Genomic DNA, 125,996 nt, shown 5'->3' with positions numbered 1-125,996 from the left:
AGTTTGCGAACCTAATATCGGAGGTTCGGGCCATCTCTAATCACAAATAGACTCAGTTGAGGAAGTAAAGATTGGACAGTTTACATATTCTGATCATGCACCAGTAATCATGACACTTAAAGCACCAGCAATAGGCTTAAATAGAAGAGAATGGAGATTAAATCCTGATCTCTTAAAAGAGGAAATTGTTAAAAATGAAATAGCAGAAGGAATAAAGGAATTTATTCAATTCAGTGTGATGGAAGAAAAAAAAATCAATAAATTATTAAAAGAATTAAGAGCTGAAGAACAGAAGAACAGAAACATAAGATGCAATTATGTAGCTCGTCATCAGCTAGCCTGACGCGGGTCAGAACAGAACTGAATGACCTGCTTGATAAGTGTGGTGTAGAATATAACGAGATGAAAAATAAAGCAGGGAAATTTTTAGCTGATATCCTGAGAGAGAATAAGAAAAACATCACTATTGGGAAGATTATAGATAAGGAAGGCAGGGTAAGGAGTACAAATGAGGAGATACTGTAGGTGGTGTCTTTACTGAATTTTATACCAATCTTTATAACCTTGAGGAGCCCCAAGAGACGCCTACAGCGTTTTTAAAAAATATCAAAATTGAGAAGTTATCAGCAGAAGAAAAATTGGAGCTTGAGAAACCGATAAGTGTGGAAGAATTTTCAATGGCGTTGCATAAATGCAAAGTAGGTAAAAGTCCAGGTCCCGATGGATTTTGTATAGAATTTTATAAAACATTTGAAGCTGAAATATCAAGGCTTTTCTGTTGGATGGCCAACTCGGAAGAAGAGTTTACATTCTCTAGCTTAAATAATAGTGCACTAATAACCTTAGTTTCAAAAGATGGTGCGGAGGGAACTAGATGTGGAGAATATAGACTAATATCATTAATAAATGCAGACATAAAAATATATGCGAAGATCTTAGCGGATAGACTAGAGAAAATATCCAACATACTACTAAGTAACTCACAGTGTGAATTTAGTAATGGCAAACAATTGAAAGACAACATCTACACAGCAATTAATATTATTGAAAAAAGTAGAAAATATAAGATACAGGCTATAATGGTAACACTCGACGCAGAAAAAGCGTTCGATAGAATATCAAGAACTTTCTTATTTGAAATGTTACAAAAATGTTGGATAGGGGATACCTTAATTAAAAGAATACAAAAATTATATGGAAATCAAACTGCCGAGGTAATGACAAATGGAATATTGGATAAAAGATTTAACCTGCCTGGCGTTCTGATTCCCGTGGCCCTGCGGCCGTGGGAAAGTTTTTTGCACATTTTTTTTATTTTTCATGTAGCTAGCCTAGCGCTAGCTACATGATTCCCCCCTCCCAGCGGCGTCCCTCCCACCACTCCGATCACCGCCGGCGCAATGGCCCGTCCGGAAATCCCGTTCTGAACGGGATTTCCTGGAGGGCTTCCCCGTCGCCATGGCGACGCACATCGTGACGTCGGCAACGTCGTGACATCACAGGAAGACCCGATCCACCCCTCAGCGCTGCCTGGCACTGATTGGCCAGGCAGCGCACGGGATCTCGGCTGGGGGGGCGCTCTATCGCGGCGGGTATCGGCGGATCGGCGGCGGCGATCGGGTAAGGCCCACAGCAAACATTTTGCTGTTTTAAAAAAAAATTATTCAAATCGGCCCAGCGGGGCCTGAGTGGTCACCTCCAGCATCTCTAAACGAGCCTAGCTCGTCCAGAACGCTAGGGAGGTTAAGATTAAAACCGCGTAAGGCAAGGATGTCCACTGTCACCAATCCTCTTTAACCTCTGTATGGAAGCCTTGCTTTTAACAATCCAGGCAGATGAGGAAATTCGGGGTATTCAGGCCAACTACATATTAAAACGCTTGCATATGCAGATGACGTGCTACTGGTCCTTAGTAATCCATTAAGATCCTTGCGGAAATGTGGGAAGGTGTTGGAAGAATTTAAAAGTTGTTCAAATTTTAAAATCAATGAAAGAAAAACTAGTATTCTTGATTTGAGATGTCCTACAAAGAAAAAATATATGATTAATAAAGAAATAAACTTTGCATGGAACAATGAGATTAAATACTTAGGGATAAAAATATGTAGCTGTAAAGGATAGCGGAGATACCGCCGCATGGCCAAGCGGCATGGCGGCTATCTCCGCGTATCAGCCGGCGGCCTCTGCCCCGCAGCTACATGCTGCTGCTTTGCCTGGTCCTTCTAGTGCACATAGATTGAGAGCTACGCGTGCGCGCGCCAGGCGACAGGACCTTTATGCAAGTAAAAGAGGAGTCAGCTGATCAGCCGGTCAGCTGACTCCAGTAGTGCTCCGGATTGGCTGAGTGACTGGGGCGGCGCTGTGGAGCGCTCTGAGTATATATACAGGAAGTGCAGAATTATTAGGCAAATGAGTATTTTGACCACATCATCCTCTTTATGCATGTTGTCTTACTCCAAGCTGTATAGGCTCGAAAGCCTACTACCAATTAAGCATATTAGGTGATGTGCATCTCTGTAATGAGAAGGGGTGTGGTCTAATGACATCAACATCCTATATCAGGTGTGCATAATTATTAGGCAACTTCCTTTCCTTTGGCAAAATGGGTCAAAGGAAGGACTTGACAGGCTCAGAAAAGTAAAAAAATAGTGAGATATCTTGCAGAGGGATGCAGCACTCTTAAAATTGCAAAGCTTCTGAAGCGTGATCATCGAACAATCAAGCGTTTCATTCAAAATAGTCAACAGGGACGCAAGAAGCGTGTGGAAAAACCAAGGCGCAAAATATCTGCCCATGAACTGAGAAAAGTCAAGCGTGCAGCTGCCAAGATGCCACTTGTCACCAGTTTGGCCATATTTCAGAGCTGCCACATCACTGGAGTGCCCAAAAGCACAAGGTGTGCATTACTCAGAGACATGGCCGAGGTAAGAAAGGCTGAAAGACGACCACCACTGAACAAGACACACAAGCTGAAACGTCAAGACTGGGCCAAGAAATATCTCAAGACTGATTTTTCTAAGGTTTTATGGACTGATGAAATGAGAGTGAGTCTTGATGGGCCAGATGGATGGGCCCGTGGCTGGATTGGTAAAGGACAGAGAGCTCCAGTCCGACTCAGGCGCCAGCAAGGTGGAGGTGGAGTACTGGTTTGGGCTGGTATCATCAAAGATGAGCTTGTGGGGCCTTTTCGGGTTGAGGATGGAGTCAAGCTCAACTCCCAGTCCTACTGCCAGTTTCTGGAAGACACCTTCTTCAAGCAGTGGTACAGGAAGAAGTCTGCATCCTTCAAGAAAAACATGATTTTTCATGCAGGACAATGCTTCATCACACGCGTCCAAGTACTCCACAGCGTGGCTGGCAAGAAAGGGTATAAAAGAAGAAAAACTAATGACATGGCCTCCTTGTTCACCACATCTGAACCCCATTGAGAACCTGTGGTCCATCATAAAATGTGAGATTTACAAGGAGGGAAAACAGTACACCTCTCTGAACAGTGTCTGGGAGGCTGTGGTTGCTGCTGCACGCAATGTTGATGGTGAACAGATCAAAACACTGACAGAATCCATGGATGGCAGGCTTTTGAGTGTCCTTGCAAAGAAAGGTGGCTATATTGGTCACTGATTTGTTTTTGTTTTGTTTTTGAATGTCAGAAATGTATATTTGTGAATGTTGTGATGTTATATTGGTTTCACTGGTAAAAATAAATAATTGAAATGGGTATATATTTGTTTTTTGTTAAGTTGCCTAATAATTATGCACAGTAATAGTCACTTGCACACACAGATATCCCCCTAAAATAGCTAAAACTAAAAACAAACTAAAAACAAACTAAAAACTACTTTCAAAAATATTCAGCTTTGATATTGAGTTTTTTGGGTTCATTGAGAACATGGTTGTTGTTCAATAATAAAATGATTCCTCAAAAATACAACTTGCCTAATAATTTTGCACTCCCTGTAGGACATGCCTGTCAGTTTCTGGTTGTCTGCTGTTGCAAATGCTAACGTGTTAGCGCTCAGACCCTTAGTCAGATCCTACAGTGTGCTAGAACCAGCTGGAGCTGGGGATCCACACTTAGCCAGTTTCCGTTGATAGCTTAAAGTACTAATTGCATTGTGTTATCTGTGTACTTAGTCTAGATCCCAGGTGTTGAAACCAAGGACTTCACACCTAGACTAGGATATTGCTACATTGCTATTGTTTATCTGTTATGACCTTCTGCTTCCTTGACTACTCTCCTGTTTGCTGATTCGGTACCTCTGCCTATCTGATTATTGTTGCCGACTCTGCCTGAACCTTAACATTGAATCAGCCTTCCGTGTTTGTACTTTATCTGTCCGTACGTTGCCTACCCTGCTTGTCTGACCTTCCTGTCCTCACTAGTGGGCCTAGCCATTAGTGAGTATTCTCTAAGAGCTGTCACCTACACCTTAGGTGATCAGCCTTTGCAGCACTGTCTGTAACACCTGCTCCTCAGGTGATCATCCTTGCAGTACAGTCAGTGGTCCCTGCTCCTCAGGTGTCCACTTGCTGCAGTACAGTCTGAATCTCCTGCTCCTCAGGAGATTCTTGGCTGTAGTGTAGTCTTAATCACCTGCTCCTCAGGTGATCATCCTTGCAGCACAGTCAGTGGTCCCTGCTCCTCAGGTGTCCACTAGCTGCAGTACAGTCTGAATCCCCTGCTCCTCAGGGGATCCTTGGCTACAGTATTCTCTGAATCTCTCGCTCCTCTGGAGATCTCCTCTTCTCATTACTGTTGCACCAAAACACAATCCCACATTGGTTGTCCTGTGTCTAGCTATTCTAGCATTATTGGTGATTCTGCAGATCACCACATAATCAGGTATAGTATCTGTATTATCGGTGATAGTGCAGATCACCAATAATCAGAAAAATCTGTGTTGCTGACACCAATCATTACAGTAGCAGGGTAGATAATCTGAGAGGTGCCAAGCAACTCATCGAGTACATGTTGTGTATTGCTCCTGTCTTTTATTGCCTGAAGAAGCGGGTTCTCGCCCGTGAAAGGCGTTGCGACTACTATTGGGAGCAAACGAATAAATTGTATATTATTGATGATATTATTACGAGTACATGTGCCTATCTTTGGTTGGCTAGTCCACCACCGCAACCTGAAGCAATTTTAAACTTTTTATTGACTTTTATCCTACCGGCGCCTCTGTACACCTCCACGCATCTAGAAGTCCACCCTTGGTGGAAGGGTGACATACCCTGCTATTTCCTCCTATCTACAGAGAGCGACGTCTTAATCCTGAGTGGGGAGAGGCTTGTTCTCCCCACCTGCCTTTACAGTGGTTGCCTTGGAGGTAACCCTGGTTTGTGAGTATATTACTTACTTCTCATATTACTTTCCTTCCCTTCCGATACATACTACACCATATTGGGCTCTCGGTCTTCTACCCTTATAGGGTAGATAATCTATTTGCTGCTAATTACAACAATCTGATGGAAGACTTGAAAAGAAAATTGAAAAATTGGGACAGACTGCTGTTTAATATAGTAGGCCGCATTGCGATCATTAAAATTATGATATTGCCTAAAATCATGTTCGTAATGCAATGCGTCCCAGTAAAAATATCGGGAGTATGGTTTAAAACTTGGAATAAAATAGTTTATTTGGGCAAACAGTAACAGGCGGATGAAGTATAATATAATACAGTATGTAGGAAAAACGAGAACGGGGGCTTGGCAGCACCGAACCTAATGTGGTATTACAAAAGCATACATCTGGCAAGGGTTACCATGTGGAGGTGGGCAGAAAGTAGAGGGGATTTTGGGTCAATCTGGGCTGCCTTGGAGCAGAATGAAATCGACTTTACAAAGGTCTTCTCATGGATTCCCGAAAACATCCATCTACAAAGTAAAACAATGGCAAATGTATTGATCAAACCAACCTTAAAGATACTCTCACAGACAATAGAACTGTGTGATAAACAAATGGGTACTTCACCATTAATGACCTTGAAAGATAATAAGGGATTTCCACCAGCCAACAACTTAACCTGGTTTGAAAGAAACAATATTGCACAGGACATTAGAATACTTGATCTGATAGGCCATAAAGAACTCAAAATTGATAGTCTTCTAAACAAATATGGAGGGAAAGGGTTCTGGTGGGTAAATCAAGTAAGCAGTTATATTAATAAACTAAGATCAACAGGTAAAAAAATAAAGGAAAGACAAAATACATTTGAGAAAGCTATCTACACAAAGAGTTGCCCGAAAGGAATAATTTCCTATTACTATGAATTTTTTGCATATCTGTATAGTGTGATGCCACCAGCGTTTTGTGACGGCTGGGAGAAAGAGCTGGATCAAAATGTAGCTGATAAATGGCACAATATATGGCAGAGGCTGAGTGCAATTCATGATACCAGTCTATTGTTAGTACAATATTAAGTGTTGGCAAGGTGGTATATGACCCCAAAGAGGCCTAATAAAATCTCTAGGTCAAACAGTAATAAATGTGTAAACTGTAGTAAAGGACTGGGTGATGAAGTACACATGTGGTGGGGATGCCCAAAAATTCAAGAATTTTGGGGTTATTTGGAATAATTTGTGATGGGTGGAGAGGTAACAAGATGTGAGAGTTTGACGGCAGAGGGAGTAATATTCAGTATCTCACATCAAGGAGACGATACAGTGACGAGGTTCTTAAAAGAAATGGGAACGTTGGTAGCTAAGGCCCTAATTGTAAAATACTGGAAAAGCAACCTGACTCCGACTACAGAAGAGTGGTGCAGTCGCATGGGTGAAACCTTGACATCACTGTTGGAAATATCTACCTTCTTTCGCTAACGTCTTCCCTTGCTGGTCCTGTACCTCATTAGATTGGTACGCTAAAGTATGACTCAATTGAAGAGAGATGGAAAACATGAAGATATATCCCTCTAGGTCCCTGTTTTTTTTTTTGGGGGGGGGGGTAGGGGGGAGGGGGGATGCATTGTAGGATAAAAGTTTAGACGTATGGAATTTTTCATGTGTATTAGGTCTCAGAAGTATATGGGAGTATGTTTTGTATGTTTGGGTGTTTTACTTTATATAGCTTATTAAAGTTACTCGGACTATGATACAAACTTGGGCCCAAAGCCACAGGAGCATTGCAGTGAAGTGCATCTAATCGGCTGGGCAATAATTTGAGCTGAGGTCCAGGAAAAAAAAATGTGGTGTCTGAAAACCATAAGATTTATGATTGCAAGACTCTGTAAATGTGTTTTTTTTGTTATTCAGTTAACAGACGCAAAGACAAATAAATCAGTACCAACATAACATTAACCCGATTTCTTACCATGCTTACTTTTATGCATTTTCTTCATTTTCAGAATCTTGGTCAGAATTTAGTCGGTCCAAACAAATTTAGTATCGTTTTTTTTGTTTCTTTCTGGCACCATCTAATCACATCAGAGCTAGACTTTTGCTGTATTTTTAACCACTTCAGCCTACAGTGTTGTTTCACCGTATGCATCCGAGCAACTTTCACCTCCCATTCATTCGCCAGTTTTTGGCCATTATAGTTTGCAATTGATACATGCTACCGTGATTAAAACCCATGTATTTTATTTTGCCCAATTGTCCCGGTTTTTACACCGTCTAAATTATGTCCCTATCACAATGTATGGTACCGATATTTTATTTTAAATAAAGGTGCATTTTTTAAGTTTTGCGTCCACGTCTTATTATAAACCCATAATTTAAAAAAATAATAATAATATACCTTACTAAATACATATTAAAAAAGTTCAGTCCCTAAGGTAACTATTTATGTATTTTTTTATTGTAATTTTTAACAACAAAAAAACATTTTGTGTAGCTATTGGGGAGTGTGGGAGGTAAGGGACTAATTTTAACAGTAAAAAAAAATGTCATTATTTGGAAATTTTTATTTCCAGATGTAATCTTACTATTTGGCCACAAGATGCCATCGGAACTTACTTCTGCATGTGTAGTATTACTACGCAAGCGGAAGTAAAGCGTGGATGGGGCAGAAGGGGATTTATGAAAGACAGAGCCATCTTGTTGACAACGTCGGTGATATGATATGATATTCTTACTTCCTGATTTCCTATAACCAAGATGGCTTCTGACTGAACACCTTGTATTGCTGATTGATGCTAATAAAACTCCTAAGGAAGGCCTATGTAAATGCTAAATAGCATTGGGAATTTCTGACTGATAGAGACGAGTTACAATTATTGGTGCCGAAAAATATTTACAAAAGAAGCCTCAATCAATATTTACATTACTTGGCCTTCTGAGCTTACAATCTAGAGAATCTCTCTTCTAAGCAGAACTGGGTTAAAAAATATCCTATGATGGGGCTCTTCTCTTTGGATTAAAAATTGATTCAGTCATCGGATTCGGTCTCAATGTGTCAGAGCCTACTCAGTGCCAGGGTAAAGCCTTTTGAGTTTTTAGTCAATGTCCATTCATGTTGGTTCAGTTGGAGCAAGGTAAGTGACCTTGAGTCAGACGTGAGTGGACAATGTTCAGGACACATGGACATGGAACACCATTATAAAAGTAATACAGCTATCAGCATGGAAACTGAGAGGCCTAGATTAGAATCTCTTGGATGTACTGAATCATTCAGACTTCATTAAGAGCTCAACAAACTTTGCCTATTCATGAGTCTGGGAGACATTTCTTCAGTTTGCTTCACTCAATTTGATACTTCCAGCCCATCAGTTATTATGGTTCTGTCCTCCCTGTAAATGAGCTTAGAGATTGGTCTAGGATACACCATAAAAGAGAAACTCCAGTGAAAATAATGTAGTAAAAAAGTGCTTCATTTTTACAATAATTATGTATAAATGATTTAGTCAGTGTTTTCCCATTGTAAAATCTTTCCTCTCCCTGATTTACATTCTGACATTTACCACATTGTGACATTTTTACTGCTGGCAAGTGATGTCAGTGGAAGAAGATTCTGCTTGCTTTTTTGGCAGTTAGACACAGCCGTTATTTCCCACAATGCAATGAGGTTCACAGATAAGAAACTGTCAGGACCATGGTCCTGACATCACACTGCAGGAGGGGTTTCACCACAATATCAGCCACACAGAGTCCCCTGATGATTCATTTGTGAAAAGAAAAAGATTTCTCATGGGAAAGGGGGTATCATCTACTGCTGAAGTTCAATTCTTGGTTACAGTTTCTCTTTAAACTTCAAATATCAGCCTTATCAACAACAACAGGAGTTTATGGATAACAACATTCACTATTTCAACCGATTCTTACTTCTCTTTCTCCTGGACCTTCATTGCAAAGGTCTTGGCTTCTACTATATACAGAGCTGCAAGCTGCTGGTCTTCATGTTACACATTTGTGGATCATTACAGGTTAGACCACCACAATCCTATCTTTAGTTTTTATAGTAAATTTTGTCTTGTCTACTGCCTATTCTTCTTTAAAAATAAATTGTGTACCCACACTATCAATATGCTGCCATCTAGGCACCTGGGAAACAGGAACATTTATACTCACCTAGATGTCGTCTTTTTATCCTAGGGTATCTCCGTTGCAGTATATGCATGGCCTCCTCTTCGGTCCTTGGGAAAGATGCTAAGTACAAGAGATTCAGGGCCATCCATGAAATTGTCTGCTTGAAGTGAACCTCTGGACTAAAAATCTATTCAGCAGCATTGAAAAGGCTTGGTGTTTCTTTAACAGTTTCACAGCTTCAGAACTATGTTTCTCTTACCCAAGCCTCATTTTTAGCTGCACAGAAGCTAAGCTCCACCCCATCAAAGATGGCTGCCACCATGAAATCACAAACATTTGCCTGTTCTTTTAAAACAGGGTGGGTAAGAAATTATATTACCTATCTATTTTAATTAACATAACTAATGTCACTTAACCACTTGAGGACCGCAGTGTTAAACCTCCCTAGTGACCAGCCCATTTTCCCTAATTGGGCCACTTCAGCTTCAAGGCCTCACTGCAGGGCTGTCCAACTCAGCACACAAGTGATTCCCCCACCTTTTCTCCCCACCAAAACAGCATTCTGTTGGTTGAGTCAGATCGCCCCCAGGATTGTTCATTTATTTTTTATAAATATTTAATTTATTATTTTTTATTAAATTTCCTTATTTTTTTTTATTAATTTAATATTTCACCCTCCCTCCCCCATCACCCTATAACAGCGGATCGCTCCTGTGTCCCCCAGGGGGACAGCCGTGTCACATGGCTATCCCCAGTACAGCGCTGCCTTAGATCGCAGTGTTGTACAGTCCTTTTAGATGGTGGTTTCGCCGTCTAACAGCCTTCAAGTGGCAATCACCGCTGGGAGACTGAAGGCGGAGCGGAGCTCCATCATTCCAGCGGGGTTGCGTGCAATCCCCTGCTATCCCCGCCCACAGCCATTCATGCCAATCGGCGTGGAGTGGTCCTGGGGCTGCTGCCCGGTTCACCAATTGGTGTGGAGCGGTTGGCAGGGGGTTAATGACAGTATGTTTGCTTAGGCTGCAGTTCCTCTTTAACAGTTAAATTGTCCTATAGGGTTGGTGGGTGGAGCCAGTCCAATCAATATGCTGCCATGGAGATGCACCAGGGAAGTAAAATTACTTTAAAGTGCATATCATTTTTCCTGCTATTTGTGGAGTAAGTTGCAGAGACCAGGAAAACGTGTCATTTGATCCTTCAGAGCAGGGGCGTAACAATAGACCCTGCAAGGGATGCGGCTGCAGGGGGGCCCAGAAGCCACAGGAGCACAAATGGAAATACTGCTTTTTTTGCACCGTTTAGACCTGTTAAAGCTCTACCAGCCCTGTTCAGCTCTCCTAATGTAACTGCCTGTCATCTGGAATCTCCTCCATGCCCCTGAGAATGGACACAGCAAACCTGACAATGACACATATTGATGTGTTTGCAATAGCTGTTTATTGAATGTTGAATTCATTTGAATGTACTCAACTTTATTCATCAAACAAGACAGACAGTCTAGGACTTTATTAGTTTTTGTAAGTCACTTTACATTCCCTTTAGGACATTGGTACAAACAGGTGAAACAAATGTGCAGTAAGGGAAATATGCAAATACAACTCAAAACATTGTAGAAATGTTTTTCACCATTCAAGAATGTTTCCCTCCCAGTCCACAACGACTCCAGAATGTTTCTCTGAAAGACTGTCCAACACTTTAACTATACCGCTTACACTTTGCTGAACCGTGAGAGGAGCCTGAAAATGAGAATATAAAAATACATTATTGTGATTTAAAATGGGTTTGCTTTACACATTCAGGCCCATATGCAAGTAACTTTTTCTCCTGAGATTTCACCTAGGTGATATTTTTCCACAACTTGCCTCTTAAACCACCAGCAAGCAAGAAAATACTCAAAATTATTTTGATGGTACTTAACCACTTGAGGACCCACCCTTTACCCCCCCTTAAGGACCAGCGCTGTTTTAGGTGATCTGTGCTGGGTGGGCTGTGCAGCCCCCAGCACAGATCAAAGGGCACTCAGAGCGATCAGATCGCCCCCCTTTTTTCCCCACTAGGGGGATGATGTGCAGGGGGGGTCTGATCGCTCCTCCTGGCTGGCATTTTGCGGGGGGGGCACCTCAAAGCCCCCCTCCGCGGCGAAATCCTCCCCCTCCCTCTCCTACCTGCTCCCCCGGGAGATCTGGGCTGCACAGGACGCTATCCGTCCTGTGCAGCCAGTGACAGGACGTCCCCTGTCACATGGAGGCGATCCCCGGCCGCTGATTGGCCGGGGATCGCCGATCTGCCTTACGGCGCTGCTGCGCAGCAGCGCCGTACAAATGTAAACAAAGCGGATTATTTCCGCTTGTGTTTACATCTAGCCTGCGAGCCGCCATCGGCGGCCCGCAGGCTATTCACGGAGCCCCCCGCCGTGAATTGACAGGAAGCAGCCGCTCGTACGAGCGGCTGCTTCCTGATTAATTAGGCTGCAGCTGGCGACGCAGTACTGCGTCGCTGGTCCTGCAGCTGCCACTTTGCCGACGCACGTTATGAGTGTGCGGTCGGCAAGTGGTTAATCATCAACATCTTGGTATTTTTTCAATTGCAAAGTCTCCTAGGAGGAAGAAGAAACGAACACAACAGAGGCGCCAACAAGAATAAAATAATTAAAAGCCGTCTAAAATGAGGGATGTAGGTGGATTCACCTCCCTCAGGTAAAGACCAGCCAATGAGCCGTTAATTAACAACAATACTATTTATTGGGGATTCTCCAGGTATGCAACGCGTTTCACGGGCAAAGCTCCCGCTTCATCAGGCAATCAAGTATGGAGAAACACTGGGGGAAAACAAACACAAGAAAAGGGGCTATGCCAGAGGACGCTTAAAGAGAACCTGTACTTAGTAAAATTATTTAAAATAAACACATGAAGTAACTTCAAATGAACATTACATAGTTACCTTGCCATCAGTTCCTCTCAGAAGCTCACCATTTCCTTCTTACAGTGATCCCTTCCAGTTCTGACAACATTTTGTCAGACCTGAAATATATCAGTTGCTGTCAGTTATATATCAGTTGCTGTCAGTTACAGCTGGGAGGAGAACTGATGTGTCCATGTTTCCCTATGGCTCAAGTGGGCAATATTACAGTTTAACAGTGAGCTGACCAGGAAGCTGTTATTGGGTAATAGCCATTTTCAAAATGGAGGACAGAGAATTCCATTGATCACAGTGGACAAACAGGACGCAGGACAGGAGAGGAAAATAGATTGAGGAGTAGACTACACAGGAGGCAAGTATGACTTGTGTATGTTTATTTTGACTTTTAATTTTCAGTTCAGGTTTTCTTTAACAAAGCAGATAAAATACATATAAAATACAGCTCATTGGCTGGTCTTTACCTGAGGGAGGTGAGTCCACCTACATCCCTCCATTTAGACGGCTTTTAATTATTTTATTCTTGTTGGCGCCTCTCTTGTGTTCGTTTCTTCTACTGATTAGTCCACCCTGGGTGGAGGGGTGCATCCCCGTCTTTTTCCTATCTACAGAGAGCGACTTTTAAATACCTGAGTGGGATCAGGTTATAATTCTCCCCACCTGCCGTTCCAGTGGTTGCCTTTGTGGTAGCCCAGCTTTGTGAGTACATCTACTGGTAATTTTTACCATTTCCGTTTTAATCCTGACATACTGCACCATATCGGGCTCTCGGTCTCGTTTTTGTCTTTCAAAAGCTCCTCTCCTAGGAGGAAATTCAGGAGGAAAAGTTACCGTCATTGCAAATGTGCCTCAGAGTCTTTCCATCTACATTTCAACTAGTAACAGGGAAATTCTATTAACATGCAGAATCTACACTGTCTCGGGAAATGGTGGTGTTTGAAATGTGTCCATTGTTTGCAATATCTGCCTGTTCTTGACATTATCTGCATGTCACTGAAATGTGCATGTCACTGGAATCATCTGCATGTCTATTATTTCTCCTTAATGTTATTACGAGTCATTAGAATTTGCCTCTCATTGGTAATATCTACTTGTTTCTGCCATTATATGCATGATCTTAGAAATGTACTATTGTTGGTATTATTTAAATGTCATTGATATCATGCTGTTGGTAATAGCTACATATCTGGGTAAGGGTCATGTGGTTGACTTGACATGCCTATTTTGGGTGTCTGGAAAACTGCAAATTTAGTACAAGTTATACACATTTAGCACAAATGTAGTGTGCTTACTGCGTACGAGGTGTACTCACATCATAGTTTGTGTATAAAAGCTCTAACCCTGTCAGTTTTTACTCATAGTAGGCTGAAGTCAGTTTTGTTATCTAGGAGATGTTAGATTAGTATGGATAGAAACCTCTTTTCAGATCATTCCATCAATGTGTCATACATGATATATAGCTACATCTTGCTAAACAGAGTGCGCCATTTTATCTCCCTTATGTAAGGCTTGGTTCCCTCTTGCGCCAGATCAGCAGGAGCAGACAGTGTAATGTCCATTCCAATGGTTTGCCTGTAGCTTGGTGAAGAAGCGTTACCCCCATAAGCTATATGGGAAACTCATCCGCCTGTCCGGGAACATCGCTGACTGCTCAGAAGTGCGGCCCGCTTACCGCAATGGATCCTATATATATATTTATAAAATAAGAGCTGTTCATTGTCCATTTAGCAATGAGAGGAGAATGGACAAAAAATGTCCGCTCTCCACTAAAGTGGGAACAGAACTTAAAGGTGTTCTGTGGGGGGTTGTTAAAGATAAAAAAAACACTTACCTGGGGCTTCTATCAGCCCCCTGTAGCAGTAACGTTCCACACCGTCCTCTTCCGATCTGCCATTCCCCACCGCCGGCATCGGGCAATTATTCATCTAACAAGATGAATAATGCACGCTCCCGCTCGCGTCATTGGAAGCTTACTGCGCAGGCGCAGTATGAAGTATTCTTGTACTGGGCCTGCGCAGTAAGCTTCCAATGCTGCGCGCGGGAGCGAACAGGCACGTGGCTACGGCCGCACAGCCGTAGTTGGATGGCATGCCGGCGCTAGACCGGAGCCAGCAGCGGAGGAGGATGGCGTGGGACATTACTGCTACAAGGGTCTGATAGAAGCCCCAGGTAAGTGATGCTTTTTATCTTCAATATCCCCCGACAGAACCCCTTTAATACTTCAGCTACAAATGCTGTAGATTTATTTCTGTCACCATTCTGGGTAACAGCTTACCCACAATCACTGTACAGACTTGCAGCTTAGCTTTTGACCAGGCAGCACATCATTCCTGTGAACAGGTTGAGCAGGAGATATTTCATTTCTAATCACAGTGGGGAAGCATAACAGTAGATAGCAAAGTTCTCTAACATGTTAAAATGTACCTGAGACGAAAACATGATATGTTTTTTACTTACCAGTGGCTTCATCTAGCCCCCTGTAGTCCGTCTGCCCTGTGAAGTACACGACTTAGCTAAGTAGCAGACTACTGCGCATGTGTGGTCCTCCTGGCCCTGCACAACACCCAATCGAGCTCCCATGGGTGGGAGCATTCTGCGCAATCAGGACCACGCCTGCACAGTGGCCTGCAAACCAGCTGGATCAGGGGCCTCACAGCGCTACAGCAGAGGGGATCGGAAGGACATTGAGGGAGCAGAAGGACTACAGGAGGCTAAAGTAATTAAAAATCCCCCCCTCCTTTGCCTCAAGTTTGTAGCGTAAAAATCTGATCACAGCAAAACTGATAATTTAGTGAAGCTGTCTTTTCAAACGTTTGAACGGTTTAACATCATGTTCCTATGGAATCTTGTTTGCATGTGCTCCAAACAACTCACCTGTGGGCCTCCTAGATCTGTTTGTACCCATCCTGGGTGAAGGGCAGTGCACAGAATCCCATCTTTCTGATAACCCACTGATTGGCATCGACTGAGCATATTAACAGCAGCCTGCAGAAGAATAATCATTTTTGTTTTAAATACACTTATCATTTATAGACATATTAAAGGACTACTGTAGGGGGTTAGGGGGAAAAAAAGAGTTAAACTTACCTGGGGCTTCTAATGGTCCCCCACAGATGTCCTGTGCCCACGCAGCCACTCATTGATGCTCCGGTCTCCGCCTCTGGTTCACTTTCTGAATTTTCGACTTTAAAATCAGAAAACCACTGTGCCTGCGTGGCCGTGTTCTCGCTTCCGCTGACGTTACTAGGAGTGTACTAGGAGTGTACTGCACAGGCGCAGACCGTACTGGGACGAATATGAGAGATAATGGCGCAGGAGACTTGAGCACAGGATACAGCCGGTATATTGCTGATCCTGCTGCTGAACAAGTTCCCGGCTGTGTTAAATACTATTCCCCATCCAGGCTGCCATGGATGGTGGGGAATGAAATAATTTGGGTTCCAGCTATTGCTGGAGGCCGAATTATTGTGTTTTAAAAGTAACTTCAGCTCCATCTTCTGACAGCGCCGAAGTTACTCCCTGTGCGCTGCTATAGCTGTAATTCCTATTACGGCCTATGGTGGCGCCTGGGTCTCCAGCGCTGGATTCAGCGTGTTCGACTAGGCCTGCGCAATACACTCTTGGTGAGGCCAGCAGGAGCGAGGACACGGGCAAACAGGCGCAATGGTTTTTCGACTTTGAAGTCAGAAATTCCGGAAGTTAACCAGAGGTGGGGACCGGAGCGTCGGTGACTGGCTGGGCGGGCACAGGACATCTGTGGGGGACAGTTAGAAGCTTCAGGTAAGTTCAACTCTTTTTTCTCGCTACCCCCCTACAGTAGTCCTTTAACTGTTTACGGAACGAAGTAGTACGAATCTACGTCCAGCTCTGACAGGACCCAGATTCTACTGCTTCAGTATTCTGCTTCCCAGTCGCTACGCCTACCGCTACGCCTACCGCTCTGATGGGGCAGTTAGTGACAAGACAATATACTCTGTAAAGAGCTGTGGAACATATAACCGCTAATACCAAATAATAAAAAATAATGGATTTGATAAGTATTCTAGTTCAAGTTAATATTGGTGCTGCTGCAGGCAGTTTAGAATAAATGTGTGAATGTGAGATTGTGTGTGTATGCATTTATGTGGATCAGTTACAAATGGCGCCAGAGCCGACAGTGTAAAAATGGTGCCGCATTAATTTGCATTATAAAACGATATTTATTGTTTTATGAGTTAAAAATGGCGCCACACTAAAAACTATATTACTTGTTTTATGACTTACATTTCAAAACGATATTCATCGTTTTATGGGTTTGGTTGAATATGGGTTTTGCTCCCAGTGTATATATGTATGTGTATATATATATATATATATATATATATATATATATATATATATATATATATATATATATTATATATGATTATGTATATGTATGTATATATGTGTGTGTGTGTGTGTGTGTGTGTGTATGTGTGCATATGTGTGTGTGTACAGGGGCGCCTTTACCTACTGACCACCCAGGCAGCGGCTTGGAGCGGCTTTGATGGGGAAGGCGCAATAAATTACTGTCAGTCCAAGGGGAAATAAAAATTCCTGTCCTGAAAGACCGTTGTAAGGGACTGGAGAGAAAAAGATTTCCTTCTGTTTTAAGAAGGCAAATTACACCAAGCTTTGCTTTTTTAGTAGGAGGGCATTTGGTTCCTTTTATCCCCCTATACATTCCTAGTAGCTTGGGTCACCCTGAGCTGCTTGGTTACTCTGCTCTTTTCACAAATAGCCTTCTGCTAAGTCACTAAAGAATCATTCAGAGTTCAGAATTATAGATACTCCCTAAGAAGAAGGTGTCTGGCTTATAGCTGTTCTCTGCCCCTCCACAGAGGAGACAGCGACAGCGCCCTACCCCCAAATGTTACTGAGTCTGCAGAGGGAGTGAGACAAACAAACAAACAAACAGTAAACTCTGCAGACAGCTGTGTGCTCTGCTAGAATGTCTGCATGTCTAGATGTCAGGACAATCGCCATGACTAGCTATGGAGCAGTAGGATCATCTGATCCTCTCCCCTACACAGCCTGCACTTCTCCCTGAATTCAACAGGACAGTGTTTGAAGTGTGTAATGGACACAGTGGGGGTTGCAGGTTTTGTCTTTCATTGTGCGTGAGTGAATAGGAGGGCAGCATCTAAAGCTCAAACAATGATAATGGACATGTAAGCAATGTGTGTAATTACATCCATCACTACTTATAATTGAAGATGGCATAATAATGTATTTCCATTAATGCTGTCTGTTTGCCCTCTCTCTAATGCTATGTACCACCTCACGATTTTTCCAACGATTTTCCTGATGTTCATCAATTTTTTTTTTGAGCGACAAGTAGTCATTTACACGATGTCATGACATCGCTTAGCGTTGTGTGGTGAAAAGTGACCGTCACTGAGGATCAAGTAAAGTACTGAGGTCGCTTGACTTCTCGTTCGCGCCCGTCCTGTAATGTCACGTGACATCTCACATACCCGCTGGCAGGAAGATGAATCGCTGGACGCTTATCATGAGGGACACCTCGCTGGATCCATCTTCCTGTGTTGTTGCAGTCACTGCGGTGAGTGTGGAGCTTAACTTTGCTTGCCCTCACCCTCTGCTCATGCTCCCTCTCCCACTGTCTCCCTGACCAAACAACTGCTACTTGGGGAACAATGTGCACAACTATGTACACTAGTCTGAGCACTCTTCAGGGGAGCCAGTAGCATTTGGAACTATTATTGTGTATTTATGTAGCACTGACATCTTCAGCACTTTACAGAGTACATAGTCATGTCACTGACTGCTCACTGGAGCTTACAATTTCATCCCTACCATAGTCAAACTGTAATGTCCGACCATATTATTATCATGTATTTATATAGCACTGACATCTTCTGCAGTACTTTATATAGCACTGACATCTTCTGCAGCACTTTACAGAGTACATAGTCATGTCACTGACTGTCCCCAGAGGAGCTCACAATCTAATCCTACCATAGTCATAGTCTAATGTCCTACCATATTATTATTATGTATTTATATAGCACTGACATCTTCTGCAGCACTGTAGAGAGTACATAGTCATGTCACTGACTGTCCTCAGAGGAGCTCACAATCTAACCCTACCATAGTCATAGTATAATGTCCTACCATATTATTATTGTTTATTTATATAGCACTGACATCTCCTGAAGCACTTTACAGAGTACATAGTCATGTCACTGACTGTCCTCAGAGGAGCTCACAGTCTAATCCCTACCATAGTTATAGTCTAATATTTTCAACATAGGATTGTTTTGGGGTAAACCAGTTGACTTATTAGTATGTTTTTTAGGATGCAGGAAATGTCTGAAGTGTCTGAAGACAGAAACTCCATGCAGATTTTGCCCTGGCCAATGTTCAAGCCTAGGACTCAGCACTAAAATGCAGTAGCGGTACCCACTGAGCCTCTATTCTACTCATAGATATCTGCTCATCCATGCCATCAATTCTGACCCTCTACTACCCTTCCTCCCTCCATTCTACTTCTCTTCTCTTGTATCACTTACACTACAAACACACTGTGCTTATCTCCAGAATGGATTATGAATCAAACTATTAGGCCCAGTGCACACCAAAACCGCTAGATCCTCAAAACGCTAGCGGTTTTGGAGCAGATTTCAGAGCGATTCTAGGCATGTTTAGAGACATTTTCTAAACATGCCGAGCGTTTTTGTGAAGCAGATTACAAATATTGTTACAGTAAAAGGTGTTACTGAACAGCTTCTGTAACAAATACGCCTGGAAAACTGCTCTGATCTAGCGTTTTTCAGAGCGGTTTGCATTTTTCCTATACTTTACATTGAGGCAGAATCGCTTCTGCAAACCGCAAATGTGCAGCAGGAGGCACGTTTGCAGTTTGCTAAAAACCTCAAACCGCTGGTGTGCACCATCCCATGGAAATACATTAGCCAAGCGTTTTCACAGACAAATGCGGTTGGCGGATCGCTGCTAAAACCGCTCGGTGTGCACTGGGCCTTAAACCACCTTACCATATCAGCCCTTCAATGTCATGATATACCCACTCTAGTCCTACCCTAACAGGTGGTAACATATTTGCATATCTCATAATGTTTGTGAAAAATTATTTTGAAAGTAAGAATGTCTTGCTTGATAATCCAATCTTGCAATGTGACTCCCATTGGAACTTGTAGTGTGGATGCTGTATTTGAGGTGCATACTGGCAGAATGTGCTGTATGGCATACAATGCTGATCATCCACAAGGCAAACTTAGGCAGCTGCCTAGGGTCTAGAGAGAGTTTAGGGGCCTGGTGGTTGCTAGCCCCCACCAAATCTAACTAAATAAGCCAGGTGACCATCAGTGGAGGGCAAAGTGTTATCTTGCCTAAGGCTCCATTTTATAGTTATCCCTCTCTGATGGCTTATATCATGTGTGAAGTGTTCTATAATGTATATGATTTTTGTTTTATTTTTTATGGGGGGGGTGCCACAGGATTTCTTGCTTGGAGTGACAAGAAGGCTAGAGGCGCCCCTGTGTGTGTATATGTGTGTGTGTGTGTATATGTGTGTGTATGTATGTGTGTGTGTATATATGTGTGTGTGTGTGTGTGTATGTGTCTATATATATGTGTGCGCGTGGGTGTGTATGTATATATGTGTATGTGTGTGTTTGTGTGTGTGTATGTATGTGTGTGTGTGTGTGTGTGTGTGTGTGTGTATATGTATGTGTGTGTGTATGTATGTGTGTGTGTATATATGTGTGTGTGTATGTATGTGTGTGTGTATATATGTGTGTGTGTGTGTATATATGTGTGTGTGTGTATGTGTCTATATATATGTGTGCGCGTGGGTGTGTATGTATATATGTGTATGTGTGTGTTTGTGTATGTGTATGTGTGTGTTTGTGTGTGTGTATATATGTGTGTGTGTGCATGTATATGTTTGTGTGTGTATGTGTATATATGTGTGTGTGTGTATGTATGTACAGATATGCGTGTGTGTGTGTGTGTATGTATGTACAGATATGCGTGTGTGTATATGTATGTGTGTGTATGTGTGTATATATGTATGTGTGTGTGTGTATATGTTTGTGTGTGTGTATATGTGTATGCGTATATATATATATATATATATATATATATATATATGTGTGTGTATATGTGTGTGTGTGTGTGTGTGTGTGTGTGTGTGTGTGTGTGTGTGTGTGTGTGTGTGTGTGTGTGTGTGTGTGTGTGTGTGTGTGTGTGTGTGTGTGTGTGTGTGTGTGTGTGTACAGTGGGTTGCAAAAGTATTTGGCCCCCTTGAAGTTTTCCACATTTTGTCACATTACTGCCACAAACATGCATCAATTTTATTGGAATTCCACGTGAAAGACCAATACAAAGTGGTGTACATGTGAGAAGTGGATCGAAAATCATACATCATTCCAAACATTTTTTACAAATAAATAACTGCAAAGTGGGGTGTGCGTCATTATTCGGCCCCCTGAGTCAATACTTTGTAGAACCACCTTTTGCTGCAATTACAGCTGCCAGTCTTTTAGGGTATGTCTTTACCAGCTTTGCATATCTAGAGACTGAAATCCATGCCCATTCTTCTTTGCAAAACAGCTCAAGCTCAGTCAGATTAGATGGACAGCGTTTGTGAACAGCAGTTTTCAGATCTTGCCACAGATTCTCGATTGGATTTAAATCTTGACTTTGACTGGGCCATTCTAGCACATAGATATGGTTTTTTTTTAAACCATTCCATTGTTGCCCTGGCTTTATGTTTAGGGTCATTGTCCTGCTGGAAGGTGAACCTCCGCCCCAGTCTCAAGTCTTTTGCAGTCTCCAAGAGGTTTTCTTCCAAGTTTGCCCTGTATTTGGCTCCATCCATCTTCCCATCAACTCTGACCAGCTTCCCTGTCCCTGCTGAAGAGATGCACCCCCAGAGCATGATGCTGCCACCACCATATTTGACAGTGGGGATGATGTGTTCAGAGTGATGTGCAGTGTTAGTTTTCTGCCACATTTTTGCATTTTGGCCAAAAAGTTACATTTTGGTCTCATTTGACCAGAGCACCTTCTTCCACATGGTTGCTGTGTCCCCCACATGGCTTGTGGCAAACTGCAAAAGGGACTTCTGATGTTTTCTGTTAACAATGCCTTTCTTCTTGCCACTCTTCTATAAAGGCCAACTTTGTACAGTGCATGACTAATAGTTGTCCTATGGACAGAGTCTCCCACCTGAGCTGTAGATCTCTGCAGCTCGTCCAGAGTCATCATGGGCCTCTTGACTGCATTTCTGATCAGCGCTCTCCTTGTTCGGCCTGTGAGTTTAGGTGGATGGCCTTGTCTTGGTAGGTTTACAGTTGTGCCATACTCCTTCCATTTCTGAATGATCGCTTGAACAGTGCTCCTTGGGATGTTCAAGGCTTTGGAAATCTTTTTGTAGCCTAAGCCTGCTTTAAATTTCTCAATAACTTGATCGCTGACCTGTCTTGGACCTGTCTTTTGTGTTCTTTGGAGTTTACGGTGTTGTTGCTCCCAATATTCTCTTAGACAATCTCTGAGGCCCTCACAGAGCAGCTGTATTTGTACTGACATTAGATTACACACAGGTGCACTCTATTTAGTCATTAGCACTCATCAGGCAATGTCTATAGGCAACTGACTGCACTCAGGCCAAATAATTATGCACACACCACTTTGCAGTTATTTATTTGTAAAAAATGTTTGGAATCATGTATGATTTTCGTTCCACTTCTCATGTGTACACCACTTTGTGTTGGTCTCTCATGTGTAAATCCAATAAAATTGATTCATGTTTGTGGCAGTAATATGACAAAATGTGGAAAACTTCAAGGGGTCCGAATACTTTTGCAACCCACTGTATATGTATAAGTATATATATATATATATATATATATGTATATATATATATATATATATATATATATATATATACAGGTCCTTCTCAAAAAATGTGCATATTGTGATAAAGTTCATTATTTTCTGTAATGTACTGATAAACATTAGACTTTCATATCATTTAGATTCATTACACACAACTGAAGTAGTTTAAGCCTTTTATTGTTTTATTATTGATGATTTTGGCATACAGCTCATGAAAACCCGAAATTCCTATCTCAAAAAAATAGCATATTTCATCCGACCAATAAAAGAAAAGTGTTTTTAAAACAAAAAAAAGGTCAACCTTTAAATAATTATGTTCAGTTATGCACTCAATACTTGGTCGGGAATCCTTTTGCCAGTGGCGTAGCTACAAACCTCTGGGCCCCGATGCGGAATCTGGATGTGGGCCCCCCCCCCACGGCAACAACAGCCCCCCTCCCCCGGCAACACCCGACGCACACACATATCCAAATCCCTATAGCCAGCTATAGGTCCCCCCAGTATAGGTAGCCAGGCATAGGTAAGCCAGTATAGTTGCCCCCGGTATAGGTTAGCCAGGTAGGTGCCTCCAGCATAAGTAGCCAGTATAGTTGCCCCCAGTATAGGTTAGATAGGCAGGCGCCGCCGGTATAGGTTAGATAGATAGGTGCCCCCAGTACAGGTTAGCTAGGTGGGTGCCTCTAATATAGGTAGCCAGAATAGTTGTCCCCAGCATAGGTTAAATAGGTAGGTGCCCCCAGTATAGGTTAGTTAGGTAGGTGCCTCCAATATAGGTAGCCAGTATAGTTGGCACCTGTATAGGCTAGCTAGGTTTCCCCCAAATACAGGTTAGACAAGTAAGTGCCCCCAGGTTAGATAGGTAGGTGCCCCCCAGTATAGGTTAGATTAGGTAGCTGCCCCCCAGTATAGGTTAGATGAGGTAGGTGCCCCCCAGTATAGGTTAGGTAGCTGCCCCCCAGGATAGATTAGGTAGCTTTCCCCCAGGATAGGTAGGATTAGGTAGCTGCCCCCAGGATAGGTTAGAGTAGGTAGCTGCCCCCCCCCCCCAGATAGGTTAGGTAGGTAGCTGCCCCCCCCCCAGAATAGGTTAGGTAGGTAGCTGCCCCCCCAGGATAGGTTAGGTAGGTAGCTGCCCCCCCCAGGATAGGTTAGGTAGGTAGCTGCCCCCCCAGGACAGGTTAGGTAGGTAGCTGCCCCCCCAGGACAGGTTAGGTAGGTAGCTGCCCCCCAGGATAGGTTAGATTAGGTAGCTGCCCCCCCCCCCAGATAGGTTAGGTGGGTAGCTGCCCCCCAGGATAGGTTAGGTAGGTAGCTGCCCCCCCAGGATAGGTTAGGTAGGTAGCTGCCCCCCCAGGATAGGTTAGGTAGGTAGCTGCCCCCCCAGGACAGGTTAGGTAGGTAGCTGCCCCCCCAGGATAGGTTAGGTAGGTAGCTGCCCCCCAGGATAGATTAGGTAGCTGCCCCCCCCCCCAGATAGGTTAGGTAGGTAGCTGCCCCCCCAGGATAGGTTAGGTAGGTAGCTGCCCCCCCCCCCCAGGATAGGTTAGGTAGGTAGCTGCCCCCCCAGGATAGGTTAGGTAGGTAGCTGCCCCCCCAGGATAGGTAGGTAGCTGCCCCCCCAGGACAGGTTAGGTAGGTAGCTGCCCCCCCAGGATAGGTTAGGTAGGTAGCTGCCCCCCAGGATAGATTAGGTAGCTGCCCCCCAGGATAGGTTAGATTAGGTAGCTGCCCCCCCAGGATAGGTAGGTAGCTGCCCCCCAGGATTAGGTAGGTAGGTAGGTAGGTGGTAGGTAGGTAGGTAGGTAGGTAGTAGGTCCCCCCCCCCATAATGAAGGGGGGAGCCGCAGCTGCGGGGAGAGCAGCCCGACCTCTCCCTCCCTTCCTCTCCCCGGGCCCCCCCCCCTTCAGATGCAGAGTGCGCGGCGTACGGAAGCGCTGTAGGCAGAACTCACCTCCGTCCCTGCGCCGCTGGTCTCCTCTCCTCCCGCTCTGTATAGATGTTGTTACACACTGCTTCCTGTTTAGCCGGAAGCAGTGTGTAACAACATCTATACAGCGAGAGGAGATCAGCGGCGCTTGGAACGCAGGGACGGAGGTGAGTTTCAGCCTACAGCGCTTCCGTGCGCGTCACTCTGCATCTGAAGGGGGGGGGGGGCCCGGGGAGAGGAAGGGAGGGAGAGGTCGGGCTACCCTCCCCGCGGCTGCGGCTCCCCCCCTCCCAATAGCGCGCACGGCGCACGGGTCGCACTCAGTCCTGGCCGCACTATAAAAAGACATGGGCCCCCCCGGGCCCCTCCCCCGCCTCTTCAGGAGCCGGGCCCAGTCGCGCATGCGACCGCTGCGACCTCTATTGCTACGCCCCTGCCTTTTGCAGAAATGACTGCTTCAGTGCGGCTTGGCATGGAGGCAATCAGCCTGTGGCACTGCTCAGGTGTTATGGAGGCCCAGGATGCTTCGATAGCGGCCTTAAGCTCATCTAGAGTGTTGGGTCTTGCGTCTCTCAACTTTCTCTTCACAATTTCCCACACATTCTCTATGGGGTTCAGGTCAGGAGAGTTGGCAGGCCAATTGAGCACAGTAATACCATGGTCAGTAAACCATTTACCAGTGGTTTTGGCACTGTGAGCAGGTTCCAGGTCGTGCTGAAAAATGAAATCTTCATTTCCATAAAGCTTTTCAGCAGATGGAAGCATGAAGTGCTCCAAAATCTCCTGATAGCTAGCTGCATTGACCCTGCCCTTGATAAAACACAGTGGACCAACACCAACAGCTGACATGGCACCCCAGACCATTACTGACTGTGGGTACTTGACACTGGACTTCAGGCATTTTGGCATTTCCCTTTCCCCAGTATTCCTCCAGACTCTGGCATCTTGATTTCCGAATGACATGTAAAAGTTGCTTTCATCCAAAAAAAGTACTTTGGACCACTGAGCAACAGTCCAGTGCTGCTTCTCTGTAGCCCAGGTCAGGCGCTTCTGCCGCTGTTTCTGATTCAAAAGTGGCTTGACCTGGGGAATGCGGCACCTGTAGCCCATTTCCTGCACACGCATGTACACGGTGGCTCTGGATGTTTCTACTCCAGACTCAGTCCACTGCTTCCGCAGGTCCCCCAAGGTCTGGAATCGGTCCTTCTCCACAATCTTCCTCAGGGTCCGGTCACCTCTTCTCGTTGTGCAGCATTTTCTGCCACGCTTTTTCCTTCCCACAGACTTCCCACTGAGGTGCCTTGATACAGCACTCTGGGAACAGCCTATTCGTTCAGAAATTTCTTTCTGTGTCTTACCTTCTTGCTTGAGGGTGTCAATGATGGCCTTCTGGACAGCAGTCAGGTCGGCAGTCTTACCAATGATTGCGATTTTTAGTAATGAACCAGGCTGGGATTTTTTAAAAGCCTCAGGAACCTTTTGCAGGTGTTTAGAGTTAATTAGTTGATTCAGATGATTAGGTTAATAGCTCGTTAAGAGAACCTTTTCATGATATGCAATTTTTTTGAGATAGGAATGCCAAAATCATCCATATTAAAACAATAAAAGGCTTGAACTACATTACATTACATTACAGTACATTACAGAAAAGAATGAACTTTATCACAATATGCTAATTTTTTGAAAAGGACATATATATATATATATATATATATATATATATATACATACAAACACACACACATTTTTTTTTTAAAGCACTTTTGCAGTGCCTCAATTTATGGCTTTAAAAGCACTTTAGGGAGAAATTGACATGAAACGATAAATAGCGTTTTGACATAAAACGATATTAATGGTTTTTTGTCAACACGATAATTATCGTTTTAAAATGCTTTAGTGGCGCCATTATTTTACTGGTGGCATTTTTCACTGTACCCGTTGCATGTGTTGCGTGTGTGTGTGTGTGTATCACTAGCGTTGTGACGGGGATGCGGGGAGTGCGACCAGCACCAGGTGGGGTGACCCCAGCCGCCCTAGAGGGGGTGCACTCATACTCGACCCTGCTAGGCCCCCCAGGTGGTCTCCCCGATAGTTCCGGGTGTCCCCGCATGTGCAGCTCAGCTGCAGTGGCAGGGCAGCTAGGTCAGGGTGGTTGCAGCTCGGGGGGGGGTGGTCGGTAGATAATAAACAAAGCGGAGGGTAATTATACTTTACTCGTCCTGTTATGATACACGGCTCCTTCACTCCACTTCCTTAGCAGTTGCATGAGCCGTAGAGCCAGCCAATCACCTTGCAGGGAGTGAAGCCGCATGGTGATTGGCTGGCTGCACAGCACATACAACTTATGAGGAGTGGAGAAGCTGTGTATCTTAACAGGACCAGGTACAGTTACCATCCGCTCTGTGTTTATTGTGTACAGACCTCCACACAGAGCCGGCCTTTGGGGGGGGGGGGGCAACTAGGGCAATCGCCCCAGGCCCCGTGCTTGAAGAGGCCCTGCGCACCGGCACTCAGAGCCGGCCTAATTTATTTGCACTGCTGCTGCGGCGGCCGCCGCCACCGCTGCTCCGCCGATCGCTCACTGGCCGGCCTGATGCGCTTCCTGTATGTGTGGAGGCGGAGCGCATTGGCATTCCCTCCGGGTGCTGGGTGCGCTCTGCGAGTGACGTCACGATTGACGTCACATGCATGTGCAGAGAGAGCGCACCCCGCGGCAGCCCGACCTAAGAGCCGACCAGGACTGAGAGACTCATTGAGGGAGCCACTTTCTGCAGCAGCCACCGGGCCAGACGTATTGCAGAGGCCAGGGCACTGAGGACAGCCGCAGGCAGAGCAGATACCAGTCCGGACCGACGGGACCGTACTAGGTAGGATTATTTGAGGGGCCACTAATTAGTAAATTTGGGCGGGGCACTGGGGCTGCCTGGGGAAGCATCATTATTGTATACTACCGTAGCTCTAGCTATGTACTGGGGCACTGGGCACTATACTAGCTATATACTGGGCACTGTACTAGCTATACCCTGGGCACTGTACTAGCTATATACTGGGCACTATACTAGCTATATACTGGGCGCTGTACTAGCTATACACTGGGCACTGTACTAGCTATATACTGGGCACTATACTAGCTATATATTGGGGCACTATACTAGCTATATACTGGGCACTATACTAGCTATACACTGGGCACTGTACTAGCTATATACTGGGCACTGTACTAGCTATATACTGGGCACTGTACTAGCTATATACTGGGCACTGTACTAGCTATACAATGGGCACTGTACTAGCTATATACTGGGCACTATACTAGCTATATATTGGGGCACTGTACTAGCTATATACTGGGGCACTGTACTAGCTATACTGGGGCACTGTACTAGCTATATACTGGGCACTCTACTAGCTATACTGGGGCACTATACTAGCTATATACTGGGCACTGTACTAGCTATATACTGGGCACTGTACTAGCTATATACTGGGCACTGTACTAGCTATACTGGGGCACTATACTAGCTATACACTGGGCACTGGACTAGCTATACACCGGGCACTGTACTAGCTACTGTATATACTGGGCAATGTACTAGCTATATACTAGGTAGGATTATTTGAGGGGCCACTAATTAGTAAATTTGGGCGGGGCACTGGGGCTGCCTGGGGAAGCATCATTATTGTATACTACCGTAGCTCTAGCTATGTACTGGGGCACTGGGCACTATACTAGCTATATACTGGGCACTGTACTAGCTATACACTGGGCACTGTACTAGCTATATACTGGGCACTGTACTAGCTATATACTGGGCACTATACTAGCTATATACTGGGCACTGTACTAGCTATACACTGGGCACTGTACTAGCTATATACTGGGCACTGTACTAGCTATATACTGGGCACTATACTAGCTATATACTGGGCACTGTACTAGCTATACACTGGGCACTGTTCTAGCTATATACTGGGCACTGTACTAGCTATATACTGGGCACTGTACTAGCTATACACTGGGCACTGTACTAGCTATATACTGGGCACTATACTAGCTATATATTGGGGCACTATACTAGCTATATACTGGGCACTATACTAGCTATACACTGGGCACTGTACTAGCTATATACTGGGCACTGTACTAGCTATATACTGGGCACTGTACTAGCTATACAATGGGCACTGTACTAGCTATATACTGGGCACTATACTAGCTATATATTGGGGCACTGTACTAGCTATATACTGGGCACTATACTAGCTATATATTGGGGCACTGTACTAGCTATATACTGGGGCACTGTACTAGCTATACTGGGGCACTGTACTAGCTATATACTGGGCACTCTACTAGCTATACTGGGGCACTATACTAGCTATATACTGGGCACTGTACTAGCTATATACTGGGCACTGTACTAGCTATATACTGGGCACTGTACTAGCTATACTGGGGCACTATACTAGCTATACACTGAGCACTGGACTAGCTATACACCGGGCACTGTACTAGCTATATACTGGGCAATGTACTAGCTATATACTGGGCACTGTACTAGCTATATACTGGGCACTGTACTAGCTATATACTGGGCACTGTACTAGCTATACTGGGGCACTATACTAGCTATATACTGGGCACTGTACTAGCTATATACTGGGCACTGTACTAGCTATATACTTGGCACTGTACTAGCTATATACTGGGCACTGTACTATCTATACACTGGGCACTGTACTAGCTATATACTGGGCACTGTACTAGCTATACACTGGGCACTGTATTAGCTATATACTGGACAATGTACTAGCTATACTGGGGCACTGTACTAGCTATATACTGGGCACTGTACTAGCTATATGCTTGGCACTGTACTAGCTATATACTGGGGCACTATACTAGCTATATACTGGGCACTGTACTAGCTATATACTGGGCACTGTACTAGCTATACTGGGGCACTATACTAGCTATATACTGGGCACTGTACTAGCTATATACTGGGCACTGTACTAGCTATATACTTGGCACTGTACTAGCTATATACTGGGCACTGTATTAGCTATATACTGGGCACTGTACTAGCTATACTGGGGCACTATACTAGCTATATACTGGGCACTGTACTAGCTATATACTGGCCACTGTACTAGCTATATACTGGGCACTGTACTAGCTATACTGGGGCACTATTCTAGCTATATACTGGGGCACTGTACTAGCTATATACTAGGGCACTGTACTAGCTATACTGGGGCACTATACTAGCTATATACTGGGGCACTGTACTAGCTATACTGGAGCACTATACTAGCTATATACCAGGCACTGTACTAGCTATATACTGGGCACTATACTATCTATATATGGGGACAGGCAAAAATGGCGCACAGCGCCAATAGTGTCAGAATGGCGCTGCACTTCAAACGATATTTATCGTTTTATATGTTTTTTTTTGCAGGGATCGGGCTGGAGGAGAGGCAGCGGCCGGGCAGTAGGCTGGCAGCGGGGGTCGGGCTGGAGGAGAGGTAGCGGGCTGGCAGCGGGGGTCGGGCTGGAGGAGAGGCAGCGGGCAGTGGGCTGGCAGCGGGGGTCGGGCTGGAGAGGCAGCGGGGTGGAGGGAGTAGGATTAGGTAGCATGTGTATACATTACATTGTCCCGGCCCGGCGTTCGCTCCTCACTTCACAGCTTGCACGAGTCCTGCATCCAGCCAATCACCATGCGGCTTCAGTTTCCGCATGGTGATTGGCTGGATGCAGGACTCGTGCAAGCTGTGAAGTGAGGAGCGAACGCCGGGCCGGGACAATGTAATGTATACACATGCTACCTAATCCTACTCCCTCCACCCCGCTGCCTCTCCAGCCCGACCCCCGCTGCCAGCCCACTGCCCGCTGCCTCTCCTCCAGCCCGACCCCCGCTGCCAGCCCGCTACCTCTCCTCCAGCCCGACCCCCGCTGCCAGCCCGCTACCTCTCCTCCAGCCCGACCCCCTCTGCCAGCCTACTGCCCGCTGCCTCTCCTTCAGCCCGACCCCCGCCTCTCCTCCTCCAATTTTTCAATGGCGCACTGTTCTGTTTTATAAAACGCTATTTACCGTTTTAATGTATTTACATTAAAACGGTAAATAGCGTTTTATGATTGGCAGAACGGTGTGCCATTTTTTACTCTGCGCCATTTTTGACTGGATGCCTATATATTGGAGCACTGTACTAGCTATATACTGGGCACTGGACTAACTATACTGGGCACTGTACTAGCTATACTGGGGTAACTAAACTCCCTACACTGGGGCAACTATGCTAGCTATGGAAAATAGAACCTGAACTGAGAAAAAATATTTAAAATAAACACATGATGTAGCTGAAAATAAATATTACATACTTACCTCACCATCAGTTCCTCTCAGAAGCTCCCCATTTTCTTCTTACAGTGAGCCCTTCCAGTTCTGACTATTTTATCAGAACAGAAATATACCAGTTGCTGTCAGTAATATATCGGATACTGTCAGTTACAACTGAATGTGCAAGGTAATGTCCATGTTTACCTATGGCTTAAGTGGGTGATATTACAGTTTAACTCTGTGCTGCATTAAAGGCAGACAAGTCCATGAACGTGGCGATACGGTATATGGCCTACACTTATGGCTCTAGGCCCCGCATGTGACACTCACCCCAGGCCCCGCATACTCTAAGGCCGCCTCTGCCTCCACAGTACTGCTGGCTGCTTCTCAGCAGCTGACAAGTGCTGGAAAACTTTGGTGCAAGTCTGTGAGGCACTAGTGTCTGATGTAAGGCCGATTAACCCCACTCCCTCCCATAGCTGCCAACACTGAGTGTAATCTGAGGCTGGAGCTTCCCCGGGACAGCATGCAGACAGCAGCCATAGTGCACCCACCAGGAGATGTACAGGAGAGGAGAGTTAGCAGGATATGTGTGTGTGTGTGTGTGTGTGTGTGTGTGTGTGTGTGTGTGTGTGTGTACAGTGTATGTGTGTCTGTGTACAGTGTGCATACAGTGTGTGTGTGTGTGTGTGTGTGTGTGTGTGTGTGTGTGTGGTATTTGTGTGTGTGTGTGTACAGTCTGTGTGTGTGTGTGTGTGTGTGTGTGTACAGTGTGTGTGTACAGTGTGTGTGTGTACAGTGTGTGTGTGTACAGTGTGTATGGTGTGTCTGTGTGTGTAAAGTGTGTGTAAAGTGTGTGGTGTATATACAGTGTGTGTGTGTATACAGCATGTGTGGTGTATCTATACTGGGGGGCTGCTACCTATCTAACCTATACTGGGGGGCAGCTACCTATCTAACCTTTACTGGGTGCACCTACCTAATCTAACCTATACTGGGGGGCAGCTACCCATCTAACCTTTGCTGGGGGGCACCTACCTAATCTAACCTATACTGGGGGGCAGCTACCTATCTAACCTATACTGGAGGCACCTACCTATCTAACCTGTACTGGGGGCACCTACCTAATCTAACCTATACTGGGGGGCAGCTACCTATCTAACCTTTGCTGGGGGGCACCTACCTAATCTAACCTATACTGGGGGGCAGCTACCTATCTAACCTATACTGGAGGCACCTACCTATCTAACCTATACTGGGGGCAGCTACCTATGTAATCTATACTGGGGCACCTACCTATCTAACCTGTATTGGGGACACCTACCTAGCTAGCTAGCCTATACTGGTGGCAACTATACTGGCTACCTATATTGAAGGTACCTACCTAATTAACCTATACTGGGGGCATCTACTTATCTAACCTATGCCGGGGGCAACTATTCTGGCTACCTATATTAGACCACTGCCTTACTGTTACAGTTACAGTACAGTTACCCCCACCCATGTGACTTCATGTCCACACCCTTTTTTTTGCAACTGCGCGCTTCGCTTTTTTTTGGGGGGGGGGGGGGGCGGTAAATTATCCGCACCGGGTGTCAAACACCCTAGCTACGCCACTGGTATGTATATAAGTGTGTATGTACAGTGTGTGTGTGTGTGTGTGTGCGTACGTGCGTGCGTGCGTGTGTACGCACCTCATGGGATGTCATTTTACAGCTCAATTATAGCCTATTTTTACTATGTGAGAGTTATGGACTTAATTGATTTATGTGTGTGTGCACACAGCGATCTTACCTTACTGCAGCGGTAGGATAAAACTGGGATAAAGGGATAGTTTTCACGTGCATTTTCAATGGAGCCCAACTCCGAGGAAACATTTATCAGAGCAGATTTGTCACAGCCAAGAGGTTTTCCCACATTTTCTTGCGCTGCCTTCTTCAAAAATGGTAAAAAGGTCTGAAATCAAGACATCAAGAGCAGAAGTAGCTTAAAAACCTGGTTTTGGGGGAAAATAATTATTTTACTACTGGACACTGTGGTAGGGAGTAGAACTACAGTAGAGTCCCCATTATCCGTAATGCAACTAACAAGCATTCTCATGTAAATAGAAGTAAATGGTGGAAAATGTAATCTCTCCCTGTTTCTCATGAATGCCGAGTAGTGCGCAGTGGAATACATATACCAGAGCTCTGGGTGTCATGTGCTTCTGTTTTTATAGCTGCCGGCTGTTCTGCTGCATCCCACATGGTTCCCGACGAGTGTCACCTGACACGTATTGGGTCACGTGACACATTAGAAGCCGTATGGAGGATGCAGCAGAACAGCCAGTAGCTGTAAGAACAGAAGAGGAGGACGTCCAGAGCTCTGGTATGTGTTTTCTGCTTGACACTACTCTGCATAAGTGTTGTTGTTCGAATTTAGCATTGCAGTGTTTGGAACCCAAATACATACATTCAGCACTGAACAGCTTGCGTTTTATTTAGCTCTGATACTCCCACCAACAGATGGACAGGGTGCATTTCATTTAGCTCTGATACTTCCTCCTTCCAGCTTGGCAGAAAAATCCAGGTGAAGGTGACATCAAAGTGGGCTCATGCTGAGTGTGCAGTGAAGCAGAGGGATGAAGTGACTCACCTCTCTGGGATCCAGCGCCAGGCACTCACAATCCACCTTCCACCTAGGCATCCTAGTCTCCAGATACACTCTTATATAACAAAACTTCCAGACAAACCTTTATCACATCTACAGACACACCTTACCCTCTGTAATTTTTTTTTACTTCTTATGTAGCTGTCACTTATAGTAGGTATTGTAATCGGATGGATCTCTACATCTTACGAACAGGTTATGGGCATGTATCTTCTCAATAACCAAGTGTTCTAAAACCACAATCAGGCTGAGCCGAGGCAGAGACTGGGGAGGCACCAGCCACTAGGCGTGTCTGTGCCACCCCCCCCTCCCCCCCATGCCCACCTTGCCCGAACATATGCAGAGCTGTAGGAGTGCTGTTACTCACTACAGAGCATCAGCTTTTTGCAGGCTCACAGCATCTCCTTCCTTTGACTTCCTCAAGTGGAGATGTGGCGGGCGAGTCGTTCCAGTGCTGTGTGGTGAGTGACAGCATTTCTACAGCTCCGCTTGCAACTCCAAAGGTTGAGGGGCTGCCTAATACTGGAGGTTTATCTGGTGATTTGAACTGGGAAGAGGGGCTGCCTAATACTGCGGGTTGATCTGACTATCTAAACTAAAGGAAGGGGCTACCTAAACTTGGGGTATACCTGCATATCTAACTTGGAGAGAAGGGCTTCCTAATACTGGGGGCTCAACTAATTTTGGGGTGGAGGCTGCCTAATACTGGGGGTACATCTAGCAATCTTAATTAGGGCAGGGGGCAACCTAATATGCTGCTCGGATACCCCTTTTCAAAATTCGGATCAGATTCGGATCCGGATATCTCGCTATCCGATCCGGGGCGGATATCCGAGTTCAAATTTTCCCGATCTGAATCGGATATCCGACCCTAGTATCCGGCGGATTCGGATATCTGGGTAGAAAACCGGAAGTGGCCTTTCAATTGCTTTAAAAACGTTTTTTAGGGTATATGAGGAGGCATGTAGCATCATTATTTTGTAAAGGAGAACACTAATTGATGATGTGGGGACTTAAAATCCCCCCCACGTGGCACTTGCCACATGTCACTTGCCATGTGTCACTTGCCAAGTGTCACGTGGCACTTGCCAAGTGTCACTTGCCACGTGCCATGTGTCACTTGCCATGTGTCACGGGTCACTTGCTACGTGTCACGTGGCACTTGCTACGTGTCACGTGGCACTTGCTACATGTCATGTGGCACTTGCTACGTGTCACGTGGCACTTGCCACGTGTCAAGTGCCACGTGGCACTTGTGACAGTCAGACAGCAGAGGAGAAGACACTAGTGCACACTAACTGTCACACTGCCACTGCTCACAGCACAGCAGTTCTGTAGAAAGCTAACACAGTAGAACTACTACTCTAACAACTACTAGCACACCGACTGCAGTACTACAGTACTAACTACACAATAACACAGTAATCCTATCCCCTAATACCTAACCTAACCTATACCTAAGGCTAATAGCTGGCCTGCAGCACACACTCTGATTGTCACACAAATGACATCAAGCTAATTAATGATTTAACAATAGTGTAGAGATAGTGAAGGGGTTAATCACTTAACAGCTTATCACCGTGTACAGCCCTTGGCCCAGCAGCACTGGAGCACACACTCTGACTGACACACTATGACATCAATCAATCTAATTAACGATTTAACAATAGTGTAGTGATAGTAGTGAGGGGGTTAATCACTGAACTGCTTATCACTGTGCACAGCCCTTGGCCCAGCAGCACTGGAGCACACACTCTGACTGACACACTATGACATCAATCAATCTAATTAACGATTTAACAATAGTGTAGTGATAGTAGTGAAGGGGTTAATCACTGAACAGCTTTAGGTTTATAAATGTGCACAGCCCCCTTGCTAGGCCACCAGCACTGGAGCATTCCCAAGCTAGGATGATATGTCTCATCATGGCAGCCCTCCTTATTATACAGGGGGGCTGGCCAGTGTTACTTTCTGTGATTGAGTGCCAGGGTTTAGGCTGGGAGCCCTCTGATTGGCTCAATGAGGTCAGGTGAGGCTGGCCAGGGTTCCCCTCTGTGATTGGTTGCTAGGGCTTCTGCTGGGAGCCCTCTGATTGGCTCCAGGACGTCAGAGCCTTAGTTACAGTATTTCGGATCTGGATATCCACAATATCCGCGGATATCTGGGTTATGTGGCCAAATATCCGCAGATAACTAGCCGGATTTCTAGAGAAATCTGGAATCTTGAATCCGATCCGGATAGCGGAAAATGGTTCGGATATCCGGGTTACTCAGATATCTGGAATCCTGATGAGCAGCCCTGATTAGGGATATATCTGGATAGTTATATTGGGGGGAGCCGGCCTAATACTTATTAAGTATTAACTAAGGGAACACAATACAACATCCACTGTGAACCTAACCAGTATTTCTCTGGTCCGTCCTCGGTTGGACTATAGCGTAACTCTCACTGATAACTAATTATAAGCCATAAAACTCTTGCCAGTTAGGGAACATATTTTCAGTGCAGAGAATATATAAATAAAGGTTTATAGTTTGTGACATTGGAACATTAAAAGCCTGTGTCATTCAGCTGAGACAATAAAACCATTAAACCTACTTTTTTGTTGTTGTTGTTTTTTTAACACAAAATAAAATTGTATGATTTAAGTCATATTTAGAAGTAAAATAATGGAAAGAAAAGACAAACTGTGAACATTCAGGAGAAGCAAAGCAAGCAAGTGGTGAATTTACAGTATACATGGACTCCAGGAATTAACAATACAAAAAGATCCCTTGTTGGTCCACGAACCTGAAGGATAAGGAATGTGACAAAGCTATGGCTATTTTTTTTACAATTTGATGTTTGCAAAATGTGATATGCTAACTTTGTAGTTTGTAATGTAATTTAAGCTGAATGCCTCATTCGCAGCAAATTTGCCCAATTCCTGTCCTGCTACACCAGACTATTGAACCAGTGTTCTGATAGTGTGACTTGGAATAGCCTATGGGAAGCAACAGCTCCACCATGAACAGGTAGACCACACAGTCTCCCAGAAAGAATATGCTGAGTAGTGAAGAGTGTCACACAAAAAAAACCTATCCTCAGTTGCAGCAGTTACTAGAGAATTCCATTTGAAAAGTATCAGCACAAGAGCGAATGAGCCTCATGAGATTCATGAAGCGCAGTTCCATAAATGAGCAGCTGCATACATCCAAATCCATGGACAAAACTAAGCATCACTTGGAGTGATAAATAATGAGCCTCCATTGGACGAGCGAGTCCATGCTCACACATGCACAGTCCGGAACTCCTCGTCCTTGGAAATACTCGGAGACCCGAGTACTTCTGTTGCCTTCCGGGGAGACCCAAAGTCCTCTTCAACAATAAAATCAGAGCTGGAATGGGGGGCTTGGAAGTAGAACGAGGGGCTGTAGAGAGGAACGTGTAGGCTCCAAGGGATCCAGAACCTTCTCTTCTCTTAGATGAGCATCTATCTTTTTTTCGTGGTTACAATTGTCCTTTAAAGTAAACCTGAAATGATGGACTGTAAGAGTTTTATACATACCTAGGGCTTCCTTCAGCCCCCTCCTCCGTTATGGCTTCTGGTAACTGTCAGAGTCAGGGCTTACTGTCGCTGGGAAAGTTCTATGCCTGCACAGTAATACTGCACAGGACGCTCCCAGCCATGGGAGCGCCACGGGGGAGCACATGTAGCCGCGCTGACCAAAGCGGAGGATCCAGGAGGTGAAGGATGATGACGAATGGAGCGATCAGGCTGAAGTGGGCTGGAGGAAGCCCCAGGTATGTATAAAACTTTTACATTCCATTATCTCAGGTTCACTTTTAGGGAAAAGAAGAAAAAGGACCTGGAACATGGAACAGAGCAAACCTCTGTTTATGTGGCTTACTCTGTTGTCTTCTGAAGACTGGTAACCAGACACAGTTCATCCATCTAATACCATCATAGTTTTTCCTGTACCTATTGCTGAAATCATGTGGTTTGTGTATTGTTGTTATATAAGTTACAGTATTTGTATATTGGACGTATATTTATTTTTCATTATTGTCTCAGTTACACATTGAATTGATGTACTTGTGCAATGTTTTCATATTATGTTACCTGACATTTCCATGAATGACCTGACAACCCCACATATGATCTGGATTATGCCATATGACTGATATCAGTTCTGCTGATATCATGTGATTATCATTGCATTTAATGTACTGAATCACTTTATTATGATCAAAGAGCTACACATTATTAGGCTATCACAAGTTTTGGGAGCAAGGGAGGTCAAGCGTGAGTTTTAAATATTTTTAACTCAGTGTTCTATGTAAGATTATTCGGTACAATGTATGGATTAATAAAGATATCATTCAGTGTTATCTATGTTTCACATTTTTGTCTTTTTTTTTTCTTTTTTGCCTAAAAAAATAATTATGACACATTTCTGTCTGGTGGATAAATTTAGGCTTGACAGACGTCAGGAGAACGCCACGAGCCAGCATGCTATCTGTCAATTGTAACATTCGTTAGTGGAGAAATAAAAGACTTTGGTTGTGTTCAGAACTGGGGCTACATCTCTTGGTTCTAGTAAAGGGTAATCTCAATACTACGCCATACAAAGACATTATTGAGAACTGAGTGTTTCCAATTTTGTGGCAACACTTTTCCAGTTCCAGCATTACAATGTAATAGTATACAAAGTAAAGTCCATAAAGAAAGGGTTTATTGAGGATGGTTTGAAATAACCTGACTAGCATGTATGTTATGGTGGTACTGCTAGCTTGGAATTGGTCACGCTGGCATTGGAGCTGTCAGTGGCAAAAGCTGACATCTAGAGTTTCCCATTGTATCTACAATTAAAGTGAGCTCTCCCACAGTGCTCCAATGCTAAGTCTACCCCTAATGTTTAACTCTATCCTTCCAACCTGGTGACTGACAAGGTGCTTAGCCCTAGCCACCTCCCTAGTGCCTATAACTCTAATCCTCCCGTCCAGAGCCTAACTCGAAGCTTCCTTCTGCTAATACACTCATTTTGGCACCAAAACACTTCCTTGCTCCCAACCTAACCCAATCCAGCCTTCTGGTGCCTAAGGGCCACAATGCAGGTTGCTGTGCATTACACAAAAAGGCCCAACACCTGTGTTGCAGTGCTGTCAACTATGCTGAATGGGACAACTCGGTGTTGTGCTCAAAATGCATGCAGAAAGGCGTTGTAACAACACACAGCTGCACAGCACATCAGGATGCCCATCAGACAGTGCTGCCTATTGAATGTCAGATGTCTGTGCATTTGACACACTGACAATGCTTTGCTGAAATTTGCAATGCATCAGTGTGCTCAGGCCCTAACTGAGATTACACCAAAGGAAAATTGTAGGAGTACCCAGTTAACTACCTCACAAGTCCTACCATCGAGCTACCCATGGCTTACGCTGATGAAGGCTATAAAAGCTTGAATGCTAGAATATGTAGTTGTGTTAAAGTGACCTGGGCTACAAGCAAGTGGTTCTTGTTGAATGCCTGGCTTTTTAAGAACATAAAGAAATTACATATTTACTGGTTGTCCTAAAAAAAATGCCATTTGGGAGCAATTTCTTTCTCGGGTGAAGCCCTTGTAAATACCTTCTGTTTTAGGAAGGCAAAATTATACTTACCAAACAAAACTGAAACTAAAGCAATAAGGCAGGAAGTGCTAATACTGTTCTGAAAAAAAATAATCTAATTTTTCCAGTTATTTTGGTTAAAAAAAAGACAGATGTATCCATCATATTTAACCCCTCGAGCCTTCCTGATTCAGATACAAGAAAAGCTTTAACAGTAAAAATCTTCTCAGACTGGATCAAAGTTCTATTCTATTTGTGTATGCCCTTCATTTTAAGGAATTAATGCAAGCACCCTGGAAATGCAAATATAGAATTTATAGTGTACCTCCTAAAGTAAAGTATTCCACATTACCCGACGTTACAGTAAAGAATGTAACAATTGTATTTGCTGCGCTACATTTTCTATAGAAACAGTCCAAAGTGTGTGCTATATCACCAATCCTGCCCTCCACTTATTCCAAATATAGTGGAGCGCTATGCCCTAGATCACCTCAATGTGTTGTAGGCATATATTCAGGAATGCATTAGCACTCAATAGTCCTTACAGTCCAGAAGCTCTTCTCTAGTAGTTGAACTTCTTCCTGATGAACTACACCTTTAAAAACAATAAATTATACCTATATTTATACATTATACATATCATAGCACAAACTGCATGGAAACCATAACAGATCACCCTAAATGTGTTCTTATACTAAAACAAATAGGACAGTGGCAAGAGACAGAGGGACCACCACCAGTGGACTCAGGCAACCCCTTCTTCCCCTGCTCACTGTCAGCATTCTTGTGTCACTGCATAAAACAGCCACCAGGGCTTACACACGCTTGCTCTACAATGGACTTAAAGGACTTAAACAAAGTTGAAAATGTGTAAAACTGCTATTTTAATAAAATCCATATAAAAAGGGCCCCTGATGAATCATTGGATGACGAAACCGGTAGGGCAGAGCCTAAGGTCACATACCCCGAGCTGGAAACAAGAAGGATATCTTAAAGTGAACCTCCAGACTAAAAATCGACTCAGCAGCACTGAAAAGGCCTGGTGTTTCTTTAACAGTTTCACAGCATCAGAACTTTGTTTCTCTTATACAAGCCTCATTTTTAGCTGCACAGAAGAAAACTGCCCGGGCATTTTTACCCTGATGCTGTGCAAAGCATGATGGGATTTCTGATGTTGTTGTTCTCGTTCTGCTGTTTTGGTGCAATTTTTTTTATTTACATTTTGAACTTGACTTTTGAAGCCTAGCGCGTGCAGCTGGGAGGGGTTATCAGGACACAGGACAGTTGGAACTGTGTCTCATGCTCCCTGTCACCTCCTTTCAACCAAAAAGATGGCTGCCCCCATGACAAAGATGGCAGCCCCCACGAATCACAAACATTTGCCTGTTCTTTTAAAACAGGGTGGGTAAAAGATTATATTACCAATCTATTCTAATTAACGTAACTAATGTAACTTAATGGCAGTATGTTTGTTTAGACTGAAGTTCCCCTTTAAGATGCCATAACCTAGATGCCAGGGAGATGGCAATACGTAATGCTGTCAATGTGATGAACGGGCGTAACTTTTATCATTTTGCTAAAGTCAAATTTTCAGACCGAAAAAGACAGACCCTGCTGTGATCTCCCCTCCTATCACCCTCCCATTCCTTTCTCTTAAGGGGAGGTAATGGGGTGGGGAAGAGGAAAGAATGGTAGGATGATAGGCAGGAACATTACAGCAAGCTTGCCTCTATCTGTCTGAAATCTTTACTTTAACCAAAAGTAAACTTTTTCACAGAGTGATTACTGGGATAAAAGGAGAGGAATGGACAACATACAACGAAATTGGGTTACCTTAGGTAGCTTTGCCTTGGGTCAGGTGTATTTTAAAGATGCATAAATCATATATAATCATAGTAAGTGCGGATAAATTGTAAAAGAGAAATGGACTGCTAAGATATGGTTCCGCTCTCACATATTCTTGTCTGATGTGACCCAGAACTTAAAGCAGGAGATAAGGGGGAAGTGATGGAAGAAAAATATCCTATATTTTCCAGCTGCCCAGTTATTTGACAAGGTTTCTAAGCCATTTGCAAATACATCCCAATCCATCCACATTAGAACGTTATACTGTATAAATGTTTGTATTTTACCTTTGCCACCAGTAAAGGTCCAACCACATTTGTGGTGTAGACATGCAAGAAGTCATCTGCATCTGCAGACTCCAGTGTGCTGGGGACAGTTATGCCAGCATTATTAATCAGGACATTGAGCCCAGCTCCATTCAGATGGTTTTCTACAGTCTTTGCTGCTTCCTGAATGCTTTTGGCATCTGTGGTGTCTAAAAGTACAACACATACAATCTCAGTACTAAGTGGTTATCAAACAAATTTTCCAAAGTATAACTTTCAAGTACGAAAAAAGTATTCTTCTTAGTGAAAACAGCATAGGAACTGTCCACTGGCTATGCACAATGTTTTGAAACTGCAATATGCACAAAGAAATTCCTGTAAATTTTAGAGAAAATGATACAGATATTGGACTTTGGCTTTTTTTTTAAAGTGAACCGAGCACCATTTTTAGAACCCAGGGCATCTCAGTAATACATTAAAAATGGATGACAACAATATGTCTCATTATTTAACTACCTGCGGACCGCCGCAGTATGAATCTACGGCGGGCAGGGGGCGCTGTGGTTCTGACCTGACGTAAACTCTACGTCCCATTCACCGCGCGCCCCCCGCCTGTCCCCGCCGCTGTCGCCGCTCGATCTCCGCCGCAATGTGCTGCCCTGCCGCCTCTATGACGGCAGAGCACTGTGAGCCGGACAGGAGCCATTTTCATTGGCTCCTGGCCCTGTCATTACTGTAAGCTGTTCCCATTGGCTTACAAGGAGTGACAGGGTCAGGAGCCAATGAAAGTGGCTCCTGACTGGCGCACAGCGCTCTGCCGTCATACCGACGGCAGAGAGAGCAGCCTGTGGCGGGGACAGAGCGACCTGACCGGCGGGAGCGGTGGATTTTAGCGGCGCTTTGTCGGGAAGCGGCAGTTTACTGGACCAGCACCCTCTGGTCCTTAAGGGGGCAGAGGGTGCTGGTCCCGAAGCGGTTCAACCAAAACATCAATTTTACCTTTATTTTTTACATTTAGAAACTTAGCAGAAGTTCTATTAGCCTATTTCAGACAGTCTGCCTGACCGCAGAGGTTTCAGGCAGCTAAGGACTAATGTAATTGTTTTATTAGCAAGAAGTAAACAATATCTTTTATCAACAGAGGGGGGTGGGTAATTAGGACAACTGCTTCAAAAGGTTTATCCAGAGGGAAGGTGTGAAGATAGCATCTGTGACCTCTGTAAATAGGGACAGCTAGAAGGGGAGGGGGGATCATGGCAGCTCCTATAGCTATTAGAAACCAGGAAAAATTCCAGGAAAAAAACAGTGCTTAGTTCCCTTTAACTGCTTTTTACAGTTCCTGATCACTGTGATTGGCTCACAGTGATCAGGAGGTCAAGAGCAAATGAGAACAGAGCTCTGCTGTCTTTACACAGCAGAGATCTGTGCCTACTGGGACAAACTGTTGCATCCCATACTTGGGATTAGGCAGCATTAAAACTATGCTACATCAGGCTTAGGCAGCCTCAAGTGCGGCATAGTTTTAACCTCCAACGGTCCCGAACTGGTTAATTTTCAACACTAAACACCAAGATTACTTTTTTTGTTTTGTAGACTGCAATAACACTAAAGGTGCCCATACATTAGAACGAATATGGGCAGATTCGACCAAGAGACAGATTTATCTCTAATCGAATCTGATTAAAGATACATTTGTCTCTAATCGAATCTGCCCATACACTACAGGCCGATTCCCGTCCGATTTCAGCATGAAATCATCAGGGAATCAGCTGAGCCCGCCGCGTCTGCCCCGCCGCTGCCCCCAAAATGTATAAATGTATTTAGCGTAGTGCATTTATACATTACCTGTCCTGTAGCAGCTCGCCGGGTCCATCTGCCCATCTCGCTGGGTAAGTGTAACGATTGTGGAATCGTATTCGCGGTCAGCGCACCAGACGTGCGCTGACGCGGCGGATTTCCTCCACAAGCGTATATTTGAGGACACCCAGGCTAGGTGCTATGCACCCACAGAGGGCAATTCCCTCCGGCAGATGGCGCTGTGGAGTGCAGGCGAACACAGTCGCTGCACAGCCACAGATGCCAGACGGGAATTGTACAGATCCAGGACAAGGTACGATCAGGCAGGGCTGGATAGCCCACAAGAAACAGAGCAAAGGGACAGAACCAATGTGTGTCCACCAAACTAGTCGCCACCCAGCGACGGTGAACACACAACGGCGGAAACGAAGTGGGAATGCAATCGCAAGAATGGCGATTGCCGACAGAGACACAAGACTGAGCAAAACAGGGCACGAGGGTAGCAAAGGCACAGCAAATAATACAATAAGGAGATACGGAAAATAACAAACGCTAGCTAACCGCGAACACCGCACTCATTCGCAACAGTGCACGCGGTTATGCGTGGTCTCCATGTGATAAGCACAATAGAGACAAGCACGCTGTCAGGGACTTACCTCAGGGATCCCGCGACGCTGCCGTCTCCGCTGGTAGTCATGCGGACTCTGGCACTTCCAGGTCCGCGCCATCCTCTCGCGCGCACAGCAACCCCAGCGTCTATGGCAACAGGGGTGTGCGCGCGCATCCAGGTAACGAGCGGGGACGGACGCATAGAGGCAAGCGCCCGTCCTATACGCTCAGAAGACGTATCCTGTAGTCAGCTGACACTGCCAGTCAGCTGACATGATAGAGGGCTGCTGTTGGTTGTGTCAGCTGGAGATACAGCTGACACTTAGGCAGGGAATATTGCTGCATATTGATTGGTTGCTGTGTGAGTGGCCGGCCACTGATTGGGTGAGTGAGTGTATTTAAATCTTACTTCCTCACTAGCACATTGCCCGTGATAGCTTTAGCTTATGCTTGCTGGGTGTGATTACTACTGTGGATTTTCTGTGTACCGACTTGCCTGGATATCAACTACTCTTTGACTGCCGCCTGAACTGACCCTTGCCTGGAAATAACTACTCTTTGATTGCCGCCTGAACTGACCCTTGCTTGGAATATAACTACTCTTTGAACGCCGCCTGTACCGACCTCTGCCTGGACTCTGACCCTGATACCGTTTGTTCCTTCTGTACCGCGATACTTCTGATCTACTGTGTATGACCTTTGATTGTGCTGGACTGTGTTACCTCTTATCCTGTTTGGCCTGGAGGGTTATTCACTCACCCTGCATTCAGCCCCAATACTTTGCACACTTAAGGCCTGGGTGTAACCGAAGTCGGGTAGGTGTTGTCTCCTCACCTCCTGTTCAAGCGGGGACGCGCCACATAGGGTGAAGCGTGTGGTGATAGATTGGGGCATTGGGGCTGATTCGTGAGTGGATATTCTGACAGGTCTCACATTATCACGGGCCATATCCCCAAAATCGGCTATGGACGTTGACGGGGAACGTTCTCAAATGGAGGCCCTCTGTGACCTGGTGGCTCAACTCAGAATTTCGGTGGAAGAAGTTCAGAAAAGTTATTCGCAGATTCAGGAACAGCTACGTGCTCCAGGAACTCCTCCCACCCCGGCTTTTGCGGCCGCGGCCGCACCCGCACCTGCTCTACCTCCTCCAGTTGAGGCTGCACCTGTTCATGTGCAACCTCTCGACCATCAAGTGCCAGAACCCCGACTTCCTTTACCAGAGAGGTTTACTGGAGATCGTTCAAAATTCAGACTTTTTCGGAGCGCATGTTTTCTACATTTTTCACTGCTCCCCAGAACCTATGCTAGTGAAAACACTCGAGTGGGAGCAATCATTTCTCTACTTCAGGGAGAACCCCAGGCCTGGGCACTTCGGCTAGTAGAGCAACAACATCCAGCTCTTACCAATACCACCACACTCTTTGAGGCCTTAGCTGAACTTTATGAGGACCCCGGTAAAGGAGCTTCTGCCGAAACTGCTCTGCAAGCTCTCCGCCAAGGCAGGCGCCCGGTGGAGGAATACGTGACTGAGTTCCGCCATTGGTCCGGGGACACGGCATGGAATGATGCTGCTTTAAAACATCAGTTCAGGTTGGGACTTTCAGAGCAATTAAAAGATGAATTGGCCAGGGTAGGAGTTCCTGCTACCTTGAAGGAATTGATCCAACTTTCCATCCAGATTGATCGACGTCTCAGGGAAAGACGCCAGGAGAGATCCTCATCTTTTAGACCAGCATGGTCATTGTCTGTTCCTCCAGCTCCTGTTCCAGTTTCTGTTCCTTCCTCATCCACCTCTGATGATCCTGAACCTATGCAGCTAGGTGTTTCTAGACTTTCTGTGATCGAGAAAGCCAGGAGGAGAAAAGAGGGATTATGCCTCTATTGTGGGGGCTCGGGGCATTATGCTCAGGACTGCCCTATTAAAAGGAAGAAACAGGAAAACTCCAGCGCTTAGGTGAGGCCGAGGAAACTCACCTAAGCGAGCAGGTATTTCCTCTTAAATATGATCGTGTGTTGTTACCTATTGATATTGTCTGGGGTAGCAAGAGTTACCAAGGTCAAGCGTTTGTTGATTGTGGAGCTGCAGGTAATTTTATGGATCTATCTTTGGCACAGGAGCTCGGCATTCCTGTTTCTGCTTTTTCTGAAAAACTGTATGTGACAGCCATTGATGACACTCCATTGCAAGCTGGTCAGCCAATCTCTGTCACACCCGGTATCACTGTAAAGATTGGTGCACTACATTCTGAAATTTTGAAATTTTATGTGTTAAATATTCCCTCTAGCCCCATCATCTTGGGGTTACCATGGCTGAAGTTACACAATCCCACTATTGACTGGCAGTCTGGTCAATTAGTTAGGTGGTCCTCATATTGCAATAATGGTTGTCTCACACGTTTATGTCTAGGTGCCACTTGTGTGGAGGAGAAGTTACCAGAAGTGTATCATGAATTTGTTGATGTCTTTTCTCCTCAGGCTGTCCTGACAAGTTACCTCCACATAGGTGCTATGATTGTCATATTGACATTTTTCCAGGAACCATGCCACCTAGGGGAAGGTTATATAGCCTTTCAGGGCCTGAAGACCAGGCAATGAGGGACTATATTAAGGAAAATCTAGACAAGGGGTTCATACGTCCCTCCTCCTCCCCTGCGGGTGCCGGGTTTTTCTTTGTCGAAAAGAAGGATGGTGGATTAAGACCTTGTATTGATTATAGGGGTTTAAACAAAATCACCGTAAAAAACCGCTACCCCTTGCCATTAATTGAGGATCTGTTTGCCCAGGTAGCCGGGGCTAAGATATTTACTAAGTTAGACCTCAGGGGCGCTTATAATCTTATAAGAATACGACAAGGGGATGAATGGAAAACGGCCTTTAATACCAAGGATGGACACTACGAGTATTTGGTGATGCCGTTTGGATTATGTAATGCTCCAGCTGTGTTCCAGGATTTCATTAATGATGTGTTTCGTGATTATTTAGGACGTTTCCTGGTGGTGTATTTAGATGACATCTTAATTTTTTCCTCCTCTCTAGATGAACATCGGGAACATGTTAAGAGGGTCTTACAGAAACTCAGGGAGAATTGTTTATATGCTAAGTTGGAGAAATGCGAATTTGAAATTCAAGAAGTATCCTTTTTAGGTTATGTTATGTCTAGTTCTGGCCTAGCTATGGACCCTGCCAAGCTCTCAGCAGTTTTGAACTGGCCCCAACCCACTGACTTGAAGTCTTTACAACGGTTCCTTGGTTTTGCTAATTTTTATAGAAAATTCATTAAGAATTTCTCCCTCAGAGTGGCCCCATTGACGGATCTCACTAAGAAAGGTGCAGATCCCTCCATTTGGACCCCTGAAGCACAGGCAGCATTTAAAGAATTGAAAGAAACCTTTTGTTCTGCCCCAGTTCTGACCCATCCTGACGTGCAACGACCTTTTATTTTGGAAGTAGACGCCTCAGAATTAGGAGTAGGGGCAGTACTTTCTCAGTACACTGGTTCTCCTGAATGTCTCCACCCATGTGCTTTTTTCTCTAAAAAGTTTTCCTCTGCTGAGCGGAACTATGATATAGGTAACAGAGAGCTGTTGGGGGTTAAATTGGCGTTTGAGGAGTGGAGACATTGGTTAGAGGGAGCCATTCATCCTGTCACGGTTTTTACAGATCATAAAAACCTCGAATACATTGAGAACGCTAAAAGACTTAATCCTCGACAAGCTCGATGGGCTCTGTTCTTTTCGCGTTTCAATTTTACCATAACGTACAAACCTGGGTCGAAAAACGTGAAAGCAGATGCTCTGTCCCGTAGTTTTGGGAGTCCTGATCCGCAGGCCGGGTCTCCTGAAACTATCATTCCTAAACAATATATCATTGCGGTTATTAGTTTGTCCCCAGACCTCTCAGAAAAGTTGAAGTCTGAGCAAAGGGAAGTTCCACCGGGGAAGCCGAGTGATTGCCTTTTTGTACCCCCTCATCTCAGGTTACAGGTCTTGCAACAATTTCATGAGTCTAAAACTACAGGGCATCCAGGCGAAAAGAAAACACTTAATCTGTTAAAAAGACTTGTGTGGTGGCCTTCTCTGAGCAGGGACGTGTGTGCGTATGTTAAATCCTGTTCAGTTTGTGCCCGCAGTAAAGTATTACGTACCAGTCCCCAAGGCACTCTGATGCCTCTACCTGTTCCACTGAAACCTTGGACACATATTTCCATGGATTTTATTGTAGATCTGCCCATCTCTCAGGGGAATACTGCTGTATGGGTCGTTGTGGACAGGTTTAGTAAGATGTGCCATTTCATACCAATGCCAGGATTACCGTCTGCTAAAGAATTAGCTCAACTTTTTATTTGCAACATTTTTAAGTTACATGGGATACCTGAAAATATTGTATCTGACAGGGGGGTCCAATTTGTGTCACGATTTTGGAAGGCTTTTTGTAATTGTTTAGGAATTTCATTATCATTCTCTTCAGGGTACCATCCAGAAACTAACGGTCAGACAGAAAGGACCAATCAGAATTTAGAGCAATTTTTGCGATGTTTTGTAGCCAACTGTCAAGAGACTTGGTCTGACTACTTGTTCTTTGCTGAATTTGCTATCAATAATGCTGAAAATGCCTCAACTAAGATGTCTCCCTTTCAAATTGTTACAGGATTGCATCCAAAATTTTGTTCTCTGTCTCCACCTTCCTCTGATCTTCCCGATCTTGACAGTTGGGTTGCTCACATGGAGTTGGTCTGGAAACAGGTTCAGGAGAACTTAAAGGTGGCAGGGCAGCGACAAAAGTCATTCGCTGACCGTCATCGGTCTTCCGAATCACAATTTGTTCCTGGGGATTTGGTTTGGGTGTCTACTCGAAACATTCCTCTTAGACAACCGTCTACCAAATTGGGACCTAAATTTATTGGTCCTTATCCAATATATCAAAGAATCAATGACGTGACTTATAGAGTCAAGATGCCTAATTCCCTCAGGGGGGTAGATTCATTTCATGTGTCGCTTTTGAAATCTGCTGCTAATTGCGACCAATCAGTTACTCCTCCAGATCCTGTATTAATCAATGGTGAACCTGAATATGAGATAGAGAAAATCTTAGATTCACGTATTGTTAAAAAATCATTACAATTTCTTATTGACTGGAAAGGTTATGGGCCAGAAGAAAGATCATGGGTTCCCGCTAGACAGGTCCATGCTGATCAATTGATTAAAGAATTTTATGACAAATTTCCTCACAAACCTCGGTTAGAGTGTCCTGGGGCCACTCCTCGGGGGGGGGGGGTAATGTCAGGGACTTACCTCAGGGATCCCGCGACGCTGCCGTCTCCGCTGGTAGTCATGCGGACTCTGGCACTTCCGGGTCCGCGCCATCCTCTCGCGCGCACAGCAACCCCAGCGTCTATGGCAACAGGGGTGTGCGCGCGCATCCAGGTAACGAGCGGGGACGGACGCATAGAGGCAAGCGCCCGTCCTATACGCTCAGAAGACGTATCCTGTAGTCAGCTGACACTGCCAGTCAGCTGACATGATAGAGGGCTGCTGTTGGTTGTGTCAGCTGGAGATACAGCTGACACTTAGGCAGGGAATATTGCTGCATATTGATTGGTTGCTGTGTGAGTGGCCGGCCACTGATTGGGTGAGTGAGTGTATTTAAATCTTACTTCCTCACTAGCACATTGCCCGTGATAGCTTTAGCTTATGCTTGCTGGGTGTGATTACTACTGTGGATTTTCTGTGGACTTGCCTGGATATCAACTACTCTTTGACTGCCGCCTGAACTGACCCTTGCCTGGAAATAACTACTCTTTGATTGCCGCCTGAACTGACCCTTGCTTGGAATATAACTACTCTTTGAACGCCGCCTGTACCGACCTCTGCCTGGACTCTGACCCTGATACCGTTTGTTCCTTCTGTACCGCGATACTTCTGATCTACTGTGTATGACCTTTGATTGTGCTGGACTGTGTTACCTCTTATCCTGTTTGGCCTGGAGGGTTATTCACTCACCCTGCATTCAGCCCCAATACTTTGCACACTTAAGGCCTGGGTGTAACCGAAGTCGGGTAGGTGTTGTCTCCTCACCTCCTGTTCAAGCGGGGATGCGCCACATAGGGTGAAGCGTGTGGTGATAGATTGGGGCATTGGGGCTGATTCGTGAGTGGATATTCTGACAGGTCTCACACACGCCTAACTAACCATTAACAGACAAACATGAAACAGAGGACGCGGGCGCTTGCTTAACGGTTACCTCACCGAGCCTCCAGCAAGCGTAGCAGACAAGACAGACACACAAAAACAGGGACAAGCGAGAGATAGGATCCACAGCACTAGCGAAAAGTGGCTAGCGCGATCCAGGTACAGAGTAGCAGAACAGAAGGATCCCCAGCGCTAGCGAAAAATGGCTAGCGCGATCCCAGAAGACAAAACTGAAGGATCCCCAGCGCTAGCGAAAAGTAGCTAGCGCGATCCCAGGAGACAGAACAGAAGGATCCCCAGCGCTAGCGAAAAGTGGCTAGCGCGATCCCAGAAGACAGAACAGAAGGATCCCCAGCGCTAGCGAAAAGTAGCTAGCGCGATCCCAGGAGACAGAACAGAAGAGATAGCTGGTAGCAACCGCTGCACCAGCTATACTCCAAGAACAGAGATCAGAACCATTTCCTGTCGAACACCGTTGGGACAGGACAATGGCAACAGAACAAATAAACAGATAATACAACCTGACTGGGCTAGAAGGGGAGCCTAAAGCAACCCCCAGGAATTAACTATACTAGATAGCAACGGCTGACACTCCAGCAGTGTCCATCAGGAACAGAACATGGAAGGGAAATGACCAGCAAAGCCTTCTGGGAAACATAAAGCTCTTATAGTGCCAGTCATCAAAGAAGGCAGGTAGGGGATTTGCATAACGAATGTATGCAAATTCCCCAGCAAGAGAACAGACCAGAACTTGCAATGGAAAGACAGGTCTCTGTTCCAGAGTCCTGCAGCATGCAAACCTAAACAATGGTCAAGAGGCTGCCTGCCTGCGCAGGCAGCTGAGCGGATTCTCACAGTACCCCCCGCCCCCTCTAGGGATGGATTCCAGACATCCCTCAAAACTGGTATCATCCCAAAACTCTAACTGAAGACTCATGAAGGTCGGAACAGCCCGACAAGGCCCAATTGCAGAGTCAGTCCATCCGAAACCGACCTCATCGGAAGCAGAAGCCACCGAAACATGCCCATCAACACTACAAGTCTCAGCGTAACACCCATCAGGACTGTGGACACCAGAGAAGAAGCCATCGACACCCTCCAGACAATACCCACCACCTTCCAAGGAGCGTCCAAGAATACCAAACCTGCCGCAATACCTGTTCGAAGTGTCCCTTACAACACCAAAGCCATTGCTGATCGTATTCAGGGCACCAAGCAAAACCTTTCCCGGAATCTCCCAAAACGCCTTGAAGCTCCGCAGAGATCCCAAGAAGCCAGAACGCTCACCAGGCTCAAATGGAGAACCACCAAGAACCCCTATGGAACCTATGATCATTCTAGACTCAAAATTAGCAGGACACCCATCAAGATCAGGACTTTCAGGGACCACTTCTGGGCATGCAAGCAGGCAGGCTATATCGGAACATGTCTCCACTGAGGAAGCATCTGAGTACGCTCGTAACCGAGGCACACTTGGGCTTTCTGGGTCACAGAGCACATCGGGGTACACTAGTACAGGAGAAACCTCAGGACATGTCGGGGAACTGCCAACCTCAGAGTCCGACACGACAAGACCAAAACCAGTACTCGGCAGAAAATCATCACGAGTAAAGGTCACAGGTACTGGTCTTTCAAAAGAAGACTCGGACTCAAATTCAGAATTTTCTGTAACTGTAATATCATCATTGACTACACATAATTGAAGCTCCACAAGAGCTGCAAAAGTAGTCAGCAAGGCAGCAATGCCTACTGAAGTGGGCAACACCTCAGAAGGACCTGGGGGGCAGGAGACATCTCCTACAAGTTCTGCACCCTTTGGGAGGAACTCGGAGATCTCCAGGACATCAGACAAGACCTCAGGAACACCATTTCCCAAGTTTTCTAAGAAGGATTCTGAACTATCCATGTTACAGGGCAAAACTTGAACTTTATTTTGTGTGCAGGGCAGATGTCCCAGGGAAGGTTCCACCATAAACTGAGACTGAATTTTATCATCAGGACAGGGATACACAGGAATATCTAGTTAAACTAGCTCTGACTTTCTGACTTTTGCCTCACTACAGGCAGATTCCTCCATAGCAGTCAAACCAGACTGCAATTCCAAAATAGCAGAGAAACAGGTAACAATGATTGCAATACCTAGACGAGCCTCTAGGGTCACTGCAGGAGATTTTAAACAAGGTAATATTGACTCATCCAGAGTACTGGGTGGAGAGTCAATACTTTCTTCAGAATCAGACTCGCAAATGTCAATGCAAGTGGACATCATGCCTTCATTCATGGTACAGGGCAGGTTCAGAGAAAGCTTCTCTGGACAAGGCAAAGAAGCTTCAGCATCAGATTCGCAAAACCGAAGCGCTGTCTCACTCTTAGATTCGGCTAACAATGTCGAATCCGAGGAGTCAGAACGCAAAATTTGCGGATCCAAGATCGCTTTAGGTTGCGAAACTGACGCTTCCATATCGCAAACCTCCGCGATCTGCGGAGCAGACTGCAAGGCATCTAGGACAGAAACACTGGAGCAACTGTCATCAGACAACAGGCCTGCACAGGTGCGAACAGAATAAGACATAGATTCATTTGCAAAAGAAGTGGCGACAACAACAGGAGAAACTTTATTAGACACATCAATAATTTTCTTAAAGTTGCATAACTTAGGAATTTTCCCCATGGCAGGCTCACAAACGGACGATCTTAGAGAACCTGAGGGAAAAAATCTGTCTTCCTTAGACACAGGACCACACAGACCTTTCGCAGCCATACGTGCGGTGGCGACATCAGACCGCACTGGTTCAACTTCCACACAAGCAACTGCTCTGAACGACTTGCACTCAGACTTCAAACACTCAGTTGCTTTGGGAAAGGGCATGCATTCAAAACTCACTTTCTTTAAATCCAGAGGATTGGAACAATCGTCCGCTGACAATGTGTTTTTAGCAGATTGAAGCGCATGTAGTTCATCCAAAATCATTCTCCACACGTCAAACAGCGGAGTCACAAAGTCAGAGATACATTCACCAGTCTTGATTAAAGTGCACGCAGACTCAATGCACGCATACAAAACTGTTTCGTTTTTAGAAAGGTAATGATTGTAAAACGATCTCCAATCACATTCCAATTCATAGACCAGGAGCTCGATCTCCCATTTCTCAAACGGGGGCTCCCATGCACACTTAACAAAGGATGAACAATCATAGTGCGCACAGTCTACAGATGGAACTGGAGCAGGAACAGAACGGGAATCTTTTACCTCTTTATTGGGGTCAATTGATTGGTGTGTGTGTAATTCATCCAAAATGATCTGCCACACATACATCACCAGATCCACAACACACTCGTCACATTCATCAGAATCAATCAAAAGACACACAGAGTATAGACAATCGTTCAGGACATCCGCGTTTTTGTGATGTAAAAATCGCAAAAGGCTTTCCAATCCAAATCAAATTCCTCCACCAAGGCCCCGATTTCCCATGAGGCAAATGGCGATTCGAACAACCCAGTATCTAAATAATCTCCATATGGGTGGGGATCAGGAACGAGTACAGATTTTTTAACTGCTTTAATATAGTGTGCGATCCTACCTATAATAGGATCCACATATGCTTTTGTCACAGGCAATGACATCTGAAGCAAATCAAAGGTTCCCTCTGGCCTGGGAATTTTGGTTTGGCTGGTCATTCTGTAACGATTGTGGAATCGTATTCGCGGTCAGCGCACCAGACGTGCGCTGACGCGGCGGATTTCCTCCACAAGCGTATATTTGAGGACACCCAGGCTAGGTGCTATGCACCCGCAGAGGGCAATTCCCTCCGGCAGATGGCGCTGTGGAGTGCAGGCGAACACAGTCGCTGCACAGCCACAGATGCCAGACGGGAATTGTACAGATCCAGGACAAGGTACGATCAGGCAGGGCTGGATAGCCCACAAGAAACAGAGCAAAGGGACAGAACCAATGTGTGTCCACCAAACTAGTCGCCACCCAGCGACGGTGAACACACAACGGCGGAAACGAAGTGGGAATGCAATCGCAAGAATGGCGATTGCCAACAGAGACACAAGACTGAGCAAAACAGGGCACGAGGGTAGCAAAGGCACAGCAAATAATACAATAAGGAGATACGGAAAATAACAAACGCTAGCTAACCGCGAACACCGCACTCATTCGCAACAGTGCACGCGGTTATGCGCGGTCTCCACGTAGTAAGCACAATAGAGACAAGCACGCCTAACTAACCATTAACAGACAAACATGAAACAGAGGACGCGAGCGCTTGCTTAACGGTTACCTCACCGAGCCTCCAGCAAGCGTAGCAGACAAGACAGACACACGAAAACAGGGACAAGCGAGAGATAGGATCCACAGCACTAGCGAAAAGTGGCTAGCGCGATCCAGGTACAGAGTAGCAGAACAGAAGGATCCCCAGCGCTAGCGAAAAGTGGCTAGCGCGATCCCAGAAGACAGAACAGAAGGATCCCCAGCGCTAGCGAAAAGTAGCTAGCGCGATCCCAGGAGACAGAACAGAAGGATCCCCAGCGCTAGCGAAAAGTGGCTAGCGCGATCCCAGAAGACAGAACAGAAGGATCCCCAGCGCTAGCGAAAAGTAGCTAGCGCGATCCCAGGAGACAGAACAGAAGAGATAGCTGGTAGCAACCGCTGCACCAGCTATACTCCAAGAACAGAGATCAGAACCATTTCCTGTCGAACACCGTTGGGACAGGACAATGGCAACAGAACAAATAAACAGATAATACAACCTGACTGGGCTAGAAGGGGAGCCTAAAGCAACCCCCAGGAATTAACTATACTAGATAGCAACGGCTGACACTCCAGCAGTGTCCATCAGGAACAGAACATGGAAGGGAAATGACCAGCAAAGCCTTCTGGGAAACATAAAGCTCTTATAGTGCCAGTCATCAAAGAAGGCAGGTAGGGGATTTGCATAACGAATGTATGCAAATTCCCCAGCAAGAGAACAGACCAGAACTTGCAATGGAAAGACAGGTCTCTGTTCCAGAGTCCTGCAGCATGCAAACCTAAACAATGGTCAAAAGGCTGCCTGCCTGCGCAGGCAGCTGAGCGGATTCTCACAGTAAGCTGCATACACGGCAGCAGTGCATAACGTCTGATGTCAGCTGCTATGCTCCTTCATGACGTCAGAGCGCCACCGGCGTATATGCGGAACCCAGCGAGATGGACTGAAACTGCGTGGAGGCTACCACCGCACAGGTAATGTATAAATGCACTACACACTGCATACATTTATACATTGCGGTGCCAGTGGCGGGAGTTTCGTCGTCTCGCCGCTCGCTCATAATTTTGCCGCTGTACCGCCGCGCACCCGACCAACCAATCTCAGCCCGACATTTTCCAACATGCGCAATTGACTGTGCGCCCAAATTCTGTCCCGAAATTGGTCGCTTTGTCGGTCGGGCATGCACTTGGCAGCACCAATTTCCATCCAATTTTATAATAATATTCGAATTGGATGGTCGATTGGTGGGTTGGTCATCTAGTGTATGGCCCCCTTAAGATACTAAGAAATGTATATGCATTGATACAGCTACTATGGAAGCACTAATTAAGCACAAGTTAAAATTAGCAATTTGCTGAAGCTACATAGACATATGGTCACTGGAGATGCAAAGCTTTGCAAAGGAAGCCCAGGCAGTTCTGGATCTTGGGAATTGTAGCCTGATCTGATCACTAACACTCTGATGTCATGACCATCATCATAAACTTGGATTGTAATCCTTTATTTGGAGATAAAAGTTAGAATTATAACTGTAAGACTTACCTAATTTAATCACTAAAACACTGGGGGCTCTAGCTGCAAGATCATTAAGTTTCTGTAAAACAAAATGAAAGATTATATTTAATAATAAAATGTATAATTTATAAAAACATGTTTCAATCATTACAAAGTGAATAATGTGAAAGCTAATGATATGATCTCTAATTCACACATCACATTCAGATATTTGTGTCTTAAAGGACCACTGTCACGAAAATATTAATATTTAAAATATATGTAAACATATACAGATAAGTAGTACATTTCTTCCAGAGTAAAATGAGCCATAAATTACTTGTCTCCTATGTTCCTGTCACTTACAGTAAGTAGAAATCTGACAGAACCGACAGGTTTTGGACAAGCCTATCTCCTCTTGGGGGAAATACTTTATTTTAAAAAGCACTTAGTGAATGGCAGTTGCTCCTGTATTGTTATTTTTGGTCACTACTGTCAGGAACCGGCCCGCGGCACGCCTGCGTGTACGGTTCCCGACTGCGGGTTTGACCCGATCGAGAGGGGAAGTCACGCTAAAACAAGGCTGTGACCCCTCAGAACACTTCTCACTGCCACCACTAGCGGTTTGCTAGACACGTCCACTTTGCTGTCGAGTGCTCAGCGCGCAATCCGCGTTTTTGTATTCGGGTCAGTTTTGCGCTTTAGGCCGAATACGGGAACGCCACGCACACACACACACACACACACACACACAGTTGCAATCTTACACTGTAGTGAAGCAAAACCACTAACAGTCATTCCGAACGATACGGTTAGCCACTCTGCTGTCGAGCTACTCGCACTGGCGTTTTCGTACGTTGGGTCAGCTGTGCGATTTAGGTCAAAGTATGACAAACGCCCCACACACAATGCAGTTACAATCTTATATGGTAGTGTCACCCAATCATACAATCAAAAAAAAAAAATACATATATCCAGGCACATCGCCTCTAGTTAGGATATTAAATAAGTTATTAAGGAAAGGGAGGTGCTGAAGGGGGTGTGGTTATAAAACAGCAAAAATCTATTAACCCTTCGCACTCTCGCATGCAAATGTTCAAACAAATGCATTCACAGATTCACTCATCCAGGCACAACTGTTATCCCTACAGCTAAGTTAAAAGCCGGGGTTTTAGTTCACAGAAGAATGCATTCTTATGCTTAGTCACCTATACTGCGCAGAAGTACCCAGGTAAACATAGGTGTCCTAACTCTGGCCCTGTAACATTTGCATGCGAGAGTGCGAAGGGTTAATAGATTTTTGCTGTTTTCTAGCCACACCCCCTTCAGCACCTCCCTTTCCTTAATAACTTATTTAATGTCCTAACTAGAGGCGATGTGCCTGGATATATGTATTTTTTTCTTGTTACTGACCCCTGTGGCTAGGGTCTAATTCAGTGCACTCCCTCCTTCCCCTGTATGTGTTTGTTAGCATGCACACAGCTTATGCTGGTGTATGTGCATGGTGCACATGGACACATAACGTTAGCTCCCTTGTGCGATTGGTAAGATGCACTGTCTGTCCCAGGAGAGGACGTCAGGATGTGTGCTCCTAATCCATTGATAGGTTTGATGCAATGAATGTGTTTGCATGTCTGCACTATGCATGTTACAGGGCCAGAGTTAGGACACCTATGTTTACCTGGGTACTTCTGCGCAGTATAGGTGACTAAGCATAGGAATGCATTCTTCTGTGAACTAAAACCCCGGCTTTTAACTTAGCTGTAGGGATAACAGTTGTGCCTGGATGAGTCAATCATACAATCAGGCATGAACTTAGCTACACTTCAGTCTCTTCTAGGCTATGAGCGTTAGTTTAGTACAGCAGAAGTCAAGCTTATTAAATAGCAATTTAATATTCCAGAAAAAAAGGGGAACAGTGCAGAAATTAATATATACAAGAGATGTACAAAAAAAAACAAAGTAAAAAAGTTACAAAGTAAAAGTTACAAGATACACACAAAGCGATTTGCTTACCAAAATAACAGGGATTGTTAGAAGAACCTTGGACTTTTGTGGACGGACACAGTTCTGGTTGGACCAGGAGCCCACTTAGCTTGGGCCGGGAGTCCAGCTGCAGCTACCGTCAGGAGGGGACTGATTTTAGGTATATGTCCCCTGCTTTTTATAATGGAATATTTGCCTTGAGGCTGCAAGCCTGTTTGGACGGGGGGGGGGGGGGGGGACTAGTTTTAATTACATCCTCAGACATAATTTGATTCCCAGAGATCTAACATCCACATATGAAAAGTGTATTATAGCAGATCAAAGGTAAGGATATGGCTGCTATTGGCCTGATTAGCCATCTCCTAATTAGGGGCTAGGTAGACAGTCCCTAATTGCAGAGATTTCCCATCTCCCAATAGATGTAATTTACAGGTTATAGTTTGCACCTCCACCAATAATTCAATTTCTTCACAATGAAATAGTGTTTAACACACATGTCAAACGTTTGGTGAGGAGGCTCTTCCTGGCTAGTCTAGAGTTCTTCACAATGCTTTAACAGCCTTCACCAACAGAAGTGTAAATGTTTCAATTGTCCATGGCTTCAAAGCTTCAACTCCAGATAAGGTAGAACAAAACCCTTCACTTCTGCTGTTGTCTGATTAAGGGTTTCCTAATTAGAAGCAGACAATGATAGCTAATTTACATTATATAAGGATCTCCAGGAAGCTACTGCCAAACCTTCAAAGCCAGACTGGCTGACATAACTACACTACCTTTTGTGTTGAGTGAACCCACCTCATCACTGCATATACCTAGCTAGATTCTCGTTAAAGGATTTAAAGTTAATTCATTTCAAATACAGCAGAGCCTCGAAAGTCCTCCTCCTGTATTGTTATTTTTGGTCACTACCTTTTGTGTTGAGTGAACCCACCTCATCACTGCATATACCTAGCTGTTGTGGCAAGTGGTGTCATCATTGTCCGCCATAACAGATTCTTGATAAAGGATTTAAAGTTAAATCATTTCAAATACAGCAAGCCCTCGAAAGTCCTCCTGTATTGTTATTTTTGGTCACTACCTCAGGATGTGCATGCCATGCCTGCTGCCTTCCTTGGATGTGTGGTGGTAGCCGTTCCTGCTCCTTTGACCACAGCATGCCTGCTGCCTACCTTGGATGTGTGGTGGTGGTAGCTGTTTCTTAGGCTCCCACTCCAGATCGGACCAGGATTCCCCGGCCATTACCCAGGTCAGTCACCATGGTACTGAGAAAGTACCATCAAAAGTTTCACACAGTTGAATGAATGGCAGACTTGCCCTCCATAACACATTCTTGGCAAATGCGTTCAAATTGGTTTGTCGTCCGCTGGGTCAAGGGTCCATCTGACCACAGTTGCCTGGTCTGCAAAGCACAGTCAGGGCAGGTACATTACTTATACAGCATGGGTCTCAGGCTCCCACTTCGAACCGGAATCGAACCCTGATTCTCCAGCCATTACCTACTGGTCAGAATGGCAGACTTGCCCTCCAGAACAGATTCTGGTGAAAGGCAAGTGGTGTCATCTTTGTCCGCCATAACAGATTCTCGTTAAAGGATTTAAAGTTAATTCATTTAAAATACAGCAAGCCCTCAAAAGTCCTCCTGTATTGTTATTTTTGGTCACTACTTTGGGACGTGCATGCCATGCCTGCTGCCTTCCTTGGATGTGTGGTGGTAGCCGTTTCTTAGGCTCCAACTCCGGACTGGAATAGAACCAGGATTCCCCGGCCATTACCCCTGGTCAGTCACCATGGTACTGAGAAAGTACCATCAAAGGTTTCACACAGTTGAATGGCAGACCTGCCCTTCATAACACATTCTTGGCAAATGCATTCGAATTGGTTTGTCTTCCGCTGGGTCAAGGGTCCATCTGACCACAGATGCCTGGTCTCCAAAGCACAGTCAGGGCAGGTACATTACTTATACAGCATGGGTCTCAGGCTCCCACTTCAGACTGGTATCGAACCCGATTCCCAGGCCATTACCCACTGGTCACAATGGCAGACTTGCCCTCCAGAACAGATTCTCGTGAAAGGCAAGTAGTGTCATCATTGTCCGCCATAACAGATTCTCGTTAAAGGATTCAAAGTTGAGGGGCGTGGCCAAGATGGCGCGCTGAGCAGTCGCTTCTTTTAGAGCTCCGCTGCCCAGCATCTCCCTAGTGGATAATCGCAAGCCTCTGAGCGGCTAAACAGTTGCTTATACCCCTGGAAATATCCTATACTTCCCTAGGCTCACGCTGGAGGACTCGTGGAGTACACCGCCGGAGGAGGGAAGGCAAATAGAACCCTCAACCTCGGCCCAGCTAGACTACCAGACAGCTACTTGGGACTCCTGGAACGCATACTAAAGTCGGCACACAGATCCACACCCTACTCCATAATGCCCCCGAAAGCTAATAAAGCTAACAGGGAGAAGGAAGACGCGATAGAACCCGCGGACCAGCCTCCAGCTACTCCTCTTCCACAAGGATCGGGCAGAGGAAAGCAAGGCAAAGATGGCGGCGGGCATGAAGACAATGTGGAGGATGATTCGGGCATGCCGACTTCTGCTGAACTGCTTGATGCAATTCGCACATGTCAAACCTCTGACGGTCAAGATAGACCACTTAGACACCGGCTTGAGCTTGCTTAGAGGAGATGTAGGTAAGCTCAGGGAGAGGACAAGAGACCTGGAACACCGCACCTCCGATTTAGAAGACACTACTCAGGCCCATAGCGTGGCGATCCCGGGAATGCAGCTCCGTCTTACACACCTAGAGGATAGGGCTGTAGACGCGGAGAACCGCAACAGATGCAACAATCTAAGAATCCTGGGGTTGCCGGAGGGGGCTGAAAGCTCGGACACCGCTACATTTATTGAAACTATGCTTCGCCGGATGCTCCCAGATGATACCTTCTCTGATCATTTCGTGGTCGAGAGAGCTCACCGGGTGCCCTCACGAAAAGGACCTCCTGGATCGCTCCCTAGGCCTATTATCCTGAAACTGCTCAACTTTGGAGACCGAGACGCCATATTAGCAGCAGCAAGAAAAGCAGGAGAGCTGAAGTACGAGAACACTAAAATAATGATTTTTCCAGATTATACAGTGGAAACTCAGAAGCTGAGGAAGACCTTCCAACACGCCAAAGCCAAGCTCAAAGAAAGAAATATCGTTTATTCTATGCAATTTCCAGCCAAACTGAGGGTTCAGGACGGCGAATCTGTGCATTTTTTCGATAAAACCGCTGATGTCATGAAGTGGCTGGACGCCCTACCACCTAAACGAGTGAGTACCTAAATGGCGCATAGCCCTTACCATGTGCTTGTGACTATACAAAATACGGTGGAAACATAGCATTACTATATAGCGGACCTTGTGTGGAGAACCCCCGCTCGTTCCTTTTCTTACTTACAAGTTTTTATATTTCATTTTCCTACTGCTGGCTATGCTATGGAAACTGTTTATTTTTGAATCTCCCGCTCTGTTTTTCCCGCGGCTGGGAAGCACAGTGAGTACATAATGGTGGCAACCTACAAAAGACACTGCCGCTGCCGCTGTTTATTATCGTACAGGCTCTTTGCTGAATGATGTAGTGCCTCTCCTCAGACCCACTAGAGTATATATCCTACCTGCTAGATCGTATGCAATGTTTTGCTACCTTATTCCCAACTATGATCCCTGTCACTAAAAACCGCATACCGGGACTTTCTCTTTCTCCTGCTCGATTGAGAACTTTTTGGTTCTGAGTGTGAAGAAACAACATAATACTGTTACTCACAAGAAGTTTGAAGGATTATTTTCGCTATCTCTGCGAACATATTACTGTGGAATTTATCCCGCGGTAGCGATAGACAAGTGGATATAACATTGAACTGTGGGTAGATTCTGATTCACTTCGGAAACCCCTGAGGCATACTACATATTAGATTTGAACACTGCTGGTTACGCCATTATAAGTATTGCATTTAATAATAGTGATGATGGCATTTTTGCATAATGTACCCTACTTGATCTGCACTATCAAGATCCCGCTGATAGATGGCGTTGTACTACTATAACTGAGAACGCAGCAGATGCCTAGTTCTGGATAATGGCGCCTTATCACGCTTACTCAAAAATGCACGGTTAAATGTTCACTATTTTATGTTAAAATGTTTATGGTTGGGGTTTAAATGTTATTGCCCCTATGGTGGACGGTAGTATGTATTGTGATCTAACTGTCTATTGCTATACTTCTTACTACTTATACTGGCTGGCTCTCTATTATCAACTATTGGGTCTGCACTGAGATAGACTTACGATCATAACATATATTTGACTTTCTAAAAACATAGACAAGAGAAGTGTAGCTTCAGCCATTTGCTCTAATACCTTATATATGCAGCTAACTATATTACAGGGCAGTTCTATTTTGCTAACCTGTTCTATTATACTTCTGCCACTAGATGGTGCTATAGGACAGGCAATGGAACCACATCAGAGAGATGGTCTTTCAAAATATTAGACTGATAAGTTTTCTTATGTCTATGCTATGTTTTATGTTAAAATACCCTTAAATACCCTAAACATGATTACCCCTATGGTGGATAGAACTATATTACATGCAGTGGCTACTCCCCCTGGCTTACGGTCTGTCTAGTAATATGAACTGCCCTGTCGCTGTTTTATAATTCTAAATCTTATATACATGTGTTACTGTTGCTCAGATTGAGTCAGAGCAACTCCACTACTACCGATCTATAAGAACCAGGAAAGGCGGGGAAGGGGAACATAGTTAAGTTTTATACCTCCTGGCAATGGCTGGGTGCTGCTGGGCAGTGGACCTCTCCAGCCCATCAGACCACTCCCACACACACAAGTGTGTAATCTTTTTACGCACTAGTTCAATAGTTATTACCTTTCCTCTTGACGGATAGTTAAGGGAAAGGTGGGAAGTTTAGGGACTAAGCTACAATACAAGTTGGTAGACGTAGCAGGGTGGGTGTGGGGTTAAGGGATAGTAGGTCATAGGATTCTTAGGCTCTGAAATTATAGGAATGCTGTTCTCTTCCATACTTTACTCTTCTCTTTGGCCCTCCCTTGGGCTCCTATACCTAGAAATAATGTCACCTGTATGTATACAGTTCATTAGTGATTATTATGCCAATTGTTCAACGAGCTGACATGCCATCTGGTTTGACCTGTGTCTCATGGAATGTTCTGGGTCTTAACTCCAAATTTAAACGGTCCCTGGTTTTTGATTTCCTTAAGAAATACCACCCTCATATCTGTATCTTCCAAGAAACTCACCTTATTGGTAGAACTATTATGGCTCTAAAAAAGCCATGGGTTGGCCATTATTACCATTCTATGTACTCTACTCATTCCAGAGGAGTCAGTATATTATTTCATAACTCTCTGTCCATTGTGATACACCAGGTCAAACTGGATAATTTTGGCAGATATATACTGGTGCAGGCCACTATCTTTGGAATGCAGTTTATTATTGTGGGCTTATACCTTCCTCCTACTGGATCTACTGAGCTGCTTCATGAATTAATAGCTATAATTTCACAACTTGCACCTGCTAAACTTATATGGGCAGGAGATTTCAATTTAGCACCAAATCCTGCCAAAGATAGACTCAAACATACTGGACCAGAAGGGTTTAATCTAGGTGAATGGGCAGACACACACTCTTTAATAGACACATGGAGATGGAAATATCCAGATATACTGAAATATACGTGTTCATCTGCTACACATAGAACTCTTTCCCGAATAGATCTTATATATACGTCAACTGATGTATTACCCATGATAAATAAAGTAGATATTCTACCTAGTGGTATATACTATATCGGATCACGCTCCAGTATTGCTCACGCTAAATATAAAGGAGGTTCTGACATCCAGATCCTGGAGACTATCCAGGTTTTGGATTATGGAGCCAATGCTGGTCGATGCTGCAAAAACTAAAGCGCTACAAAATTATTGGACAGACAATGAGACCTCAGCCTCCTCGGACGTGGTCTGGGACGCAAAAAAAGCATTTATCCGTGGGTACTATATAGCTGAAATCTCTAATGCCAGAAAACAAGCTAATATTACTTTAGATACTGCTGAACAGCAAGCCACTCAAGCTGAAAATACTTACGCTAATACAAAAACTGCCCAGGCCTATAAGGACTGGCAAACATCACTCCACAGAGTGGAACTCCTTAGAGTTGATTGTTGCAAATGTGCCTTGCTCGCTAAATCTCAAACTATATTTGCTAAAGGGGATAAAAATGATAAACTTTTGGCCTGGCTCTTGAGAGATGCAAGGTCAAATATTGCGATCCCGGGGATCAGGTCCGAGGATGGCTGTTTACATGAAGACCAAAAAACTATAGAGAGCACTTTTATACAATACTATACAAATTTATATTCTTCCAAGGTAGATTATTCCCCTTCACAACTAGATGAGTTTCTAAATAATATCACATTCCCTACCCTTAGTGAAGAACAGAGTAAAATATTAGACGCACCTCTTACCCTGGATGAGGTCACTGACGCTATCTCGGAAATGCAATGCGGGAAAACTCCTGGCCTTGATGGATACCCATCGGAATACTACAAACATTACCACCTTGTTTTAGCGCCCAAATTGCTAGAGGCCCAGAAATCAGCAATTAATCATGATGCACCTCCTGCCTCCTGGTCGGAAGCATTAATTACACTAATACTGAAACCCGGTAAGGACCCTACCTTATGCACCTCCTACAGACCCATCTCACTCATAAATGTTGATGCAAAAATAATAGCAAAAGCCCTCTCTAATAGGCTCAACAAATGTATTCTTACCATAATCCATCAGGACCAGACAGGATTTATGCCCGGAAAGGGTACTGATATTAATCTTAGAAGGCTGCATACTAATTTGGTTGCTAACTATGATAATAAAGGAGATAGGGTTCTGGCTTCATTAGATAATGAAAAAGCGTTCGACTCGGTGGAGTGGGGATACCTCTGGAGGGTAATGGGTAAATTTGGCATTGGAAATAACTTTATTAAAATGGTACAATTATTGTACAAAAACCCCTCCGCCAGATTACGCATTAATGGCAAAACATCATCTCCTTTTTCACTTTTCCGGGGTACCAGACAGGGGTGTCCCCTCTCGCCGAGTCTGTTTGCTATCGCCATTGAACCATTAGCTATAATGCTGCGACATGCTACGGGGTTTGAGGGATTAAGGCTGGGGAGACTAGAGGAAAAAGTATCACTCTATGCAGATGATATACTACTCTACCTCGCAGACTCTGGCCCTTCTCTCTCGGCAGCTTTTAGTATAATAGAGCATTTCAGTCGGTGGTCAGGACTAAGAATAAACAGAACAAAGTCTATCCTTTTTCCTTTGGATAATAATGCCTCTGGGGGAGACTCTGGCGGATCGGGGCTGCAATGGTCAACCACATTTACATACCTGGGGATAGTGATCCACAAAGATACCAAGCTGTTTCTAACAATAATTTTTTTCCTATTATAAAAAAGATTAAGGATAAATGCAATACCTGGCAAGAATTACCCTTAACGTTGGTAGGTAAGGTCAATGCAATTAAGATGATGCTCCTGCCCAAATTTACATATATATTTCGCAATTCGCAACACACATAATTTTTTGCTCACTACCAGTTCAGGCAATTTCCTACCTCTATCTGGCCAGCAGGCGCCAGTCAGCCAATCAGGTGCACGGTCATACACCCTTTGCCTGCCATACCGATCTAGCAGGATTTGCATAAATTAGCATTCAGGTGGGAGGCTTGGTTGGACGTAATCGTTGATTACATCTTTTACAGGGACCGGCGCGTGTAGGCATCTCCCACACAGTCCCCTCCCTAACCACTCACCTGTCAACCACATCCTGGAAGCTGCAAAACAGAAATTTAAAATCACAAACACTGGTTCGCACGAATGTCGGGGGCCCCAGCCTCTCTCACTTGCTGGGGCCCCCAAACCACCATGTGATACCCAGAGGGAAATGTGGGCGAGCCCTGGCTCTCTCACCTCCAGGGACTTCATCCCCATCACCTCCAAACTGAATGCAAACTGCAACACACATAATTTTTTGCTCACTACCAGTTCAGGCAATTTCCTACCTCTATCTGGCCAGCAGGCGCCAGTCAGCCAATCAGGTGCACGGTCATACACCTTTTGCCTGCCATACCGATCTAGCAGGATTTGCATAAATTAGCATTCAGGTGGGAGGCTTGGTTGGACGTAATCGTTGATTACATCTTTTACAGGGACGCCGCGTGTAGGCATCTCCCACACAGTCCCCTCCCTAACTACTCACCTGTCAACCACATCCTGGAAGCTGCAAAACAGTGTTTGTGATATTAAATTTCTGTTTTGCAGCTGGTAGGTAGTGAGCAAAAAATTATGTGTGTTGCAGTTTGCATTCAGTTTGTAGGTGATGGGGGTGAAGTCCCTGGAGGTGAGAGAGCCAGGGCTCGCCCACATTTCCCTCTGGGTATCGCATGGTGGTTTGGGGGCCCCAGCAAGTGAGAGAGGCTGGGGCCCCTGACATTCGTGCGAACCAGTGTTTGTGATATTTCGCAATTCCCCAGTTTGGATTCCTAAAAAATACTTTACTGAAATAAATAAAATCTTAATCTCTTTTATATGGTCCAGAAAACTCCCACGTATATCTTTAAAAACACTGACTCTCCCGGCCTCAGAAGGGGGGTTATCCATGCCTAATTTCTTTTACTACTTTCTGGCAGCAACACTTGTTACAATTAGATGGTGGTTCTCGAGAAATGAACTCAACCCAGCGATAGTGATAGAAGCCGCAATTATGGGCTCCTATGAAGCCCTCTTAAATCTTCCCTTCAGAGGCCTGAATTCATCTCCAAATGTCACTGTAGTAATGAAAACTCCGATTCGGGCATGGCAATATATTCAGAAAAAATATGCTGTACCATCTAAATAGTCCCCATATGCTCCCTTGTGGGGTAATCCCAATATTCCACACTTCTCCTTTATACCCGACCCGGCACTATGGGCACGATATGGGGTTAAAATACTAAAAGATATTACTAGAACAGGAACCTTATTGCCCTTTATAGAGCTTAGACAAGCTTACAATATCCCTAGGCAGATGTACTTTAGATACCTTCAGCTGTCACATGCATACACAGCCCAGTTTGGTAGAGAGGGTATACAGCTGGAATCCGACCCGCTAAAGTCTCTCCTCAGACAAAAAATCCTGGAAAAGCCCCTATCAGCTATATATGCAGATCTCTTTATTCAAATGTGCCATAACACCAATAAAATACGTGAGCAATGCATAAATGATGTTGGGGAAATGGAGGACGAGAGGTGGGAGGAAGCAGTAGGCAGGGGGGCTGGCGTTCTAATCTCATCCAGGGATAGACTAATACACCTAAAATACCTTCACAGAGTGTACTTCACCCCAAGCAAATTACATAAAATGAATAATGCTCACCCTAACATTTGTACTAGATGTGGGACACAAGTGGGAACCTATTTACATATGTTTTGGGCATGCCCAAAGTTGGAAAGGTTCTGGAAACAGGTGGAAAAAGCTATTGGGGGGGGTGTTGGACCTACCATTTCACTTTGATATGAAACTGGTAATGCTAGGAATTTTTGATAAAAATAGCTACAGTAAATATAAGCAAGCTATGATCTTTACATTATGTCATGTAGCTAGAAAAATAATCTTGACACACTGGAATCATTTAGAGATACCCTCCAGGGCCGAATGGATCTCCTCAGTCAATCATATGCTGCCCCTGTGTAAAATGACATATAAAAGCAGGAACTGTCCTAAAAAATTCGACAATATTTGGTCTAGATGGTGTGATCAGCACTGCAGAAACCTTCAGGTGGAAGTTTAACTGCTTGTACTTGAAACATATACAAGGTACTATATTTTTTATTCCATGGAAATATACGTTATATTGTATATAAGGAATGTATCCGGTACCACCTTCTATTCAGATTCAAATGATACATACAAATATTCTATATATGCAATATCACTAAAAAGTACGAGTGACATGTTAATGATTAGATTTTTCTAAATCAATGTACTGTAAACCATTATACCAAGATTGTTTCTTCCTTCTCTTCTATCTTCCACTCTTCTTTCTCTCCTATACTTCTCAAGGACCTTGACCTACCTATGAGTAGCTGTCATTAGTTCTGTGTTTGACAGTTGTACTCAAATGTGATGTTGTACCGTTGTTTTAAAGAAAAAAGAAAAACCAATAAAAAAAACTTACCTGTTAAAAAAAAGGATTCAAAGTTAATTCATTTCAAATACAGCAGGGCCTCAAAAGTCCTCCTCCTGTATTGTTATTTTTGGTCACTGCCTCGGGACGTGCATGCCATGCCTGCTGTCTTCCTTGGATGTGTGTGGTGGTAGCCGTTTCTTAGGCTCCAACTCTGGACCGGAATAGAACCAGGATTCCCCAGCCATTACCTGTGGTCACTCAATATGGCAGACTTGCCCTCCATAAAAGATTCTCTCCTCCTTGAGGAAGAGACCAACCTGGTGAATCGCAGTGAAGGCACCATCAGACTTGCCCTCTATAACCTCCTTCGAGTCCTGTATTGTTATTTTTGGTCACTACCTCGGGACGTGCATCCTTGCCTGCTGCCTTCCTTGGATGTGTGGTGGTAGCCGTTTCTTAGGCTCCAACTCCGGATCAGAACTGAACCAGGATTCCCCGGCCATTACCTGTGGTCACTCATAATGGCAGACTTGCCCTCCATAATAGATTCTTGCTGCAGGTACTGAACCGCAAGCAGAAAATGTAATGTAAAAAAATATAGATGTAAGCTTTAACAATGGTAGAGAAAGAACCATTGAAAGTTAATAAGGCAGTCAGACATTACCTGATATCACTGAGGAAGAGCAATCTCGCCATGGTGCGCACCAGTCCAGCATGGCCGTAACTACACAAAGTTGGTGTGTCAGTGTGAAGCAGTACACTAATTACCCTACCTGATTGATGTATACACATGCAAGATGTTTTAAAGCACTTTAGGCCTGCAATTTAGCATTCAATGTGATTTCTGCCCATAAAACGCTGCTTTGCGTCAAATCCAGATTTTTCCCCTGGACTTTTGGCATGTATCCCACTCCGTCATGCCCCCCTCCAGGTGTTAGACCCCTTGAAACATCTTTTCCATCACTTTTGTGGCCAGCATAATTTTTTCCTAGTTTTCCAAGTTCGTCTCCCCATTGAAGTCTATTGCCGTTTGCAAAAGTTTGCGCGAACCGAACTTTTGCGGAAGTTCGCAAACCGAAAATCGGAGGTTCGGGCCATCTCTAAAAGAGATAACTTGGATCGTTGGCCACTTTTATATATTTTGGGCACATAATAGAGCATGCAAATAATGTTATACTACTAATCTAGATATGGACCCTGTTAGATACACAGTTTATTGGAGTGGACATAGAGGTATGAAGTGAGCTCTGCTTAAGTTGGCGTTAATTGAAATGCATACATCTTTCACACCTCCTGATCTGTTGAATAGGGGAAATGATATAGGTAAGGAATAAAATTGATTTTATTTTTAGGCATTAAGAATGATTTTATAGGGCTTTTTCACTTTTTTTTTTAATTTCAGAGATGGTTCATAAACTTGTACAGTTGTCATGGCTGAACCATCAAATTGCAGAATGTATGCCTACAATAGGTGGTTTTGACTTGAGGCACATTAATTTGGAGAATGGTGAAATGGGCCTTAGGATCTGGTCAGATGTTGGATTGGACATCTTTAATTTAGGACTCCAGTACTGCATTGAAATGGCTGTTGGTGTGGGGTGCTAGGCTGTGTACCATGGCAGTGTGATATTTCTGGTAGTTATGATTATTTAAATGGACTTGTCTGAACTGTGGTAGGTAGACAAGGATTTCGCGTTTACTTAAGATCTGTTCGGGTAACTTACACTTATTATTAAATAAATATGATTTTATGACCATTTATAGATATGAAATATGTACTAATAAATAGAAATAAATATAAAATATGATCATTTATTTTATATTCAATAGTGATGTTTATTTCTAGGAGAACTGGAGAAGCATGTGATTTGTTCGATCAGCTGATGGATATGCAAAGCTCTGATTTGCTGTGATCATATTTAGCACATGATCAGGACTTATGTATGTATCACCTGACCAAGCTGAACAAATTCTTCTCTGAGTTTTCCTAGACATGACTATCACTAGTTCTCAACATGTGGTACACACACTCCAGTGAGTACTTCTGATGGGCTCAGGGGGTATTTGGCCTCGCTATAGTTAATTAGGTATATTATAATATATATAATAATTTAGAAAATGATAAATCCTGTGTAAACAACACCACATTAGTACTTTAGCTAATTAAAGCTAATTAAAAGCAATAGTAAATGCTTAAAAACTGTTTAGAAATAATTACCATGTACAGTACTACTGTAAAATATATCTGTGTCAAGCGTTGCTTGAGATAATCTTTACCATACCATGGAGGACTTTGTGAGCACAGACTTTCAAAATGGGTACATAGCAGTAAAATGTCAAGAAGCACCCTTTATATCAGAAATATAAAGTTGTTTTTGGACAAAACTTTATGGCTCTAATAGATAAATAATAATAGATGTAGAATAATAATGTTTTGGCTTGGATCCTGGCCACACTGAAAGCTGTACTTATATTTTGATTTGTACTGATCTATACTTATACTATTTATGTTATACTGTAAGTATTTTTGCTTAAGAGCTGCGTTTAAACAGTGAAATTGATTATACGGATAAACCTACATTGTAAAGTATTTTCAAAAATGGGACATGTCCTGTTCTGCTGGTTTTACTCGCTATTTACTAATTTGTTTTGCATTGGAATGCAGTGTATATGCATGACTGATGCATTGAACAGCTATCACAAGGTCATCATGAATGTGTTATAAAACTGATTTTTTTTTCTTCTGGTAGCCTTATTTCCCCTAGTTCTGTCTAACAGAGACTTGAACTGATGACATGTACCCTATTAAATTATTCTTTTATGCACGGTAAATGATCAGACATACAATAAGGAAATAGTAATACAAGTAAGTAAAACGATAGTAAGGCAGATTACAACAAGGGCTGACAGAGACACACACACACACACCAAGAGACCAAACCAATTAAGGCCCATACACATGGCATACAAATGTCTACACAGACACGTGTTGAGCGAAAGTTCGTGCGACGGTTTGTTCGTGTGTACGCTGCAAGAGACAAAGACCGTCAGCAGACTGGCTGCAGACACAGCCATGTTTGAGCGATTGAACTTCTGAATCTCTTGTGACTTTTGTCTCACGAACCATCGTTTAGTCTGTTGGTGTCCTGTTGTGTGTACGAAAGTCTTCTACAGACAACATAGTCGCTACCATAGTACTACTACTATATGTAGTCTGTGGCAGGCAGCTTCCGTCATGTCTTCACTCTTTCTGTTGTCACGTGTGTACAACTATCGCAAACTCAAATTGTCACTCCCATAAATATGCTGTTGTCTCTTGTCTGTTTGTCGCTGCATCACAACTACAGACACATGTATGCCGTGTGTATGGGCCTTAACAGACAGATTAAAAGATACTGATCTAATCCTGTGTGTGACTTAAGGTGCCCATACATTAGAACGAATATGGGCAGATTCGACCAAGAGACAAATTTATCTCTAATCGCATCTGATTAGAGATAAATTTGTCTCTAATCGAATCTGCCCATACACTACAGGCTGATTGCCGTCCGATTTCAGCATGAAATCATCAGGGAATCGGCTGAGCTGCTGCCGCCGTCCGCCTCGCCGCTGCCCCCAAAATGCATAAATGTATGTTGTGTAGTGCATTTATACATTACCTGTCCTATAGCAGCTCGCCGGGTCCATCCGTCCATTTCGCCGGGTAAGCCGCATACACACTAGCGGCGCATAGCGTCTGATGTCAGCCGCTATGCGCCTTTGTGACATCAGAAATAGCACCGCCGGCGTGTATGCGGAACCCGGCGAGATAGACTGAAACCGCGTGGAGGCTGACACCGGACAGGTAATGTATAAATGCACTACACTACATACATTTATACATAAAGGAAGGTAGAATAGAAAGGTGCTGGCACTGCAGCTAGGGGTTCAGGGGGGGGGGGGGTTTCAGGGGTGCAGACCAGGTATTTGGTGCGATGCAGATAGACCAGCGTGCTCAGGCTCAGATAGACATCATATGCAGACAGAGAAAAGGATGAGAAATGCCGGCACTGCTGTAAACTGCTTGTTTATTCATAATACATGGTGCAACATCGTGGATTCAATTGTATGCATATTGAGACGTAACATACCGGTTTGCTGGTAAAGCTGTGCGGTGGGTGCTGGGGGATGAGAGCCTTACGGCCGTTTCGCGCGAATGCGCTTCTACGGAGCAGCCTCCGTAGAAGCGCATTCGCGCGAAACGGCCGTAAGGCTCTCATCCCCCAGCACCCACCGCACAGCTTTACCAGCAAACCGGTATGTTACGTCTCAATATGCATACAATTGAATCCACGATGTTGCACCATGTATTATGAATAAACAAGCAGTTTACAGCAGTGCCGGCATTTCTCATCCTTTTCTCTGTCTGCATACATTTATACATTGCGGCGGGGGTTTCGTCGTCTCATCGCTCGTTCGCAATTCGGCCGCCTTGCCACCGCGCACCAGAACAACCAACCTTGGCCCGACATTTTCCAACATGCGCGATCGACTGTGTGGCCAATTTCTGTCCCGAAATTGGTCGCTTTGTCGGTCGAACATACACTTGGCAGCACCAATTTTCATCCAATTCGATTATAATAATCGAATTGGATGGTCGATTGGTTGGTTGGTCGCCTAGTGTATGACCTCCTTTAAGCCCCATACACACACTCAACAGCGGTCTTTTAGGCTCACAGAAATGTTCTTGTGAAACACCTAAAAAAAAATCTCTTGCTATTGTTCAAGCAGCTGATAAGACTAATAAGAAGTCAATCCAGTTGAATTGACTTCTTATCAGTCTTATCAGCTGCTTGAACAATAGCAAGAGATTTTTTTTAGGCGTTTCACAAGAAAAGTTGTGAGAGCCTAAAAGACCGCTGTTGAGTGTGTGTATGGGGCTTGAGTGTATAATGGTCAACAGGTTTCAATGAGGGAATAGAGGGACAATGATCAGCAGACAACAGAGCGGCATCAGTAGGTGGGGGCGTTTGAAAAATGCATTGTGATCAGTCATGCTAAGGCATCGGGAGTCATTAAGGATCCTTTACAAACAAAGATGCCGAAGGAAGATTGATCGGTGGCGGTTGTACACACATAACGATTGTCCACTGAAACAGTCGTTATCGGAAGTTTCGGCTGACGGTTATCGTATGTGTGTACGTACCTTTACTGGGGCCAAAACAGGGAGCACTGATTATTCAGGATCCTATCAAAAGTGCTGCCTAAAGGCACATACGCACATGCAATAATTGTTGGCTGATAATCTTTTCAGCCAATAATCGCTCTGTGTGGTCAACGATTCTGCATCAAGAGTCATTAAGGATCCATCATGTTAGATCCTTAACAACGGGACCTAACACAATGCTATTTTTGCTCCACCCACCTGCAGGAATTCGCTCCATTGTGCGCCGGTGGTCGACCCCCCCCCTCCATAGCAACAGAACATACAGCATCAGTACCCAAAGTGTTGCCTGAGTGATTGTTTCCCGATCCCCGTTGGTGGACAATTATCGCATGTGTATTCTTAGCTCAAGACATCTTCTCTGGGTACTTACACAAGAATATCAAACATGCAGGGGGTAAAATGAGATCCATGACAACGGGCACGCTCTGAATTCATGTTGAGCAGATCAGAAAAAAAGTAGATTGTGTTTGGACTGTAAGGGCCTTTTTCCACTACCCTGCGATTTGATTCAGATCGCAAAATGCAAGGTACATTACACTAATGTAAACGGCAGCAGCAATTTCCATTAGTGTGATCCGATTGCAATGCGGTTTTGGTCCAAGCGCAATCGTCGTCCTGCCGCATTTTGGATGCGATTGAGCTCTACTATACTGAGTATCGTAGTTCAATCGCATGGTGGAGTTTGAAACGCATTTGCGATCGCAATTGCAATCGCAATTGCATTTCATAGTGGAAAATAGCCCTTAGATAGTTAGGGATAGGGATGACAGCATATATGCATTTTTGTTAGTTTTGGTGTCTCTAAAATTAGACTTCTTAAAAAAAATTATAGATGTTAAATAGTAGTAACTATTTGAATGCATCCCATTCTGTCCTGTGAGGATGAGAAGAGATGACCTGCTGGGAGATCCTCCTACAGACTTAATTAAAATAATTTGATTGTAATGATAAGATATTGAATTTCACGCTTCATTGTATTAGATTTAAAGTAAACCTGTGAGGATTTAAAAGATAATATGCAATACTTACCTTGACTGCGCACTAACGGAACAGAGGGTCATGGATGGAAATCTGATGTATTTAAAAACTAATCTGTTCCATGGATCAGTTTTAGGGCTGGTTCACACGAGCTTCTGCCGAGCTTTCGTTCGGCGCCACGTTCAAACACCAGCGTTTAGACACTAGCTTTTGAAGGCTTTCAAGGCTAGCAGTTCTGGTCTCTGCTATTGTTTCCTGGCGTTTACTGTCTCTGAAAGCCACATGTTGCTTTCGAGACTAGACGCAACGCCGGGATCTACCGCCAGGCTTTCATGAAAGCCTGCAAAAGCCAGCTCTAAACGCTCCCATTCACTTGAATGGAACAGCAGTAGATCCCAAAAAACGCTGCGTTAAACACCACAAAAATGCCTGTGTGAACCAGCCCTTATACGGATCAGTTTTCCATTTCTGCTAGTGTAAACCAGGCCTAAGTAGAAATCATGTAATAAGTTTGGAAGCTGTCAATATTCAGTATTAAAGAATATACATAGGGTTTGCTGCCACTGCAAAATTAGAAAGAATCAGAGATGGTAGGAGGCGCCCGGTGTACTCGTAACACGGTATAGGTATAGGGTTTGTATGTTTCCCACACTTAATCAGCACTTATTTAGTTGGTCTTATGTATATATAAAAAAAATTGTTGTAGTCAAGGTGGTCCTACCTGAAAAAGTAGTCCATCATTACAGTTTAAACCGTAACTGTATTGGCACAAATTGACAACACATTTCGCGGTTTAACCCGCTTCCTCAGGTCGAGTACCGTGCCTGATTGTGGAGTACAAGCTGAATAAGTGCTGATTAAGTGTGGGAAACATAAGAACCCTATACCTATACTGTGTTACAAGTACACCGGGCGCCTCCTACCATCTCTGATTACCATTCACCCCGATCAGGGGTTACCACCATGGAAGGTGGACTCTTTTCGCAGGAGCAGCGACCATTGATACCGGGACACAAGGCCGAGTGGGGACGGTACTTCCCCACATGCGATTTGAAGTGGTTGCTTTTGCAACCCACGTCTATGAGTATGACTAATACTTATTGTTCTAGTTACTCAACTGACCTACGGTACTGCACCATATTGGGCTCCTGGTTTTTTCCCATCCTTTTCTATACCCCCCTCACCGCAAAATTAGAAAGAAAACTGCAATGTGTTTTATTGTACTTTCGTTATACTTTTTTTGTAGTGCATTTGCAGAGCACTTTTAATGATAATGAATGGGGCACAGATCCGCTGAAGTGAAGCATGCAGTACATATACTGATCACACTTTGTGCAAGTCCATGTCATTATGGGGTGCTGGAGAGCTGCCTACTATAGCAGGCACAAGCCAGTTGCATGCTTCCTACTGACATGCGAGTCTTTTGAAATGAAAACACCAACAGCTGGCAGTCAGTGTTTCTCTGGAGTCTAGAATGAGGTCACTGGCAGCTTTCATAAGTTCTTCTTAGGATGGACCCACTTTAAGGCTCCCTGCACACTGCAAATACGGTTTCCTGATTCCGTTTCCGATTTTCAATTCTGATTTTCCCTGAATACATTCAACAGAAAAACGGATCAAAAAACGCAGCATGCAGTAAAGATTAAAAATCGGAATTGGATGTAAAAACAGATTAAAAAGCGGAATCGGAATCGCATGCAGCGTGCAGGGAGCCTTACAGTAACGCATCACTATAGCAATAAATCTGACATCCTGTTACCACTAAAATCACTGATGTGCTAGCTGCAAAATAATGCCTACTGTTTCATGTAAACTGCTCAGTAAATGCTCAGTTTTTTTTTTTATCAGATGCGATTTTTTGATGCAATTTTTATGATTGAATTGTACAGAAAACTGCGCAGTGTGTGGCAAAAAAAAAAATCGATGATTCTATGGTCGATTGGAACAGAAAATTTAATTGATCCAAATGTTGGATTTTACAATGGAATCAGAGGAGAGAAAATGCCCTCATCGATCCATTGATGGGAACAGAGAATTACTTTTCATCGTAAAAATCACGTTGAAAGTTTGCATCTGATGAAAAAAATTGTACTGTTAATGGGCACCTTTAGCTTATCTGAAATCAGTGATAAGAGTGGATTTTATTCTGCTGATACTGAATGAATAAGAAGGGCTAGCAGAATGTCATCATTTTCGCACTACTGGTCCTTGATAGTTTCTAGTACTGAGGCCTCTTGCACACTACATGCGATTCCGATTTTTAATCGGTCCTGAATGCTGCGTTTTTTCTGCAGTTTTCTTCTTGTGTTAATAGCATCCAGGGAAAATCAGAATCGTAAATCGGAATTACAAATTGGATTTGTGATTTGCAGTGTGTAAGAAGCCTCAATCGAATTCAGTGACAGATCTTACAATAAATAAAATTTTACCTGATTTTGAGGGGAATCTGGGTTACGGCAAGTCGCAAATATTTGTTTTGGAGGGATTGTCTGCTCTAGGAGCTGGCGGACGAGTTCCAATCCGATTCCTCGGTTGCATCCTGTTATTAGAATCCTCTGAGGAGCCATGCTAGCAGAGATACACCAGAGGGCTTCTGGAGTTTGTGCAGATTGTGTAGCTTCTATAGCTTTCAACAGTCTGACATAACTTCTATGTCTGCAGACACATTCCCAACAGGGGGCCACACCCCCCTCAGTGAGTCAGCATCTTTTACAGTAGTAACAATTCAGCTTGGCCAGAGGAGTCAGAAGTTTGAAGAATGGAATAGCAAATCTGTAATCTAGTTGAGTTAGTAAACTAAAGTCTATAATGGAAATTTAAAATACTGTACTATGTGCTGAAAGTTTTAGTTCTTTTAGCAGAATCACAGATTATATCTGTTTTACATTGTATAGCACACCTCCCAACTTTTTGAGACAAGAAAGAGGGACACATTTAAGACACACCCCTGCCACAACTCTAATCACGCCCCCACCAAGCCCCTAGTTACACGTAACGCAAAGAATGCATAATGAAAAGATGTAGTTTTATAATTCAAACCACTTTAGTATTTCTATCATCATTTGTTTCCTTTATATTAACATTGAAAAAAATCATGCGCATATGAGAAGTGGACAAATCAGGTGCCGCCATTCACTCTAAATACCAGTTTCCTGGCAGACCTACTGGCCTATTTGGCTGCAGTAATGTCTGAATCACACCAGGAACAAGCATGCAGCTAATGTTACATCTGACAATAATGTCAGAAACACCTGATCTGCTGCATGCTTGTTCATCGTCTATGGCTAAAAGTATTAGAGGCAGAGGATCAGCAGGACTGCCAGGCAACTGGCATTGCTTAAAAAGGAAATACATATGGCAGCCTCCATATCCCTTTCGCTTCAGTTGACCTTTAAATATTGACTAAAAAAAAAAAACTGAACAGGCGCCCAATAAATAGTGGGAAATGTTTTTGTTTTAAGAATCAGTGGTTTGTAAAATATCGTTTCAAATTCGTTTTGACAATTTTTGTAAATTATCATTTTAACATTGAAAATCATTTTGAGAATTATAATTTGATAAATTATTGTTCTAAAATGTTATTTTATCATTTCAACTGTTTTAACATATGGAAATTCATTTTGAGAATTATAATTTTGTAAATTATCATTCATTTTGAAATCGCGAAGAGAACGCCAGCGCATACCACTAAAGCTACGTACAGACATGCGATAACGATCGTTCGTAAGCAACGACGAACGATCAATTAAGGAGAGAAATGAAAAGGTCGTTAGTAAAGAGGTGTTGAAAGTGGGAAACGATCAGATCGTTTCCGAACGAACGATGCGGAAGTGACGAACGTATGATGCAGCGCATCTAGTATGCTAAACGTTATTCAGATCAATGAACCCGGAACGAACGTCATTGTTAATGGCCAGTAGGAAAGAGGAAGTTGCGTACAGATATATATATATATATATATATATATATATATATATATATATATATACACACAGGGAGAGAGAGATATAGATAGATATATCTCTATCTATGTCAACATATATCTATATATCTCTATACATCTATCTACATCTATATATACATATATATATATCTATATACATATATCTATATACATCTCTCTGTCTCTCTCTGTCTGCGCATGTACGGTACTTAACGAACGATCGTTTTTGTAACGATCAGCATACACACGTACTTTTGCTAACGATCGTCGTTACAAAAAATCCGCCAGGACGGATTTCCAGTTTGCAACGACTTCAGTCGCTGATCGTTACCCTTAACGATCGTTAGCGGTTATTTTGTAACGATCGTCGTTATAAACGATCGTTAGTCGTTCGTTACCAACGACTTTAGTCGCATGTCTGTATGCCCCTTTAGGCTGCATCTGAAATGGCCACCAGCTCATGTGTGCAGCACCTAAATAGGCTTTCTGCACACTTCACATTCAATTCAGATGCAAATCATATGCAAATCTGCTACGACTTATCATGCAAACAGGAAACTCAGGAGGAGGGGCTGGGAGCAGCTAACTTGATAGTTATATACTTGCAGAGTTAAGAAAAAGGTGCGATTAACCATTCAATTGCAGCATGTGTTTAGGGAGGCGCAGCCTTCTCCCCACTTTGATCATTTTGAAATGTATTATCTTACAAATGTATCGCTTCTGGTTTTGAAATGTATTGTCTAACAAGCAGGGCCGGATTTACCATAAGGCACATGCCTACAGGCGCCTGATGATGGAAAGGCGGCTCACTCCCCTTTTGTAGTGCCTCCCTCTCTCAGCTATGCAGAGTCCCGAGTAGAGTGTAAATGAGAGGTTACTTATCCAGCCCTTGGCATTCCACGGGGGAGGGGCACCACAAGCTATTTAACCTGTAGCTGACCGCGTCACGCTGATATGCGTGGCCGCGGCGGCAGCCCCAGGACTGCCTAACGTCGATCGGTGTAAAGTCCTGGGGCTCTGTTTGCAGGAGATCGCGCGCAGGCTGGACGTGCATCTCCTGCTTGGTGGGCGGAGTGGAGCCTTCAGTCTCAGAGTTTCTCTTTATTCTCATTAGCTGTCCCCTCCAGAGGCACAGGCGTAATCGCCGTCATAGGCTGAAGCCTATGACAGTTGATCACGGGGATTGGCTGGCGGGGGGAAGGTGGGAGGGGGGATAAAAAAAACTTTGTTTAATTAAAAAATACACAAAAATAAACTAACAAACATCTGGGGGGCGATCAGACCCCAGCAACAGAGAGCTCTGTTGGTGGGGAGAAAAAGGGGGGGGGGGGGGGGGGAGGGAAAATCACTAGTGTGCTGTGTCGTGTGGCCCTGCAGCTTGGCCTTAAAGCTGCAGTGGCCAATTTCTCAAAAAATGGCCTGGTCTTTAGGGGGGTTCAATACTGCAGTCCTCAAGTGGTTAATACCGAGGGTACCTCTGGCAACCTAATGATAAGGGACACCTGTAGCTGCCTATGACAGGCAAGGGAAGTAAGGGAGAAGTGACAGCTGGGACAGCCAGCACACTTGTGGTGCAATTCGGCGGCGATTTATAGGTTCATAGAGGCTGGTGATCAAGGTGCCAGGACATCTGTGCCTATAGGCTCCTGCAATGTAAATCCGGCACTGCTAACAAGTACACCGCTGTTTGTATTTATGTAATTTACAGTAGAGAAAGGGGGTTTAGGGTTAGGTGTCAGGAAGGAGGGGCCTTAGGGTTAGGCATCACCCACAGGGTCTAAGGGTTGGTACCACTGGGGGAAGGGGTCTAGGGGTTAGGCACCATCAGGGGAGTATTAGGGTTAGTCACCACCTGGGAGCATTCTTAGGGTTACGTACCACCAGGGGGTGTCTTAGGTATCGGTACAGGGAGGGTTCTGTGTGAGAGTAGGGTTAGGTTTAGTAGTAGTAAAATATCCATATTTACCAATGTTTTACTACGCTTATTACAACTGTAAATATATTTTCTTTTTCATTGTTATATACTTTATTTAGTGATTTGTTTCACTCGGCACACATTTTATTACCAAAATTTTAATATATTATTTCAGATAAATGATAAAAAATAACCTAAATATTTGGCTTTGCAATACTTAAAATTAAAAATGACTTTAGAAACAATTGTTAACTTTAACCTATATTTCCTTGAAAACTGATATTTTCCATATTTCCAAAAACAATGATTTAAGCTTTATCATGCACCCTTTTTTTACAGCGCAGCTATTCTTTGCAAGCATCAATATCAATATACAGTGCTGCCCATAATTATTCATACCCCCTGGCAAATTTTTACATAAAGTTACTTTTATTCAACCAGCAAGTAATTTTTTGACCGGAAATGATGTAGGTCTCCCAAAATCTAAATAAGACAATGTACAAGAGACAATGTAGGGGGAAAAAAAAGCTCAGCTTTTATTAACATTTGAGCAAAAAGTGTCCAGTCCAAAATTATTCATACCCTTCTCAATAATCAATAGACAAGCCAATTACAGCAATCAAACGCTTCCTATAAGTGAAGATCAGCTTTTTGCATGTCTCCACAGGTATTTTTACCCATTCATCTTTAGCAATGAGCTCCAAGTCTTTCAGGTTGGGGGGTCTTCTTGCCATCACTCTGATCTTTAGCTCCCTCTACAGATTCTCAATTGGATTCAAGTCAGGACTCTGGCTTGGCCACTCCAAAACGTTTAAGGACCTCTGTCACGAAAATCGTAAAATTTTAAATACATGTAAACTTCTACAATTAAGAAGTATGTTTCTTCCAGAGTAAAGTGAGTCATACATTTATTTTCTCCTATGTTCCTGTCACTTACAGTAAGTATTAGAAATCTGATACAACCGACAGGTTTTGGACTAGCCCATCTCCTCATGGGGGGTTCACAGGGATTTCTTTATTTTCAAAATGCAGTTAGGCCCAGTGCACACCAAAAACCTCTAGCAGGTCTGCAAAACACTAGAGGTTTTTGAAGCACATTTCAGAGCGATTCTAGGCATGTTTAGGAGAGGTTTTCTAAACATGCCTAGCGTTTTTTGTAGCATTTGTGTAGCAGATTTCAAATATTGTTACAGTAAAAGCTGTTACTGAACAGCTTCTGTAACAAAAACGCCTGGAAAACCGCTCTGATCTAGCATTTTTCAGAGTGGTTTGAGCTTTTCCTATACTTCAACATTGAGGCAGAAACACCTCAGAAATCTAAAAAATGCTGCAGCCCCCCGAGTTTGCGTTTGTGGAAAAAACGAACCGATCTGGTGTGCACCATCCCATTCACTTTCATTAGCCAAGCAGTTTTCACCCTGCAAGTGTTTTAAAAACTGCTCCAGAACCGCTCCGGTGTGCACCAGCCCTTAGTGAATGACAGTTGCTCTGTCCAACTGTCAAAAAGTGTGCAGCAAGCAGGAAGTCTGGCCAGTATCTTTGTATAAATCTTTTTTCAGGGAGTGTTTTTATAAAGAATAAAGGCCATGCTGAGAATCCCCTATGGAGAGATGGACTAACCCAAAACTTGTCGGTAATGTCAGATTTCTACTACTTGCTGTAAGTGACAGCAACATAGGAGAAAGGTAGTTTATGGCTCATTTTACTCTGCAAAAAATTTACTTCTTATTTGTATGCGTTTTAAATTTTAAGATTTTCGCAACAGTTCCTCATTGTTGTGGTCTGCTAAGCATTTCTTCACCACTTTTGCTGTGTGTTATGGGTCATTGTCATGCTGAAATGTCCACTGGTGTCCAAGGCCAAGTTTCTCTGCAGACTGCCTGATGATGTTGTTGAGAATCTTCATGTATTCCTCTTTTTTCATGGTGCAGTTTCCTGTGATTAGTTTCCCTGGTCCATTGGCTGAAAACACCCCCAAAGCATTAGGTTCCCACCACCATGCTTGACAGTGGAGATGGTGCTCTTTGGGTTGAAGGCTTCTCTTTTTTTATGCTAAATGAAGGAAACATCGTGACCAAACAAATTTTTGTTTCATCTGACCATAACATGGAAGATCAGAAGTATTCTTTTTCCAGATGAGCATTTGCAAAGGCCAAGCAAGATTTTGTGTGCCTTATCTGGAGAAGTGGAGTCCTCTTTGGTCTGCATCTGTGGATCCCAGCAGTGTGCATTGTCCGTTGGATTGTTTGCCTTGAGACATTGCCACCAAAAGAGCCCAGATTGACCAAGATGGCCTTGGATTCTTTTTCACCTCTCTCACAATCCTCCTGGCCAGCACAGGTTTCACTTTTGGCTTCCGATCACGTCCTCTGAGATTTCCCACAGTGTGGAACATCTTGTATACTTTGCACTGTAGCCACTGGGTCTTGAAAACATTTAGAAATGGCCTTGTAGCCCTTTCTTGACTTGTGAGCAGCCACAATGCGCAGCTGCAGGTCCTCACTGAGCTCCTTTGTCTTAGCCATGACGGTCCACAAACCAACTGCAGAGAGCTGCTGTTTTTCACTTGTTGAATTTATTAAAACAGCTGTTCCCAATTAATCAGGGTAATTAGGACGCTTTAGAACAGCTTGGACTATTTGGAATGGTATAGAACTTTGGATTTTCCCACAGACTGACAGTTTGTGAAGGGTATGAATAATTTTGGACTGGACGCTTTTTACTCAAAACGTAAATAAAAGGTGATTTTTTTTTACCACAATAATGCCTCTTGTACAACATTACATTCTTGTACAAAAATGTACTTGCTGTTTGAATAAAAGTAACCAAGTCAAAATTTGCCAGGGGTATGAATAATTATGGGCAGCACTGTAGCAAGTGGGAATCAAGTAATTAAACACATTCAGTAGAAAACACAAATATTTACATAGATCTATACATCAGTCCTAAAAGCAGGACAAATGGGGAAGAAAGAGGGACAGAGGGATTTAAATCCCAAACGGGCTGCCCCTCCAGAAAATGGATCATTGGGAGCTATGCATATAGCATGTGAGAGTATAAAGAGCGCAGTAAACAAAATATTTTATTGTAGCATGGGTAACAGAAGTCCTAAGTGATTTTTTTTGGTTTGTTTCCTTTCTCTGACTACTGGTTTTCATTTTAAAGGCAATGGAGGTCCAACGGACAGGAAGTGAAATATGGGGACACAGACAGCAAAAAAAAAAAAAACCACGCCACAAACACTACAACTTTAGTTGGCAACCTTTGAACTGGATCTAGTTGACTCGCACATGTGCAGTAGCTCAGTACCACCGCTCTGTCAGTGCTCCCTGTGTTCACAATTGCAATGAGCACAGGGAGCATGGATAGTTGAGAGAGCCTTTCACAGAAGAAAGCCGACACCATGGTATTTGCTAAGGCGTCAACACCTATAGATGGCCTCTGTTTCCACCTGACTCAGGACTCCTCAAAAGCCCTGTCTACACCATAAGAGATTGCAGCGATCCGGCGGCTCGATTAGCCGCCGGATCGCCTCTTCCGCGTGCCCGCCGCGCGTGCGCCGCATTCGATTCCCCGCTCGTCCCCACTTATCTTCGCTCGATTCCCTGCCATTGTCCCCTCACGGGGAGCGAGCAGGGAATCGGCGGTGCGGAGATCCGTCCTGTCGGATCTTATCAATCGAGCCGCATCAGCGGCTCGATTGATAAGGAGCATCGCGACCGCATCTACTCGTGTAGATGCGGCTTAATATGTGAATGTATTTCAATGTAAGCTGCTTTATTGTTGACTAATGGAGTCAGGGTCGCTGCTTCCATAGGAGAAACTGGGCAAAAGGCAGCTAAAGCTCCCCCCACCCCAATACAACTGTAGTTTTACAAGCACATATGCAAACAATGTAATGTGTTGTGATTTAACACAACTGTAGATAAAATGGATACGTGCATTTCATGAATCAATCCCATTAAGTCCACCTATTTGATTGCTGAAGTTGTGTGCTCAGCAGCAGAACTCAAACAAAGCTCCCAGGAAAAAGCATCTGTAGGGAAGTTACACAATGCAAAGTTACACAACTGATGCTACGGAGCAGTGTGTAAAATGCATGTATAAGGCAGTTACACTTTACAAAAGGCCCCATTCATGCTGCCCACATTTTTCAGCAACGAAGAGAACTGAACGCCCATATGAATCAGGTCAGCTTGTTAAGAGGCTCTAGCAGGATGTTTTTATAAGTCGGCTTGTCATTAAAGAGGAGCTGTTAGGTATAGGGTCTCAGAGAAAAAAAACACATATCAGTAGCTAAAGATTGGCTGTATTTACATTACATATGCATTTCACTGTCCACGTTTGGATTTCACAGAATTTTTATATAGTATTTGCAGAGAATGATGCTCCTGACAGCTCATGGCAGGTTCCATGTTTGTCTGTCTCCTATGAAGCCTGTAATGAATAACACTACTGTGCAGTGAATATTGATTAGCCATGTGGCTAGGAACAATAGCGGACTCCTGCAGTGCACTCTGCCCTGAGATTTTTCACTGCTACGCTGTTGTAACATGAGCCTGTACTTTCTCACTAGCAGCCGAGGGGAGGACCCAAGCAGCCCCAGAATGCTTTGCAGTATGGTATGCGTCCTTTTGAGAGCTTGGGTCTAACAGCTTTGCTGATAAACACACATTAAAAGTAAGAGAGATTTTTTACTTCAGTATTGCCTTTTTGTCTTCCTTCTAAACTGTTTAACACAGGAGAATAGAGGTTTAAATAAGCTTTTGCAGCCTGACAGTTACTCTTTAAGGCCTCTTTCACAGTAGGACTTTGCGGTATGATGCAACGTAAAAATCGCAACGCAATGCTCCAAAAAAAGTCGCAACGCAACTTAATGCCCCATTACGGTCGCATACAGTAGAGCATACAGGCAATAAAAATGATGTTTCCAAGTCATTACTGAGCATGTGTAAACAGCCCAACGCAGCTAATAACATGTATAACGCACTGCATGCAGTACTTTCACTTAACGTGCAGCGTTCGTCACCAATGTGTGCACTGTGAATGGGGCATTGATTTTTCATTGCAGTGAGTTATCCCGCGTTAAATGTTTTAAGGAGCGCCTTTAACGTCGCACTGTGAAATAGGCCCGAGTGGTTAAAAGGAAATAAATATGGCAGCCTCCATATACACCTCGTTTTAGGTTTCCTTTAATCGTTTTCTGCACTCAGCCCATGTGGCAAGGAGGTAAACGCAGGAAGTGACCAGCAGGGACACCCAAAGAGGCCTATTTCCAGGGAAAATACTTATGTCTGCTGATGGCTTAGCGGGAAATACTCCTGGTTTCCAGGCAAACCCAATCACTCAACATCACTTCCAAAGAAATGTACAAAAAAAAAAAGTCATGTATGGACTAATAAACCATTTTGGATATCAAGTAAAAATGTTTATTTGTATTTACAGAATTTACAAAGCAGAGAAAAACCTGAAACATAAAATTACCATAAAATTCCATGAACTCCTCATGGTCAGTTCATTCTGAGTACAGTCAGACATACATTGGGGGCAGACAAACAGTATCAAAGGGTTTCCATTCAACTTGCCAGTGGAAAACTAATCCCTCAAGCAGCAAAACCTGTGATAAAAAGCAGGCTACCAGGGCGGACTTCTTTCTGCATTGCTGACTGGAAACATGTACGCAGAAGGACTTTCTCAGCTGCATGCTCTTTTCTAGGTCAATGACTTGGCAGCCTCCCTATTTCTGGCGATGCATCTTTGTACTTTTAATGCTAATGGGAAGCGGAAAAAAAAAATACTTACCTACGGAGAGGGAAGGCTCCAGGTCCTATACATCCTTCCCATTCTCCTAGTTGCAGCGCAATCAGTCGAATATCACTCTACCGCCGCAGGCGGCTTTGGAAGTCTTTGGAAGCACGAGTGCTCCCAGTACGGATCCGTACTGCTCATGCTCACGCAAGCGCAGTAGAGAGCAGCCTGTTCTCGGGAGCACTCGGGCTCCCAAAGACTTCCGAATCCTCCCGCGGCAGATTCAAACCAGGGTGACAACGCTGGAACACAGACCGTGAGAGTAAAGGGAAGGATCTATAGGACCTAGAGGCTTCCCTCTACTTAGGTAAGTATGTTATCTGTTTGGGTTTTTGCTTGCTTCCCATTAGCTTTAAAGTTGGAAATCCCACTTGTGACCAAGATGATTACTACTACAAAGAGACCCCCCTGCTAACTTGCTGTTCTCCATTCTGTACAAAACATCCCCAGCAAGCACCGACACTTGGAACATTTAGGGTGGGGGAAAAAGCCTCAGTGAAATAACAGAGTACTTAACAGAGCTCCAGATTTTAGAAGTTTTCTTTTGTTGGCAAAACCCTTTTCTATGGACCTGTTATCTAGCCTTGATTTAGGCATCAAGGAAGAAACCAAGTAAGCAGATATGAAAAATAAAATTTCTATTAAGTGGAAATCCTGTTTGTCTTCTATATACTGACCAGCATGAGGGAGCTGCAGTGCATCATCTCTGCAGAACCTTAGTTAACAAAGGTGGCCAACGAGATGCTAATAATTCCAACTTGCAGTACTGCAGCTTAGAACTGAGCCAATCAGATTCACTTCCTGCTGCATACGATTTGTGTGCAAGTCAGAATTATTTGCATCTCATTGAACACCTCTAGTGATGAAACTAGCTGCAAATGCTGTTGTGAAACAAAATGGTTACATCTCAATTCAGAAAACATATATTATTACAGGGAGTGGTCATGACATTTCCTGTCACAGGCAACCATCCCATCTAGTAATGGAAGCTACCAATGTATAATACTTCAGAAGGGCCCTAGAACATAGACCGCAAGAGTAAAGGCTCATACACACATCAGACTATAGTCTTTGGAAAATGAAAGATCACAGACCAATCTTACCACCCTTCATGTAGTATGAGAGCCATACTCTACACAGTCTTTTCTATGGAGCTGAACTCCACATCAGAAAAAAATCTTTGCAAGATGCTGCACACACAGATGCTGTACAGACACAAAAGATCAGTATCTGCAAAAGATCTGTTCCTGCCAAAAATCCATTCCTGCAAATTGCAATGATAGTCTATGAGATCTGCAGATCATCATACACACATGATTTAACTGACATTCATCTGCAGATCAAGCAATCATCTGCAGATCTGAAAATCCATCCTGGTGGATCTGATCTGCAGATGAATGTCAGTTAAATCATGTGTGTATGATGATCTGCAGATCTCATAGACTATCATTGCAATTTGCAGGAATGGATTTTTGGCAGGAACAGATCTTTTGAAGATACTGATCTTTTGTGTCTGTACAGCATCTGTGTGTGCAGCATCTTGCAAAGATTTTTTTTCTGATGTGGAGTTCAGCTCCATAGAAAAGACTGTGTAGAGTATGGCTCTCATACTACATGAAGGGTGGTAAGATTGGTCTGTGATCTTTCATTTTCAAAAGACTATGGTCTGATGTGTGTATGTGGCCTAAGGCCTCAGCAGGATCCAAGAGTAGATGAACGCTGCATCTGATCAGACTCAGCAAAACACAATTGGACATTCTCCAGAGTCCAGACTCTACTAATGGACAGGAAGTTAAGCGGTCATGAGAAAAATGGAGGATACCTTTGATACTCCATTTCTGTTCCTGATCCACTGGCTGTCATGTTTTCTAAAGCTACATACACACGGGGGACAAAAGTGGCTAGTCGCTACCGCATAGGGGAAGCGAGAGTGACAGCTGTCTACACGTCTCTGCCCAATGGCAGAGACGCGGCGGAAGCTGTCGCCGAAGGTACCTCCCCCCTGTCGGAAGCTAAATACATTGTGTATGGAGTTGCTGTCGCTAGTCCGCATACACACGGCGGACTAGCGACAGCTGTTGCCGGCGATTAAACAAATCAATCGCCTGGCGACAGCTCTGAGTAGCGACGGTGCGTCGCGTCATACACACGGGCGACCTTTCACCGCTACACGCGTGTGCCAAGTGGTTGTGGCAACAGCCATATCCCGTGTGTATGAGCCATAAGTGGCAGATCTGGGGTAAGTATACTAAATGGGTCCCAATCTACAAACCTTCTCCAGGTGAATGATTAAGAAAACATTATAATGAGAGGATCAGCATGTTAAGGAAATGGTGGCCAGAGGAGTCACTGAGTTTCCCATTTCTGGCTTTCCATTAAACAACAACCAACAGATCTCATGAATGCAGGTCTTTGCGTCTTTAGGAGAAAGGAGAGTTTAACTAGCTTTAGGCGTTTCACAGCCAAAATAGCTTCCTTCCTCCGGTACAATGAGGGGAGTGAAAATGTTCCCAAATTCCCAATCATACTAGTTATCCAATTACTTTACATTAGGCTCACCAACATATAGACCTAAACAGAGGTGTTAAGCAACAGGTGTGAAAAGCAATTTCCAAACTAAGTTACCACACCCCAACTGCAACTATACAGGTGCAATCAACATCATCATACAGTACAGTCACATGGCTAAAAGGGATAATTGTTAAAAACCTAAAAGTGGCAATTAAATGTATATTAATATGTTGTGTTGGTATTGTGAAGATCTAATGAAGAACAAAGATTTGTACATATGTGGTAAATGGTTAAAGAACTTGTATGAGCTGTATTAATTTAAATATTTGGGCTCAAAATACTTATTGTTTTTTAATCTCTGTACAAACAGTCACATGACCAACCCCTCTCCTGTTTTTGCATTCATGGCCACTATCTTGGGGTGTGTGCTGTGTTGGAGGCGGGGTTAAGCTCCTGGACTCAGAGATTTGCACTAGTGAGAAAGAAACCCCCCACCCACAGTAAGGGCTGGTGCACACCAAAACCCGCTAGCAGATCCGCAAAATGCTAGCAGATTTTGAAACGCTTTTTTTTATTTTTATGAGGCGTTTTGCTAGCGTTTTGCGGATTGCTGCTGCGGTTTTCAGTATAGTAGATTTCATATATTGTTACAGTAAAGCTGTTACTGAACAGCTTCTGTAACAAAAACGCCTGCAAAACCGCTCTGAACAGGCGTTTTTCAGAGCGGTTTGCGTTTTTCCTATACTTAACATTGAGGCAGAAACGCATCCGAAATCCAAAAAATGCCTCACCCAGGCATTTTTCGTTTCTGCAAAACGCCTGCCGCTCTGGTGTGCACCACCCCATTGAGATACATTGACCAAGCAGATCCGCAGCCGCAAGCGGATCTGAAAACGCCCAAAAAGCCGCTCGGTGTGCACCAGCCCTTACATCTTTGTTTATACCAAAGCTTAGACTCAACACACACCATACAATCTTGGTTGTTTAATCTTGCCACTTTCATGTAGTATAAAAGCTTATCCAATCAATCATTCAAGGTATTTTCAATCTGTTGGCCCTGATACTACATAGATTTGGTAAATCTGTACAACCAAGATTGTATGGTGTGTGTTGAGCTTTAAGCCTTTTTAGCCTACACATTGGGAATGGTCAACACCCTACACTGTAAACACAAACTGGCCAGATACATAGTAGGAAATTGGTCAATGAGATGCTAAAAAAATTCTAGCTTGCGTGCAAATCTCATGCAAACTAATCAGCTGGGAATTGAACTAAATTGAAAAAAAAACAAAAAAACAAAACAAGAAGAGTATTTGCTTGGCACAGTTCCAAGCAGTACAACATTTCAGTTCAATTTCCATGCAAGTCAGAATTGTTTGCACCTCATTGTCCATCTATAATGGGGACACCTGGCTGGAAGTTACAGATTCACATTTCAAAATGTATTTGAAGTACCTGAGATTAATTCGGTAACAATGTCAGAGGCTAGCTATAGGGGAAGCTAAACAAGACTAAGTTTCACTCTATATGCCTGGAGCTTTGCTTTCAGTAATTGAGTTAGTCACATGACCATCTTTAAGCACTTCAGCTCAGGAATCATACTGCTGACCCCTGAATCTGTGGTTTTCCTGCAGAGGTCAATGACATGCTAATTCTGTCTGGCAAGTAAACATCATGCAATCTGTATGCAGCTTAGAATTAGGCCAATATAGTGCACTTCCTGCCAAATACAATTGGTCCAATTCAAAACTGCATACAAGTCGGAATTGATAAACTATCCTATTACAGCTGCAATCACAAGTCACCTATAACATTTATACAGTCCAAAGAGATATCTTATTAGAATTACATAACTTGTCTTTTATAGCAACAGAAATCAAACCATAAATCATTCACTGCTGCTCTCACCAGATGCTTATTTGTGGTTACGGTGCATTCACACCTTTACCATTGCATTGTGGAATAATGTTGCATGTCAGCTCACTGCTCATACAATTCTATGGTCCTGTTCACATCTCTGTGTTGTATTCTAACTCGCTGCATGCAGTATTTCAGGAGAACGTGTACTAATATGTGCACATCCCATAGGCATTGACCAAGCTATGAAATTGCGTGTTATAGCATGCAGTGTCCATTGCAGTAGACACATTATAATGAAATGTTATTCAACGTGAACAGTGCGAATCCAGCCTTAAGGGCCTGAACGCAGTTGTGTCCGCTTCTCTCCACACTTCAGCATCTGAGAATGATGTGTAATGCTGGGGATAGACGCTACGTTTCTGTACCGTGTATCGACCAGCTGATAATATTCAGCTGGCCCGATCAAGCCGCTTGACTCCCGCCCGCTCGATCGATCCTTGCCGGCGGAAAATGGCAGGGAATCGAGCGCTGATAAGGAAGCGCCGGCGGGGACGAGCGGCAATCAATCCGCATGGACAAGCGGGGATGCGGCTGGGGTCGATCCGGCAGCTAATCGACCGCCAGATCGACCTGTGTATTTTCGGCATAACAGAAAAGTGGACACAACTGTGTCAGTGGGCTCAAGCCCTTATTGTGATTAACCATCTAATGATGGTTGATTTCACTGGCTACTTGCATTATTTTCCCTGTAGCAGTAATGCAAAGAGTTTCTCTGCTCATCATCTACCATTTAAATAGACAAGTTACCCAGCTGGCTAGAAAGATTGTTTACAAAAACATTTTTCCAGCCAGTACATTTTGAAAGATATAGAATAAGCTTAATGATAATGTTTTTATTTTAAATTCAACACTCGATGCCTCATGGAGATCCCAGTTTCAGATTTGGAACTCTTAGGCTGGATTCACACTGTGTTGTTCATAACGCACTTGTTAAAAATATGTGCGACTGCAGCAGAGACTGACAGATGTCAATACAAAGTCTGCATGCAGCGAGTTTGAATAACGCGGTCTGTTAAAAACACAGCAATGTGAACAGATCCATAGAATTATATTACAAACGCAACTGATGCAGAGTAAAAGAATCCTTAAAAAGGAACAAAAAAAAAAAAAAACCCCAACCTAATAATTTGAAAAAAAAAAAAAAAGGACTAAATAACAAATGCTCAATCCAATGACACCTTATAGAGTTTTTTTTTTCCCACATTAACTTTAACAATGAGCATTTGTAATCTCTTGCCCATACCAGACTTGCGTATACGGAAACTCATTTTCCGCTAAGCACACAAATTTACTTTTTCTACTTTAACATCTATGCGTTTCGGAAATTTCGACCTGTACCCTATTCATTTTTATGAGGTGCAATTTTAATCACGTCTGCTTTCAAAAACGAAAAGTGAAAGCTTAAAGAAGTCATGTGGTTTGTAGGTTGTATACTTAACCACCTTACCAGCTCAGCATCTGTTCAGGCTTGGCCGGACATCCCTTCACATTTTTCCAGCCAATGGGAGGAATCCACTGGGGATCAGGGACTGATTTAGAGCACTGACAGGGGTGGTAGGACTGTCAAGTATGCAGCCTTACTGCCCCTAATCTTTACATGAATCTGATCTTAGGGTCAATTCAGAAGGGCAAGGACAAATTTAGACCATTTTTAGGTACAACCAATCAAAAGAAAAATACGGAGTCTGCCATTGATAACCACTTTCTGAAATACCAAGAGGCTGGCTTTAATAGAATACACTCGTTTCTAGTTCAGCAACATAGAAAACATTCCAGTTAACTAAATATATTTGAAGTAGGTCAAGAATGGCAGCTCCCACTAGTCTCCCTTGGATTGCTTACCTTTAAATCAGCCACATCCCTTAAGGTGCGTACACACGCACTACGGCCGCTCAGTGGATCATTCAGAAATAGCCTTATCAGTCCGCCGACATCGCGTACACACGCGCTACTGTCGGCTGAAAGTCCGCCCAGCAGGAGGGTCTGACGAAGCCGTCGCTGGCGGCCGTAGAGCGTGTGTGCACACCTTTAAATGCCACTGCAATTTTCTCTTGCGCTTTTTTTTGCTGTAAACATACAGTCACAAGACTGCAATGAAAGCAGCTTCCCTGAGCTTCCCATGCCATCAACATAAACGAATAAATGGATCAGGTCACAAATCCAATTGCCTATTGCGAGGTGGGGCCTTTGTAACTGGAATACTTCTCTGCTGTGGTCTCAAAACTACAGGTCAGAACGCACATTACAGCTCTTGCTATAATCAAATTGCCAGACCTGTAATGTTGGGGGAGCAGGGGGTAGACACTGAGTAAGAACACCCTGATTAAATCTCCACTAACTCTGTAATGGTGAAGGAATGCACTGCAATGTGAGGAGGATTCAGGAATTACAGCAAGTAAATAAATAAAAGTATAAAAGGAACAGTTGAGGAACTATAGAAAAGAGAAAGGCAGCTGTACAGAATAAAAAGGTCAAGGCCAGATGGGTGACAGCTGGTGAGAAGTGATGCCAGATCTCTGGGTGGGCCAGGAAATGGCATTTTACAGTATCTGTGGTGAAGTAATATACAAGTGTACAGGATGCAGATGAGTGGTCATGTGCTCTTCTCCATTTTCCTTCTCTTCAGCCTTTCCCGCCAGTCTTGTGGAAGAGCTTCGAAATTCGCATTCTTCTCTGCCATGCCGCTGAAATGAAGAGTGAAGATCGCATGAGTTATAAAACCACTCCAACCTGTACACAAAATAGCGGCATTACCATCAAAGTATCGGGAAAACATTCAAGCAGATTTATGACAAGAAAATCACTGGATTTCCACTGGGCTGATTTCTTAAAGCGGAATTACAGTCAAATTACCCCTTGATCCCAAGAGACTAGCCACATAACTATAACATCAAAACAGAATCCAGAAGTACCTAAAATGGTTGCAATCTCAACTTTACCTCCCCAGTATAAGACCTTATAAGAAACGGGCCTGCCAAGCACCTAATTGGGGATACATACAAGGAACGGAGCAGTGCATTTCAGCACAGGTAGATTTGGGCGCAGCTGCCGCCACCATAGACTGTAATAAGAATTACAGCTATAGCGGCGCTCAGTGAGTAACGTCGGTGTCGTCAGAAGACGGAGCCGAAGTAGCTTTTAAAACACAATAATTCGGGCTCCAGCAATAGCTGGAAGTGAATTATATCATTCCCCCACCATCCATGGCGGCCTGGAGGGGGGGAATAGTAATTAACACGGCCCGGACTTGTGCAGAAGCAGGATCAGCCATATACAGGCTGTATCCTGCGCCCAAGTCTACCGGCGCAGATTTCAAATGTATGCACAAGGAATTAGTGCAACATGTTGCTTTAGGCATTACACAAAAGTCCAAGTCCAGGTGGGTGCCCTTAAAGCCGCGATTTTTAAACTGAAATCAAACGAAAACTATTTGAACGGCGGATCAGGCATCAAATGAAAGAGGAGAGCACAAGCTACAGAAAGGTATGCATCTTTAAGTACTTTGCAGTACTGGTTGGAGTCTTAAAGGCATGCCCATGAGAGGTGCTCGGAGTCCATGAGGACGCTCTATTGGCGCTATCAAGCGCCAATAGAGCGTCCCTCAACCTGCGTAAGAGACTTACGCAACTGTACTTCCATCATACATATCTGACCCTGGCCAGGCTGCACAAAATCAATAGAGCAATCCCAGATAGATGTCCTAGGTGTCAAACCCCTGCGCCCCCACGTTCTTTCACCTTGTGTGGGAATGTCCCCCAGTAGCTGAATTCTAGTGCCAAGTGATCAAATTTCTTCATGAAAAGATGGGTTATCCCATCTCCAAAGACCCGGCCCAATGCCTTTTAGACATTTTCTTATGAAAGCATTCAGACAGATACCAGAAAACTAAAGTCTGAGACACTATTTGTCGCCGGACAAGAAACCGCTATAATATGGCTACCTCCCACTCCCCCTACAAAAGCAAAATGGATATGGAGAATAGACACCTCCCTCTCTTATAAAAAAACCTGATATATGCACATAGAAACTCCATTGTTAAACTTCACAAGATTTGGGCTGTTGACCTGTAGTTACATTCCAGTGGGGGATTTGCCTGTATGCTCTACATTCTAATTATTATGATTGACTGGAAATATCAGTGCCTCTCTGACAATGTTTTGCTTATCCCAGCACTGACTGCTACACTGATTTCTTCTTAATGCTCTGTACAGTTGTGATTTGGCTTTACTTGCCTATCCTCTGACCCACACTCACTATTACAACACCAATAACAATCCATTGACTGATGTAACCTTTTTAAAGGGAACCTGAAGTGAGGAAAATTATTTAAAATAAACACATGACATAGCTGCAAATGAATATTACATACTAACCTCACCATCCATTCCTCTCAGAGGCTCATCATTTTCTTCTTACAGTGATCCCTTCCAGTTCTGACAATATTTTGTCAGAACTGAAATATACCAGTTGCTGTCAGTTATATATCAACAGCTGTCAGTTACAACTGAATGTGGCAGGTAATGTCCATGTTTCCCTATGGCTCAAGTGGGTGATATTACAGTTTAACAGTGTGCTGACCAGGAAGCTGTTATGGGGTAATGGCCATTTTCAAAATGGAGGATGGAGAAATCCATTGATCACAGGGGACAAATGGGAACCAGGAGAGGAGAAAGATTTAGTAGACTACACAGGAGGCAAGTATGACCTGTGTATGGTTATTTTGACTTTTTATTTTCAGTTCAAGTTCTCTTTAAGCACTGAATGCTTGTTATGTTCTGCTTATTCTCCATGATCAGTTGTTACTATGTACTTCTGTAATACATTTAATACTGTGGAGTTGTTATCGACTTTCTAATTGTGCTTCAATAAACTTTAAGAGACAAAAAACACCCTCAACTTCAAAGTGTACCAGAGATCGCCTTAATGTGTGTATTTATACTTACCTGTCCTCTTGGGCCACTCTGCTCACTCATTATCGCTCCTGGTAATCTGGCCAGTCATGGGTGTCTGCACAGCTCGGCCATGCTCCCATCTTTGGGAGCACTCTGCACCTGCGTAGTACTACTGCACAGGCAAAGAACAATCCCGGCTGTGAGAGCGTGACACGGTGCATGCACAGAAGTGCATGGCCAGCCAGATTACCAGGAGCGAGAACGTGTGACCCGAGTGGCTGAAGAGGACAGCGAGGGAGCCCACGCACTTCATGGGGCTGGAGGAATCCCCGGGTAAGTATAAATACACACATTAGTGCCATCTCTGGTTTCCTTTAACACGATTACTGACAAGAATATGCTGTGTACAGAGAAAAGATAAGGCAACTGAACAAAGGAGTAATTGCTTGGCATGGAGTCAGCATGATAGATTCAGCACAGAATATCAGCAAATCTATTGTGCTTGGTTAGGGGACAAGGTTTATGTTGGTATCTTGTCACTCATCAGTCATTTACTTAACCACTTCAGCCTTCTGTCGTTTTCACTTTATGCATCTGAGCAATGTTCACCTCCCATTCATTAGCCTATAACTTTATCACTACTTATCAGAATGAACTGATCTATATCTTGTTTTTTCCGCCACCAATTAGGCTTTCTTTGGGTGGTACATTTTGCTAAGAGCCACTTTACTGTAAATGCATTTTAACAGGAAGAATAAGAGAAAATTGAAAAAATTCATTATTTCTCAGTTTTCAGCCATTATAGTTTTAAAATAATACATGCCTCCATAATTAAAACTCGCGTATTGTATTTGCCCATATGTCCCGGTTATTAAACCGTTAATATTATGTCCCTATAACAATGTATGGCGACAATATTTTATTTGGAAATAAAGGTGCATTTTTTCCGTTTTGCATCGATCACTATTTACAAGTTTGAAATAAAAAAAGTATAGAAATATTTCATCTTTACATTGATATTTAAAAAGTTTAGACGCTTAAGTAAATATTTACATTTTTTTATTATTGTAATTTTTTTTTTTTTATATTAAACATTTTATTTGGGTATTTTTTGGGAGGGTGGGATGTAAACAGAACTTTTATAATGTAAATGTGTGTTGAGGTTTTGTTTTTTTAACTTTTAGTTTTACTTTTTGGCCACAAGATGGCGGCCATGAGTTTGTTTACATGACGTCACTAAGCGCAACATACGCTTAGAAGGACGTATGGGGGACCCAACAGCCAGAAAAAGCGGAGCTTCTGAGAGAAGCTGTCGCTTTTTCTGCGGGGGGAGAGGAATCAGTGATCGGGCACCATAACCCGATTCACTGATTCGTGGGCTAATGATCCGCAGTCGGTAGCCCGCGTGCGATCAGCCGTGGGAGCGAGCGGACGCGCACATGGCCTTCTGGGCGTAGCTAGTACGTCTAGGAGGCCAAAGTAGTTAAAGTAGATCCGAGATAAACTTTTACTCATTGCATAATTGTCTTCCTTTAATATAGTTTATAGGGCATTCCGCAAGCCACATTTTTTTTTGTTTTGTTTTAATGCTCTAATTCCTTATGAACTAAACAAGCCTCGCCCACAGTTCCTTTTGTGCCTTGGCACTGTAGCAAGGGCTTATGGGAGCTCAGTCTGGGCAGGAGGAGGAGGTTACTAGCCATTGATTTCAGAGGCAGAGGGGACTGAATTTACACACAGGCAAGCTGATAGCATCTCCAGCCCTCAGCCTGTGACAATGGGACAAACAGAACATCGCTGCCCTCATTGTATCACAGGAATAAATAATCAAACATTTGAAGCTGTTTGCAGCTAGATTTGCTGTGTAAACTATGTAAACTTTAGATAAGATATATAGACAAGTTACTTGTTATAGTTAGTTTTTCATCTCGGATCCGCTTTAAGTTTGTCCTGCTAACCCTAGCCTAAACCCTTAAAAATACCCTCTTTATGCCTAACCTTAGTGTACCTGAGGGGAACAAGATCATTTTTACTTACCTGGGGCTTCTTCTGCATGCACCATTACCTGGGGCTACTGTGCATGCACCGTTACGGGCGCCTGCCTCCTCGATCGACCTCCCAAGGCTGGGACAGCAGCACAGCAGAGTGGGCACGGAGGGAGCTGACAGACTACAGGGGGCTGGAAGGAGCCCTAGGTAAGTAATCATCTTTCCCTCATCTGAGGTTCATCTTATATTCTAATGCTAACCGGTCCTTATCCTATACCCTTGTGGTCTTCTCTTAGGCATCTAATCCACAGGTCTGCTGATAATGCAATACCAACATAAGACTAATTGCTGGTGCACGATCCACAACTCCACACCTGTTTCCAGTATGGATTATGTAACCAATGCTAGGACAGGAAGGGACGGGGCGGCGTACCTATTATACAGCCGCCGGGAGATTTGGACTCAGAGTAAAGCCGATAAAGGCTTACCCTGCTCTTGCACAAGTCCCAGCAGCGTGAATTACTATTCCCCCTCCAGGCTGCCATGGGTAATGGGGGATAGACACAATTCGGCTTCCAGCTATTGCGGGTGGCCGAATTACAGTGTTTTTATAGTTATTTGTGCTACGTCTTCTGATCTCGCCCAAATTACTCACTGAGCGCCACTATAGCCATAATTACTATCACGGCCTATGGTGGCGTCAGCTGCTTAGAGTGCTCCACTAGGACGAGCATCTTTTCTGGGGCATCAACAAGTATTACAGAAGTGAAGATCCTTCCACACTTTAACATGACGTATTGCTCAATAGACTGGTATTCACTTGCTATGCGGATGGAATAAGTGGGACAGGAGCTGTGACGAAGTCATTAACAGCAATCAGGGATGCTCACCGGATGCTCTCACAAGTAATTACTCAGGATTCAAATGAGGTTTAATTGGCGCAGGTTTGCGGCAGGGATACAAGGTGTTATTTACCCATAATTCCGCCGTCCGCCCTGCGTTCCAAAGAGCTTGCACACGTCCTATTGGTTGCACTTCCTCCTTCTGGCTTGATGGAGGAAGTGCGCCGGTGTGAGGCTTGTAACGCGAACAATAGGACGCGTGCAAGCTCTTTGGAACGCAGTGCGGATGGTGGAATTATGGGTAAATAACTCCTCGTATCCCTGCCGCACACCTGCGCCAATTAAACCTTATTTGAATCCCGAGTAATCACTCGTGGTTACTCGTGAGAGCATTCGGTGAGCATCCCTGACAGCAATACAATCCCAAAGCTAGCCTTGCTTGCAGCTCCATGACTGAAAATGTCAGTGAATGTACCTGACAAGCTGCTGCATCTTCCACTCGTCGATTCGTTTCTGATTCACCACAGTGCGGTCCTCCTCGCTGGAGCTGGAATTCTCTTCCTCATCCAGTTCCTTCTGGATGCTCTGCCACTTCTGCACCAGAGAGGGCATCTTCACTTTGCTTTTCTTAACCTTGACAAATAAGAAGATAAAAATACAGTAATCCATTACCACCAGTCTCAACGTACCAGGGAAAGAAAAATAGAAAATCGACCACTCAGGAATTCTTATTTTGCCCGCAACAACATTTTTAAGCTCTAGTTTGGACTTGTCTATGCATATTGTGTAGAATACTGTATATAATGATTTGCAAAACGCATCTATAGCATTTTTATTTTTAAATTGCCTGGCTGGGTTTACAATGTCTTTCTGTACACATTTCAGAGGCAGTGAGCTGTTCTTTCCCTCTTTGGCTTGGTCTACAATATGCTAGATTGGCAATACGTCCGGTCACAATGGATCCCATGCATGTTTTAACGGATCCACTGTGCCCTTCGATATAGTACTTTATCCATTGTGTCCTTTGTGTTTTTGACAATGGACAGCAAGGGAGACCTGACTTTGGGAGGGATCTGGGGTGGATTTTTTAGATTTTAACATCAATCCTATTTAAATAACTGGCTAGGGTTGAGGTATCTGCTAATTTTACTTCATTCTAACCGGTGGCAAGCACAGAAAGAAAATCTGTTCTGTCCAATAGCCACTGAAAGCACTACTGAGAAAAGATGTAGGTTTCCAGAGCCTTTTATCATGTTTGTTGGCGTACATATAGTCAGGGCCAGATTTACCATAAGGCACTGTAGACACGTGCCTACAGGCGCCTGATAGAAAGGCGGCTCACTCTGCCCCTCGAGTGCCTCTTTCTCTACTTCCCTATGCATAGTCCTGAGCAGAGTGTAAATAAGAGGTTACTCACCCGGCTCTCGGCATTCCACTAACGAGATCTCCCTTCAGTCAGGGGCAACTTAACACTAAAGGGTACTACATGATACCGAATACTAAGGGGCACCGGTAGCTATCTATTATGGGCAAGGGAAGTAGGGGAGAAGTGACAGCTAGGACAGCCAGCACACTTGCGGTGAAGTTTAGCAGGTGTTTGTAGGTTCATGAAGGGTGACGTCTAGGGCATCTGTGCCTATAGGCTCCTGTGATGTAAATCTGGGCCTGCACACATTGTATTCAGTGTTTGAAAAAGACATATACGAGACAGAACTTTACGTTCTGTTAGCACAATGTAGACATATTCAAGAAACGCACCTACAGGTAAAAGATCTGTCAAAATGTAGGTTTATCTGGTTGTCTGCTGTGAAAATCAGTCTACTTTCAGGTCCAGTGTGAACCTAGCCTTAGGGTGCTTACATACTGATTGGACAATTTTACCACTTTCATGTAATACGACAGCTTACTTACAGTCTGTTCAGAATATTCAAAACCGGTTGACCCTCACTACATGAAGGTGGTAAGATTGGCCAATCAAAATTGGATGTGTGTACACACACTTATCCAGTCATTACCTAAGTATTGGCAGGGTACCAGAGCTTAGTTCAGAGATTATGGAAGTGTTCCCATCAGAAAATAAGCAGGTTTGTTATGCATTTCGTTCTTGGGAGCATCAGTATGGGCTGCCTATGATAAAGCCTATGTCTTGCTCACAACCTCCCCAGTGTCTGCTTGTTAACTGCTCAAAAAGTAGTGTTCTCTTTAACCAGTTTCAGTACTTCTCTTTCCGATTCATGCAGATACAATGAGGCAGAAAACTGGGAATCTGAGGGTGTTAAAACCTTTGTGGCTGATACATTTTGAAGCATTATTATTATTATGTATGAAAGTAGCCCTGACAAACCACAGTACTTTACAGACTTTATAACTCATGTCACTAACTATTCCTCAAAGGAGCTCACAATCTTATGTCCCCCATCGTTCTCATTACCCTACAGTAGTCTACGGCCAAGTTGTGAAGAATTCAACCACACTATGTGAAGGAAACCCACATCAGTGCTAAACAGATCTTTTCAACTTGAAGCTTGTTAAATTTCCTAAAGTCACCAAGGCCGCTAGTGCCCTTTACTGCCCCCCCCCCCCCTCCCCATTTATTTCTCACCTAAGGGCCAATTTACACTGAAAGCCTATAAAAAACAACATACATTTTAACTAATGAATTGGCATCTCTCTCAATCGCTGTGCATTTTCATGTGTTTCTGTATGTATTGGGTCAAACCACTAGGACCAGAAACCAGCCTCAACAGGATCCCTTTATATAGTGGGCCCATAAAACACACAAAAAATGCATGCAGCAGTGTGTTAAGAAAACGTTTTCGACTAAAAAGCATAGATGTATAAACTATAGAGAAACATGGACATTTTCTTCACATATGTTGGGCATCAGTTGTACATTGCATCAAAGCTCACTGCAACTGATTCAGTGTAAACCAGGCCTTAATCAGTGGCTGCATTCAGACACTGCAGAAAGAGCCTCAGATTTACTTTGGGTCACAGCAATACATTTCTACATTCTGCTCAGCAATATCCTGTGGAAAACAATTCAAACTCATTTTCTCCTAATTCAAGTTATAAAAAGTTTGTAAACAGTGAAAAGTGTAGAGCGTGCAGAACACTCCCAGTAAAGTTTAGCTGAAATCGTGAAACTAATTTTGAGAGAGCTCCAGGCCCATTTTTATTTAAATATTACACACGCTATTTACCTTCCAAATACTCCACATAGTAAAGATACAGGTATCAAATGCAGTTACTGTATATACAAGTCAAAGGACAATACCTTCATCTTTTTAGACTTCTTTGGCTTCTCTGTTGTCGGTGGCTTGCTTGGAGGTGGCTGGGGCTGTGGTGGGGGCGGTGGCTTTTCCGGTAGGGCAGGGGTTGGCAAAACTGTGTGTGGCATCACAAGGGGCATGGGTGGCATCATAGTAGTACTTGGCATGGCATAATCCAAACTGCTCATCAGCATAGGGGAAGGGACTTGGAGTGGAATCCCCATGTAACTGGATTGGACATTCATGGCAGTCATTGCAGAGGCTAGTGGAACAAAATATATTATTCATGTATTTATTTATTTAGTCCTCTGTATGCGATTTATTTAGTTTAAAGAATTACACAGTTAACTTTTACACTTTTTCTGTAAAATCCAATTTTGTTTGCTGTGCATCTGTTGGGTTTGTTTTCCCAAAATGAAGATTTGGTTAGCCCATATTCCCAAAATAAACTAATAAGGAGACCTTTAGTGCAAATAGGCAGTTTATAAAAGTCCACATTTTCCGCTTAACTGCACATGCGCCACCCCATGTACGCGTTTGAACCCTTCAGCCCATGGTATAAAGTTACAAAAAAAAAAAAAAAGTTTGATCCTTACCTAGGCAGAGGGAAGCCTCTGGGTAGCCCACAGACTTACCCCGTACCCTCCTTGCCCCCACCATTACAAGGTTTGTTACAGAATGTACCAATCACTATAAACTCTTAAAAGAGAACAAACCATATTTATTGTTTGCATTTACAATGTTCAGTGCTTGGTCACACTACGTGCAGTTTAAGTTCATTTTCATTTTAGATTTTGGTAATAATTAGCATAATTCTGTAACATAATATAAGCATAATTCTCAGTTATCTCAAATGTATTTGTATCTCAAGGACAAACCCTACTAATGTGGACTTTGTCTTGCCCAACTCTACATGTACCAAACAATTCAAACATAGCTGACGCTGGCATGTAGCTTTTTCAAATATTAACTGTTGGTCTCAGGCTGGTTTCACACTGGGGATTGCCGGCAGCTGTGCGGCCTGGGGGCTGCACCGCTAAAAAAGGCCTGCAGGGATTACTGAGTTAGTACGCGGTAATCCCTGTCTGGCAGCCGGCCAAGCAGGAAGTAACGCTCACTTCCTGTGGCAGAAGTGATCACGTGCACAGAAGCGTATTGCTAAAACATATGCTTCCGTCCATAACTTGTGGCAGACTTTCACACGTGTCGCCATAGACTTACATGACTTCCGGTCTGCTGCACGTCGCTGCAGAACCGCGCGGTAACGTAAATTTGTCCAAGTGTTGGCGAAAACGTTACTTCCGTCGCACTGTAAGAGTTAATTCTCTTGAATAAAGAATTACATGTAAACCCTGAACTAATCACTGTGCAATTAAGGTTGCAGGATCTGTCTTTATATTACATGGAATACATACATTTTACATGCACACTCACTTCCCTAGAAAGCACCTCAACCAAGTCCATTAGGTTAAATTATAGGCTTCTTAATGTAACATACATTATAGAGAAGATGATGAATGCTGACCTGCTGGGATAGAGTGCTGAGTGTACAGAACTGGACAGCTTCCTATCGTCACACTTTGTTCTGGAAAAACGTCTGCAGCCTTCCGTTTGGAGTTTTTTCCAGATGCAGCTTCAGGTTTTATCTGAACAAAGAATACATAAACCATTATTGGCACATCTGCTAAATCATGCAGAATTTAGCAGAATGTTTCATAAAACCAGTGCCAAAATACTGGAGCAAAAGTGGAGCGGTTACACGGTGAGAAACCATAATCTTTGACTTTCAAATAAGTCAAGCAAATTTCCTTGCACCCATTTTGACAAAACTGCCTCACGGTGCTTTGAGAGAAAGTGAGCCATGTCATTCAAGTGTCAGTGGATAAAAAAAACAATAATATTGATTTAGTATACACACACACACACACACACACACACACACACACACACACACACACACACACACACACACACACACACACACACACACACACACACACACACACACACACACACACACACACACTTATAAATAGGACTTCAGCACATCAGTAAAACGTCACAAATGGGCCACCAGAACGTAAAACAATCAGTTAAGTCCATTGTATCCCTCCTTATGCTGCCCACCGGAAGCTACTCCATCGTGCGCAGCACCATGGTCCATGCATAAACAGTACACACACTGCTCTGGTATACCTCTTTTAAATGAATTAAATGTATGTAATTAATTCCCAATAAAGAATAGCGCTTTCGGAGGTATGTACCATATTTATCCTGCTTTCCCTTAGTGACTGATGCCGATTACAAGAAAGGTAGAGCTCTCATTAAGGGGTTTATGGTTTCTTTTTTGTTGTTTTCCACCGCAAAATCATAAAATGCTACCACAATGCATTTTTTCTGTGATTTTCACTGGAATGTATAGCAGTGGTCTCTGTGGGCTCTTTTAGATGGGTGCATCACCCGGCTGCCGTTGGCTCGACTCCTCATCCTCCTATGATGTAAGCAGAGTTCTGCCGACCCTGCATTACCCCATCGCGCCCCAACCAGCTTTTACATGATAACCGGTTGGAAAAAGAATTTGGAGAGAACACTGTATAGAGTGCATTCCAGTACTTTTCTGGGGAAGTGAGGTCATCATATGTACGTTCCGCAACATCCCAGTGTGAGCTAGCCTTCATGAAGGATGCTGAGGGACATAATTTGAAAGTAATCAGTGCCATAGCATGGGTAAAAAATAAATGTTGCATAAACATTTGTAACTTGCCTTTAAGTAAACAGAATTGCCTTAAAGTATAGCTCTAGAAACATCTACTCTTATGACTAAGTGTTACATAAAGGTGGTGTACATAGGGGAAGCCCTCACCTTAGAGAGAGGAGTCTCAGAAGTCACAGACTTCACAACAATGTCTTCCATTCCTGGGACTGGAGGTTCCACGTTATCATCATCATCTTCCATTTCAACCTCTTCTATCTCATCTTCTTCCATGGGAGGAAGAGGAGGTGGTGAAGGAGGTGGTGGTGGGGGTGGAGATTCGGGAGGGGGAGGGGGTGGTGGTGCAGGAGCTTCCAATGGCAGAGGGGGCTGATGCGCATAGTTCCAGTACTGAGTAGCTGAGAGTGTAGATGCCACTGAAGTTTTGGTGGAAATGGATACTGTAAGAAAAAGAATTATATTAGGCAGAGGCCTTGTCAAAATAATATTTCATTGAATTATAGAAGAAGAATTCTAAAATGAACCGATCAAACTACAGTGTGTGAAAAAAAGCAACTTTAAAAAATGTATCTGTAGGAAATCTAAAATTTGCCTCCATAAGAAATGTCTCCTCTACCTTACCCCACTTAAAGGGGCAGTATTGCGAAAATAGTCCTTTTTACTTCATTACATATAAGTTATGTACAAGTGGAGTAATACTTTAAACACGTTTAGTGGCTGAACAAATGTAATTAGTACACTGGCATTACCTATTTGAAGCAAGGGAGCCACGTCAGAAGAAACATTTACTGACGCCGATTTAGACAATACCATTATGCTGTAGGAGGCAGCTAAATCAGCTGTTTGGGGTGGCATTAGATTTCCCCCTTGAGAAATAGGATCCTCCACCTTGTAACTGCACTCTTGTGCAGTTCTTCAGCTCATGTGAGCCGCGTGACGTCACCGCACTTCACAGATCCTAATGCTGCCTGCCGAGGCCCCTTCACCGCTGCTGGCAAGGACACGGACACCTATTGCTGTCCGTTGCTAGGGTTACCAGCTTTCAGCTCTGCGCAGCATTGTGGCAGCAGCACGGAGCAGCCAGGAGCTGTAGCTGTGTCCTGCTATCATCTAACATTACGATTAAAGTTGTTGTTTTATTCAGGAGGCAAGCAAGTAATGTTAGATGCTAGCAGGACACAGCTACAACTGCTGCCACAATGCTGCGCAGAGCTGAAAGCTGGTAACCACAGCAACTAACGTCTCAAGGGGGAAATATAATGCCACCCCAAACAGCTGATTTAGCAGCATAATGGGATTGTCTAAATCGGCATCAGTAAATGTTTCTTCTGACGTGGCTCCCATGCTTCAAATAGGTAATGCCAGTGTACTAATTACATTTGTTCAGCAACTAAACGGGTTTTAAGTATTACTCCACTTGTACATAACTGATATGTAATGAAGTAAAAAGGACTATTTTCGCAATACTGCCCCTTTAATAGTAGGCAAAAGTCTCATGTGAGGGGGGAATGGAAGCCATAACATTTGTAATGAAAAGAGGCCACACGACTCTGGCTCCTTTGTTCCCTAATCTCTGATGCTGGCCACAATACCAACTAGAAGGGCACATGTCAGAGCCAATCATCCGAACACGGCCTATACAGCGCAGGAGATTTGGGCGCCACCATAGGCCGTAATAGGAATTACGGCTATAGCGGTACACAGTGAGCAACTTTGGTGCCATCAAGAGACGGAGCTGAAGTTACTTTTAAAACGCTGTAATTCGGCCGCCAGCAACAGCCGAATTACATCATTCACCATTGACATCGACCTGCAGGGGAATAGTAATTAATGCCGCTGGGACTTGTGCAGGAGCAGGGTAAGCCGTATATCGGTTGTATCATGCGTCCAAGTCTTCCGGCGGCAGAACACATACGCCCAATCATCTGCCCTTCCATTGTGGACACAAGACAGTAGGCTGAGAGGTGTTGCAGAAGCGGTCACTCTCTAAAGTGAATCTGAAATAAATATAAAAGCTCCTAGGATAGGCCTGGGCAATGTTTATGCTGCCCGGGCCGTGGCGCTCTTAAAATTACACTCCTCCCTTCCTGTAACATTGCGCGCAGGCAGCTGGGAATTTGAAACTCAGCTGACGCCCCGTTATGTGACGTCCTGTTGCCATGGAGATGCGGGACATCTATGAGTGAGCAGAGTTTCAAATTCCCTGTTGCCCTCGCGCAATTTTATGTGGGGGTGGGGGGAAATCAGGTCGCCTGTTGGCATGCCGGTGTAACTGTGCATGCGTAGTTTGCCCAGCGCTGTCCTAGGAGGTACTTACCTCAGGAGGGGATGCTTCTGGATCCTAATGAGGCTTCCCCCATCCTCTTCACCCAGCGCTGGCAGCCCCTGGAAAACCAGCCAACAACCATGTCGGCTGTGACGCAGCTGCAATATTTACCTGCCGCGCTCCTGCGCAGAAGCTTGCAAGGTAAATATTTACTTGCCTGTTTGGGGGCTGCCACCGTTGGATCCTGGAGGGTGAAGAGGATGGGGGAAGCATCATTAGGAACCAGATGCTTCCCCCTCAAGAGGTAAATACCCCCCTCAGAGGCTGTTAAACACCCTTTCATTCCAGATGGTTTGCACAGGCTTGCAGGAAATGCAGGAGTGACGTAGCACATTGATTCTTACGAACATACTTTGCACCACTGAAATTACAGTAATTCCTTGTTTAAAATAACCAATACTTCCAACAGGCACCTACTGGCTGGAGAGAGCAGGAGCACACTCCTGTCCACATGGCTGAAAGCTGTTGCAGGTCATTATTACTGATTTATACCAAAAGATGTTTGTGAGATGGTCTGAAACTTGCAAACTGATAGGTCAAAACGTATACAACATGTGAAAAGAATACATTTAAGAAGAGTCCAAAATATTACCTGTTGGTGGTTCAGGAGGAGGCTGAGCAAGGGCACCATCAACCTTGTCCTTTTCAGCCAGTCTAGAGGCTGCATGGTTTTTATTTTGGGGTGCAGACCCCTCTTCTTCCTCATCCACATCAGGGAACTCCCACTGAGACACTCCTGAGATTTCGTTAACATAGAAATAACGCCTATGATCCCTGAATCACAAAAAACAGACAAAGATCTTAAGTCTCCGCCCCTCGGATAAGTGTTCCTTAAGAAGGTCCTATCTCCTACGGACACAGTTAGCCAGTAGGAGGGAACCTGTCAAATTGCAGCCAACATTACGGAGCTAAAACTCCATCCTTAAACCGGATGGCAAAATTTTGTGAAAACAGGGCAAGCCCTAGACACTACATCATCAATTAAAGATTACAAACTACTTAATGCTTAAAACAGCTGGGGATGGCTGACACCACCATTCTGGGAATAAGCTCAATTATGAGATCCGCTGGAATAATAAAGGCATTTGTACATTTTCTTAGAGCTGAAAGATAAGAGAGAGCAAACATCTTCAATTAAAGAACAAAGTACAGAAAGCAAACTATAAAAAAGGAAAAAGAAATAAGACAAAATGTAAAAAGGAAATAATTTCGGTCTGACCTGCATCACGTGAAGCATCTTGTTCTTCGTTGCCACTTGGAGCCATGAAGCTTGCTGTAACTTCACTGGTGTGAGGCGGAAAAGGATAGGGATCCGGATATCCTGCAATGGTCACAAAGCTTTCGCATGCGCTTCCCCCCGTCCCTCCCCCCTAAAGTGCACTCGGCACCGTGAGTTCTACCCAACACTTTTTTTGTCCAATCAGGAAAGGCTTTACATGGACACTATGAATAAACATTTATAAAAACTAAAGTTTCTCCAAGGTGCAGGCCCAAGCGCTCAGTGTGCTCCGGGGATCTGCCCACCCATAACCTAAAAGTGCAGGCGTGTTCAGTCTCCAGACAGATGAGGTCACGAGGTTAGGTGGTGATGTCACAAGTCATGTTTTTTTTTGTTTTGTTTTGTTTTTGAGATGTGAAAGGTGAAAATTGGGGAAGATTCGTACCTGTCCCAGTGGCAGGCCCAGCCTTTGGGAGTGGCGTTAATTTCATATTGTTTTATTTGTTCTGATGCGTCTTGCAGTTTTCGTTTCAGGTAGGTTCCACTGAGCGCCCCTTCTCTCCAATCTGAAATCCGAGTCTAGAGAGACAGAGGGGAAAGAAAAAAAAAAAAAAAACACATTAGGAAGTAAAGCATGCACTTGTAATACTTTATTTTCTGGCTCCCTTTCAAAGACATTACTTGCCTGGTTGTCATGTTATCTGCTTTTAAAGAAAATATAAATATATAAACATATTTATAAAATATATAATGTGAAATATCGAGGCTGCAATCTTTGTTCCTTTACAAAAAAAATAAATAAAAAAAAAATAATGCTACTTTCCTGACTGTTGCGCTGATCCTCTGCCACAAATTCCTTTAGTCACAGACCCGGAATAAGATTGCAGATTGGGTGATCTGACTGGTTGCATACTTGTCCCAGTTAAGATTCAGAAAATACTGAAGACAGAGGAGCAGTAATACAGCCATGCAACTGGCATTTTTTTTTTTTTTTTTTTTAAAGATGACAGCTCCCATATTCCTTTCACTCGATGAAAGGGATTATAGCTCCCATTCATTGATTGAAGTTGCCCGCAGAAAAAAACGACAGCCTTTTATCAGAGGCTGCGGTTTTGAGTTAAACAAAGTTTACCGTCCTCATACATGTTCCTGGAAGCGTGCTCGTACGCTTCCAGGACTTTTTGATTATTGTGGCCATCTTGGTGCCAAATAGTAAAACTACACCCACATCTATTTTTTATTAAATAAATACATTATTTTACATTTAAAATTAATTAGCTGTTTACCTCCCACACCAAAAATTACCCAAATAATTTTTTTTATAAAAAATAAAAAAAATTACAATAAAAAAATAAAAAATTAGTTACCTAAGGGTCTGAACTTTTTAAATATGCATGTCAAAGCAGTATATTAATATAATTTTTTTAATTATGGGCTTATAAATAGTGATGGACGCAAATTGAAAAAATGCACCTTTATTTCCAAATAAAATATCGGCGCCATACATTGTGATAGGGACATAATTTAAATAGTGTAATAAGCGGGACAAATGGGCAAATAAAATACATGGGTTTTAATTATGGTAGCATGTATTAATTTCAAACTATAATGGCTAAAAACTGAGAAATAATTTTTCCCATTTCTTTCTTAACCTCCTTGGCGGTACTGACGAGCTCAGCTCGTCAATGAGCGCTGGAGGGCATCGCTCAGGCCCTGCTGGGCCGATTTTGCTATTTTTTTTTTTTAAAACACGCAGCTAGCACTTTGCTATCTGCGTGGGGGATTCGATCGCCACCAATTCGCCGCAAAAGAGCCCCCCCCTCGCAGACCCCGTGCGCAGACCACGTCACAACGTTGATGATGTCGATGACGTCATCACGATCGTCGCCATGGCGACGGGGGGAAGCCCTGAAGGAAATCCCGTTCAGAGCGGGATTTCCGGACGGGCTTATGCGCCGGCAGGGATCGGAACGTACGCGCAAACACTGCAGGGAGGGGGGGAATCATGTAGCTAGCGCTAGGACCATTAGAAGCCCCAGGTAACTTTCTCCCCATCCCCCTTACAGCATTCCTTCAAAAGATTGGACTTCAGCCTACAAAACAGAAAAGTCGCTCACCTCAGTTTGAAACAGCAGCAGGTGAAAATTAGACACAGACTGCCTGTTGATCCCCAGGAACTCCAGTTTATTGACCAAGTTGTTAGCCAGCTCTCCAATTTGGAACTATAGAAAGAGAGAATTCATTTGATGCCATGAAATATTTAATGTATCTGTTAAAACTGAAATGGGTAAATCCTGTCCTAGAAATTCATATGTAAAGAACAGAAAAAAAAATGGATTTGTTGCAGCGTGACAAGTGTGAAAACCTATTTGCAGTGAGAGGAGAACGAACAAAAAAAATGTCCATTCTCAGCTTAAGTGGGAACAGAGCATCTCTCTTGTAAATGGCATTCTGTGTAACTATTGAGAATTACAACATGCGGCTTACCTTCAGATCATCATCTTCCTCCTCTAACAGCTTTACGATGGGTTTCACTAGGGTGGGGTCGTTATCAGGCTCCTTCACAGGAGGCGGACATTCTGCAGCTTCTGCCCCCATTTCTAAATACAAATGGACTAAATTAAAATAAAGTATAATTTGATCTAAATAAGAAAGGTTTAAAAAAAATAGGTATGGGCTGTATTTTGCTTCCAAGTAGTGAAAAATGAATCTTGTAACTCGACCATATCCTTTCCTCTTCCTGTTCAATGAAGAGCATAGTAAACCTATAGCTAAAAGCATGAACTATGGGATGCCGTACACACATGCAAAAAGTTGTGTTTCTGTGAAAAAGAAAGTGTCACTTTAAAGAAAACCTGTAACTACAATAACCTCTCCTGGGGGGTACTCACCTCGGTAGGGGGAAGCCTCCGTAGCAGATTGAGGCTTCCCCTGTCCTCCTGTGTCCCTTGGCGGTCTCGCTGTGCCCCTCCGAACAGCGGGGATGTAAATATTTACCTCCCCGGCTCAAGCGCAGGCACAGTATCCGCTCAGAGATAGGCGGAAACACCCGATTGCTGTCGGCCCGCTCTACTGCGCAGGCCGCAAGTCTCCTGCACCTGCGTAGTAGAGCGGACCCGACAGAGATTGGGTATTTCAGCCCATCTCCGTACGGTTTGCCGCAACAGCGCCCCCGCTGAAGCAAGGAAAGGTAAATCCGCGCTTATCAGCCTTGTGGAGGGAGGATTTCGGGACACTTCTGGGGAGCCACCGCTGGACTGCCTGCAGCTACATCGGTGGGGGAAGCCTCATTGGGACCCTGAGGCTTCCCCCTACCGAGGCGAGTACCCCCCAGGGGACCTTTTTTTGTTAGTCTCTTTAAGGGCTGGTTCATAATAAAAGAGCTTTTAAGTGGTAAGGATTTGAAAAGCTCTTGCAAATGCAATGCTATGGAGGAATTTTATAAAATCACATCGCTCTAGTGGGATCACACCCAATGGAATTACATTAGCAAGAGCTTTTCAGATCACAAATGCTCAGAAAAAGCTCCTGCATTGTGATCCAGCCCCAATATCAACCTAAAGTCTATGAATAGTTCTCAAGTAATTAAAGTACATCTGCTTTCCATCTCCTACCTACACACATTACACAGCCCATATTTACTTGAAGAGGAACTGCACTGTATATAACAATGAATAAAATTACTTATTTTTACAATACTTATTTATAAATATAGTCAATGTTTGCGCCCATTGCAAACTTATTTTTTTAAATTCATCAGATTTTACTCCATTGTTGCTGCTGGCAAGGTGAATCACTGTTTTTTTCCATTGTATGAAAAAAAAAAACCCCATCCTGAATAATTTATAAAATTTTGATAAGTTATTATGTTTCCTCTTTAACCACTTGCCGACCGCGCACTCATAACGCGCGTCGGCAAAGTGGTAGCTGCAGGACCAGCGACGCAGATCTGCGTCGCCGGCTGCAGGCTAATTAATCAGGAAACAGCCTCTCGCGCAAGCGGCTGTTTCCTGTCATTTCACGGCGGGGGGCTCCGTGAATAGCCTGCGGGCTGCCGATTGCAGGCTAAATGTAAACACAAGCGGAAATAATCCGCTTTGTTTACATTTTTACAACGCTGCTACAGTAGCAGAGTTGTAGTAGATCAGCGATCCCCAGCCAATCAGCGGCCGGGGATCGCTGTCACATGACAGGCAGGAGCCTGTTAGAGGCTGCACAGGACAGATCCGTTCCTGTGCAGCCTCCGATCTCTCGGGCAGGGAGTGAGAAGAGGGAGAGGGGAATCTTGCGGTGGAGGGGGCTTTGAGGTACCTCCCCCCCCCCGCCACCCACAGCATGCAGGAGCGATCAGACCCCCCAGCACATCATCCCCCTAGTGGGGAAAAAAAGAGGGGCGATCTGGTCGCTCTGCCTGTCATTTGATCTGTGCTGGGGGCTGTAGATCTCACCCAGCACAGATCTGAAAAAACAGCGCTGGTCCTTAAGGGGGGGGGTAAAGGCTAGGTCCTCAAGTGGTTAAATGAATAATGCCCAAGTACTTCCTTGCAGAAGGTTGGGTCGATGACAAAAAATACATCTCGACATTGCAATTATTAGTCAAAGGTCTCTAACAAGGTGCTATAACGGCCTGTACATGTATGACCTATCCAACTGAGAAGCGCTACCCGACAGCTTACATTAGCTTCTTCTGAGAGATTTACTGGCCTTAGTAGCGGAACATTCACTGGTATTCCTCTAAGTGGAGACATGCCTAATGTGCCCTACATTCACTATGTCTGAATACCCCTGGTCGCATGCTATGACACGGTTGATGCACTTTTTGTCTGTATTAAATTATTACTCTCTGTACAACTGTTCATTTTGTTCAAGCGCTTTGTTTTAGCTCACCTGTTTCTGGTGTATCCCGGCCCGTTTGTAAGGAACTGCGGCTGGTTGAGTCCGGGCTGGCTGTCGGAACAAACACTTTCCACTTGCTGGTGATGATGCGTGCCTTCTGAGCTTCATCTGACTGGCTGAAATCAGAGCGTGGGCTGGAGCCCACGCTAACATCCCCCTCTTCCAGTGCTCGGAGCTCAGCCTGTCATGGAAAATTACAGATTTATCCAGGTTTTCAAATGTTACAAAAACTCCAAAGTAGGGATTGAACGTGGTGCCATTTTGCTAGAGATAAGTAATAGTGAATCCACTGGTTACATCTTTGTGAGTTAATATAATGCTTCAAACAAACCAGCCCTAAATGTTGAGCTCATATGTGCACAACTCATTGTGTACATGATTAGCACTTCTGCATTGCAGCTCGTCTTGGATACTATCTACACTGAGTTAGTAAGCTCTCCCTCTGATACACCCCAAAGGCATGAAGGTAAGGCAAATGGGTGGAGCACTGTAAAAACAGCACCAGAGATTTTGGTGCAGCTGGCGCCGCAATAGGCTGTAATAGGAATTACAGCTATAGCGGCACTGAGTAATCTGGGCCCTTCAAAAGACGGAACACAACTTACTATGAAAACACTGTAATTGACCTTCCAGCAACAGCTGGAAGCCGAAATACAGATTTTCCCCAAATCCATGGCAGCCTGGAGGGGGAATAGTAATGAACGCCGCTGGGACTTTTGCAGGAGCAGGGTGAGCAGTTTTTCCAGCTTTACCCTGTGCCTTAATTATATGTACACAACTGGCTTCCCTTTGTGGGGATATCAGACTATGAGGCATATTTTAGGATAGGTAATGATTTGAACTGTTCAGTGTACTCTGTAAAGTGTTCCAAAAAATGACAGCACTACATAAACTTTTTTGATCTATCAACCATGTCTGAGAGAAAATATTAGTAGGTTTCTAGAAACAATGTAAAACTGTCTCAGACTTAAGGTGCCATTTCCTTCTAAAACAGATGGAGATTGGTCAGGTTTTCAGAATTGGTGCAGTCTGCGAGAGAATCCTCTGAGTGAGGTAACACAACCCTCAGTGTGGCAGTTTCGCACAAGTTTTCGAGGTGCTGTCCAGGGCTGTGGAGTCAGAGCAATTTTGGGTACCTGGAGTTGGAGTCGGTGGTTTCATAAACTGAGAAGTCGGATGATTTTTGTACCAAATCCACATCCCTGATAAGTATTAGACTAAGGAGTTGGAGTCATTTTGGGTACCTGGAGTCACAATTTTCATCAACTAAGGAGTCGGATGATTTTTGTATTGACTCCATAGCCCTGGTGCTATAAACTACTTCATATTTTTATGCCAGTTTTGCACTGTTTTACCAGGATGACATTTATGGAAACGCACGCAAATCTAGTGCAAAAGTCATCTTATTAAAGTCACTTGTTACGAACGCTTCTGAGCAAGGCCTGTTAGTTTGGACACCTAAAGAGAGTCTGAAGTGAAAAAAATTACCTCTTTATTATTTAGTCCTCTTCAGCAGTATAAGCAAAGATGAATTGCCGCATCCATGCGGCTGAACAATGTATTTCAAACCCCCCCCCCCCCCCCCAAAAAAAAAACCCCTGGGGCTAAATCTTCCGGTACTTCCTGGAGGAGGCAGAACTTTACGCTGTAGCTTTGCCTCTGCTCCAGTCAATCTCCACCCATATCAGTTTTCTTTCACTGAGAGGGGAAGGGAGAGGCAGAGTGACTGCACTGGAAGCAGAGCTACAGCGCAAAGGTCTGCCTCCCCCTGGCAGTGCATAATACATGGTCTGTAAATGAAAAATTCTAGTTTTCAAAATACATTGGCCTCAATTCACTAAGATCATGCTGGAGATAATAAGGCAAGAGATAACTTACCTCCAAACAGTGAGAGAGTTATCTTATCTCTTCATTCCTTAAGTTACCTCCTCTGTAGTTAGGTTACCTCCTCTGTAGTTATCTCGTCTGTAGTTATTTTCGCATGCAGTTAATTAACAGCCTGTCTTTAACTTTAGAATTCTGGAGTTATTTTAAGGATTGGAGAGTTAACTTAAAGACAGAAGAGTTAACTTTTAGGTTTGCCTGAGGTAAAATGTATCCTGAATACCACATGCCTCATCACCATGGTGATAACTATAGAAACGTTATTAAAGACATGAGATAAGCTTAGTGAATTGAGGCCATTGTGTCAAATTATTCTACCTTTTTCCTCTCCAGAACCCTCTCCAGTTCCAAAGTGTCCTGCTCCTCAGTTTCTTCCTCACTTTCCTCAGACTGTACAGTGCTGCATATGCCTTCCTGGGCTTGGTCATCAGCAGCCATCTCACTATCAGAGCAGACAGCAGCCATGTCATCATCTTCCTCAGAGGCGGCTTCCCCAACATCTTCCTGACAAATGACTCTCCGCCTCCAACGCTCCTCCTCCTCCTTCACATTCTCTGGTAACAGTGGAGCAAGAAGAGATGCTGCCACGCCCACTCTCTCCTCCTCTTTAGTGGAAAGGGCTTGAACTGGTTCATTCACCTCCTAGAAAATAAATATCTTGTTTGTGGAATAGATCAAGTGAAACAAAAAATTCTGCACAAAACCCCCTCAAAACATTAAAATCTTTTTTTATTCCCTTTTAAAGCCCATGCAGAAACAAAACTGAAATTATGAACAGATCTTTTGCCGAAAACATTGTTTGTGGGGGCTTATGAAGCTGCAAATGTATCATCATAGTTTCTTCAAGGTCTCATCTGTTACCTGGCCCAGTCCTCCTGACTTCTAATATCAGTATATAAAGGGTACTGAAATTGCTACAGTGATATCAGCCTTGAATTTATCCTGCAAAGCACAACAGCAGCCAAGTATTTAGGCAGCTAAAGGGATCACTATTGAGAAAAATTGTAAAATTTAAAATACATGAAAAACACAAAAAGTAAATTTCTCCCAGAGCAAAATGTGCTATAAATAACTTTCCCCCTATTTTGTAGTTACTTACAGTAGGTAGTAGAAATCTGACAGGTTTTGGACTAGCCTATCTCCTCTTGAGGATTCTCAGGGTTTTCTTTATTTTCAAAAACACTATGAATGGCAGTTGCTCAGAATAGTGTGCCAGAATAGTGTGCAAACAGGTAGGGAGGGAGGTCTGCATCTATGTATAGATCCTTTCAGGAAGTAATTTTGTAAAGAATAAATTAAATACTGAGAATCCCCCATGAAGAGATGGACTAGACAAAAGCCTGTCATTTTACATCAGATTTCTACTAACTACTGTAAGTGACAGCAACGTAGGAGAAAATTCATAGCTCATTTAAAAAAAAACACTATTTGTATGTGTTTACATGTATTTTAATTTTTTTCACAATAGTGGTCCTTTAATGTTCTCAGTTCTTCTGCTTTTATGCTTGATTCCACTGTTCATCATAGCTACTGCATGTAATTATCTATTTTGTAGTCACTTTGGACCTTATCCAGTTCTCTCTTTATGCTAAAATTTCTCCTAGGAGACAATTATCGTTTTCGGTTTAAAATAACTTCTCAGCACTCTGCAATTGAAAAGTACCAAAAAGTAAGTGAAAAGGTACTATCAAAAGTATAGTCTTGCTTACTGGTGGCTTAAATTAATAAAGTGTAAAACTATCACCTAGGAGTAAACTCAGGAGAAAAAGTGAATTGAATAAGGGCCCTTGTGTGAGAAACATGTGACAGTCCCTATGGTATGTCAAACCAGATCAATCCATTTGCTTTCAAACTCTTCATGATGCCCCTTTCACATTTGTAGCAAAAAAAGAAAAAAAAAAAAACACAAGACCTGGTGCTCACATGCCTTCACTAGGTCATCTGATCTCAATTGCCGGGAAGATCATAACTTGGTGACTGACTAAACACCAATCCCATAATGCCCTTCTGTCATGATCATGTGACCCCATTGCCACATGCACTTAGAACAGTATTACTTTAGGATTAAAATAAATATAGCAGACTTTAAAGAGAAACTCCAACCAAGAATTGAACTTTATCCCAATCAGTAGCTAATACCCCCTTTTACATGAGAAATCGAATGCTTTTCACAAACAGACCATCAGGGGGCGCTGTATGACTGATTTTGTGCTGAAACCCCTCCCACAAGAAGCTCTGGGACCGCGGTACTTTTGGCAGTTTGTTACAATGTAACAAGGTTCACAGACAGGAAATAGCTGTTTACAGCTGTCTCTAACAGCCAAAACAGCTAGCAGCAACTACATAACCTGCCCACAGTAAAAATGTCAACATGTAATAAATGTCAGAATGTAAATCAGGGAGAGGAAAGATTTTACAATGGGCAAACACTGACTAAATCATTTATACATAATTATTGTAAAAATGAAGCACTTTTTATTGCATTATTTTCACTGGAGTTCCTCTTTAACAGCCGTCTAAGTAGGCCTGCCCAGCAAAATGTTGGATGAAGCTCCCTTCTCTATTAATGCAAAACACCCTCCAAAAAATGCAGCATATAATTTAAAGGGACACTTAAGTCAAACAAAAAAAATGAGTTTTACTCACCTGGGGCTTCCAATAGGCCCCTGCAGCTGTCCGGTGCCCTCGGCGTCTCCCTCTGATCCTCCTGGCCTCGCCAGCAGCCACTTCCTGTTTCGGTGACAGAAGCCGACAGGCTGGGGACGCGAGTGATTCTTCGCGTTCCTGGCCACAATAGCGCCATCTATGCTGCTATAGCATATATCATATACCATATAGCAGCATAGAGGGTGCTAATGTGTCTGGGAACGCGAAGAGTCACTCGCGTCCCCAGCCTGTCAGCTCCTGTCACCGAAACAGGAAGTGGCTGCCGGTGGGGCCAGGAGGATCGGAGGGAGATGGCGAGGGCACCGGACAGCTGCAGGGGGCTATTGGAAGCCCTAGGTGAGTAAAACTCATTTTTTTTTTTGTTTGACTTAAGTGTCCCTTTAAGGACACCAAGTATGTCTATCTACTTTAAAAAAAAAAAGAAAATTAGGATAAAGGACAACATACCTTCTTTGGTTCTTTTTTGGCTACCACTGGTAAACTGCTGACAGAAGAGGCAGTATTTTCTTCTTTCCCCTCTGGAAAGGACTCGGATGTGACCATGCTGGCCAGGTCAGAAGACTCGGTGCTGAAAGCCAATAAGATTCCATTAGCATGCAGGCAGGGCTGAGACAGAGGTCTAACGTGACCACAAGATCAGGCTCACCTGTTTATATATCCTTGAGCTATCTGCACTTGGGACGCCAGGGACTGAGGAAGCTCCCATGTCACTTCATTGGTCTGTGTGTTCCAGTAGTAATGACAGCCAGTGTTCTCATCCCATACTTCCTGCCAGTCTCCCATCTCTACCTCTACTCCAGCTACAGCAATGTATAATTTGGAATCAGTTAATTCAAAGTACACCTAATACAAAAGGGTGAGGCCAATCCTTTAACAGAAAAGAGTTCTTACCTCCAGCAAGCGAGCACTGAGTGTCATAATGCCACAGTTCCCCTGCAGCGTGCGAGTCTCCACCATTATGGGTAGCGGTGGCAACATTGTGAGAGTCCCTTGGATCAGGCTTTGGAGGAGTTGGTGGAGGTACAGAAGAGCCAGGTTCAGCCTCTCCATCTGGAGGTGCTGTAATAGCATCTATCTCCTGATGAAACATGGGCATTATTAGGATATGAGAAAAACCATGACAACAAAAGTTGTGCAAAATGAAAAGCAAGCTATTTAAAGAGACTCAGAGATGAGCCTCACTGCAGTTTTTTTTACTTACTCGGGGCTTCCTCCAGCCCCAAGCATGGATGTGTCCCTAGCCCGTCCTCAGCGCTGCCGTTCTCCCGCAGTCAACCCCCGGTAAGCGGCTCAGCCGGTCTCAGTGACGTCAGCCGGGGACTTCTGCGCTTGCGCAGAAAGTCCGCCGCTGACATCACTGAGCCGCTTACCGGGGCTCACCACGGCTGAACGGGAGATCGTAGGAGGACGGCGAGGGACACACCCATGCTTATGGGGGCTGGAGGAAGCCCCGGGTAAGTAAAAAAACTGTAGTGAGACTCATCTCTGAGTCTCTTTAAGACTATGTTACACTTTCAGAAGAAATGGTCAGCCATTCTTGTGATGCGCAAATATGTTTCCTATTACATTGAGAGGAAGTTATTTCTACCATCTACTTTTTTTTTGGGGGGGGGGGGGGGGGGGGGAATTGCAAAAAATAGCCAGAGCTTTGTTAAAGTGGACCTGAACTCTTGCGCAGGACAGAAGGTAAACTTATAGAAGTGCACCCTGTATGTATTTAGAGAGTTTAACCTGTGTCATTCCCCCTCATCTGTGACTATGCACAAGTTGTAATTTGATCCCTCAGCTGTGTCCGCTGACTGCCATGGCAGAGGTCATTGGTAAACACAGGATGTTAACAATATGCCTGCTTCCACGAAAGCAGGAAGTAGACAGATGTATTGCTGGATTTATATTAGCTGTATCAAAGAAATGTATTTCTTTAACCTCCTTGCCGGTTATCACGAGCTCAGCTCAAGGTCACCCGCCGCAGAGGATTGCTCTGGCCCTGCTGGGCCGATTTGCATAATTTTTTTTGTTACATGCAGCTAGCACTTTGCTAGCTGCTTGTAACATCCTATCGCCGCCGCTCGCCCCCCCCCCCCCTCCAGACCCCTTGCGCAGCCTGGCCAATTAGTGCCAGGCAGCGCTGAGGGGTGGATCGGGACTCTGTCTGACGCCAGTCCAATCATCGCCATGGCGACGGGGGAAGCCCATACAGGAAATCCTGTTCAGAACAGGATTTTCTGTCGGGTAATAGCGCCGGAGGGGTCGGAGGGATAGCGAAGGGCTAGGCTAGCTACATGCTAAAGCAAAAAAAAAAAAAAAAAAAAACTCCCGCTGCCGTGCGCAGCAGACAATTAGAACGGCAGGGAGGTTAAAGGTTATTATGATGTGGATCTTTTAGAGCAGAGAGGAAGTTCTGAGTTCAGGTCAGCTTTAAAACATAAGCAGCTAACAGCTGGCTGTGGGAGAATTTTTCTGCCAACTACTCAGTGGTTTGCAAAAGTATTCAACCCCTTTAAAGTTTTCCACTTTACAAAACGCACCTTAATTTCCTTGCTATGTACTAATTTATTTCGTTTTTGGTCAGCTGCTCACACTTAACAGCCATGCTTTTGATGTATATGCAGAGCTTCCGTTTGGGTTCAAGGTGCGTTTGTAGTTTCTGGGGGGGCTCAGCGCACCTCTGATTGGAGGCCATTCGGAGGCGGCCTGGTGTTGCGCTGATCCACCTTTTGCGCAATTTTCAATTTTTGATTTTATTTGATTAGCCGCACCCAGGCTATGCAAATACATAGGTTAGGATTTAGTTAGTGTTAGGCCCCTCCCATGGAGGATCGATCTTCTTCGCAGTGGGAGGGACGAGTACTTAATAGGTTGCATGCAAGCTGTTACAGGAAACTAACATCCTCCTCCAGTGGTAGACAGGTCATGTGTATGCTCGGTGTGTATTCGACTCCACAAGTGGGGCTTGCACTCTTTTGCAGGTAGGCACTTGCCTGTTTTTAAGTAGCGCTGTTCATTTCCTTGCTATGTACTAATTTATTTCGTTTTTGGTCAGCTGCTCACACTTAACAGCCATGCTTTTGGTGTATATGCAGAGCTTCCGTTTGGGTTCAAGGTGCGTTTGTAGTTTCTGGGGGGGCTCAGCGCACCTCTGATTGGAGGCCATTCGGAGGCGGCCTGGTGTTGCGCTGATCCACCTTTTGCGCAAGGTCCTGTGCCCTTAGCAGAAAAACACCCCCAAAGCAAAGTTTCCACCCCCATGCTTGATGGTGGGGACGGTGTTTTGGGGGTCATAGGCAACATTTTTCTTCCTCCAAACACAGCGAGTTGAGTTAATGCCAAAGAGCTCTATTTTGGTCTCATCAGACCACAGCACCTTCTCCCAGTCACTCACAGAATCATTCAGGTGTTCATTGGCAAACTTCAGACGGGCCTGCACATGTGCCTTCTTGAGCAGGGGGACCTTGCGAGCCCTGCAGGATTTTAATCCATCGCGGTGTAATGTGTTTCCAATGGTTTTCTTGGTGACTGTGGTCCCTGCTAATTTGAGGTCATTCACTAACTCCTCCCGTGTAGTTCTAGGATGCTTTTTCACCTTTCTCAGAACCATTGACACGAGGTGAGATCTTGCGTGGAGCCCCAGAGCGAGGTCAATTGATGGTCATTTTGTGCTCCTTCCATTTTCGAACAATCGCACCAACAGTTGTCACCTTCTCTCCCAGCTTCTTGCTAATGGTTTTGTAGCCCATTCCAGCCTTGTGCAGGTCTACAATTTTGTCTCTGACATCCTTGGACAGCTCTTTGGTCTTTCCCATGTTGGAGAGTTTGGAGTCTGCTTGCTTGATTGATTCTGTGGACAGGTGTCTTTTATACAGGTGACTAGTTAAGACAGGTGTCCTTAATGAGGGTGACTAATTGAGTAGAAGTGTCTAACCACTCTGTGGGAGCCAGAACTCTTAATGGTTGGTAGGGGTTCAAAAACTTATTTCACTCAATGAAATGCAAATCAGTTGCTATCTTTTATTCAAGGTTATTTTTTCGATTTTCCTTTTGATGTGCTATCTGCCACTGTTAAAATATACCTACCATTGAAATGCTACTGTTCTGAGACTTTTCTTTGTCATTGGACAAACTTACAAAATCAGTGAGGGGTCAAATAATTATTTCCTCCACTGTATGCTTTTCTGTTAACAATGGCTTTCTTCTTGCCACTCTTCCATAAAGGCCAACTTTGTACAGTGCACAACTAATAGTTGTCCTATGGACAGATTCCCCCACCTAAGCTGTAGATCTCTGCAGCTCGTCCAGAGTCACCATGGGCCTCTTGACTGCATTTCTGATCAGCGCTCTCCTTGTTTGGCCTGTGAGTTTAGGTGGACGGCCTTGTCTTGGTAGGTTTACAGTTGTGCTATACTACCATTTCTGAATGATCGCTTGAACAGTGCTCCGTGGGATGTTCAAGGCTTTGGAAATCTTTTTGTAGCCTAAGCCTGCTTTAAATTTCTCAATAACTTTATCCCTGACCTGTCTTGGTGTGTTCTTTGTACTTCATGGAGTGGTGGCTCCCAATATTCTCTAAGGCCTGGAACCCACTGAAAACAGCAAATGCGAAAAGCTACCGCTAGAGTTTTGTCTGAGCGGTTTGCAAGCGGATTCATGCTCGTTTGCGGTCGCGTTTTGCAACATTGTATTTTTTTGCTCAGCGGTTGCGTAGCGTTTTGCGTTTTTATCCTGATTGGTCCTGTGAATAATTTTTCATTTTGTTACAGTGTGCTGAACCGTAAAACGCTAGCAAAACCGCTCAGTTTAGGTTTTGCTGAGCGTTTCCGCTAGCGTTTCAATACTTTACATTGAAGCGCTAACGCTCCCAAAATGCTGCACGTCCTTCGTTTGCGTTTCTGGGAAACGCAAACGCTCCTGTGGAAGTTGCCCCATCCATTAACATGGGCCCAGCGTTTTGGCAAAGTGCGTATCGCAACGCTGCCAAAAGCGCTCCTGTGGGTTCCAGCCCTTAGACAACCTCTGAGGCCATCACAGAGCAGCTGTATTTGTACCGACAGATTACACGCAGGTGCAATCTATTTAGTCATTAGCACTCATCAGGCAATGTCTATGGGCAACTTACTGCACTCAGTCTAAAGGGGGCTGAATAATTACGCACACCCCACTTTGCAGTTATGAATTTGTAAAAAATGTTTGGAATCATGTATGATTTTCGTTCCATTTCTCACGTGTACACCACTTTGTATTGGTCTTTCACGTGGACTTCCAATAAGATTGATTCAGGTTTGTGGCAGTAATAGGACATAATGTGGAAAACTTCAAGGGGGCCGAATACTTTGCAAACTACTGTATAAGCTTAGTGACAAGCCTCCTATTTAAAAGGGGAATACAAGCACCTTTGCTGCACTTTTCATGCATTGCTGTCCCAGACTACCTGCAGACGGTCCACAAAAATCATCACAGATCTTTTCAGCTAAATGAGTTGAGTTTGCACAACCTGTAGTGCAGGTGAAATTTATAGATCAGCAGCATGTGCAAGTTGACACTGTCTGCTACCATCACACATTACAGGCAGGGTGGATTAGAGCATGGAAATTTAGAATTCTTACTGCAAGGAAATTGGCCAGAGTGCTATCAATGTCAGCAGAAGGATTTCCTTTTCTAGCAGGGGCCAACTTGGGTTTCTCCGCTGAGTCCCCGTCTTCGTCATCACTGTCCGTGTATGCACCAAGCAAACAAAGACCACCTGGAGATAAAGAACAGTATAATGATGGATACACTTCAAGAGATGGAAACAAAAATTGCAAAATCAGCAATGCATATTGATCAGGGGGGCAATTTACAGCTTATTGTATATATTTATACATGTTCCCTTATCCTTCAAGGAAGAGGAGACTACAACCAAATTTGTAACTGGGAAAACTCAATTTACACCTGTGGTTCTCAAACTTTTTAGGGTGAGGGCACCTTGATATTTTGTCAAATAACTCCTGGGCAAACAACTACCGAAACGCAGCATTTACTTCCTTCCATGTAGCTAGTGATGCTTATTTGGCCACATTCCCCTTCTAGTCATCAAGTTGGTAATGCACAAAGGATGGGTTTGAATGCTGAGGTACCCTTGGGAAGTGATCGAGGCGCACCAGGGTGCTGCGCCACCCAGTTTGAGAATCCCTGACTTACACAAATCTTTTCACATTTGCGTTCTGGAATACTAGGTGATCACTCCTTGACAATTTGTGGGCAAGCCCTGACATGTACCGCTGTATCAGACACAGGCAAGATGCTGTATAGTCAGCTCACAATTATGAATAGTTTACCTGTAGGCTTCACTACTGTGGGCTGGACTTCTGGGATCATCGCTGTGGTGGAAGGAGCTGTGACCTTCTGAGAATCTGCTTCGTCTGCAAATGAAAAAAAAAAACCGCATCTGTTGGTTTATAGCATAAAAGAGAGACATTATATAAATGTGATACAAAAAGACCTGGGGCTGGTTCTGCACGTACCCAACTCAAATGGAAAACACGGGTAGATGTGTAACAAACAATATTATACCTTTTTGACTTATCTATGATGAGTGCATCACTTTCTAAACCTGGATGTATTCTACATGCCGATCTTGTCTCGCTCAGGCAATGCCCAACTTATATTTTAATGTTAATTTTTAAGGCTGGATTCACACTTGTCTGTTTTTCTGTGTTTTTTTTAAGCATAGGAAAACTGAGAACCAATGTTAATCATTGGGCTAGTTTACACTGAAATGCGTTTTTCACATGCAGAACAACTGAGAGCAATGCAGACCTGTCAGAAAACTGTTAGGGCCTGTTTCCACTACACGCAGATTGGATGCAGAATGGATGCAGAAAAACTGACTCCAATAAATGCATATGGGAAAATCTGCATCAGAAAAACTGCATTGAGGCTGCTTACACAATAAGACGTTACAGGCGCACGTTAGTGCAGCCTGTAACGCTCCCCCAACGCACAGCAATGTAACACAAGTGGGCTGTTCACACTGCCTACGTTGCGTTACATGTAACGCTGCACATTCTTCCGAAAGTGCAGCATACTATAGCGTTACAGCGGCTTAAGCCGCGTTAGACTGTCTGCACATGCTCAGTCATGTTGGGGAGGAGCGGAGAGCGGCCAGGCACATGGCTAATTAATATTCACTGCACGTTGTGACATGCAGTGTTTACTTCCTGGTGCGGCCGCTCTGTGCGGCGATTGGCCGGCGGGACCACGTGATGCCACATGCGTCCAAGAGTACGCATCACGGACGCCAGAGTGAGCTGCACAACGCGGCTCACTCTGACGTCCACATCGAAGAGCACCAGGCCTTGCGTTAGGTGCACGTTATGCGAGCTTAACTTAGCACCTAACGCAACGTCTTGGTGTGCAAGAAGCCTTAGTGGAAACAGGCCCATAGGCATTTATTGGAGTCAGTTTTTCTGCATCCAATCTGCATGTAGTGGAAACAGGCCCTTAGACAAGTGTGAATCCCACCTTGTGAAGTACCTCAAAGCCTTCCAGTATCTTTTTCCACACCATTGTTCCAGCGAAAGGTCCTTCTAAACTTACCTGACTGGAGCCAGTCGGATAGGCTTCTTCCAACTCACCTTGCAGCCCTAGAGCACGTTTCAAATCTTGGCCAGGACACAATATGAATGTATGTTCTACCTGTGCCTGCAACAGTGCCTCAAGGCACGCTAGTTCACTTCAACATTACAAAAACACAAATTAATGCCACAGATGGTTGCACCAGGGCTGTGGAGTCCAAGCAATTTTGGGTACCTGTAGTTGGGAGGTTTCATAAACTGAGGAGTGAGACTGATGAATTTTTTTTTTTACCAAATCCACAACCCTGGTAAGAATTAGACTAAGGAGTCGGAGTCGAGGAGTGGGAGCCATTTTGGGTACCTGGAGTTGGAGGTTTCATAAACGGAGGAGTCGAAGTTGAATGATTTTTGTAGCAACTCCACAGCCCTGGTTGCCCCTGCGCAGTAGAATGGAACATCTCACGCGCAGCTCCATGCTACTGCACAGGTGCAGCTGCCCTCATAAATGGAGGGGAGTGCGGCCGCAAAGAGAAAGAGGGTTGGAGCTGGCAGTGGAGAGGTCGTGGACATCAGGGACACCTCTGGATAATCCAGAGCCCTCCCCCTACTGAGGAAAGTATCTAACTTGTTTTCCTTTTAACATTACGGGTGTACTTTAACCACTTCGGGACAGGCCGCCTAAATGGCCTGATGACGTCATCAAGCCGAGACGCGACGCTGACGTCAGACGGAGCAGAGATGCCAGCCAGAGCAGAGGGGGGGCGCCATTCGTCGCTGGAACGGCGAGTGGATACTCTTCTTTCCCCCCTGCCGCTGCCGCTGTCAAAGTGGATCACTACAATCCGTCAGCGATCGTAGTGATCACGTGATCAGCAGCCATACGCGATGGCTGCTGATCACTCGGGGGAGATGCCAGCTGTCATATGACAGCTTAATCTCCCCCTCCGGGTGCGCACGATCGCATCAGGACGGTTTGTCAGCGCAGGACGTTGAATCAACGTCCGGTCAGAATGGTACCACCACCTGCTGGACGTTGATTCAATGGGCCTGGTCCGCAAGTGGTTAAGAAAAGAAAATAGTACATGCCCATAGTAGAAAAGCTGATAGATTTGTAAAAATAATGGGATAAATGGTTGACCACACCTGAACTGGTAGATCCACTTTTAATTAGGGATAGATTGTTATGTGGCATGACTAGCAGTAAATGACATAACTGGAACAAAATATATATTGTCCCCGTTTTATAAATGACACACAAGATGCACTTATAAATGACACGAGATTTTTTTAATGTATAGTTTTTGCTGTGCAACTTGTTCAACTGTACATTTGTTGTTGGTCTACCGTTACTGAATTCTGTATGACAATTTTACTTGTACTGTATATTCTACCAATGACATGTTCATTTCAACTTCTGCTGAGTTTACGTTAATAAAGATTGGTTAAGAAAAAAAAAAAAAAAAAAAAAAACACACCACCAAAGAAAAAAGTGAATACAAACTTCAGGAGGCCCCCCAGCTGGCTGCAACAATCCGTGCACAGGTCAGTCACATAAAATTCCAACAGCACATTAAAGGCCTGTACACAACTCTCAATCAATGTCGCTTGACTGGGACATTGCAGGGCCAAGACTGTGCAGATGCATCACGAGTGATGTGCACTGCTCTATGGGGGGGGGGGTCTCTCCATTCGCACAGCTGAAGTGATGCCGATTCTTGACAGAGGTGGTTCTTGGCCACCTCAGCCGAATCCCATTTGGTCTATGTACGGGTCTATAGCCCATGGGGGCACTTACAAGCCTCCAGTGTTTCATCCATGGTCCTACCACTTTTCCCTTACAGCAGGATGTGCATTGCAGAGTGCCACAAAATAGCAGGGGTTGCTCATCCACCCCTAGAATGTAAGCCAGCCCTACCAAAGTTGGCGGCGGAATCCAAACACTTCATTCCAGGACATACTTATAAAACATGCTGTGGGCTGGT

At 44.1% G+C, this 125,996-nt stretch overlaps 2 protein-coding genes across 3 annotated transcripts in view; both read right to left on the bottom strand.

Moving 5' to 3' along the window:
- Positions 1-10,958: 10,958 nt before the first annotated feature.
- LOC137537587 (C-signal-like) lies at positions 10,959-76,291 on the bottom strand. 2 transcript variants are annotated; one of them, XM_068259463.1, is made up of 6 exons: positions 76,098-76,291; positions 55,301-55,352; positions 40,930-41,117; positions 32,348-32,509; positions 15,253-15,363; positions 10,959-11,198 (listed from the first exon to the last, which is right to left on the bottom strand). In XM_068259463.1, the coding sequence occupies exons 1-6, from the start codon at positions 76,233-76,235 to the stop codon at positions 11,085-11,087; spliced, it is 765 nt and encodes a 254-aa protein (XP_068115564.1). In that variant the 5' UTR covers positions 76,236-76,291; the 3' UTR covers positions 10,959-11,084. The 2 variants fall into 2 exon arrangements, with proteins under 2 accessions (XP_068115564.1, XP_068115565.1); XM_068259464.1 differs by lacking the exon at positions 15,253-15,363.
- Positions 76,292-86,991: 10,700 nt separating this feature from the next.
- The window catches only part of FNBP4 (formin binding protein 4), a 50,454-nt gene continuing 11,449 nt past the window's right edge, over positions 86,992-125,996 (bottom strand). The window contains exons 2-17 of the mRNA XM_068260114.1: positions 122,776-122,859; positions 122,065-122,201; positions 117,356-117,542; positions 117,111-117,264; positions 116,912-117,032; positions 114,116-114,439; positions 111,905-112,094; positions 109,505-109,617; positions 109,135-109,239; positions 107,463-107,596; positions 106,391-106,572; positions 103,623-103,912; positions 102,285-102,405; positions 100,765-101,021; positions 97,963-98,120; positions 86,992-92,449 (exon numbers count right to left, since the gene is read on the bottom strand). Coding sequence (XP_068116215.1) covers positions 92,359-92,449; positions 97,963-98,120; positions 100,765-101,021; positions 102,285-102,405; positions 103,623-103,912; positions 106,391-106,572; positions 107,463-107,596; positions 109,135-109,239; positions 109,505-109,617; positions 111,905-112,094; positions 114,116-114,439; positions 116,912-117,032; positions 117,111-117,264; positions 117,356-117,542; positions 122,065-122,201; positions 122,776-122,859 — 2,648 coding nt within the window. The 3' untranslated portion in view covers positions 86,992-92,358. The remainder of the gene's footprint in view (positions 92,450-97,962; positions 98,121-100,764; positions 101,022-102,284; positions 102,406-103,622; positions 103,913-106,390; positions 106,573-107,462; positions 107,597-109,134; positions 109,240-109,504; positions 109,618-111,904; positions 112,095-114,115; positions 114,440-116,911; positions 117,033-117,110; positions 117,265-117,355; positions 117,543-122,064; positions 122,202-122,775; positions 122,860-125,996) is intronic.

The sequence above is a fragment of the Hyperolius riggenbachi genome, chromosome 11, assembly GCF_040937935.1.
Source record: "Hyperolius riggenbachi isolate aHypRig1 chromosome 11, aHypRig1.pri, whole genome shotgun sequence".
Taxonomy (NCBI): domain Eukaryota; kingdom Metazoa; phylum Chordata; class Amphibia; order Anura; family Hyperoliidae; genus Hyperolius; species Hyperolius riggenbachi.
The sequence above is the reverse complement of the archived record's forward strand: the minus strand, read 5'-3'. Positions and strand labels throughout refer to the sequence as shown.

Excerpts from the sequence above, each read along its gene's own strand:
- LOC137537587 (XM_068259463.1), bottom strand. The coding sequence starts at position 76,235 with ATGGCTCCTCAGAGGATTCTAATAACAGGATGCAACCGAGGAATCGGA. Across the intron at positions 41,118-55,300 it reads TGTTTTAGTGATTAAATTAG|ACACCACAGATGCCAAAAGC; the intron begins GTAAGTCTTACA and ends TTGTACTTTTAG. Across the intron at positions 11,199-15,252 it reads CAGATCTAGGAGGCCCACAG|GCTCCTCTCACGGTTCAGCA; the intron begins GTGAGTTGTTTG and ends TCTCATTTTCAG.